Source organism: Astatotilapia calliptera, chromosome 2 (genome assembly GCF_964374335.1).
Source record: "Astatotilapia calliptera chromosome 2, fAstCal68.1, whole genome shotgun sequence".
Classification (NCBI taxonomy): domain Eukaryota; kingdom Metazoa; phylum Chordata; class Actinopteri; order Cichliformes; family Cichlidae; genus Astatotilapia; species Astatotilapia calliptera.
Genome location: NC_137423.1, coordinates 41,124 through 185,302, shown reverse-complemented (window position 1 = coordinate 185,302; position 144,179 = coordinate 41,124). Strand labels below are relative to the sequence as shown.

The 144,179-nt window shown below is 43.9% G+C and overlaps 1 protein-coding gene across 3 annotated transcripts; it reads right to left on the bottom strand.

Moving 5' to 3' along the window:
* Positions 1–46,458: 46,458 nt before the first annotated feature.
* Positions 46,459–97,630, bottom strand: slc7a11 (solute carrier family 7 member 11). Of its 3 annotated transcripts, XM_026182051.2 has the most exons (12): positions 97,018–97,630; positions 76,284–76,410; positions 74,154–74,269; positions 72,042–72,167; positions 70,887–70,986; positions 66,646–66,690; positions 65,711–65,834; positions 62,659–62,762; positions 61,939–62,035; positions 55,732–55,881; positions 53,118–53,295; positions 46,459–47,375 (listed from the first exon to the last, which is right to left on the bottom strand). In XM_026182051.2, the coding sequence occupies exons 1-12, from the start codon at positions 97,277–97,279 to the stop codon at positions 47,320–47,322; spliced, it is 1,485 nt and encodes a 494-aa protein (XP_026037836.1). In that variant the 5' UTR covers positions 97,280–97,630; the 3' UTR covers positions 46,459–47,319. The 3 variants fall into 3 exon arrangements, with proteins under 3 accessions (XP_026037836.1, XP_026037846.1, XP_080160335.1); XM_080304209.1 differs by lacking the exon at positions 55,732–55,881 and having other exon boundaries at positions 47,120–47,375; positions 97,018–97,424; XM_026182061.2 differs by lacking the exons at positions 53,118–53,295; positions 55,732–55,881 and having other exon boundaries at positions 97,018–97,424.
* Between the last annotated feature and the right edge of the window lie 46,549 nt (positions 97,631–144,179).

Here is a 144,179-nt window from a genome sequence, read left to right as displayed (position 1 = left end):
ATGAAGAGCAATGTGCAAAACAAAGAAAACTCAATAGAAATGTTAGATGTAACAATCAATGTCGCCTTTCAAACCTGACCTCTGTAAAGCTGTCTTCATATATATTCCTTTTAACCAATAAGTTTGATGTGTCACATGACCCTCTTCCTATTGCAAAAACAAAAGTTGTATTCAAGATGGCCAACTTCTAACTGGCCACCATGGTCACCGCCCATCTTGAGGAGTTTGCCCCCTCACATATACTAATGTGCCACAAACAGGACTTTAATATCACCAACCATTCCCATGTTATTACGGTGTATCCATATAAATGGCCCACCCTGTAGTATAATACTTGTAACTCTGTAGCAGACAACAGTTTGATAAAGTGCTATGTAAAAGAAAGCAAAAGATTAGATTCTATAAGTTTAAAAGACCGCTGGTTTATATATTTTATATGATACAGTACATGTGTATGAATGACTGGTGTTGTGCTAAAAAATGATCGTCAGCCGAAAACTGATTGCTCGTATTTAAACTGCTATGAATAACTTGTTGGTCTATAATATGTGAAACATATGTCAAATGTATCCCTCGTGAATGATATCATTGAGCCACAAACAACATTCCTGTAACAAGGTAGAAGCTGCAATAGTTTTTGGCAGTGACTTTTAAATATCCTTTATTTATCCAGTTCAAAAAAAAATGTTGTTGACATTGAAAATGTATTTTTTACGAGTTATCTGGCCACGAGGACAGCAGACAGCGGAACAAATATATCAACAGTTCTGTAAACATAGTTTAAGTGGACAAAAAGGATCGGATTGGTTATAGTGTAGGTACAATAACACAGAGTTATAAAGACACTTCAAAAACAGGTGATTTTTAAATTATATAACCCCTTAGTAAACCCTGTTCACCGAAGTCTATTTACCAACATACATAAAGATATTACACATATTACACACGGAAACATTGGAAATCAGTTTTTGGCAGGCAGACACTTTTTGGCACAACACCGGCAATGATTCACTTATCCGTGTAATTAGCTGAGTAATTCCTAAATGCATGTAGATTAAAGGAAATTATTTTACCTGGATATGATTGTCTCTGATGAGCCTAAGGTACAAAACGTGCCGCCGACGACAATAAGGTTTTTCTAGCTCCTCGAGAATTACAAATGTACATAAAAAAACAGAGTGACATTTCTGGGTCCATTTTAAAGTTTTCACGCTGTGGTGCCAGCGACCGGAAAAACACGCAAGTAAGGGCGGAGTTGAAGGCTAGAAGGCTGTCCACAGCCCATCTGTTTTGTTGTATACTCATTGTTTGTTCAATAAAGTTTCTATGGAGAAAAAAGGGGGCTGTCCACAGCCGCTCGCTTCCTGACTACCTGTCCGTCTAAGGACACTACCTTGTGACGTAGGTAGGCAGTGTCCTTATGAGCATCCTTCCCCTGAATTCGGACACAGCAAGTGTCTGTCTCCTGAATCCAAACTGGACGCTGGTTCCACAGAAGAGGGCCCTGAAAACTGAAGGCTCTGCCTCCCATTCTACTTTTAAATACTCTAGGAACAACAAGTAGGCCTTTTCAAGAGAAGACAGATTTCATTAATATGTTTTTATTAATAGACTGGCTGATTGCCCTGTACTCAAATTCTGAAGAGGAAAAATAAGCTGACAGTAAACATTGTTGATTCAGAAAACATTTAGATCTTTGACCCTTGCTCACCTTCAGTCATTTTGATGAAAATGGATTACAATTTTAAACTTTGACATTTCATTTAATTCTCCCATGAACCCTTTGGGCAACATAATTATAACTATAATATCATTTAATGAAAAATAGAATAGAAAAGAATTACCTTTTAATTGTCCCACAAGGAGAAATTTGGTTGTAACAGCAGCCAGAAAGACAAACAAACAGTACACAGGACACAGAACAGAAACATACACAATTTTCTTACATATTTCAAATCAAATCAAATCAAATCACTTTTATTGTCACATCACATGTGCAGGTACAGTGGTACAGCACATGTGAGTGAAATTCTTGTGTGCGAGCTTCACAAGCAACAGAGTTGTGCAAAATACAATAATGTAAACAAGCAAAATACAAGAATGGCTACATCTGAAACTAATAAATATATGTACAATATACACTCAACAAAAATATAAACGCAACACCTTTGTTACTGCTCCCATTCCCCATGGGATGGACGTAGAGACCTAAAATTCATTCCAGATACACAATATAACCATCCCTCCCAAACAGTGGTCACAAATCAGTCCAAATGTGTGGTAGTGGGCACATCTGCCATATTGAGATAATCCATCCCACCTCACAGGTGTGCCACATCAGGATGCTGATCTGACATCATGAGTAGTGCACAGGTGTACCTCAGACTGCCCACAACAAAAGGCCACCCTGGAATGTGCAGTTTTTTGCGCTATTGGGGGTCTGGGGACCCAGAACCGGTCAGTATCTGGTGTGACCACCATTTGCCTCATGCAGTGCAACACATCGTCGCATGGAGTCTATCAGATTGTCAATTGTGGCCTGTGGAATGTTGGTCCACTCCACTTCAATGGCTGTGCGAGGTTGTTGGATATTCGTGGGAACTGGTACACGCTGTCGTATACGCCGGTCAAGCACATCCCGAAAATGCTCAATGGGTGACATGTCCGGTGAGTATGCTTGTCATGCAAGAACTGGGACATTCTCAGCTGCCATCTGCCCTGAACAATGTGAACCATGATTCATCCGTGAAGCGCACACCTCTCCAACGTGCCAGACGCCATCGAATGTGAGCATTTGCCCACACAAGTCTGTTACGGCGACGAGCTGGAGTCAGGTCAAGACCCCGATGAGGACGACGGGCATGCAGTTGAGCGTCCCTGAGACGGTTTCTGACAGTTTTTGCAGAAATTGTTTGGTTGTGCAAACCAATTGTTCCAGCAGCTGTCTGGGTGGCTGGTCTCAGACGATCTTGGAGGTGAACCTGCTGGATGTGGAGGTCCTGGGCTGGTGTGGTTACACGAGGTCTGCGGTTGTGAGGCCGGTTGGATGTGCTGCCATATTCTCTGAAACGCCTGTGGAGACGGCTTATGGTTGAGAAATGAACATTCAATGCACGGGCGACAGATCTGGTTGACATTCCTGCTGTCAGCATGCCAGTTGCACGCTCCCTCATTGCTTGTGGCATCTGTGGCATTTTGCTGTGAGACAAAACTGCACATTCCAGGGTGGCCTTTTGTTGTGGGCAGTCTGAGGTACACCTGTGCACTACTCATGATGTCAGATCAGCATCCTGATGTGGCACACCTGTGAGGTGGGATGGATTATCTCAATATGGCAGATGTGCCCACTACCACACATTTGGACTGATTTGTGACCACTGTTTGGGAGGGATGGTTATATTGTGTATCTGGAATGAATTTTAGGTCTCTACGTCCATCCCATGGGGAATGGGAGCAGTAACAAAGGTGTTGCGTTTATATTTTTGTTGAGTGTATAATAGTATATGCATTTCTGGATGTGTATACTAAATATTTTTCTGTGTGTGTGTGTGTGTGTACACATATTTTACAAATTAAATAGAGTCAACAATAAATAAAATATATAAAAATATACAGACTTGAGACATGTGCAAAACAGTGGCATTACTGTACAGTATGGAGTGCATAATGTTAAAGTTCCAGTAAATGGCCTGAAATGGCCTGTATTTATATAGCGTTTTTCTACTCCCTAGAGACCCCAAAGCGCTTTACATATCCAGTCATCCACCCATTCACACACACATTCACACACTGGTGATGGCAGCTACATTGTAGCCACAGCCACCCTGGGGCGCACTGACAGAGGCGAGGCTGCCGGACACTGGCGCCACCAGGCCCTCTGACCACCACCAGTAGGCAACGGTTGAAGTGTCTTGCCCAAGCACACAACGACCGAGACTGTCCAAGCCGGGGCTCGAACCGGCAACCTTCCGATTACAAGGCGAACTCCCAACTCTTGAGCCACGATCGCCTTCAGTAGTGAAGCTGAGGTGTCTATGACGTGTTCAGCAGTCTGATGGCCTGGTGGAAGAAGCTGTCTCTCAGTCTGCTGGTACAGGAACCTCCTTCCTGATGGAAGTAGTCTGAACAGTTTATGGCTGGGGTGACTGGAGTCCTTGATGATCCTCCCCGCTTTCCTCAGGCACCGCTTCCTGTAGATGTCTTGGAGGGAGGGAAGCTCACCTCCAATTATCCGTTCAGAGCACCGCACTACTCGCTGGAGAGCTTTGCAGTTGTAGGCGGTGCTGTTGCCATACCAGGTGGTGATGCATCCAGTGAGGTTGCTCTCAATGGCACAGTGATAGAAGGTCCTGAGGATGCGGGGGCTCATGCCAAATCTTTTCAGTCTCCTGAGAAAGAAGAGGCGCTGCTGCGCCTTATTCACTGTTTTGTTTGTGTGTACTGACCACGTAAGATCCTCAGCCAGATGTACACCAAGGAAGCGGAAGCTGCTCATTCTCTCCACAGCAGCGCCGTTGATGGTGATGGGGGTGTGTACTTCTGTGCACCTCCGGAAGTCCACTATCAACTCCTTTGTCTTTGCGACGTTGAGGGTGAGATGGTTGTCTTGACACCAGACAGGAAGCTAAGGATCCAGCTGCAGAGGGAGCTGCTCAGTCCTAGATCCTGCAGTTTCCTGTCCAGCTTCGAGGGAACGATGGTATTGAATGCTGAGCTGTAATCTACAAACAGCATTCTCACATACGTGTCTCTCTTCTCCAGGTGTGACAGGGCAGTGTGTAGTGTCAGGGCTATGGCATCATCAGTGGACCTGTTGTGGCGGTATGCGAACTGTAGAGGGTCCAGTGAGTCGGGTAGTGCAGAGCAGATGAAGTCCCTGACCAGCTTCTCGAAGCATTTGCTTACAGTCAGGGCTACAGGTCGCCAGTCGTTCAATGAGGAGATGGTGGAGGATTTGGGTACAGGGACGACGGTGGCCATTTTGAAGCAGGCTGGGACTACAGACAGAGAGAGGGAAAGGTTGAAGATGTGCGTGAACACTCCAGCCAGCTGAGCCGCGCATGACTTGAGGACGCGGCCCGGAATCCCGTCCGGACCAGTAGCTTTGCATGCGTTCACCTTCCTGAAGCACTTCCGCACATCCTCCTCAGACACAGTGTGCGCACTGACGTCATCCGCAGTGCGCACACTGTCCGGTCTCGTGGTGTTCACTGTGTCGAATCTAGCGTAGAATACGTTTAGATCCTCACACAGAGAGGCCGTGGTCTGCGGTGTGCTGGGTTTCCCTCTGAAGTCTGTGATCGTGTTTAGTCCCTGTCACATACTCCGAGGGTTGTCAAACTGTTGCTCCACCCTGTCCCTGTACTCACGTTTGGCTGCTTTGATCGTCTTCCGGAGTTGGTAATGTGTGTGTTTGTAGTCCGATGTGTTCGCGGAGGCAAAGGCGGTGCTCCGTGCCGCGCGAACATCTCCGTTAATCCAGGGTTTTTGATTTGGGAAGGATTTAACTGTTCTGGATGGAACGACATCTTCCACGCATTTCCTGATAAATCTGCAGACTGAGTCTGTGTACTCATCAATGTCCCTAGCAGCCACGTGAAACATTTCCCAGTCCGCATGATCAAAACAGTCCCGCAGCGCAGACTCCGATTGGTCCGTCCAACAGTGCACCGCCCTCCGGGTTGGAGCTTCCTGTTTCAGCTTCTGCCTGTAGGCGGGTAGGAGCAGGATGGAGCGGTGATCTGATTGGCCGAATGGGGCGTGGGGGAGGGCTTTGTACGCATCCCGGAAAGAGGTGTAGCAGTGGTCGAGTAGCCGGTCTCCACGAGTGTTAAAATGGATGTGTTGGTGGAGTTTGGGTGAGACTTTCTTCAGGTTTCCCTTATTAAAGTCTCCGGCTGTGATAAACGCTGCCTCTGGGTGTGCGGTTTCCTCGCTGCTGATCGCGCTGTACAGTTCCCTGAGTGCTCAGTCAGTGTCGGCTTGTGGGGGAATGTAAACAGCCGTAATAATCACTGCTGTAAATTCCCTCGGTAGCCAGAATGGCCAGCACTTAATCATCAGGTACTCCAGGTCCGGTGAGCAGAAGGATTTGACCGGGTGCACGTTTGCATAATCACACCAGCTGTTGTTGATCATGAAACACACACCACCGCCTCTGCTTTTCCCAGTAAGATCCTGTGACCTGTCCGCGCGATGCACGGAGAACCCCGGTAGTTGTATTGCGGAGTCCGATTTACATTACATTTACATATTTACATTAAGGACAATGGTTACTATATACAGAGAGTACTGTACAGTTATTAAATTAAATAAAGATAACTACAGATAGGAGGCAAAGCAGGTTGTAGTGCGAATCGGTTGATTTAATTATTGCAGTTACAGTGCAGATGTAAACATCCACGTTTGTTGGGAGCAGTTCTGATTGTACAGTCTGACAGCTGCAGGGAGGAAGGACCTGCAGAAACGCTCCTTCATGCATCGAGGATGCAGCAGTCTGTCACTGAAGCAGTTCTGCAGTTCAGCAACATCTACATGCATGGGGTGGGAGACTCTGTCCATCAGAGATGTTATTTTGGCCAGAGTCCTTCTGTCTCACACCACCTGCACTGGGTCCAGGGTGCATCCCAGAACAGAGCTGGCCTTCTTGATGAGTTTATCCAACCTCTTCCTCTCAGCTGCCGATAAACCCTTGCTCCAACATACCACACTGTGAAAAATGACAGATGCCACCACAGAGTGATAGAAGGTCTTTAAAAGAGCTCCCTAGACTCCAAATGACCTCAGCCGCCTCAGCAGGTAGAGTCTGCTCTGACCCTTCCTGTAAAGAGCATCAGTGTTGTGACTCCAGTCCAGTTTATTATTCAGGTGAACACCCAGGTACCTATAAGAGTCCACTATCTCAATGTCCACTCCCTGGATGTTCACCGCTGTCAGTGTGGTGGGTCTGCGTCTCCGGAAGTCCACCACCAACTCCTTGGTTTTCCCAGTGTTGATCAGCAGGTGGTTCTGCTGACACCAGTCCACAAAGTCCAGAGTCCACTGTCTGTACTCTGAGTCGTCCTCACCTGTGATGAGGCGACTATGGCAGAGTCGTCAGAGAACTTCTGTAGGTGGCAGCGTGGGGAGTTGATGGAGAAATCTGCAGTGTAGAGGGTGAAGAGGAACGGTGCCAGCACAGTTCCCTGTGGGGCCCCCGTACTGCAGACCAGCATGTCAGAGACACAGCCCTGTGTCCTCATATACTGTGGAAATTCTGTGAGGTATGTAATGTAATGTGTAATGTAATTACAATAATGTAACAACCCAATATTGGTCACCTGCCACTGTTTTTTCTGTTTACTAATGTGTTTCTACTTTTCCTTTACCTGTCTTGTATCATTTTATAATCATAAAGAGAGCATTATATATGCGCTTTCATATGGGTGATGGTGCTTCTCCATCTTTGTACCTGGCCCTTTTCCTCTCTGTCACTTTCACCCCATCTTGTCTGTATCAAAGGAACACTACGGCAACTGTGTTTCTCAGTGTGGGATATGTGCAGCCAATAGAGAGGCTGGTCAGAGAGCCTGCTTAGTAAAAAAAAATTTAATCAAATAATAATTAAAAAAATACTGTCACTTTTGCCAGGCAACAAGGAGTTCGAGCAGTTACTCAAAAGAAATATCACATGATTCCCTGGCTGGCAGTGATGATAACATACACCAAAGCACAATTCACAGTGTACTACTTTCCAACTATAAAATGCTAGTGTCCAGGCTATAAATGTGTCTTTATGGTATGAAATTTAACATTTTAACACGGGAGACTCTTAGGGTAGACTCACTTTAGGAGACAGACTGAAGAACCTGCAGTCTGCTGATCATTCTCACGTTGCTGCTGGGTTAGGCCTCTGTAAGCTGTGAAACCGTAAAACTAGCTGAATTGGGTCAATGCACTGCTAAAAACAAATTCAACAAAGTTTGTGTTTGACTAGTAAGTGTAAATAATGTGCATTGCATGTACAGACCTGCTTTCCTTTTCATTTCTCAAGATTAAAGATTTGATAAATCATTTAACAGAAATCAAGCATAACATTGTAACTACCTAATCTCATGTTGGTCCTTTTGTCTAGTTGTCGAGTTTTACTGTAAACCCAACAATATACAATCAAGTACACAGTGGGACGAGATATCATCCTCCTGGATCGAGGGTGCAATCTGTAAAAATAAAAATTCAAATATACAGCTACACAGAAATAAGAAACTAAGAATGAGTACAACAGTATTGTACTTGAAATAGAATAAGAAATCGAAAAGAATGAGAATAAATGCAATAGTACGCAGAGTAGGACAGAGCAAAACAGAATAATGCAAGTACTGTGAGTGCGAGAACAGTGTTATGCAGTACAAGTGTGTGGAGAAAGGGGGTCCAGTGTGGTGGTGGTGAGGAGCCAGACTGGTTGGGGGGAGAAAAAACCACAACAACAAAACTATTGCACAATATCTCCAACCTGCTCCTGATGCTCCAGAGTCATCTTCTGGATGGAAGGGGAGTAAACAGTTGGTGGGAGGGGTGATGCAGGTCAACCATGGTGCTATTGGCTTTACGAATGCAGCAGCCAGATCCATTTTATTTATTTATTTAGGACAGTGCATGTTAATGAACATAAATGTAAAAAAAAATTACATGAATGTAAACATGCCAGATTATAGCCAAAGGCTAATTTCCATCTATTATTATCCTTAAACATAAAAAAATAGACATAAAAATTCATAAAAATTCATCATTCATTCATAATAAAAACTCCATCACCAAACTTACACATACTCACCATTCTGTTCCCAAATAAAACATTAAAACTATACAACTCATACATGATCACACACTTGATTTGTCCATAACCAGTTTTTAACCTTTGCCTTAAACAAATTGAATGTCGAGCATTCTCTAATGGGTTGAGGAAGACTGTTCCACAGATGGCCACCTTGGACAGAAAGGACGTTCTGCCCAAATGCTGTCCATCTGTGGGGTATAAACACGTCTCCTCGGATTGTAGCTCGAGTGGTCCTGTTTGAGCTTTCTTTATGCCTAATGAGCTGCTTTAGTGGTGGTGGAGCAAGGGGGTGTAAGACTTTATATATTAAACACACTCTTTTAAGTTTCACTAAGTTATTGAAGTTCAGTACTTGAACCACTTGAATTGTAATAAATAACTGAATAAATTGGGCTGTTCTGAAGTTCATTGAGACATTGACTCCATTAGATCCCCAATGGTGTGCTGTGGTATCTGGAACCAAGATGTTGGCAGCAGATTCTTTAAGTCTAGTAAATTGCGAGGTAGGGGCTGGATGGATCAGACTCCATGTGTATGGGAGGAGCCAAGGTTTCCCAGCAGAGCATTCCAAAAGCAACACACTACTTTTGCTTCCTTGCCTTCTTCTCATAGTGCATCCAGGTGTGAGGCGTTATGGACCCAGCTAGCAACGTGATGTAAAGAAAAAAAATATACATTGTTAGACTCAATTAGTTTCTCTCAAAATGTAAACAAACCCACACACCACTTTAATCACACTCTTGATTTTGACTTTTGATCACTGAACATTTAACAGTGTTCCCTGAAAACCCTCTTGTCAAATCATATCCTGATACATCAGGATTAACATTTGAATTTACAATAATGGATTATACAGCAATACAAGCAAATGTCTTTCTGAAAGGGCTGTAACAAGGTTTAAGGATAAAATTCCTGCACCATTATCTTCTTCAATGCTGTGTGCTAAAACAGGACAGAGCAGCTACCTGAACACTACTCCCACAGAGGTCCATTATCTTCTTAGTATTACAGCTTCAGTATGTGTGGCTCTGGTTACTATGTCTCCTATAAAAAACTAAAGCCTCAGATCAGAAGTACTTGACCCCCTGGTATAACTGGCAAATGTGCACTGTGAAGCAGATAACTTGCTGGCTGGAGAGGAAATGATTTCTCACAAATTTACAAGATCTTCATTTATCCTTGAAAAATAGTTTGTTGCTCTGTTAAAAACCATCGTAAATGTATTTTTTGTCTGTTTGTTTTGTTGGTTTTTGCACTTTATCACGTCCCTCTTCCTCGCTCTTTTTCTTTCCCTCTTTCTTTCTCCCTTTTCTGTTATCTGTTACCAGGCAAACTCCAGTGCAGCAGGCTGCTAAATGCACACAGGCAACATGTAGTAAATTATACTGTAAACATGTAGGCAACCTTTCAATAGCTGAACTTTGCTCCATTGATCGGCCAGACATCGCGCTGCCCGTAGCTTCAAACCATTAATTAACTTGACCGAGCTTCAACCCTTTAATTATGCAATATATGTATAACATGATTACAGTTGCACCTGCAATGAAAGATTATTATATGCTTATGCTAACACCTGAAATACAGACTTTAATATAACCTCACCAGTTTCAATAAATGTGTCAATGAAATGACAATAATGATAAATCATAAATGATGCAACAATAATAATAAGGATTATGAATAGTAACAGTAAAATAATATTTCATCTCGACATTTCCCTTCAGCACTGTAGTCAGAGCTCTGTTGAGCCAAGTATTACTAAAACATTAACAACTTCAAATTTCTTCACGAATGACATTTTAAGAAAAAAAAAATCATAACCATCCACAGACTTAACATTATGTACAGTTACTTTCGATACCAATTTATTTGGACTGTTCAGATCATAGGCTGGGGAAGTAATAACTGGGAGCTGACAACCCACCAGATTGTCAAACACCCTTTCTTCACTGTGCTGTAGCGGGTGTCTCGTTCTGATAGGTTTTGGCTGATGTACACGGCCGGCAGACCCTCCTTACCCGCAGGGCCAGATAGCCCCCATCCCTCGAGACGTCAGTCTGCAGAATAAACAGGAGGGAAAGTTAGGTATGAAGCAGGGGCTCCCCACAGAGAGCCCTCTCTGGAGTGGAGAAGGCTGTGTTTCTTTGGACTCTGCAGACAAGGGAGTCTGCCAGTAGCCTTTGGTTAAACGGGGCATGGGATAAGCATTAAACCGCAATACTTCATTCACTTTGTGGTACTCAACACAGAACTGTATTGATCCACGTTTTTCACCACAACAATTGCACCACGTGCTGTGTTACTCTTCAGTAACTCCCATCTTCAGCCTGTCAGCAGATTCCTTCTGGACAATTTTTGTTATGTTCAGGTAACCTATAGAGCTGCAAACGCACCAGTACACCAGCGCGTGTTTCAAAATGGTGCTCTATGAGAGTGTTACAGCCAGGGAAGAGAACACATCTGCAAATCGCTGTAGTAATGTAGCAACATCTGATCTCAAAAGGCCTGTGTGAGATGGTTATTACAATGGAGAAAGTTGGTAATGGTGGAATTTGGTACCTCCGGTCCAAACTCAGCTTTCTTTCACCAGGCTCACCAGAGAAGCCGTTTCAGGCTCTCTGCATGCTTTGAGGAGGTTGAGGTGCTAAATGTGTGGCTCCCTCCCTGTCTGACTGTACTACTTCATAGCTGACATCCTCCATGTGACCATGAAGGGTCCTTGCTACTTGTGGGTAATCTTTGAACTAGAGGAAGGGAGTAACACAAGCACCTTATCTGAGTCCATCCCCGAGTCAGGCCCCTGTATTGTACAGGCATTACTGATGTTCCTGGGCATAGGGCAAATGTCATGATAACCTTCCCAATGTGTGCAGCTTTCCTCTCAAGTCCAGAAAATATAGAATTTCATTTTTAGCCCGCCTCGGACCTTCCACAGTTTTCTTTAATTAGATAAGATAAGATAAGATAAGATAAGATAAGATAAGATAAGATAAGATAAGATAAGATAACCTTTATTAGTCCCACACGTGGGAAATTTGTTTTGTCACAGCAGGAAGTGGACAGTGCAAAAGTTATGAAGCAAAAATTAGAATAAAATAAGAATAAATACAGTACACAACTGTACAGAATAGAATAAAAATAAAATACTATATAGAGTAGAATAAAATAGAATAAAATATACAATAACATAAAAATAGAATACAAATGCTATATAGATCCAACATGCCATGCGGCTTCCTGCTGAACGGTAACTGACAGGGAGAAAATCCCATTACCGTTCCAAGGCGAGCTGGAGCCCATCACCTGATGAAGCCAACAGGACCATATCATCTGTGAAAAGCAGAGATGAGATATTGCCTTTTTGTATAACTGAAATGTATTTTTCAGTTTGTGGTAACCTTATCTTTGTTTTCTTTTAACCTCTTGCAGTTCACGACTTACCTTTGTACCATTTCAAGTTATTCATTGGACTTGAACCACTTGAATTGGAATAAACAACTGAATAAATTGGGCTGTTCTGAAGCTTGACCAGTATTGTATATCGCAACATAGCCAAAACATATCACAATATTAGATTTCCTCATATTGCCCAGCCCTAGTTCACAACCAATGTGTTCAGGTTCTGTAACCAGTCTTCTGGAAAGTGTGGGACTCTTCACCATTCTAGAGTGGCCTTCAGTGAGAAGTGGCTGGTTGGGGACTTCAGCACTCGATGGGCACCAATTCAGCCGAACCAGCTGCCCAATCTGAACTGGAGTGTGTTCTTCCATGCACAGTTTGTCTATAACAAATGCCACTGGAAATTTCATTGGATACATATGTGTGATAGATTGATTATTTGTTGAAGTTCATAATCAGTGTTGGGAAGGTTACTTTTAAAATGTATTCCATTACAGAATACAGAATACATGCCCCAAAATGTATTCTGTAACGTATTCCGTTACGTTACTCAATGACAGTAACGTATTCTGAATACTTTGGATTACTTAATATATTATCATGCTTTTTACAACAACGTGAATGTACTATTGCTGTGTGATTTATTACTATTACTGAAGGTCCGCGACTCCGAACTGTAGTAAAGGGACCTCTGACTAATACGGCGGGGTCCCTGTCGGCTCGTAGCCGAAAAATAGCTTTACTTTGTTGTGTGGGTCAACTTTTCTTGCGAGAGACAGAGAGAGGCGTTGAAAGACTGCTCCAACGGAACTTATTGTTTTCAGAGGAAAACACGAACACGGTGTACAGTCGAGTCTTAATAGCTTACTTACAACTGGGCTCGTCAGGCACTCTTCTTGGCTGCAGTGGTTATTATTATATTTACATGCTTCCAGCTCCCGTTTCTGCTTGATGACAACTCGTACTTTGCCTTTTTCTCCCTCCCTCGCTCACAGACACGTAACGTGTATGGCAGTCCATTCTCCCTGCGGCACGGACTACACTGCCCATGATGCTACATTCTTTAGAGCTATACCTGTAGCATTCTGCCTGTTAGCTTAGCACAAAAACAACAAAAAGGCCTCTTTCACCCAGGAAACACACAGTCGCAGAGAGAGAGAGAGAGAGCGCGTCGCCCTGTAACCATGGCAACCGTAACACTGCCGCCTGGAACAACAGAACGTAGCTGTCAAACAAAACCCAAACAGTCCTGACCCGCGACAAAGTACCGCAGTGTAATCCATTTATTTCAACAAAGTAACTGTATTCTGAATACCACCTTTTTAAACGGTAACTGTAACGGAATACAGTTACTCATATTTTGTATTTTAAATACGTAACGGCGGTACATGTATTCCGTTACTCCCCAACACTGTTCATAATGGAGTAAAAAGTTGTGGTTAAAAGTTACCCAATATATTATTCAATTTATTTCAAATATGTAAATGTATAAACAAGGGTAAAAGAAGTCCCATTAAGAGACGTAATGCAACACAGGCTAAAATAGTTAAAAGAGTTCATGACTATGTTCAACCGGATAATAATCCTTAATGTGACTACAACCTGTGTAACATTCAATCTGTGATCTACTTGTCGAGCCTGGGGAATAATCCATGTGATTTAGTGATCATGATTGATTAGTTATGGCTGCCGTTGCTGGAAGGGGGAGCTCTGGCCACGATGCCTCATTCGCAATGAAGCTGCTGAAAGAGAAGCATCGTGTCTGAGCGTCGTCATTGACTTATCCCCTTTTCAGGTAATAATTGTGCAATTCTGCTGTTGGACTTTACAAATATGTATGTTGAGTTGTACTGACCATGTTTCCAAATGTACCAAGAGGATACTAGGAATACTTAGATGACCTGTGTTAACTGTGATGTTAGGATAAGCTATAAGCAGCAAGCTAAGCTAAGCGCTCTGTTGGTGGCTAGCATGAAACATTATCGTGCCAGACTGTGTGTGGAACATACATTGTGTGCATTTTGCATTTGATCTGGACGAAGAACATGTTTGTTTTGTGTGAAGGGACAAATGCCTATTAGTATTTTTATATGAATATTTTGTTTATTTTCTGTACATTTCAGTTTAATGATCTAAGTTTGTTTATTGATTCATAAGCTGCTTTTGTAAATTGTTACATTCAATTTAATCTGTAACTTATAGAAAAGGAAAGGAAACAGTCTTGAGATATATTGTCTTACAACTAACAGAGACTGTACATTGTTGTTAAGATGTTTAATACTTTTGTATGTATGTTTATATTTCTGAATCATTCGCAATGAAGCTGCTGAAAGAGAAGCATCGTGTCTGAGCGTCGTCATTGACTTATCCCCTTTTCAGCCCCTTTTCAGGGTGTAACATTTTGGAGGCACCGCTGGGATAAATGTGATGAGGGCCCGCTGTCCCAGATAGACGCCCCAGTCATCATTCAACCCCTCACATCAAATACCACGGTGGGAGATACAGTGTGCTAGTTTCGACAGTTACACAGAGGGACCTGCATGCAACCTGAGGTTAACTACTGGTACCAGGGAAGCTGCACTGACTCTTCTGCAAAGAGGTCTTACATCACACTAATCTTTTCCACAAGCCACAGACTGAAATGGAGTCTTCAGGGCTAGAGGACCTGAAGTTAGAAGTTGCTGGTACATTGTATACAGTGACAAGAGACATTTTGATCGAAGTTTGTGATTTCCTAAATATTGCTGGTTCAAAACTTGAAAGGGTATCGGGTAAAAGTCGTTCCTCTCTCATTTCCTATATAATACAGCACTTAGAAAGAGAGGAGCTGGATGAGCTTGAAGATGAGGGAATGTCTGAGCTACTGATTTTGAAAGACAAAATTTTTGAGTTGCAACAGGCTGCTCAGAATGGTACATCGGGACACAAAACCTCAGATACTAACCAGACAGATGAGGTGCAGGAACAGGTTGGTGAGGCCTCAGAAGAAGAACAACTGATAAAGGAAATAGAGACGCTTCAGTTGGCTCTTGCATTATCACGACAGAACAAGGCGAAGCAACCTAGTACAGCCAAACTGTCGATGAGTGTGGGGGACAATAGTGCTAAACAACCCCCCCCACCTTTTCTGACACTACCGTGGGGCAGAGAATTCAAAATATCAGGTCAGATTGGTGAGCCCGGCCAAAAGGATAAACTAACTGTCTCCAGCCTAGCTCTTCAGATTGAACAAGGCATCAGCAAAGGAGTCCCTGAAATAGAAATAGTTGATGCAGTAATCAGGGCAATAGCACCAGGCTTACAATTGCGTAGCTACTAGGGCTGGGTATCGTCACTGATTTCTAGAATCGATTCAATTCCGATTCACAAGGTCCCGAATCGATTCGATCCACGATTCGATTTAATTCGATTCGATTCGATTTAAATCTGGGAAATTTTGACAGTCAGAAATATTATAATTCAGATCAGTACATTTACATATTTTTGTATCAATAAAAAGGAAGCTGACACACGCAAGACTTTATCAAAGGTGTAAGCATCACAGCAGATGCCTTTGTGTCAAAGTAGCTGAAGATAAAACACAGAAAAACATGAAGGTGGTTTTCCTGGCCTGGGATTTTATAAAAATATTCTGCAGTACATCAAAAACGAAAGAAAACCATTAATCAACATATGAACATTACCTCTGAAGTTACAGAGGTTTTATTAGAGACACGGTTAAGCGTTTTGCATTTTGAATAATTTTAAAAAGTTTAAATTTGTTCAGTATTGAACAGCAGAAATGAGGTTTTCTTTTCGGAAGAATGTAAAAGGGAAAAAAACAGCGGCCGACAGCGCTGTAAACAACGGTAGACTTGTGCATAACAAGCAAGCGAATAATGAAGAAAGGGAAACTGTTCTTGAAGTACACAGAGAGAGAGAGAGAGGGCGAGAGAGAGACAGAGAGAGAGAGAGACAGAGAGAGAGAGAGGGCGAGAGAGAGAGACAGAGAGAGAGAGCTGTGCATCGCGGTGGAAGCAAAACAGTAAAAGTCAGAGTGAATTCATGACGATGTTTATGTGAATCTTCTTTTGCTGCTGGTTCGGTCAATATTGTTTGGAAAGAGATCAAACTAACAGCTTTAGAATCAGCGCATAAAGGGCGTGAACACAAAGCGCGGACCCGCCGACAGATCAGAATCAGTGAGCTGTCGGCTTTCAGCCCCGACCGTGTCCGTGCCGTCGGGTGAGAAAGGCGACATCTAAATGATTCTGATCCGCGGGTCGTGCTGTGTGTTTAAGTCTTTGTGCAGAATCCGTGTTCCTGCTCTCATTTACTGTCTTAGCTGTTTGGTGGTTCTTGAAATTTTGTGAGATGTCACCAGAGATTCTGGCATTTCGGGCAAAATAAATTTATATTAAAAAAATCGATTCAGGATTTTAATTAATCGATTTTACGTTATCCAAGCCATAATCGATCTTAATCAATGAATCGATTATAAAAACCCACCCCTAGTAGCTACCTAGAGGGCAAAACCAACCTTACATTGCCTACCCTGAGGAGGATTCTAAGGTCCCACTACCAAGAACGAGGGGCAACAGAACTTTACAAACAACTCACGTCAGAGGTCCAAAGCATTAAAGAAACCCCACAAACTTTCTTAATCCGTGCCCTAGACTTAAGACAGAAAATTCTGTTTGCATCGCAAGAAGCTGAATCTGGTTTAAGATATGATCCTGTGCTTGTACAGAGCATGTTCCTTCATACAGTTCTGACAGGCCTACAAAATGATAACATTAAGAGTGACCTCCAGCCCTACCTACAGGAAACCACAACCAGTGATGAGCTCCTCCTTGAGAAACTCAATGTTGCCTGTGCAAATGAAGCAGAGAGACAAAATAAAAAGAAGTTACTCTCCCAGCAGCGGCCAACCACTGTGCATTCACTTCAGTCTGACACCCCTGCAGATAAAAAAGGGAAAAACCTAAAACCTGAATCCATCAGCAAAGCTCAGCCTGACCTACTAAATAAACTTAAAGAAATCCGTTCTGACATGGCATTATTGAAAAATCTTGGTGCTGAAGTCGCACAAATCAAAGAAATAATTCAACAGCCTAGTCCGGCACAAACACAGTATTCTGCCTCACTTGCAGCACCAGAATGTGTTCCCTTTTCTCATCTTGAGCATCTGCCACAAAACTACTGGCCTCCTGTGGGACCTGGACGGAGAGGTGATACAGCTAAGTATCAACAGAGGTTTGCACCACAACGTCAATATCCTGCTGTAAACAGGGCATGCTTAAGGAAATGCTTTGGCTTCCAGCAAAGTGGGACTGAGTACTGCAACCATTGCTATCGATGTAGTAGCAGTGAACACTTTCTCGCAGGTTGCAGGGCGAAACTAACTAGACCAGACAAAGATCAACCTTTAAATGGACAGTGGTTGCCCCCACGGGACAGGGAGTAACCAATAATAGTGTAACGTCCCAACAGCTTTGCTATTACTGTGGTGTTCTGGGAAAACTCAAAAGACTCAGAAGGTGTGCGTCTTGTAAAAAAAGCACTTATTGTTCCAAGATGTGCCAAGCTGAGCACTGGCCCAGACACAGAAAACAATGCAACAAACACTCTCAGCCTCAAGTAAATCAGCACACGCACCCAAAGGCAAGTGTTATTCACCCCAAAAGGGTGGACAGCCAGTCCCATCTTGTTGCTCTTGTTGGGAAACAGTGTATAGTTGACTGTTATTTACAAGGCCACCAAACTCAAGCCTTATGGGATACAGGCTCCCAAGTGTGTATTGTTGATGAAAAGTGGAAAAAGAAGTATTTACCACATGAGAAATTAAGAGATGTTTCTGAGTTACTTGATGCACCTGACGATTTAAAAATCTCATCTGCTAATGGTCAAAACATCCCTTACAAGGGTTTCATTGAAGTCACTTTTGGTCTAGCTGCTGAGGGAGCAAACCCTAAAGAACTTGTAGTCCCCATGTTAGTGATGAGAGGCGGAAGTCTTTCGCAGCCCATTCTAGGCTTTAATGTCATTGAGCAAATACTGAAAACTAGTACTATAGAGCAAATGGATGCTGAAAGAACTGAGCAGCTGCACGAGGCATTAAGAGGGGCTTTCCCTTGCCTTAAAAGAGAAAATGTCACAACCTTTATTGATTTAGTGACTGCTAAACAATCACATGATTTTGTTGTGAGAACAACAAAAGAGAAAGTCATTGTACCCAAACACACTTCTGTTCAGATTGACTGTAAGGTGCAGACCCACCCGCTGAAGAAAGACACTACACTTCTCTTTGAGCCTGACATAAACCCTCAGTCGGCTGAAGGTCTGGAGTTTTGTGAGACACTAGTAGAACTCAGAAGGGGGGTCCCCCCCTATATTGTTCTTGATGTGCAAAATCCCACTGATCACGACATTGAGCTGTCAGGAAAAACTGTTGTGGGCACCTTAGAGCAAATTCAAGCTGTGTACCCAGCGACAGTTTTAGAGAAATCTGACCAGTGCTCCCCATTATTGGTGAATCAAGTGAATGCAGAGAGCGAGCAAATTCCTGGCACCTCATGGGACCCACCAATTGACCTTACGCACCTGAGTGAATCTGAAAGGGGGGTGGTGCAAAAGATGCTCCGTGAGGAATGCTCTTCCTTTTCCAAAGCAGATGATGATATTGGATGTATCAACAAGTTGAAACTGAAGATATCATTGAAGGATATGGATCCTGTAGCACGCACTTACCTGTCGGTACCAAAGCCGTTATATAAAGAGATGAAAGAGTATCTGCACAACCTTATTGCACAAGGATGGGTCACGAAATCGAACTCATCTTATGCCTCACCAGTTGTCTGCGTGAGAAAGAAGGACGGCAGCTTACGTCTCTGTATAGATTACAGAGAACTAAACAAAAAGACTCATCCAGACAGACAACCAATCCCTCGAGTGCAGGACATTCTCGACAGTCTTGGCGGCAACTCATGGTTTTCATTGTTAGACCAAGGCAAGGCCTACCATCAGGGCTTTATGGATGAAGGCAGCCGACCTTTAACTGCTTTTGTGACACCATGGGGCCTGTACGAATGGATAAGGATTCCATTCGGGCTGATGAATGCACCTGCAGCCTTCCAACGCTGCATGGAAGAGTGTCTGGAAGAGGTGCGAGACAACATATGTGTACCCTACCTTGATGACACTCTAGTGTACAGTCATTCATTTGATGATCATGTCAATCATGTCAGAAAAGTGCTTCAACTACTCAGGAAGTATGGGATCAAGCTTAAACCCAGTAAATGTGAATTATTCAAACACGAGGGTCGCTATCTAGGGAGAATTGTTTCAGCCGAAGGTAGCAAAATTGATCCAGATGACACCAATGCAGTGACAGCCTTGAAGGACAGGAGACCAAGCAATGTGGGAGAGCTGCGAACTGTCTTGGGCTTGTTAAGTTACTATAGGCAGTACATACGGGACTTCTCCCGTATTGCAGGTCCACTGTATAGCTTGTTGAAGCGCACAACGGAAGATAACAATGTATCCCAGAACCAGACAAACACAAAACAAGTCACAAGAAAGAGTAAAGGGGTTCCATCACACAAGTCAATTGCGTGGACTGAAGAACATCAGCGCATATTGGAACGACTAATAGACTGCCTAGTTGAGCCACCAGTCCTCGGGTTCCCAGATTTTTCTAAACCATTCATCCTCTATACCGATGCCTCAGCTCAAGGCCTCGGAGCAGTCCTATACCAACAACAAGATAATAAACTTCGTGTGATAGCTTATGGCTCCCGGACATTGACTGCAGCTGAACGAAACTATCATCTTCACTCAGGAAAACTGGAGTTTCTCGCACTGAAGTGGGCCGTCACAGAGAAATTCAGAGATTATCTTTATTATGCGCCTACTTTCACCGTGTTCACTGACAATAACCCCCTCACCTACATCCTTTCAAGTGCCAAGCTAAATGCAACTGGATGTAGATGGGTGGCAGAGCTTGCAGACTTCCATTTCACCATCCGACATCGCCCAGGTAGAGAGAATGTGGATGCTGACAGTCTTTCAAGAATGCCTGTTGAGATAGAGGAAATGATGGAACAGTGTACAGAGGAAATGGGTTCAGATTGTGTGGCAGCAATAACCCAAGTTGTGGAGACTCCAGATTTCAACTCACCAATGGTCTGCCCCATACTCACCCGTCTCCAGTGTACATCAGTGAGTGAAGAACCACACAACCAATTTTCGGTTACAGAGATCAAACAAGCACAGCAAGATGATGGAAATATTGGCCTAATAATGCAGTGCAAAATGAGTAATGAAAAGCCAACAAGGCATGAACTTAATACACTAAGTGCCCAAAGCAAGTGTCTCCTGCGTGAATGGGAAAGACTTCATATTGATGAAGATGGTATTCTTTGCAGAAAAACCACAACCAAGAGACAGCTTGTGTTGCCTGAAAAGTACAAAGAGACTGTACTGAGAGAATTGCATGATGAGATGGGTCATCAGGGCACTGATCGAACAACATCATTGATCAGAGATAGATTCTTTTGGCCTTACATGCAACGAGACATTGAACATTATGTGACAAAGACCTGCACTTGCCTGAAACAAAAGATACCATGTAAAGAAGCGAGGGCACCGCTCACCAGTATTGTTACCACACAGCCGTTTGAACTGGTGTCAATAGATTTTCTCCACTTGGACAAGTGTAAGGGTGGTTACGAGTATATTTTGGTGATTGTTGACCACTTTACTCGTTTTGCACAGGCTTATGCCACCACCTCCAAGTCTGGCAAAACGGTTGCTGATCGCATCTTTAATGACTACGCCTTGAAGTTTGGACTGCCAGCACGGATACACCATGACCAAGGTGGCGAATTTGAGAACCAGCTCTTTGCTCAGCTGAAAAAGAACTGTGGCATATTGGGATCCCGAACTACACCATACCACCCACAAGGGAATGGACAAGTTGAGCGGTTCAACCGGACGTTACTACAAATGTTGAGGACACTTACTGATAGGCAGAAGACAAGTTGGAAAGAGTCCTTGAACAAGCTTATCTACGCCTATAACTGCACACGAAGTGAGGTAACTGGGTTTTCTCCTTTCTACCTTCTCTTTGGAAGGTCCCCAAGGTTACCTATTGATCTGCTGTTTGGTCTCACCTCTGAGACAGGGAAAACAGACTACCGAACCTACATGGAGAAATGGACACGAGAAATGCAAGAGACATATGACATAGCACGGGAGAATGCAAAGAAGTCAGCAGACAGGAGTAAAAAACATTATGATGGGAAAGTGAGAAGCTCTGTGTTATACCCTGGCGATCGTGTTCTTGTCCGAAATCTGACCACTAGAGGAGGAACGGGGAAGCTTCGTAATCACTGGGAACAGGACATCAATGTTGTCATCCGTCAAGTTGCAGAAGGCCTCCCCGTGTATGAGGTGAAACCAGAGCAAGGGAGGGGAAGGTCAAGAATCATGCACCGCAACCTGCTGCTGCCATGTGATTACTCAGACTACTGTTGATTTAATGGCGTGGAAGACACACATGGACTGCTAAACTCTGAAAGAATAAACAAGGTTGGATTTTATGTCATTAACTCAAAGGATTAAACTCAGAAGCACAAATCAAACTCAGCTCAGCTGCCACCCCAAATGGAAGTGAAAAGAGTGAGTCAAAGTGAGTGCAGTCCTTATATAATGTGTGCCAGGTGAGTTCAACTATGGGAGAGCCAATCAGTGATGAGAAAGTAAAAGAAGAAACAAGGTAAGTGTGTCTGTGTCTGTGTCTACCTCACCAGGTAAGTGTGGTGAGGCGAGGAAAAGGGTAAATAGAATAAGAGTTGTTGAGGAATATATATATTTTCTTAGTGCTTATTTTCTGATTATTTTGTTTATGTATTTTAATAACAGGCCAGCTTTGAGTCACAAACCAATTGCTCAGCCAGACTGGAGCTGTGCAGAACAGGAAGTCTTGAGTACCAAAATAACACAGGAGGGACCTGATTATCATATAGGTTATAGGCTTCTAATGCTTCAGATCTGCAAGTGGCTTAGCGCTGTGCACATCTCTCTTCTGGAAGATGATTGAATATAATGATTATAAATACTTTGACCCCTCTGAGTCTGCGTCTTCTCTGTCCAGTAGAAGAATAAAAAGAACTGGGTTCAATAGAGTCTTACTACATCAATCATCTCAAATTGGTGTGTGTGTGTGTTCACTGAGCAGTAATAATGAGCAGCATCTCCAGTTTGACTGGTCAGTTTGATTTAGTAGCTTTGTATGTTCAGCCATCCTTGGTACCTAACTGCTATGTCAAGTATTGCTCTGTAGACCTGAGTCACGCACACATACTGTCAGTTTTGTGTCAGTGTGTGTTTACGTGTACGTCTGTCAGTCAGCATCTCTGACAGCTGCCTGGGGCCACTCAGCCTCCTCTGCTTTACATTTACATGCAAAAACAAACAGCATCAATGTGCATTCGTTCATCGGTCACTTTTTAGAAGAAGATAACACACGCACAGATTCACGCACACACACATAAACTCCCACACTCACTGTCTTGTCATTTCCACTTGGGTAACCCCACGGGTACACACTTGTTGCCTGAGGGAGGGGGGGAGTGTCTGATGCGTTCTGGTAATGGTGATGACCTTACAACTTTATGCTCCACCACACACACACACACACACACACACACACACACACACATAGGCTTACATGACCAATTAGTCACCATTTGCCAGAGTACTTAGACAAGTCAGAGGCAGTATAGAGAACTGATAAACATAAACACGCTCATGAAAACGTATATAAATATATAAAATATATAAATATATTTGCCTTACTAACCTATTACTGCAACCTTTGACCTCAGTCTCAGTCTCTACCAAAGAAGTTCTCATTCTTGGCATCAGGCTAGAAGTTTTGTCCTTTGTGTGTTTAAGAGTAAGTGCTAGGAGGTAAAAACAGCTACCAGCAAGCACACACATGCTGACCTGGCTGACTGCTGCACTCGTGTGTAAATACTGCTATAATGTTGAACAGCAGTTTTAATCCATTACATCTTCTTTTGGGGCTGGGAACAGAAAATTTCCAGAACACCCATTTAGGTGTTAGATTTTATCTCCTGGATTTTTTTTTAGTTTTTCTTTTAATATTTAAATAAAAATAAACTATATTCCTATTAAATATTGTGTAAATGCTTGAGTCACCCTCATTTCTTTAAACTTTACTATAAAAATGGGAAATAATTTTGAATAATTTGACATACTACAGCTTTTTCTCCCTTAGAAATTGGCTTGTTGACAGCCGGCCTTCCACTGAGACCACTTCTGATGCAGCTTTGGTGAACAGTAGCTGGATTAACTGAAGGACGTCTCACAGGTTCTGTGTCAGGGCTTTACTGTTTCTGTGTGTTCTGTGTCCTTACGAAACAGCATGTTTCCCTGTTTCTTAAGGACACAACTTCTGTTAATCTGCTGTTGAGGGTTTGTTTTTGTTTTTTTCTTTTCTTTTCTTATTGACCATCCCAGCCTTGCCGTAATGGTCTATTTGATTCACCTTTTATTGTTTATTTTATTTTTTTTTATTTCTTTTATTTTCACTTGCTAGATATGGGACAGACTTGAATGAGGAAAAGAAAATGCTGTAGAGGGTTTTTAAATCTGCCACATCTTCCATTTGAACATCTACTTTGTAAACTGAGCAAGGATTTACATTAAGATTCAGATTGAGATTTTAAATGTAAAATACAATTCAGTTATAATTCGGTAGTACCAATTCACAACAACAGTCACCTCAAGACATTTTATATCATATGGTAAAGACCCTTCAATATTAGAACGAAACCCCAAAAATCAGATGACCCCCTCTAAGCAAGCACTTGGCAACTGTGGGAAGAAAAACTCATTTTAACAGGATGAAACCTCCAGCAGAACCAGGCTCAGGGAGGGGCGGGGCCATCTGTCGCAGTTCTTTGGGGGTGAGGGGAGAGAGACAGAACAAAAGACAATGGAATGGAAGAGAGAGACAGAGATTAATAATAAATAATAATTAAATGCAAAGTTGTGCAAAAACAGAATGAAAATAAGTGAGTGAATGAGAAATGCTCAGGGCATCATGGATCCGTCTCCCCTGATCCAGCCCTCACTGTAAGCTTTATCCAATCCTTAAACTCACTCACAGCACTTCCAGAAGCTTATCGACTGTAATGAAATTTAATTTCCAGTGCTCTGTAATCCATTATTGTAAAATTAGATGCTATCAAAGAATTGGTCAAACAAAACATGAAATTTAGGAAACACTGTTAAATTGTTCTGTTTCTGTGCCATATGCCACAGGGCTGTGAACCATTGATGCTTTGTTACAAATGAAACTAACCAACAGCATATGAAGCAGATAAACACTGTGTGTTTCTAACAAGGCAGCAAATGAAATAATAAAATATAATAAATATAATATAAATATATATTTATTATATAAATATAATCAATAAAATTGATAATTAAATAATTAAAAAAGATTAATGTAAATCAGTGAATAGATAAACTGGGTAAAAGAGTGTATCCTGTATTTTAATTATTACAAAAACTGCTGCTGTTAAAATGACAAAACAGAGGAAAAGCTTTCTGTCTTTTTAAAGATTCACTTTCTCAAACATTTAGTAACCTTGGCTTGCAGAAAGTATTTGTATCATTGAAGTTGAAAAGCCTGCACACTGCGTCTATAAAATGGCATTTGCACTGCAGGCAGCTTTACTCAATCAGACAATCAAACTGCCTGAAACATATTCCTAAAGTGCTATAGTGCACTGAGTCTGAGGAAACGTATGCTTTTATTCCAGTGAAGGTTTAATAGTGAGGCTTTGGTGTGCAAAGGTCAAGATTCTTATTTTCTCTCCATAGTTTTTGCTCCTTTTGCTGCAAGTCTTCTTCCTCCTCATATCATTTACATCTCCTTCCAGTGTGTGCAAAGTCATCATTTGAATGTTTTTTGGGTGTGCCTCACTGTTTTCAGGTGACTTGTGCTTCAAACTGTCACTGACATTGTTTAATAGTTATGAAGCACTGCAGCACTCCCATGTGTCTGTCCAGAGAACTGCAGCTATGTGTTTTTGTTTTGTTTTGTTTTTTGCTGTGTGTGTGTGTGTGTGTGTGTGTGTGTGTGTGTGTGTGTGTGTGTGTGTGTGTGTGTGTGTGTGTGTGTGTGTGTTGGATAATGCAATTAAAGGTCAACCACTTGAAGGGGTGGATGTGCATAATGATGTGCAATAGGTGGGAGGAGCTGAGAAAGCAAAGCAAGGAGGATGAAAAAGATGAGACAAGATAAAAAGGTAGGAGAGGGTGCTTTACAAAACTGTTCAGCTGCTCTGTTCACTTCAGGTTCCTTAAATGCATTTCTGGATACTTTTTCTGCTAAATAATAATAATCTTTGTCACAATATGATGACTTACAGATGTCAGCAAATTCCTGGAGGGAGACTGCCAAAACCATTAGAAACGACATGAGGGAACATACAAAGAAGTGGGAAACACTTGAGGGACAAATATCTGGAGACATGCTTGGCCAGCCAAGTACCTTTGCCATCAGTTTATTTATCAAGGCACTAGTCTTTTTGGAGGTGTGTTTGGGGTTGTTATCATGTTGGAATACTGTCCTGTGACCCAGTTTCTGAAGAGAGGGGGTCATGCTCCTCTTCAGTAAGTTTTTAAGTTTTTAATCCTTTAGCTTATAGCAATAAATAGATAAAACTGTAGTTAAAGGAACCTTGTTTTGCATGCTGGAGATAATTTGGGCTCACGTTGCACTGGTGGCTTCTGCTTTAGTCGTCCATCCATCCATCCATCCATCCATCTTCATCCGCTTTATCCGAGGCCGGGTCGCGGGGGCAGCAGCCTAAGCAAAGAGGCCCAGACCTCCCTCTCCCCAGCCACCTCCTCCAGCTTATTCGGGGGAACACCAAGGCGTTCCCAGGCCAGCCGAGAGATATAATCTCTCCAGCGTGTCCTGGGTCTGCCCCGGGGCCTGTGTCCCAGTGGGACATGAATGGAACACCTCACCCAGGAGGCGCCCAGGGGGCATCCTTGTCAGATGCCCGAACCACCTCAGCTGGCTCCTTTCGATGTGGAGCAGCAGCTGCTCTACTCTGAGACCCTCCCGGATGGCCGAACTTCTCACCCTATCTCTAAGGGAGAGGCCAGCCACCCTTCGGAGGAAGCTCATTTCTGCAGCTTGTATCCGCGATCTCGTTCTTTCGGTCACTACCCACAGCTCGTGGCCATAGGTGAGGGTAGGGACGTAAATCGACCGGTAAATTGAGAGCTTCGCTTTTACACTCAGCTCCGTCTTCACCACGACGGACCGGTGCAGCGTCTGCATTACTGCAGCCCCAATTCGTCTGTCGATCTCCGGCCCATCACCCACCGGGAACGAGTCCGACTTATTGCTGGCAATGCAAACCAAGCTCTTGCAACGGTTGTATAGGGATCGAATGGCCCGTAGCAATGGGCCAGACACCCCATACTCCCGCAACACCTCCCACAGGACACCCCGAGGGACAGGGTCGAATGCCTTCTCCAAGTCCACAAAACACATGTAGACTGGTTGGGAAAATTCCCATGCACCCTCAAGTATCCTCGAGAGGATAAAGAGCTGGTCCAGTGTTCCGTGACCAGGACGAAAACCGCATTGTTCCTCCTGTATCCGAGGTTCGACTAGCGGACGAACTCTCCTTTCCAGCACCCTGGCTAGACTTTCCCAGGGAGGCTGAGGAGTGTGATCCCCCTGTAGTTGGAACACACCCTCTGGTCCCCCTTCTTAAAGATGGGGACCACCACCCCGGTCTGCCAGTCCACAGGTACTGCCCCTGATCTCCACGCAACATTGCAGAGGCGTGTCAACCAGGACAGCCCTACAACGTCCAGAGCCTTCAGGAACTCGGGGCGGACCTCATCAACACCAGGGGCTCTGCCACCAAGGAGTTGTTTAACTGCCTCAGTGACCTCGCCCCCAGAGATTGGCAGGTCAGTCCCCTCATCCCCAGACTCTGCTTCCTCCTCGGAAGACGTGTCAGTGGGATTAAGGAGGTCCTCGAAGTATTCCTTCTACCGCCTGACAATTTTTTCAGTCGACGTCAGCAGCGCTCCGCCAGCACTATACACAGTGCAGGTAGAGCACCGCTTTCCCCTCCTGAGACGCCTGACGGTTTGCCAGAATCTCTTCGAGGCAGTCCGAAAGTCTTTTTCCATGGCCTCTCCGAACTCCTCCCACACCCGAGTTTTTGCTTCAGCCACTGCCCGAGCAGCATTCCGCTTGGCCTGTCAATACCTGTCGGCTGCCTCCGGAGTCCCACAGGCTAACCAAGCCCGATAGGACTCCTTCTTCAGCCTGGTGGCTCCCTTCACCTCTGGTGTCCACCATTTGGTTCGGGGATTACCACCACGGCAGGCACCAACCACCTTGCGGCCGCAGCTCAATGCAGCAGCTTCGGCAATGGAGACGCTGAACATGGTCCATTCGGACTCGATGTCCCCAGTCACCCTCGGAATGCTGTTGAAGCTCTGCCTGGAGGTGTGCGTTGAAGATCTCGCGGACTGGGGCCTCTGCTAGACGTTCCCAGCACACCCTCACTACGTGTTTAGGTGCACCAGGTCTGTCCAGCATCCTCCCCCGCCACCTGATCCAACTCACCACCAGGTGGTGATCAGTTGACAGCTCAGCCCCTCTCTTTACCCGAGTGTCCAGAACATATGGTCGCAGGTCTGGTGATACGATTACAAAATCGATCATCGACCTACGGCCTAGAGCGTCCTGGTGCCACGTGCACTTATGGACACCCTTATGTTCAACAGGGTGTTCGTTATGGCCAAACTGGGATTAGCACAGAAGTCCAATAACAAAGCACCGCTCGGGTTCAGATCAGGGAGGCCGTTCCTCCCAATCACGCCCCTCCAGGTCTCGCTGTTGTTACCCACGTGAGCATTGAAGTCTCCCAGCAGGACAACAGAATCTCCAGGTGGAGCACCTTCCAGCACCCCCCCCCCCCCCCCCCCCCCCCCCCAAGGAGGCTGGGTACTCCGAACTGCCACTCGGCGCATAAGGCAAGGCAAGGCAAGGCAAGTTTATTTGTATAGCACAATTCAACAACAAGGTGATTCAAAGTGCTTTACAGAGACATTAGAAACAAGAACAAATAAAAAGCATGATTTAAAATTGAATAAAACAAGCAAATAAACGAACTAACTAATTAACAAACAAACAAACAACAGTATATAAAATCAAAACAGATAAAATCAGAACAGTAGATAAAATCAGTAGTTAAATGTAAGTTTTGAAATTTAAGCTTAAAGTGTGGATTTGGTGCTTTATTCAAATGCAGCTGAGAACAGGTGAGTCTTCAACCTGGATTTAAATAAACTGAGTGTTTCAGCTGATCTGAGGCTTTCTGGGAGTTTGTTCCAGATATAAGGAGCATAAAAGCTGAATGCAGCTTCTCCGTGTCTGGTTCTGACTCTGGGAACTGATAAAAGACCGGATCCAGATGACCTGAGGGATCTGGATGGTTCATACTGGGTCAGGAGGTCATTGATGTATTTTGGTCCTAAACCATTCAGAGCTTTATAGGCCAGCATCAGAACTTTAAAGTCTATCCTCTGACGGACAGGCAGCCAGTGTAAGGACCTCAGAGCTGGACTGATGTGGTCCACTTTTTTGGTCTTAGTGAGGACTCGAGCAGCAGAGTTCTGAATGAGCTGTAGTTGTCTGACTGATTTTTTAGGTAGACCTGTAAAGATGTTGTTACAGTAATCAAGCCTACTAAAGATGAATGCATGGACTAGTTTTTCCAGGTCCTGTTGAGACATCAGATCTTTTATCCTTGATATATTCTTGAGGTGATAGTAAGCTGACTTTGTTATTGTCTTAATGTGTTTTTCTAAGTTTAGGTCTGCATCCATCACTACACCCAAATTTCTCGCCTGGTTTGTGGTTTTTAGATGTATAGATTGAAGTTCTCTGGTGACCTGTAATCGTTTTTCTTTGGCGCCAAAGACTATTACCTCAGTTTTGTTTTTGTTTAGCTGGAGAAAATTGTGGCACAACCAGTCATTGATTTCCTCAATGCATTTACCAAGAGCCTGTACAGGGCCTCGGTCTCCTGGTGACATTGTGATATATATTTGTGTGTCATCTGCATAGCTGAGATAGTTTATTTTGTTGTTGTTTATAATCTGTGCCAGTGGGAGCATGTAGATGTTAAACAGAAGGGGTCCCAAGATGGAACCTTGGGGAACTCCACATGTGATACTTGTCTGCTCAGATGTGAAGTTACCTATTGATACAAAGTATTTCCTGTTTTCTACGTATGTTTTGAACCAGTTTAGTACAGTTCCTGAAAGACCTGTCCAGTTCTCCAGTCGTTTGAGTAATATGTTGTGGTCAACTGTATCAAATGCTGCACTGAGATCCAGTAAAACTAGGACTGACATTTTTCCACTGTCTGTATTCAGACATATGTCATTAAACACTTTGGTCAGAGCGGTTTCAGTGCTGTGGTTCTGTCTAAAACCTGACTGGAAGGCATCGTAGCAATTATTCTGTTTTAAGAAGTAACTGAGCTGTTGGGAAATTGCTTTTTCAATGATCTTACTTAAAAACGGGAGATTTGAGATCGGCCTGTAGTTGTTCATTTGTGTCTTGTCAAGATTGTCCTTTTTCAGTATAGGTTTGATTACAGCAGTTTTTAGTGATTCTGGAAACACACCTGATAATAAAGAAAAGTTGACGATCTGTAACAGGTCTGACTCTAAAGTCTTTGAGACCTTTTTGAAAAAACTTGTTGGCAGGACATCTAAACAGCAGGAGGAGGAGTTCAGTTGACCTAAGATGTCCTCCAGGTCTTTGCTGTTAATAGGTTGAAACTGTTTCATGGTGTTTAAACAGTTTTTTGGTGGACACAGTACATATCCTGGATCTGCTGTTGATGTACCAATTGCTTGTCTAATTTTTTGGATTTTTTCAGTGAAGAATTTGGCAAAGTCATTGCAGGCCATGGTCGAATGAAGTTCAGCTGCCACTGACACAGGAGGGTTTGTTAGCCTGTCAACTGTAGAAAATAAGACCCGAGCATTATGGCTGTTTTTAGTGATGATGTCAGAGAAGTAGGACCTCCTTGCATTCCTCAGTTGTAAATTATAATTGTGAAGTTTCTCTTTATAAATGTCATAATGAACCTGGAGGTTTGTTTTTCTCCATCTGCGCTCAGCTTTCCTACACTCTCTTTTTTCATTTTTCACCAGTGTGGAGTTTCTCCATGGAGACTTTTTCCTTCCAGAGATAACCTTCACCTTAATGGGAGCAATAGTGTCCATTACATTTAACATGTTAGCATTGAAGCTATTGACGAGCTCATTGACTGACCCTCTGGGCAGGTCAGGTGTTAATGGGAAGACCTGGTTAAAAATTGCACTACTGTGTTCAGTTATACACCGTTTTGTGATCACTGCTGTTGATATATTTGTGTGGGCTGAGATTTTACTTTCAAAGAAAACACAGTAATGATCAGACAGGCCCACATCAGACACAGTAACCTTTGAAATGCTCAGGCCTTTGCATAAGCGCAGATGACAGTCAGGACCCGTTCCCCGACCCTAAGGCGCAGGGAACAAACCCTCTCATTCACCGGGAAAAACCCCAACGTACCGGCAGCAAGCCGAGGGGATATTAGAATACCCACCCCAGCCCACCGCCTCTCACCAGGGGCAACTCCAGACTGAGACCAGCCCCTCTCCAGGAGACTGGTTCCAGTCGTACACAACATTTCTGTAGATACTGTTTAATGACACAATCTGTTTTTCAGGGTGGTGATCCAAATCAGTGTGGAGCAGAATGCACATAGAGATGTACAATTCCCCTCAAGACTGAAGATACACCAGATATAGGAGGAGTAAAGTTTGAGTCCTTTTTCAACTGTTTAAAATATTTTCACATCTGTCAGCCAGGTTTGCCATTTTGTGTAGGACACAGCATTTTTAGGGCATTTTGTCATATGATGTTGTGCTGTTTCTTATATTTTTCATGAAAAAAAAAGAATGGTTCACCCACTCCATTCTGAATCGGAGCAGTAAAGAGTTTAAATACTCTGACTCTGATACCTCTTCAAAGCTGTGTGAGATCAGTCCTCAAACAAACTCTCAGGACATTTAATACAAAACTGGAACTTTTTAAGGCTGTTGCCTCTCATAATTGGTGACAGAGTGGAAGATGGAACAGATGATTTTTACAACACCGCATCGAGACTGCAAATGAATCGCGCATGTGCGAAGCCACTGCTGGCATGTGATGCGCAGCAGCAGAAAATAAAGACCCGTGAGGCTCAAAAACAGAGATTTAATTAGAAATGAACAGAAATCTTATTTTTTTCTGTATCGATACCTACTTAATGTTTTTAGGCAGTACTAAAAAGGCATCGTGTGTGTCAGCCGGTGATCGGCTGTGATCAGCTGATCACGGGGCCGGGGTTAAAAGAGAGACGCCACCCACCTGTTCGCCGCTCAGACATCAGTATCTTCGTGTCAGGAGCTCCGAAACTCTGCCGACGTCAGTCTCCGCCTGATTCAGCAACTGTGAGTTACAATCCCTTTCAATCCTTTTTCTCTTCCCGGCTCCGCTCGCTCTCTGTCTGTAACGACCGTTCCGAAGCCACGCTTCGTGCTCAGGTCATTACTAGAATAACTGCGTGTCTGCTCCAAACCCACCGCTAGCCTTCGCCGCGCTTGGGTCTAGCCAGCACGCCACACGGGCACGCCGAATTACTGTGTGCGATCCGCCCGGCCGTGACAGGATGTCTGAGCCGCATATAGACCCAGCGGAATTCGAACGGCTGAAAGCCGAAGTGTTATATCTTCGCGGTGTGGTGGATCGGATGAGCACAAAGATGGAGTCTCTCACCGAAACTGTCCTCCAGCTTTCCTCTTCCGTCACCTCGCTGCAACGTCAGCCAGCGCCGGTGAGCGCTGAACCCCAGATCGGACTACCCGACAAGTGGAACGGAGTAGACGGCTGGCCTGATGGATTGCTCGCCACCTTAGACATGATGTTTGAATGTCAACCCACTAAATACGCCACTGCCCGTGCAAAAGTGGCGATGCTCACCTCTCTCTTGTCTGGCCAGGCTCAGGAATGGGCCGCGGCTCTCTACAACAATAAGTCTGCAGCGTGTAATGACTATGCTCTGTTTGTGGAGGAGTTAAAAAAGACTTTCGTTCCCCCCAGCAGTGAAGTGGAAGTGGAGTCACAGCTGCTTCATCTACGCCAGGGCAGCCGACCAGTCTGTTACTTCGCCTCCCAATTCCGCACCCTGGCTGCTAAGCTTCAATGGGGAGATGCTTCTCTGCGCTCCATCTTTCTAGAGGGGCTGGCTGATTACATCAGAGACGAGATGGCCGGCCGTGAGGCCCCAAAGACCTTGGATGAGGCCGTGGACCTTGCCCTGAAGATCGACCAACGTGTGATGTCGCGGCCTCGCCATGCCCCTCGGGCCTTAAAACCCTTCCAGCCTCAGCGGACCACGTCGTCGCGACCTCCTCCCCCCTCTGATGGAGCCACGGCTAGCCCAAGCAGCACATCCAGCGAGGAGCCCATGCAGCTGGGTGGACTCCCCAAAGAGGAGAAAGAGAGACGCTGGCGTGAGGGCCTCTGCGCCTACTGTGGATCAGCTCGACACCGTCGTCCCCAGTGCCCGTTACGGCCGGGAAACGACGACGCCAGGTAGACTGCGGGGGTGTCCCACCTGGCCCTTCCCACTCCTCCGATCCCTCTCGTTTTCTGTTACCGGTCACATTTCACCTGAAACACCAACAGCTCTCATCCGAAGCCCTCCTGGACACCGGAGCCGCCGAGAACTTCATCGACCAAAAACTAGCCTCTCGGCTCCGCATCCCATTGACTTCCGTCGACCGATTTCTCCCGGTGACCTCAGTAGACGGGCGACCACTCCAACCCTACCCGGTCCAGTTCCAGACCCAGCCAGTCCGCATGTCTGTCGGGGATCATCAGGAGGAGATCCGGTTTCTAGTAGTCTCGGCCTCTTCCTCTCCTCTCATCCTCGGATACCCCTGGTTCCGTCGACATGACCCCCACGTCTCCTGGTCTTCCTGCCAGATCCTGGACTGGGGTCCCCGGTGTTCACGCCGCTGCCTTCTCCTCCGGACTGGACAGGACTCAAAGCCAGAAGAGGCGTCACCCCCGGAGCCCGTCGATCTGGATAGGATCCCTCCGGCTTACCATGACCTGTCCGAGGTCTTCAGTAAGAGGCGAGCCTCCGCTCTCCCTCCTCATCGCACCTACGACATGGCCATCGAGCTCCTCCCGGGAGCAGTCCCTCCTCGTGGTCGCCTGTTCTCGCTGTCAACCGCAGAGAACAAAGCCATGGAGGAGTACGTCACTGAGGCTCTCCAACAGGGCTTCATTCGCCCTTCTACCTCCCCTGCAGCTGCGGGGTTCTTCTTTGTAAAGAAGAAAGACGGCGGGCTTCGCCCCTGTATAGACTACCGAGGCTTGAATAAAATCACCGTTAAGAACCGCCATCCTCTTCCTCTGCTATCCACCGCGCTCGATTCCCTCTCCCAGGCCTGCATCTTCACCAAACTAGACCTACGCAGCGCTTACAATTTGGTGCGGATTAGAGAAGGGGACGAATGGAAGACGGCCTTCATCACCCCTAACGGGCACTGGGAGTATCTGGTGATGCCCTTCGGCCTCTGCAACAGCCCTGCTGTCTTCCAACACCTGATCAACGATGTCTTGCGGGACATGCTGGGCCGATGGGTGTTTGCCTATCTGGATGACATCCTGATCTACTCCCGCACCGAAGTGGACCATATTCGCCATGTGCGGGCCGTGCTAAGCAGGCTGCTCGAGTACCAGCTGTTCTGCAAACTGGAAAAGTGTGCCTTCCATCAACGGTCCACTACCTTCCTGGGCTTCACCATCTCCTCCAATGGCCTGACCATGGACCCGCAAAAGCTCCAAGCCGTGACCCAGTGGCCTCAGCCTTCCAGCCTTAAGCAGCTACAGAGCTTCCTGGGCTTTGCCAATTTTTATCGGCGCTTTATCCGCAATTTCAACACCATTGTCGCGCCACTGACATCCCTCACTAAACCAGCTAACCTGCCCAGGCCCTTCTGCCTCCCCCCTGGTGCGAAACTGGCCTTCCGAGACCTTATCCGTCGGTTTGCTACAGCTCCCGTCCTGCTCCACCCTGATCCTGCCGGAGATTTTGTGGTGGAGGTGGATGCCTCCGATGTTGGCGCTGTCGCCGTCCTCTCTCAACATGGCCCGGATGGGAAACTTCACCCGTGCTGCTATTTTTCAAGGAAGTTCTCTGACACGCAGCGACGGTATGGTGTCGGCGACCGGGAACTCCTGGCCATCAAGTGGGCCTTGGAAGAATGGCGGCATTGGCTCCTGGGAGCGAAAGAACCATTTCTGATCTGGACTGATCACCAGAACCTGATCCATATTCGTTCTGCCAAGCAGCTCAACCCAAGGCAGGCCCGTTGGGCCTTATTCTTCGAACCGTACAACTTCCACCTCGCCTACCGCCCTGGCTCCAAGAACACCAAGGCAGACGCCCTCTCCAGGCAGTTCGCCCAGGACGACTTCACGTCAGACCCTGGACCTATCCTACCGTCTCATTGTTTCGCTGCCCCCCTTCGGTGGCCCTTGGAGGACTCTATCCGGGACGCCCTGACCGCCGAACCGCCTCCGCCGGAGACCCCAGCTGGGCGGCTCTATGTGCCATCCCGGTGCCGTCAGGAGGCCTTGCTCTGGGCTCACTCCTCCCCGCTCTCTGGTCACCCAGGGCCCGACAGAACCCTCCAGCTCCTCCGTCGTGCCCTCTGGTGGCCCTCCATGACTCGGGACGTCCGTGACTTCGTTTCCGCCTGTGACACCTGTGCTCGGGCCAAGTCCTCCACCCAGCCGCCCGCTGGCGACCTTCACCCTCTCCCGGTGCCGAGACGTCCCTGGTCCCATGTCGGCCTTGACTTTGTTACCGGCCTTCCATCTGTGGACGGTCTTGACACCATCCTCACCTTTGTGGACCGGTTTTCTAAGGCGGTGCACCTGGTCGCCCTGGCCGGCCTCCCCTCCGCCAAACGGACGGCCGAGCTCCTCCTGGACCATGTCGTCCGGCTTCACGGATTCCCCAAGGACATAGTCTCCGATCGGGGGCCACAGTTCACCGCCAGGTTCTGGAAGGCCTTCTGCCGCCTGATAGGAGCATCTCCCAGCCTCTCGTCCGGCTATCACCCTCAGACCAATGGGCAGGTTGAACGGACCAATCAACAGTTGGGGCGCTTCTTACGGTGCTTCGTCTCCGCCCAACCGTCGCTATGGCCTCGTTACCTGGTGTGGGCTGAGTTGTCTCATAACCTTCACATCTCTTCCGCCACTGGTCTCTCGCCCTTTGAGGTCTGTCATGGATTTCAACCTCCTATCTTCAGCCATCAGGAAGCGGAGGTCGACGTGCCGGCTGCTGAACGGATGGTCCGCCGCTGTCGCCAGGCCTAGATCAAGGCGCGGGCTGCCATTTCCCGGGCCAACGCTCTGTACACCCGGCAGCATCGTCGCCGCCACCGCCCGGGTCACCCCTTCCGGCCGGGGGACCGCGTCTGGCTCTCCACTAAGCACCTACGGCTGCGCGGCGAGTCCAAGAAGCTCGCTCCCCGGTTCGTCGGCCCGTACGAAGTCACCGCCCGGCTCAACCCCGTGGCTTACCGTCTCCGGCTTCCGCCCGCCATGAAGGTCCATCCGGTTTTCCACGTCTCGCAGCTTAAGCGGCACGTCGCTTCCCCACTGGCGCCCCCCTCCCGGGCCCCGCCCCCGCCCAGGATCGTCGATGGGGGTCCTGTCTACACTGTCCGTCGGATCTTGGACTCCCGTCCCCGGGGCCGGGGGGTCCAGTATTTGGTGGACTGGGCTGGCTACGGCCCTGATGAGCGCTCCTGGGTGCCGTCCCGCTTCGTCTTGGATCCTTCCCTCATCTCGGATTTCCGTCGCCGCCGTCCTGGCCCGTCGGGTGCCGGTCCTCGGGGGGGGGGGTCCTGTCAGCCGGTGATCGGCTGTGATCAGCTGATCACGGGGCCGGGGTTAAAAGAGAGACGCCACCCACCTGTTCGCCGCTCAGACATCAGTATCTTCGTGTCAGGAGCTCCGAAACTCTGCCGACGTCAGTCTCCGCCTGATTCAGCAACTGTGAGTTACAATCCCTTTCAATCCTTTTTCTCTTCCCGGCTCCGCTCGCTCTCTGTCTGTAACGACCGTTCCGAAGCCACGCTTCGTGCTCAGGTCATTACTAGAATAACTGCGTGTCTGCTCCAAACCCACCGCTAGCCTTCGCCGCGCTTGGGTCTAGCCAGCACGCCACACGGGCACGCCGAATTACTGTGTGCGATCCGCCCGGCCGTGACAGTGTGTTGTTACCCAGCCCTACTTGCATTTCAGTTCAAATGCAATTTTCATGTCAGTGATACAATTCAATATCTCAATGCATCACAATAACTTCATTTCAGTTTGTTTGTTTTCATCAACAAATAATGGAGGTTGCTGGAGGAGGTGGCGGAAGAAAACAAATTGCTGTTATTTTTAGGTTGTACAGTCCTGATCAAAAGTTTAAGACCATTTGAAAAATGGCAAAAAAAAACCCTCATATTTTGCATGGTTGGATCTTAACAAGGCTCCAAGTAGAGCTTCAACATGCAGCAAGAAGAAATAGGAGTGAGGCAAAACACTTTTTGAGTAATTTATTAAAAACAATGCTTAAACTGAAACAGGCTGTTTTACAGCTGATCAAAAGTTTAGGGCCACACTTCCAAAAAACAGAAATCAAAGTTCCAAACTTGAACTCAGTAATGAATAGGTTCGCTGTTATTGTTGATCACTTCATGCAAGCGTTTCCATGAGGTGAGTGGGAACATTTCTCCAAGTGGTGAAGACGGCCACACGAAGGCTGTCTACTGTCTGGAACTGTTGTCCATTCTCAGCTGTATTTAGATCAGGGGAAGAGGCAGGATGGTCCAAAAGAGTGATGTTATTCTCCTGGAAGAAGTCCCTGTCCTACGGGCATTGTGTACTGTAGCGTTGTCCTGTTGAAAAACCCAGTCGTTACCACACAGATGAGGGCCCTCATTCATGAGGGATGCTCTCTGCAACATCTGGACATCACCAGCAGCCGTTTGACGCCCTGCACCTCCTGAAGCTCCATTGTTCCACTGAAAGAAAAAGAACCCCAGACCATTATGGCGCCCCCTCCACTGGGGCGCGTAGACAACATCTCAGGTGGGATCTGCTTGTCATACCAGTAACTTTGGAAACCATCAGAAGAAGGTTGCATTTTTTTTCTCATCAGACAATTTGTTTTTGAAGCCCTTCAGTCTCAGATGCCGTTTGCTGCAGTCGGCTCCACTAATGGCCTTAATTTGGGTTGAGGATTTTTTTGGGTCTTCCACTTGACTTTTTTGTTCCATAACCCCCAGGATCATTTAAGAAATTCCAAATGCCTGTCTTACTGCGTCCCACCTCGGCAGTGATGGCACGCTGTGAGAGACCGTGCTTATGCAGTTCGACCACGTTTAAAAAGGAACGTTTTTTTGCTTTTGCCATCAGAACGTCATGACAGTGTGACTACCTAACAGAAAATGACAATGAATACACACATATTTGCACAGATTTGGCCTTTTAAAGGCATGTGGTCCTAAACTCTTGATCAGCTGTAAAACAGCCTGTCCCTGTTTAAGTTTGTTAAATGTAAGTTAAATGTTGTGTGTACCTCCCATTTCTGCTTGTTGCATGATATTGGAACCTTGTTAAAATCCAACCATGCAAAATATGATTTTTAAGTGGTTTAAGTGGTCTTAAACTTTTGATCAGGACTGTATTTAATAATCGATTAGTTTATTCTGAATGGATTACAAATGCTTTATGTCCGCATTGCAATACATCACAATTGTAAATCATTATACGATTAATTGTGTCAGCTCTATTAGATGTAAGATTGTTTATTTGCTTGATACATGTCTATTTGTTTTTAAATGGGCAGTTTGCTTTATGTGCTTTGTATTTGCTAGATTAGGAAAGAATGCTAATCTACACCAAGCATCAGAAGAACAACATGCAAGTCTTCAAACACATCGGATCCAAAACCTGTTCCAGTTCCTCAGACACCATCAGAGACTGTTTTGAAAGCCCTCTACTATCAATCTGGATAAAAGGAAACTTTATCAACCACTGCACATATCAAGTGTTTTAAATTTTGTTTGACTGTTTATTAGGTTCTTATTTGTTTTTGGTTGTATTAAGTTTGATATTAATGGTCAAATGCAGACCTTATTATCTCCCCAGAGAACTCACTTCGATCATACTCACTGCCGTGTATATACCCCCCGACGCTAATGCTAGGTTGGCCATGAAAGAACTTTCTGCAGCCATTAACAAACACCAGAATAAACACTCCGGGGCTGCTTTTATTGTTGCTGGCGACTTCAACCACACCAACTTAAAGACAGTCCTCCCCAGATTCCACCAACATGTCTCCTGCCACACCAGAGGAGACAAGACTTTAGACCATGTGTATTCAAACCTGGCTGGAGCCTACAAAGCCACACCCCTCCCCCACATTGGACAATCGGACCATCTCTCCCTGTTCCTCACACCTAGGTATTGTGAGATTATTCTGTTATTATATCTTATCTTATATATGTAGTTAAAGTAGTTGAATTATGTTAACTGCTGTAGGTCATATATTATCCTTTAGTTTAGATGGTGTGCTGTGTATGTAGTTTAGTTCTCATTATACTTTTGGGTTAAAAGAACATAATCATTTGTAGTTCATTAGATAAGTGTGCATCACTCTGTATCCTTGATCTGCTGGGAATGTGTTACACTGTTTTCTTGACATGCTTTATTGTTGAATCATAAAAAGAAGGTTGTAAGCAGGAGACTTGGTGTCTAATACAGGGGAGATGGACCACATTCCACACCCCCACCTTACAGAGAGCAGAGAAACAACTGCCGAGGTCATAACTTAGGCGCCGTAAGAGAGAAAGAATGTGAATGTTTGGGCTTTTACGACTAGGTGGGGGCCACTAGCGGCTATAAGAAGCTGAGTAACACGTCACCATTTCGAGACTTGCGGTGACCCTCTTCAGGCATGTCTCCCCATCATGATGGTCCTTATGCTCTTAAGTGTTGAATTTATGGAAATAAATGATTGTTGATTGAGCATAAATGCACCGAGTATTGTCCTTCCTTCAGCCCAAAGATTCAAAGAATTGGGAGATTCCAACAGTATTCACCACTCATCCAACGTGTGAAACCTGCTGTGAGGACAATTAAAGTGTGGCCAGAGGGGACAGACGCAGTGCTCCAGGACAGATTTAAAAACACAGACTGGAATATGTTCACCCACACAGACCTGGACCAGTACGCCTCATCTGTACTGGATTACATCTCCAAAACCACAGACAGTGTCACCACCCAGAAACGGATCACCATGTACCCCAACCAGAAGCCTTGGATGAACCGGGATGTTCGTCTCCTCCTGAAGGCCCGCAACACCGCCTTTAGGTCAGGAGATGCACACGCCTACAGTACAGCCAGGGCTAATCTAAAGAAGGGCATCAAAAAAGCCAAACACCATTACAAAAAGAAGGTAGAAGAACACTTCTCCAACTCCAACCCCCGACGCATGTGGCAAGGACTCCAGACCATCACAGACTACAGGACCACCAAACCCTCCCCCGCATCCTCTGATGTCTCCTTCCTCAACGAGCTCAACAACTTTTATGCTCGTTTTGGGTGAGGGAACCCCACAACCACAACCAAAGCAGACGTGAAGCCAGACCACCAACCTCTGACTCTCTCCCCCACCGATGTAGGAGCGGTGCCGAGCAGGATCAATGTCCACAACGCTGCAGGTCCTGATGGCATCCCCGGGCGTGTTCTCAGAGCGTGTTCTGGGGAGCTTGCAGGAGTGCTCACAGACATATTCAACCTGTCCTTGGCCCACGCTGTGGTACCGGCCTGCTTCAAATCCACCTCCATCGTAACGATACCCAAAAACTGCAACCCATCTTGCCTCAATGATTACCGCCCAGTAGCACTCACCCCCATCATCACGAAGTGCTTAGAGCAGCTGGTCCTAGCACACTTCAAATCCTGTCTTTCCCCCACCCTGGACCCCCACCAATTCGCATACCGCCAGAACAGGAGCACAGAGGATGCAGTCTCCATCGCACTGCACTCTGTCCTCTCACACCTGGACAACAACAACACCTACGCCAGAATGCTGTTTATAGACTTCAGTTCAGCATTCAATACAATCCACCCCTCACCACTCATCAGGAAACTGACAGACCTGGGCATCAGTTCCCTCATCTGCAAATGGTTACTGGACTTCCTGACCAACCGCCCCCAACATGTCCGGCTGGATAACCACTGCTCATCTACCATCACAATGCTACCACAAGGCTGTGTGATGAGCCCTTTCCTCTACTCCCTCTTCACCCACGACTGCAGACCTGCTGATGGTTCCAACACCATCATTAAGTTTGCAGATGACCTGCTGCTCTCTGGCAGGTAGCTCCATGCCCTCCTGGGTTTTAAATGCACCTTAGAACACACATGCATCAACACTACAATGAGCGGGTGGAGGGAGGTTTGGAGTCTTCTCTCACCCCATTCTCTGCGGCCTGCTGGAGTGGGGGGGCTAGGAGGAGGAGTTGGTTGTCCGACTGCGGTCTGGAGTGTGGGGCCTCCCTGCTGCTGCGGAGTCGGGGCGGTCTGCCTCCCCCCACCGCAGGGAAAAGGGCAACACCACCTGGGTCTGGGTGCAGTTCCCCCCTCCAGGGGCAAGGGTACCTAGACCCGGTTCGTAGAGTATGCTTGGGGAGTGTGATCGTGTGTACAGCGTCTCTTTATGTCTGTCTCCATGTTGGTTGAGTGTGAAGTAAGTGCATATGAGAGCATGAGGGGGGGAATGGATGTTTGTGTCTGTGTGTGCCTGTATGTCTGTGTCTATATGTCAGGTTGGGTGTCAGACGTCACCTCTCTGGGGACATCTCAGGCCCTCCAAGGTTTGGAGGCCTATCTCCACCCACCACCACTTCCCCTGCCAGTGGCGTTCTCCCCTCAGACATTGGTGCGTTGGTGGTTCTTTGTGTCCGGGGATGGGCGTCCAGGTACACACTGGTTCACTCCTTGGTGGCCGCTTATCGGGGCCTGGAGCCTGGGGCTCGCTCGGGCCACTTCGGAGGTGGGGTGCCCCCGGCCTCTCGGCCTGGGGCTCGGTCACTCAGGCATGGCTGGCTGCCGGCGGAGCTCACGGGCGCGTCACTGCAACCCCCCCTGGCTTCTGTTCCGTGGCTGCTGAGTGAGCCCTCATCTGGGACTCTCCTCAGCTCTTTCTGGGACAGTGGCGCGGCTGCCCCTCTGTTGGTCTTCCTTGGTCTCTTGTGTTCTGGGGGCCTCTGGATGTCTGGAGTTTTGATCTCCTCCATACCTGCTTCATGCCCTGGAGGACGGGGCTGTGCCCCCCCCCCACACCCTCTAGCAGATCATTACATGAAGGAACCTTTTAAAAAAAAAACAAGCGCGTCCATGCTCACAGGTGTACACATGGGTGATCACACCCACAAACTACACCCTTTTTGGCTCCTACCTCAAAGCACACTGTGTTCTGTTGATCTTATGTGCTGCACAATAATGTCTAATATTTAGTATTTACTGTCATATTCCCATATATCATTGTGATGTTGTTTATTCTATTACTCTTGTTCTCTTCTGCTTGTTTTCTTTTTTCTTTCTCAGCAGGTGATCCAGGTGATTGATATATAATAATTGATAAATAATTTCCCCCAGGGATCAATAAAGTATTCTGATTCTGATTCTGATTCTGATTCTGATATGCATTTTTTTTTCTGCCCGTTCTGTTGGTTTTTGTATTTTGCCCTTCTCCCCCGTCCCTCTTCTCAGCTGTTTCTCTTTCCCTCTTTCTTTCTCCCCTTCTTTCCCCCAGTCAAGTCTGTCCCGTATTCAGTAAGTGAAAATAAAATAAACAATAAAAGGTGAATCAAATGGACCATTACGGCAAGGCTGGGATGGTCAATTTGGTAAAGTAAATCCGTTGGGCATCTTTCTTTGCCTTTAGACAACAATTCTGATGGCAAACGAGCCAAACGGGACAGGCAAAAAGAAAAAAAAAAGAAAAGAAAAAAAATAAAGTTTGCAGATGACACCACGGTGATTGGCCTCATCAGTGACAATGATGAGGCCGCCTACAGGGAGGAGGTGGATCGTCTGGCTGAGTGGTGCGACACAAACAACCTGCTGCTTAACACCGAGAAGACCAAGGAGCTCATCGTGGACTACAGGAGGAATGCTGACCCACATCCACCCATCTACATTAAGGGGACGGCTGTGGAGCGTGTGAGCAGCTTCAAGTTCCTGGGAGTCCACATCTCCGAGGATCTCACCTGGACGACCAACTGCTCCAAGCTGGTCAAGAAGGCTCACCAGCGCCTCTTCTTCTTGAGGACTCTGAGGAAAAACCACCTGTCCTCAGACATCCTGGTGAACTTCTATCGTTGCACCATCGAGAGCATCCTGACCAACTGTATAACAGTCTGGTACGGGAACTGCTCTGCCTCGGACCGGAAGGCGTTGCAGAGGGTCGTGAAAACTGCCCAGCGCATCGCCGGAGCACCACTTCCTGCCATAAAAGACATCTACAGGAAGCGGTGTCTGAAAAGGGCTGGGAAAATCATCAAAGACCCCAGTCACCCATCACATGGACTCTTCACCCTCCTGCCCTCTGGGAGGCGCTACAGGAGCCTCCGGACTAAGACCACCAGGTACCGGAACAGCTTCTTCCCCACAGCTGTCAGACTCCTGAACTCTGCCTCCTGACATCTGACCCACGTTAACACATGGACTGAACATACACACACCCACAATGGACAACTGTACCCTCAAACACACAATAATAACACGGACTGAACCACCACTCACAACCACTAGCACTTTATATAGCCTCTGTAGAAATTATCCACATATCTCACTTATCTTAACTGAACTACTGTATAGCTCTGTAAATAATCATTCTGTACATACGATAATTTTTAACCCTACAACTGTTTACAACTTGTATAGTTCCCATTTCTGTATAGCTGTATATCTCAGATTCTGTAAAGTTATTTATTTCATATTTATATCCTGTTCATAGCTTGTACTCACTACAGCCTGTACATACTTATAGTTATAGAATATTCACAACGTACTTCATACCGTGTACATTATAACATACCATAATAGACCCATTTCTGTAATATACTCACATATCTATATTATTGCTAATATATATTGTAATATATCTATATCACTAAAGCACTTCTGGATGGATGCAAACTGCATTTCGTTGCCCTGTACCTGTGCATGTGCAATGACAATAAAGTTGAATTCTATTCTAATTCTATTCTATTCTATATTAATTAGATCGGTGCCTTTTTAATCATTAATTTGATTATTTAATATTAACTGTTTAATTTAATCATTTCTCTACTGGTTTTTCATTAATGTTTCTAGCAAATTATAACAAAAAGTCATAATGTAAGTTTTATGCCAATTAGCCCTATTATGTTTATTACCTCATTTGTTGGAGCTTATTTTTTTAGACGACATTCTGGCTGCAACAGCTGCCAATAATTTACTGTAAATATGAACTTTTGAATAAAAAGACATGTTTTGTATTATACAGCTCTTCTGTGCTTTGTCAATAGGAGACGGTAATCAAGCTTATTAAAATGTATTTTAACAGGTTTACATTATATTAGTTTTTTTTATTTCAATGTAATTATTGTGCAAAAACCAAAGTTCACTGTGAATTTTACATTTCTCAACAAAGTATACCGTTATGTATTCTGCATTCTCACTATATTTTCCACTGTGAAATTCTGGCAACCACAGCCGCCAGTAATTTACCGTAATATTCAACTTTTTAGTATGATACCGTATTATTTTATATAGTTTCACTTACGTTCTTATATATTTAACGAAGTAAGATGGTAATCCGGTTAATCTAATGTCTGTGGTTTTCACATGAATTACCCATTAACAATTTTACAATTTAGGTTCAAATTCATAGTCATTTACTGTAAAAATAATTATTATTTACTGTGAAATTTATGGTTACCAAAATAGGATACCATTTTGTGTTCTACATTTACAATTTATTTTTCACGGTGAAATTCTGGCAACCACAGCTGCCAGTAATTCACCGTAAATTCTACAATTTTTTAAACAGCTGGATAGTCCAGCCCCTATCCAGCAGAGCCCAAGCCGTGAGATGAGGTGAGTCCAACTATATCTAGTCTCTCTCAACCTCACGCGCTAACTCAGGCTCCTTCCCTACCAGGAAGGTGACGTTCCATGTCCAAATCACTAGGTTTGGTAGTCGGGATCGGTCGACCAGGGCCTCCCCTCCTGTCCGCCGCCTGACAACATTGCACCCAACCCCTACGGCCACCTCCAGCAGGCGGTGGACCTTCAGGAGGTTGGGTCCATGTCACTTTTTCGAGCTGTGCCTGGCTGGGCCCCATGGACTAAGGCCCGCTAAATTTTGAATCACTCTTTGTCTGGTCTCTCACCCAGGACCAGTTTGCCATGGCTGACCCTACCAGGGAGTAGGGTTTTAATGCTAAACACACCATGACATGTAAAACCAGCATAGTTCTTCACAGAGAACTATGCTGGGGAACTATCTTTACTTACTGTATGTTTGACTGGATCACGCCCTGCAAAAAACTGAAGGCCAAAGTTAGGCTTCCATTGAAACCACAGTAATCAAATACAATACACAGATGTAAGTACATCTGAGCAAAGCCATACTGTGTTGAAAAGAACTTTATTTATTAGGTAACTTAAAATCTATTTAAGTCCTGGAAGGATTTAGCAAAACACTATCACCCAATATGTAGCATGTATAATATTGAGCACACTATAATACTGTAAGAAAAGTTCATTACCATAACATTTGTTCTCATGAGCGTAAAATCATATTTTCCTTTTTTGTGTCTCTGTATAACAGCAGCACGTGGTGGTGCAGAGGTAACCCTCTCTCATAATATGTCACAGGTATTATGAGACTGGGTTACTTTCATGGTGTTCATTACATCTGAATCTTAAACCCATTTAATTGTTAAACTAACACTCCAGCTGGAGCACAGGTAGCTCCTGGAGCATTAGTATTTCTGTAATTGTCCAAATGCCTGCACTGTATCCAAATCTAGCTGCTCCTAGCCAACACAAAGGCTGGTGTTAGCTTAGTTTAAGCCAGATTTTTTTAATGTTTCACAGCTAAAGTGAAAGCTCCCGGGCATTTTGTCTCTATGCTGCCCTCCTCTCATCAGTAGTAAAAGCCCTCCATTTACAGGACACAGAGCTGAAAGGGGATGCAGGGTGCCACAGGGTAGCAGTTACACAGACAGATTACCTGCAAATCCCACCCAGGGGACTCAGAGCAGCCACATCTGCAGTCTACACACACGCACGCACACACACACACACGCACGCACGCACACACACAGACATGCACACACACAGTCACCTCTTGAAATAAGATTATGACACCAGGTCACACAGAGCCAAGCCCCTTCATTCCTGATGCAGGCAGAGGGAAGTGCTGATGCAGTCTGAATGGGAAATGTGAATGGAGTGCCGGGGGAGCAGAGATATACATAAAGTCAGAGAAGTAATGAAATGATGGAGTCAAATGGCAAAGGTCCAGATGTTAAGGCTGAACCCAATCAGCTACAACGTTAAAACCCACCTAATATTGAATATGCCCAGAACTTTATTTTGTCACTGGACATCCACGATCCTCTAGTTGTGTTTGTTATGGATGGATCAAATGGTCAATCCATACTTCCACGAATGGCCTGCAAGGTTCCCAATAACATTTTGGTTTGGTGGTTTGTGTCAAAAACAGCCAATAAATGCAGAGACCCCAGGTTTCCTACAAAGCCCTGCACTGTAGGGAGAAAATCAATTTTATCCTCCCCATTAGTCCGTGGTTTGAATTTGTAGCTGAATGATTTAAATTCAGCTGTAATAAGTTCATTTCTGAGCTTCAGCTGGAGTTGAGAGTCTGCCATTGGTGTAACAAGCTGAGGGGTCCATGTCAGGTGGTGAGAAGAATGAGAACTGTGCATTCATTTTATTATGGTGCAACAGGGTCAGAGTTATTAGCAGTGGACATGCTGTCAGTATCCACAGCAAAAAGTTGGGGGAATGATTTTTCTGCTTCATAAGCTGAAAGCATATATTAAAAAAAAATCATTCAGTCTGCTGTGTTACATTAATATTTTTCTAAGAGGTAACAATACTGATGACCAAACAACTGCGTTATATGTAAAAGGTCAAACAATGAAAAAAAACCTACTGATCAAAAACTCTTATCTTAAATAACTATAACACATCGATAATAAAATCACTCATTACAGACTATTGTCCCATGGTACCTAAATAAGCTTAGAGAGCAAGAAATAAGCATAATACTGTAAATTGCCTTTAAACTCTAAGCAGTCACAGAAGAAAATATGTTACTCTAAAGTAGCTATGCATGATTCCCAGTTTAAAACAATTCTTATTTATTATAAATTGGGCCACAATGCATTATTCTTTGCTGAAAAAAACTCTTTTTCTTCACCTTCTGATTGGCTGTCCTTGTAAACAACACGTCTGGTTGGGCAGGTGGGTGGGCCTTACATGTTCAATGTGTTCTATGTTTGCAAATGTTCCTATTTACTGAAATGTTGATAATATGAGCATTCAAGGCAAATCGTTAAATGCTTTGAAACATATTAAACACACAATAGTATCATTTATGTATAATGTATAGGTTGTACAAAGCAAAAGGCAACATTTCTTCTCCTTTTACATAAATAATCACAATGTTCCCAAAGATCAGTGACAAATAAGTAAAAATAAAATAACTTTGAATTTCAGTTTAAAAACATCTGCATGTATCCGATTGTGCTGGTGCTGTAATGCTTGTGTGCTGTCATTGGTCAGCTGGGACAACCTCCAGGATGATCTGCAAGGTTCGGTTGAAGGAATCTGATGACACAAACAAAATCGTGTAAAGCTCCATCAAGATAACAGCCTAACAAGATTGCAGTTAAAACACAAATGAAAGGTGATTGTTTCATAAAAATCATTGATAACAGTGCAACAATTGGAAATCAGCACATTATACAAAGCAGATACAATTAGCTCTCTAAAGCAATGAAGATGTGTTCTCTGGAGTGATAAATTACAGTTCTCCATCTGGCAACTGGATGGAGAGCTGTTTGGGGGGGGGGGGGGGGTGTGAGCTGAAGTTGAGTTGTTTGTCAGGAGTTGGGTTCAGCCCCTTGAAATACCTTTTAACTCCCAGGGGCTTCTGTAAACCACCACCACCCAAGATAAAGCTAACACTTGTGAGACTTGTGAGGTGTAAGTATCACAGCAGATACCACTATGTCAAAAAACTGAGGACGGAACACAGAAAAATATGAAAGAATTTTTTCGTAGTCTATTTTTTTATGTCTAGTATATAACCCATTTGAAAATATGCTGCAGTAAGCCAAAACTTGATTAATGATGTTAAATATGATTTGCAACATAAGAAAAAAGACAGAAAAATGTCAAAAAGTCCTCCTATTACAGATTTTAGATGTTTAGCTTCATCCATTGACAGATCTCTCCTGAAATGTTCAGTTCAGGTCTGGCCGGGCCACTCAAAGACACTCACAGGGTGGTCCCAAAGCCACTGCTTTGTTTTCTTAGGCGTGTTCTTAGGGTCATTGTCCTGTTGGAAGGTGAATTTTTGTACTCAAAAGAGTCCTGAAGAGCAGAGAGCACTCCTGTCTCTGAACCACTTTGCAGCATCTGACGAGCGGTCTGTCTGATGGAATTAGCTTAACAGACGCGTCGGGGTTTCCAAATTCGTAGGCTGCATACTCCTGAGGACCCGGCCTTTGCGGTCTACGTGGGCCGAGTCCTCCGAAGGCCGGGTAGGCCGGAATTGCGAGGCTGTGAAATTAGACAATCTAGCCTTCAGTTTTGCGTCACCAGCTGTCTCGGTGGAGTTTAATAAACTCGGCCGTCTGCTCCTTTCTATCTAAAATATAACAGGACACTGGAGTACATTCTCGATCATCTCACACTTCTGTTTAATCAGTTTTCTGTTTGACGTTTCTTCAGCTGTGTGAAAACGAAATCTTTAATCTCAGCCAAACCAATTTTCTCACGAAAAATTAAAACACTGAAAAAAGCCAAATAATAACATTTTTAAGTTATCTAAGTGACTTATATATAATGTTTAACCTGAGTTGTGAAAGACCGCGGGTGGTTTGAAAACGGTGTGCAGGGACTACGCTGTTATCGCCCCGGCTAGCTATCAAGCTGGTGGGTAACAGACGTCTCCGAAAACATCGGAGCACTTTTGCAAATATGCGATATCTTGATAGACCGAGCAGATATTTGAAGTTTACACACCCACACTCTTGCCTAAAAATATGTTAAAACTTTATTTTGTGACCCAGAAAGAGTAATAAGAGTAATACTAACACTAAATAGCTGCCGCCATTGTTGGAAACTGGAATTGGCTGGGCTGCCAGTTCATTGGCAAGAGCTTTCTTTAGCAGGTTATCATCAAGGATGTGTTTGCACATTGTATTAATCTTTCCCTCAACCCTTACAAGTCTCCCAGTTCCTGTTGCTGAAAAACTTTCCCACAACATGATGCTGCCACCACCATGTTTAACTTCAGGGATAGTACTGCCCAGGTCATGAACAGTTCCCGGTTTCCTTCAGACATGATGCTTGGCATTCAGGCCAAGTATTCCAACTTTCTTCTAGAGAACTTTGCTTCTCATGGTATGAGAGTCCAGATAAATGATGGAGGGTTCACCCTCCCTACCGCTCCCCACCTGGGACAGCTACCCCCCTACTGTGATGTAGTACTTGTTGGTTCTCGTGTGGTTGTTGACCCACTCCCTTGGTGGTCTTAGATCCAGTCAGTTCTTGGGCACCTGGAGCCGTAGAACCCTGATCTTGGCTTGCACCGGGGTAGCCTGTCTCTAGAGGGGTCAGCTACCTGTCTCCTCTGTTTCTCTCCTCGACTCTCACCCCTTGGCCATGGGCACCACATTTAGGGCCTTCCTGCTCCTGCTGGGATGGGTGCACAGGCATAGTCTTGGGTCTTTAATAATCCTGGGGGCTGTGGATGGGAAGGTTCTCCCAGATCCATCTCGCCTCTGGTTCCTGGGGGGTGTTATTGTGGCTTCCCCCCCCCCCCCCCCCTCATTTTTAACTACATTTCATGACAAAGACACACACGTACATACTCACACTTGACACTCTTTCTCTTTTTCTGTCTCACACTCACACACACACCACAAGAAGCTTGTTGATTAATGTACCTGTGCACTTTCCAATTATAGTGCTCCAGGTTTTATATGTTTTGTATGGTCATGAAGACCCTGGAATGACACATTCTGGACTAGCTTCAACCCATAGTCAGACCACATCTGGATCCCCTTCAGTTTGCTTACCAGCCCCGCCTCGGAACTGAGGATGCCATCATCTGCCTGCTCGATCGTGTCTACACCCATCTGGACCAGCGAGCACTGTGAGGGTCTTGTTTGTTGACTTTTCCAGTGCTTTCAACACCATCAGACTGAGCCTCCTGGGTGATGAGCAAACAGTGATGCAGGTGCTTCTCTGTTGTCCTGGATTGTTTATTATCAAACAATAAGACCACAATATGTGCATCTTCCACATTGTGTGTCTGACAAGGTAATCAGCAACACAGGGGCACCACAAGGGACTGTCCTCTCCCCCTTCCTCTTCACCCTCTACACCACAGACTTCAGCCACTGCACAGAGACCTCCATCTTCAGAAGTTTTCTGATGACTTTGCAGCAGGGGTGATGTGGGCGACTCCTTTGTCACGTGGTGCAAGCAGAATCATCTGCAGCTCAACGTGGCAAAGACCAAGGAATTAATTGTGGATTTTATGAGGCCCAGGAAAACCGTGACCCCTGTTTTAACAAGGGGGTCAACATGGACATTGTGGAGGACTATAAATACCTTGGAGTAGGCAAAGACAATAAACTGGACTGGATTAAAAACAACACTGTACTCTACAGGAAAGGCCAGAGTCATCTCTATTTTCTGAGGCGGATGAGGTCCTTCAACATCTGTCAATGATCATGATTTTTTATGAGTCTGCTGTTACCAGTGCTGTCCTCTATGCTGTTGCATGCTGGGGCAGCAGGTTGAGGGTCACAGATGCCAACAGACTCAATAAACTGACCTGCAAGGCCAGTAATTTTGTGGGGATGGAGCTGGACTCTGTTAAGGTGGTGTCTGAGAGGCAGATGTTGTCCAAGTTAAAGACAATGTTGGACAATACCTCCCACCCACTCCATGACGTGCTGGCTAGCCACAGGAGCACACTCAGTGAGAGACTGAGATTACCAAAAAGCACCACTGAACGACACAGGAAATCTTTCCTGCCTGTAGCCATCCCCCTGTACAACTCCTCCATCTAACACACTTGTAAACACTGCAATAGTAACATCCTTTTTCACATGCTCTTTTCAACTCAGTAATGTTGCTGTCAATATTATTGATATTTATTTATAATCGCCTCTGTCAATCCTTGATATTTATTATTATATAATTATTGAGTGATTTGTATATACTGTGCTTTTTCTTAAATCTGTAACATATTGTATTGTTAAATAGTCTAGTCTCTTTCTGTTACTGTACTGGAGACACTGTAACCCACATCATTTCCTTAGGGATTAATAAAGTATTCTGATTCTGATATGTATGTTTGTTTTTCTTACAGATACGGAAACACACATTGTGCATATTTATTTGTACTCTATCCTTTACTGTGTCTTTCTTGACCTTGAGTTTTGCGCTTCCTTACAGTTTTTATTTCCTGAGTCTGTAGTGCTGGAGGTCTCTTCAAGTTGAAGAAAAAGTTTCAGCTCAAGACAGAAGCATCACACCAGGAGAGTAACACTGGATCCAGTTCAATAACACTTCTTGTAAATAACCGGTCGTCCTTTTCAATAACCAACTTTTTCAGTAGATCAATGGACTTGATAAAACTCAACCAACCAACAAAGACCAACCCCAGCAGAGGACATTAGTGATATGTCGGTCGCGAACGAAATGGCTCTTATAGCCGGATCTTTGACGTGAACGACGCGAGCCGGCTCCTTATCGCGAGCAGTGGGTTTTTTTTTTCTTTCTCTCACCCTCTCTCTCGCACTTTTTTCGCTTCACTCCGCACGCGAGCCTTGTGCTTTACGCTGGGCAGAGGGGGAGGGGCGGTAGTTAGTCAGTAGCACAGGAACAGAGCGGGAGGGAGAGAGAGAGAAAGAGAGCCAGGGACAACAACGTCACATTAGAAAGGTATAGCAATCATCCACAACTATTTTCAGTTGCAGATGATAAAGGATTCAGAAAGTTTATTCATGCAGGTCCATATGACAGAGAATATGCATCTTCTTTTTGTTTTCGTATTTTAATTTATATTTAATTGTGTTGTGGTTTGTAGTGTTTTGTGTTGTTTCACTTTAAATTTGTAAAAGGAAAAAGCTGAAAATTTAAACAGTTAAAAGTTGAAATGTGAATAGTTGGTTTTTGTATTATATGATTTATTTATTACATTTTATGTGGAGTGAATAAATAAAAGTATATTTACGGTGGCCCCTACAGACAAAGCACGTACAAACTTCAAAACACGTGAAAACTCCAAAACACGTGAAAACTCCAAAACACGTAAAAACTCCGAAGCACGCACAAAACAACAACAGAAGTGCTCCAGGATGCTAGGGCGCAGTGTTGAGCTTTTGTTACCTCGTGGCTACACAAGCCAGGAAGTACAAACGACCGGATTTGGTGTGTGGTAGTAGCAGGTAAGTGAACATTTTTTTAAATTATTTGAATATATGTGAGTGCTTGTGTATAAATACACAAACAATACACACATGCTTTAAATTGTGTAATTTAAGTGATCTTGGTAATTCTGTTTTGAAGTTCAGTTAACGCTAGAAATGTGTTTTGGAGTTTGTATGTGTTTTGTCTCTAGGGGCCACCATATATATTTATATATAAACATATGTAAATTAATCCACTTTTTTTTTTACATTAGTATTTCCTTTTGTGCATAATTTTGTATTGTTGTTAATAATAAATTAATTAAAGCACAAAACAACCTGAAGAGCCGGTTCGGAGCTGAAAGAGCCGGCTCTTTTTAGTGAGCCGAGCCGAAAGGGCCGGTTCTCTAAAAGGAGCCGGAAATCCCATCACTAGATGACATGGCACCCCAAAAAGTAATGAAAGACTGTCCAAACTTTCACACTCGAGTTTGATTTTGTGCCTCTCCAGTATCTCGCCAGACTCAAGAACCTTGATTTTAAAAATGAAATGCAAAAATTACATTCACTTCAATCTGAACCATGAAATATGTATTTGAGACCTTGATGAATTACTTCAGAATTAAATGAGGAAAAAGAAAAACTTCTTTTGGGTGGTCGATATTTTTCACAGGGGGGTGGCACTGTGGATTAATGCATATGTTTTATCTGACAGATTCTTACAGTGGATGATAACACTCCTAGGAATTTGTGCTTCCTCCCCACCAAACTGGGGATCTTTTCCATCTCAGGTGAATTTTACTACTACACTACAGATCACTTCCATTATTAAATAAATAATTGACAAATAGTGCTTTATTAATTTCATGTTTGCAGCTTAATTAAGTGACCCATCAGTAACTTAATGATGTGTTACCTAAAGTCCTCTGAAGCCACTTTGGTCTGTGGTTGAAGTAAATAAAGATGTAGTATGCAGGGATGCCAGTGAGGGAAATGGCAAATCCAATTCCTGTGTTAACAGGGTCCGAGTACAGAGACAGGAAGACCATGAAGAAACATGTGATGCAAAACACCACCGGAAAAAACAGTGGAACCTGCGGACAAATCAACAGTGAAATTATATACTGTACACACAAAGATGGTGAAAAGTCAGGATTTTGCAGAACTGATTGAATGTTTTGTGTTTAAAATTTCAGAGGAAAATGTAAGAGCTACAGTGCTGTGAAAAAAGTATTTGTCCCCTTCACAGTTCCTTAGTATTTATGTCACAATTTCATGTTTTAAATCATGACACAAACTTCGTTATTAAAATAAGATATTCTGAGTAAATACAAAATGCAGCTCTTAAACAATGATTTTATTTATTCAGGGCAAAACCTATTTGACCCTTTGTGAAAAAGTCATTGCACTCTTTGGTAAATCATGAATTAACTGTAATTATTAACCACAATTAAATTTGAGTGAATTTTCATTACTAGACCCAGTCCTGATTATTGTCACACCTGCTGAATCAAGAAATCACGTAATTAGAACCTGTCTGACAAAGTAAAGTAGGCTAATAGATTAGATTAGATGAAACTTTATTAATCCTTTGGGTGGGTTCCTCCGGGAAATTCAGTACTAGATGTGAAGGCCAACACATCAGAGCTAAGGAACAAACTCAGTGACACTTATCAGTCTGGGAAATGGTTTTCCACTAGTACCAACTCAGCCCCAAGATTTTGGGGAAAAGATTCTGTTGTCTGACAAGACGAAAGCTGAACCTTTTTGGAAGGTTTGAGTCCTGGTTACATCTGGTGTAACACCATTGCATACAAAGAGCATCATACTAGGGGTGGGTTTTTATAATCAATTTATCGATTAAAATCGATTCTGGCTTGGATAACGTAAAATCGATTCATTAAAATCCTGAATCGATTTTTTAATATAAATTTATTTTGCCCGAAATGCCAGAATCTCTGGTGAAATCTCACAAACTTTCAACAACCACCAAACAGTTAAGACAGTAAATGAGAGCAGGAACACGGATTCTGCACAAAGACTTAAACACACAGCGCGACCCGCGGATCAGAATCAGTTAGATGTCGCCTTTCTCACAGTCGGGGCTGAAAGCCGACAGCTGGCTGATTGTGATCTGTCGGTGGGTCCGCGCTTTGTGTTCATGCCCTTTATGCGCTGATTCTGAAGCTGTTAGTTTTATCTCTCTCCAAACAATATTGACCGAACCAGGAGCAAAAGAAGATCCAAACTATGCTTCACATAAACATCGTCATGAATTCACTCTGACTTTCGCTGTTTTGCTTCCATCGCGATGCGCAGCTCTCTCTCCCTCTCTCTCTCCCTCTCTCGCTCTCTCTCTCTCTCTCCCTCCCTCTCTCTCTCTCTCTGTACTTCAAGAACAGTTTCCCTTTCTTCATTATTCGCTTGCTTGTTACGCACAAGTCTACTGTTGTTTACAGGCTGTCAGCTGCTGTTTTTTTCCCTTTTACATTCTTCCGAAAAGAAAACCTCATTTCTGCTGTTCAACACTGAACAAATGTAAACTTTTTAAAATTATGCAAAATGCAAAACGCCGTGTCTCTAATAAAACCGCTGTAACTTCAGAGGTAATGTTCATATGCTGATTAATGGTTTTCTTTCGTTTTTGATGTACTGCAGAATATTTTTATAAAATCTAGGCCAGGAAAATCGCCTTCATGTTTTTCTGTGTTTTATCCTCAGCTACTTTGACACAAAGGCATCAGCTGTGATGCTCACACCTTTGATAAAGTCTTGCGTGTGTCAGCTTCCTTTTTATAGATACAAAAATATGTAAATGTACTGATCTGAATAATAATATTTCTGACTGTCAAAATTTACCAGATTCAAATCGAATTGAATCGAATCGAATTAAATCGAATCGTGGATCGAATCGATTCGGGACCTTGTGAATCGGAATTGAATCGATTCTAGAAATCAGTGACGATACCCAGCCCTACATCATACTAACAGTCAAACATGATAGTGGTAGTGGGGTGGTCTGGGGCAGCTTTAAGAGCTGAACAACTTGCCATGATTGATCAAACGGTGAATTCTGCTGTCTACCAGAAAATCCTGAAGGAGAATGTTCAGCAGTCACACTTGAATGATGCAGTGGGTCAATGATCCAAAACACACCAGCAAGTCCACCCCTGAATGGCTCAAAAATAAATTAATAAATGAAGGCTTTGGAGCAGCCTTGTCAAAGTCAGGACTGAGAAAACTGCGAAGCTTTAGCATGACAACACAAACACTTGGTGGTAGTTCTTGCTGTGAAGGGTGTCACAACCAGTGATTAGGTTTAGGGGACAATTACTTTTAAAATATAAAATGCAATTTGTTTGATGATCTGAAACATAAGTGTTACAAATGTAGGAAACACTAAGAAATCAGAAACGGGGCAAATACTTTTACACGGCACTGTATCTGGATGCATAAAAGGTTAATTGGATATATAACTGTTAATACTGCAAAGTTCAGATATAGCTGCATAGTGGTGTGGAAATACTGACTTTAAAAGGGCGGGGGAGGTCCGGCTTTGTGTATCGGAGGTAGATCAAACCCAGCACCACCACACCGATGAACAGCCATCGCAGGAAGCTCATGAAGTTCAACAGACTGTAGATGTCTCCAACTAACAGCTGGAGCATGGTCATAGGGTACTGTATATTCACATACACATCCAAATACACACACACATACAAGACGGTTGTATTTCCATCAGTCAAGACTGTGTATTTACAGTGTGGATTTACAGTAGGTTTTATGGACTGATGAATCAAAACTTGAAATCTTTGGTTCCTTCTTCACAGGCTGTTTTACTGGATCCAGGGTCAGTGATAGGAGCCTTGAAACAAAATGGCTGTCGCAGCATTCTGGATTGCCATGCAATACCCTCTGGTATGGATTAAAGATGGACCGATCTGATATTACGTATCAGTATCGGTCTGATACTGACCTAAATTACTGGATCGGATATCGTAGAGAAATAAAAAATGTAATCCGATCCATTAAATATTTCAAAAGCACCTCACAAAACTTGCGACATAGTGTAGCCCAGCTCATAACCTTAGCACGTCGAAGCAGTATGCGTCACGTGATAGAGCAGCTGTGGCGTGCGAGACCTGTCGGCGGCCTTAGCGGAACTGTTTCGAGGTGACCGACTGGGAAACACTCTGTGAGCCTCACGCCGAGGACATCAATGGGCTTACTGAGTGTATCACAGACTACATAACTTTCTGCACCGACTACATTGTTCCAGCTCAGACTGTTCATTGTTACCCAAATAACAAGCCGTGGGTGACTAAGGACATCAAAGCCCTCCTCAACAACAAGAAGAGGGCTTTCAGAGGGGGCAATAAAGAGGTGAGGAAGGTCCAGGTGTTACTAAAGGACAAGATCAGAGAGGTTAAGGACAATTACAGGAAGAAGCTGGAGTGGAGACTCCAGCAGAACAGCATGAGAGAAGTGTGGAGGGGCATGAAGACCATCACTGGATTCAGGCCAACCAACAGCAGGGGAGCTGAGGGAAGTGAGAATAGAGCTAACGAGTTGAATCTGTTTTTCAATAGATTCGACATCACAGTGTCTGCTCCCACCCCCACAACCTCACCTGTAGTCTGCCTGGAACCCAGAGCCACACCACTGTGCCAGCCTCTCTCCACATGGCACTGTGGCCTCCTGTGAGATTCCTGACACCCCTCCTCCACCCAAGTCTGACCACAACGCCATCTTCCTCATTCCCCAGTATAAACAAAGCATACGGAGGGAAGACGTGACCAAGAGGGAGGTAAAACGGTGGACTGCCCAATCAGAAGCTACGCTACAGGACACACTCAACGACGTAGACTGGGACATGTTCAGAGCATGCGCAGTCGACATCAACGAGTTTACGGAAGTAGCAGTATGCTTTGTCAATATGCTAGCGGAGGAGATTATCCCCACTGCCAGAGTCACCACATTCCCAAACCAGAAACCGTGGATGGACAGATTGATCCGCACTGCAGTAAACGCCAGGACCGCCTCCTACAACGCGGGTCTCGCCACTGGCGATATGAGCACCTACAAAGCGGCCTCATACGGCGTGCGGCGCGCGGTGAGAGATGCCAAACACAGGTACCGGGAACGTGTGGAGTCCCGCTTCCACCAGGGCGACACACGGAGTATGTGGCACGGACTACGCACCATTACGGACTACAAAGCCAGGGACACTGCGCCGATCAACGCCAACTCTGCATTCACCAACGAGCTGAATCGGTTCTACGCCCGTTTCGAGGTTAGCCAGGCGGCTAATGCTATCTACCGCCTGACTACCGAGGACAGTGACGTCATCAGCGAGAGCCCGGTGACCAGCATCGCGGAGCATGACGTCCGAGCGGCACTGAGGAGAGTGAACACAAGGAAAGCGGCGGGGCCAGACGGCATCACCGGCCGTCTGCTGCGCTGCTGTGCTGACCAGCTAGCAGGTGTGTTCACTTACATCTTCAACGAGTCCCTGGCGAAGTCTGTGGTCCCCACATGCTTCAAAAGATCCACCATCATCCCTGTGCCCAAGAACAGCAAACCCTCATCCCTGAACGATTACCGGCCAGTTGCACTGACCTCGGTAGTAATGAAGGTGTTTGAGAGGCTGCTGAAGAACATCATCTCCTCCTCCATCCCAGACACCACAGATCCGCTGCAGTTCGCCTACAGATCCAACAGATCCACAGAGGACGCCATCGCCCACGTCCTACACACCACTCTCAGCCACGTGGACAAGAAACAGGGTAACTATGTGAGAATGCTGTTTGTTGATTACAGTTCAGCGTTTAACACAATAGTGCCCTGCAGACTGTTCACAAAGCTGAGGGATCTGGGACTTAACAGCCGTCTGTGTGCATGGGTGTTGGACTTCCTCACTGGCAGAACTCTGGTGGTGAGGGTGGGCAGGTGCTTCTCCAACAGCATCACCATCAACACAGGAGCACCTCAGGGATGTGTCCTCTCGCCACTGCTCTACTCCCTCTACACTTCAGACTGTGTGGCCACCCATGGCTCCAACACCATTGTGAAGTTTGCTGACGACACAGTGGTGTTGGGTGCCATCTCCAACAACGATGAGGCGGCCTACATGGATGAAGTGAAGAATCTGGCATCGTGGTGCCAGGACAACCACCTCCAGCTGAACGTCAGCAAGACCAAGGAGCTGGTGGTGGACTTCAGAAGGGGTCAGCACAGAGACTACAAGCCCATTATCATCAATGGAGCTCCAGTGGAGAGGGTGCAGTCCTTCAAGTATCTTGGTGTCCACATCTCCTCAGACCTGACATGGGCTGCCCACATTCAGGTCCAGACCAAAAAGGCTAGGCAGCGCCTGTATCACCTACGACAACTGAGGAAGTTCAGGGTCTCTCCAAAGATCCTCAGGATTTTCTATACAGGCGCTGTGGAGAGCATCCTCACACAGAACATGACATCGTGGTTTGGGAACAGCTGTGTGAAGGACCAAAAAGCTCTCCAGAGAGTGATCCATACAGCAGAACGCTGCTGCAGGATTGCTCTCCCCCCGCTTCAGGACACCTACACCAGGAGATGCCGGACTAGAGCAGCGCAGATACTGAAGGACCCGTCCCATCCTGGCAACAAACTGTTCCAACTTCTGCAATCTGGTAGAAGGTTCCCCATCTTCTGGGCAAGGACAGAGAGACTCAAGAGGAGCTTCTATCCCCAAGCCATCCGTGCCCTAAACACACACACCCGCCCTCTCACATCATCTATAATTGACTGAGACAGGACTCTCTTCCAGACACTCTAAACCAAGGCACAATGTACATTTCAATTCCTTTAATTTTAAATATGTTTATATTGTCTATCCTGTAAAATAGTCAGATGTCTATTCATATTAATGTACAGAATTCATCTGCTTGCTGCTACTACTGCACATTCACCCAGTGTATATACTATATGTCTGTATATATATATATATATAATGTTCTTCCTCTACACCCCCCCCCCCCCCCCCCCCAATTTTTGCACATGTCGAGGAGCGTGTCAGGCTACATTTCACTGTGTGTTATACTTGTATAACTATGCATGTGACAAATAAAGAACCTTGAACCTTGAACCATCACCTTCACTCAATACCAGGTCGAGATGCAAATGAGGAGTCTTCACTCAGGCAAGTCTGCTGGACCAGACGGAGTGAGTCCCCTCGTCCTCAAGACCTGTGCCCCCCAGATGTGTGGAGTCTTTCATAAACTGTTTATGCTGAGTCTGCAGAGGGTCCCAGTGATGTGGAAGACATCATGCCTCGTCCCTATTCCAAAGATACCACGTGTCCTGGATTGTTGATTACCTGACAGGAAGACCACAATATGTACGTCTCCCACAGTGTGTGTCTGACAAGGTAATCAGCAACACAGGGGCACCACAGGGGACTGTCCTCTCCCCCTTCCTCTTCACCCTCTACACCACAGACTTCAGCCACTGCACAGAGACCTGCCATCTTCAGAAGTTTCCTGATGACTCTGCGGTGGTTGGATGCATCAGCAGGGATGATGAGACAGAGTACCGGGCTGTGGTCGACTCCTTTGTCACGTGGTGTGAGCAGAATCATCTGCAGCTCAACATGGCAAAGACCAAGGAATTGATCATGGACTTCAGGAAGACCAGGAAACACTTGACCCCTGTTTCAATCCAGGGGCTCAATGTTGACATTGTGGAGTACTATAAATACCTTGGAGTACACATTGACAATAAACTGGACTGGGCTAAAAACACCACAGCGCTTTACAGGAAGGGCCAGAGTCGTCTCTATTTTTTGAGGCGACTGAGGTCCTTCAACATCTGCCAGAAAATGCTCAGGATTTTCTATGAGTCTGTTGTGGCCAGTGCGATCCTCTATGCTGTTGCATGCTGGGGGAGCAGATTGAGGGTCGCAGATGCCAATAGACTCGTTAAACTGATCTGTAAGGCCAGTGATGTTGTGGGGATAGAGCTGGACTCCCTCAAGGTGGTGTCGGAGAGGCGGATGTTTTCCAACATAAAGACAATGTTGGATAACACCTCCCACCCACTCCATGACATGCTTGTTAGTCACAGGAGCACGTTCAGTGAGAGACTGAGATCATCGAAAAGCACCACTGAACAACACAGGAAATCTTTCCTGCCTGTGGCTCCCTGTACAACTCCTCCACTTAACACACTGTTTACTGCAACAGCTACACCCTTTTTGCACATGTTCATTTTCAGCTATTTATTTATAAGGTACTTTTATGTGTATATATATGCCTGTATATATTGTGCTATTCTTAGTTAGTGTATTATCCCTTAAACTTTTTCCCTGAATCCGTTCAGTCAGACTTGACAAAAACTGGAAAAATTGGGGTGTTCTAAAACTTTTGACTGGTAGTTTAGTTACTTTCCACTATGTTCCTACTCCATGATAAACTACAAATTTACCCCAAATTACTACTATTGATATTTTAATATGAGAATCAAATTCTAGAAAATAAATCAGGCCCCATCTTATCATTTTATCCTTATCTTAAAGACGCTGCTGGTTGCTAATTTACTTGTGGTGGGTAACAAATAAGCAGAACTGCTTTCTTCCATTTCCACAACATCTCTAAAATTAGAAACATCCTGTCTCAAAGTGACACTGAAAAACTAGTTCATGCATTTATTACATCCAGGCTGGACGACTGTAATTCATTATTATCAGAACGTCCTAAAAACTCGCTGAAAAGCCTTCAGCTAATCCAAAATGCTGCAGCAAGAGTACTGACAGGGACTAGAAAGAGAGAGCATATTTCTCCTGTTTTGGCTTCCCTTCATTGGCTTCCTGTTAAATCCAGAATTCAAAATCCTGCTCCTCACATACAAGGTCTTAAATAATCAGGCCCCATCTTATCTTAATGACCTTGTAGTACCATATCAGCCTATTAGAGCACTTCACTCTTGCTCTGCAGGCCTACTTGTTGTTCCTAGAGTATTTAAAAGTAGAATGGGAGGCAGAGCCTTCAGTTTTCAGGCCCCTCTTCTGTGGAACCAGCTTCCAGTTTGGATTCGGGAGACAGACACTATCTCTACTTTTAAGATTAGGCTTCAAACTTTCCTTTTTGCTAAAGCATATAGTTAGGGCTGGACCAGGTGACCCTGAATCCTCCCTTAGTTATGCTGCAATAGACGTAGGCTGCCGGGGATTCCCATGATGCATTGAGATTTTCCTTTCCAGTCACCTTTCTCACTCACTGTGTGTTAACAGACCTCTCTGCACTGAATCGTACCTGTTATTAATCTCTGTCTCTCTTCCACGGCATGTCTTTATCCTGTCTTCCTTCTCTCACCCCAACCAGTTGTTGCAGATGGCCCCACCCCTCCGTGACCATGATTCTGTTGGAGGTTTCTTCCTGGTAAAAGGGAGTTTTCCCTTCCCACTGTTGTTTATAAGGGGTTGTTTGAGTATCAGGATTTTCTCTGTATTTGTGTAGGGTCTTACCTTATAATATAAAACACCTTGAGGCAACTGTTGTTAGGATGTTGTTCTATATCAGTGAAACTGAATTGAATCTCTAACCTTCCTACAATTTTTGTCCAAAAAAGTGCAGAAAGCTCAGACAGAATTGTTTTCAGGACTCATGACATCTATTAGCTCATGTTGTCGTCCCTTTCAAAGATTAGTTTTTGTGACCTTTAGTATATTGTCTGAAATGAAATGCTTATGTTAGTAAACTGACCATTATGAGAACAGCTGCAAGTGGAGTGTGTCTGCGGACATGAATCATAGACAAAACCTCAGGGAGCTGGCCTTCACGTGAAGCTACGTAGAACATTCTGGTGAACACACACATTATGACAGACAAAATGAGGAGAGACACCATGACATTCACTTGATAATCAACACAGTCACATTGTATGATTAAAATCAGCTCTTTTTCAACATGAAACATATTCCCATGGGCAGTTTTCTCATTCCCATTAAAAATGCCTCAAGTGTGTAGGTTCAAAGATTTGAAAAGACAACCTGCTTGACTAACTGTGCCTGCATATTTTACAATAAATGCTAGTTTACAAAAAAAGAGAGAAAAAGATAGAGGTGTCCTTTGTTTCCCTCTCTGAGTAGTTCAGATTTTACTTGCTGGTTAATGTGACACTCTAAAAATTCCTTGATTAGGTTTAGGAAAAGTTTAAATTCATTAAATCATTGTCACTTTTGTTGCACCGTAGCACAGATGCATAAGGACACCTTGTGTGCACCACCAGCAACTTTGACAAAACTGATGTATTTGACACCCTACACATGACACACGCACACACACACAGTATAAGCATACTTAAGTATACTTAATACCACAAATTATTGCAAAGTTAGAACTTTTGTTTAACTGCTACAGGATTCTGTCGTGAGCACATCGGCATACATACTCTAGGTGTTTTAGCAGTGACACGAACCTTACCTTGACAGGGCAAAGACGCAGCCGTTCATGGTGCCGTAGCAGGACAAGGCTACAAATACTGGCACGGCGATAGAGAAGTTCCCCAGAAGCCTCTCTGCAAATGTCTGTGGATTTCACAAAGAGGACATAAAGGGAGACAGATGAGCGTTTGTTGGTCATTTGTTTGTATTGAATGTCAGATGGAAAGCAGTGTTCAGGTGACAGGTGTATTTGAGACTAGCTCGAATAAATCAACTTGCAGGAAGTGTTGACTAAAGTTTTCTAATATTTTCAGTACAATGTTGGTGACGAAGCAGCACTGTGGTAGAAGGAAACAGGCCAACGAAACGATGTGAAAACATCAGAGCTGAACGATGGCCTTTCTTTAAAACACTTCATGGAAGTTGGATCAGTTGCATCCGAAGCATATTCAGGCAGACTGTAACTGAAAACACCATTGGATGTAAGGTTACACTTGCAGTCAATCAACTAAACACTGACCAAGCAGGAGCAGAACTCCACCCTTCAGAGATAAGCTGCACCCTGCATACAGGATTCATACAGTAGCATGACCAGAGCTTTGAAGAACTAACAGACACTATTAGTTGTTTGGTGTGCAAGAGCTTTGTTTAAAAAGCAGAGGGATTATCTTTAGTCAGAGGAACTAAATGAAAGCGGAACATTTATTTTTAAAGGTTCTGTTTAAATACATGTAGTACACGTTTTTGAAGGACACAAGGTCCACATTAGTACAGTTTCATTTCTAAACATTTGCTGCACTTGTACTTTTGTCCAAAGTTTTAGGAGCCCTGGGTGTACGTTTGAAAATGTCCAAGTTTTGTCGTAGTGTATTGAGGTAAATGCTAAATAAAAATGATCTTTATATATGACTTCAGCCTATTCCATTCATCACTCTTCCATTATGTGAACACACCTCTAATTCAAAAAGCCTAAAATGACTAATCGTGCCTCAAGCCAAGCTTCTTCGAGATAAGTTCTAGACACCAGTTAAACTCTGTAATCAAGTTTGAGATGTAAACTTCTGCCCGCTGTCTATGAGAGAGGAAGAACATAGTTTAATGCTTTTATCCTATCACAGCCTTCTAAGAACACATAAATGCTCTTAACACCTGTCTTAAGGTGCTTTTATCGCTCTCTGTGCACAGGGCAATAAAACTAACTGCATTACAAAAGACCAGCGATCTCTGATTGCTATCCTCAGTCTAATAAGCAACAGTGGTTATTATTGGGGAATGTCTGTGATGTGATTAACATTAACAGGGCTGGGATGGAACAATCACATTAACAGCTGCTGGGAAGCCAAGCTGTCAGAGACACTTTGCTGATAATGACATGCTAAGTGCAGGAAGGCAACCGCACTGCTCAAGCCAGAAGTAAACACCACAGAGGTGAGACCTCAACTAAATGCTTTCAAGTAGCATGCACAACGTTTTACTGCAGAGAGCCAAGGTCAGCCCTTACAGTGAAAAACACTGTGAGATATATTTCACTGTCAAATAAGGAGCCACTGCCATAATTTCAGCTTAATATAAGCTACTGATATCACATATAACATAACAAAGTTTTGCTTTTCTCGTTGCTTTATTGAACTTTCCCTGTTCCTGCACACTGCCTGTCTGTGACAAGTTTTTGTTATAGCGCATATAGGTTGGCTTCACATTTCCTGATTAGTTTAACAGTAACTGCAAAAAGCCTTCAAAGTAGTTTTTCTGATTTTTAGAGAGATAGGGTTACCATAACAGATTAATTTATTAGAACAACTTAGCTTCCAAATCCACTGTCCTTATGACAACAAACACAAAGCTGCAGACATGGGATCTTCCACTGTGTGGCCAACTGAATGCTCAGAAATAGAGCTACATAGCGTTCCCAATAGTGGTGAGGATTCAGACAAAATAGCCCCCAAAAGTTTCTAGTTCATACAATAGTTGCCCAGCAGGGAATTACCCTGATGGCGTCTTCCTGCTTTGCAGATACCTTGCAGTCTGGAAATGGCTTATTTAATGAGTCACAAATATCCACCAGTGGAAATGTTACAGTTTTGCCGCTGTTTACGTTCAGTTCTGCCATCGTGGATTGTGGCTACTCTGACTTTACGAGTGGGAAGTTGAGTTATTCCAGATTCACATTTCAACTGGGAACTTGGAAATTCTGACTTGGGAACACACCCTATTTCTACCACCTTGATGCTGATTGGCATTTTACAACACTTGTTTAAGCAGCTCTGAATTTATGTGACTGTTAGTTATTTGTGTTTACCCAAAGTAATGCCCCAAAATGTAGTTCTTTGATGATTCTAGTGAATCGTGAGCTTTTGATCTATGTTTTTATATGTGAATTGTTACATTTTGTTCAGGCATAGATGTCTCTTGTCTCTCGTTTACATATTTCTCTAAGTTATTTTTTTCTGCTGAATATTTTGCTTTATGACCAAATTGTCAACAAAGTTACCGTAATAGCATTGCTTATTTATTACTGATTAGCCAGTCAGATTATTAGCCAATTGGGATGCTTTACAAAGCTCTACAGAATATATTTTTTTTAGATGATGGGATGTTTGCATTGTCTGCTCTATGTCAATCATTCTTACCCATAACATCCTTATCTGTTTACAGGCATGTTACGGTACATGCAGAGCTCAGGACAGAAACAATAATATGGGTCTCTAAATGAATGACTGTGCTATAATAAATGCACTGTCACACAATCTATTGATTCTTTCCCAAACACATATCATTAAAAAAAATCTAACTAGTGCTTTAAGGTAGAATCATTTTCACTACAGATGTATTTAGTTACACTATAATTATACACTAAGCTGATACAGATATTTTGTGAATAAGAGACATGGGTGAGGGGTCCCACTTTGAGTGTGTATGGCCTTGATTGAGGACTCATGCGGGGAAACGTACATTTATAAAGTTGTGTTGCTGTTTTACTGTTGTTGGTTTTTGCTTTTTTATTTTATTCCTAATACAATATTTAAGGTAGACGGATAAGTGACAGTTACTTTTAAAGGTTCAGTACTTACACTGTTTTTCCAAGTACTTACCACAGCAACAGCTGATGAGGCCAGGAGCTCCTCAGCTGACATTACAGTGTAGTATGCCACATTGGTGAGCACATAGCAAGAAGTCACAATTGCCATGGAGATACAGATGGCGAGTGGAACAGTCCTGAGGGCCGGAGGGAGCACACTGTTAGGCACTTGCAAGACTTACTCATCCTTCTTTCCCTTGTATATCTATGTCTGTTTTACTTCCATACATGCTCCATCTGTACAGCTTTCTAAGAGACGTAAACAGAATGTACCACCTACTATCGGGCTGATCAATTCTGCTAGCTACAACAGCTCCAAAGTTTTGCTTTTTGTGCTCATTCTTTGGTAGGCAGCACAAAACAATCAGAGTACTCTGCATTTTTTTGTTAAAAACAGAAGAGACGTCACTGTGAACACAGAGGAAACAGTATCTAATAATGTTCACATGTCCCAGATATGCCAACAGGATGAATTCACTTCAATTCAATTCAAATCAGCTCAATTCAGTTCAGTATATACTGAATATTGTAGGAATGAAATCACAACAAAGGTTGCCTCAAAGTACTTATGTTGTAAAGAGTCTACAATAATACAGAGTGACAAAGTGGAACAACAGTAACTCAGCCATGAAGTGGTAGAGCATGTAACGTCACATAGTGGGTTCAGTCAGTCAGCAGTTTGTTGATGGACCCTTCCTGTTCTAACATGAGTAACCATAGTAACTGGTAACACACCAAGATGCTGTGTAAGGCTCAGGTACAGTAGACACAGTCATTTCACTTCAAAGTAGTCACGTGATCCAATGCTGTTTATTAGAAACACTAATCACAGTGAAACTAGCCACTTTTGTCCAACAGATGAAGAAATAGGATTCCTTAGACTTCAAATTCTATTATTTATAAATAACTTTACATGACCAGAAGAGTAAGCACATGGACTAAACTTACCTTGCAGGGTTGTCCACCTCCTCTGTCACAAAGTTCAGATAGAACCTGAGTAAGGAAAGAGTTAGTTTATTACCTCCACTTATTAATGACCAGCAACAGTGTGTGTGTGTGTGTGTGTGGGGGGGGGGGGGGGGGGGGGGGATCGACCTATCTTGGTGGGGACAAAAATCTGAAACTTGCTACACTGGTGGGGACCAACAGATCCTAATGGGGACCGAAATCCCAGTCCGCACAGAGTTGAAGGCATTTTTCACACTCAAAATGTGGTTTTAGTGTCAGGGTTACAATTGGGCTATGGTTAGGTATGGAGACAGTTTAACTCAGAATCAGAATCAGAATCAGAAAGGGGTTTATTGCCAAATGTTGAGCAGGTTTACAACATTAGGAAATTGCTGCGGTGCTTCAGTGCAAACATACTGTCATAAATTGAGATTAAATAGACATGAAAAAATAAAAGTAGGAATAAGAATTAAAAGTGCTACGTAGAAAGATATGTGCATGAGATATACATGAGATATATACATGAGATAAGAATTAAAAGTGCTGCGTAGAAAGATATATGCATGAGATATACATGAGATATATACATGAGAATAAGAATTAAAAGTGCTGCGTAGAAAGATATATACATGAGTGCAGGTGGTGATCAGTGCCAAACATGGAATGATGCAGTGACACAGCGTAGGGTCATGTGTTTGTGGCGGGGACAGTCATATGGTTATTGTTCATGTGTCCAACAGCAGAGGGGAAGAAACTGTTCTTATGGCGAGAGGTTCTGGTGCGAATGGACCGGAGCCTCCTGCCTGAGGGGAGCAGGTCAAACAGACTGTGTCCAGGGTGAGAAGGGTCAGCTGAGATCCGAGCTGCATGCCGCAATGTCCTGGAGGTGTACAGGTCCTGCAGAGATGGGAGTCTGCAGCCAATCACCTTCTCAGCAGAGTGCACAACACGCTGCAGTCTCTGTTTGTCCCTGATAGTGGCTCCAGCGTACCACACGGTGATGGAGGAGGTGAGGATGGACTCGATGATTGCAGTGTAGAACTGCATCATCGTCCGTGTTGGCAGGTTGAATTTCTTCAGCTGCCTCAGGAAGTACATCCTCTGCTGGGCTTTCTTGATGACGGAGGTGATGGTGGGCTCCCACTTCAGGTCCTGGGTGATGGTGGTACCCAGGAAGCGGAATGAGTCCACAGAGGTGATGGGGGTGTCAGTCAGGATGATGGGGGGGAGTGGGGCTGTGTGCTTCCTGAAGTCCACAATAATCTCCACTGTCTTCTGGGCATTTAGCACCAGGTTGTTGTGGCTGCACCAGGACACCAGACGTTCAACCTCCCTCCTGTAGGCAGACTCATCCCCGTCCGAGATGAGCCCAATAACGGTGGTGTCATCTGCAAACTTGATTAGCTTGACAGACTGGTGGGTGGAGGTGCAGCAGTTGGTGTACAGGGAGAAGAGCAGAGGAGAAAGAACACAGCCCTGAGGGGAGCCGGTGCTGATGGTCCGGGAGTCCGAGACATTCTTTCCCAGCCTCACATGCTGCTTCCTGTCCGTCAGGAAGTCAGTGATCCACCGGCAGATGGGATCAGGCACATTCATCTGGGAAAGCTTGCCTCGGAGATGGTCTGGAAGGATGGTGTTGAAGGCAGAGCTGAAGTCCACAAACAGGATCCTGGCGTAGGTTCCTGGGGAGTCCAGATGCTGCAGGATGAAGTGTAGGGCCATGTTGATGGCGTCGTCTACAGACCTGCTGGCTCTATATGCAAACTGCAGGGGGTCCAGGAGGGGGGCCGTGAGGGTCTTGAGATGGGAGAGAACTAGGCGCTCAAATGACTTCATGACCACAGATGTCAGAGCCACGGGTCTGTAGTCATTTAGTCCAGTGATCCTAGGTTTCTTGGGGACAGGGATTATGGTAGAGGACTTGAAGCAGGCAGGCACATGACATGCCTGCAGTGAGGAGTTGAAGATGCCAGAAAACACTGGGGCCAGCTCGTTTGCACAGTGTCTGAGGGTGGCAGGAGACACACCGTCTGGGCCGGGAGCTTTCCGAGCATTCAGACTCTTAAACTGCTTCCTCACATCTGCTTCATGAATATGAAGAGTTGTGGTGGGAGGAGGTGGTGTGAAATCCTCTTTTGTGTGGGGTGAGGAGGGGGGTGTTGTAGGTGAACAGTTTGAAGGTGGTGATGGCTCTATGGAGGGGGGAGAGGTGGGGGAATGAGTGACCAAAGTGTCTCTATTGTTGGGGCCGTTGGAGGTGTGAAGGCTGCCTGATGGCAACTCAGTTTGCTTTCCACTGAAACTTTAGTGCACGGTGCTGGAACATCCTCGGCCTCCCTTGATTCTCCTGCTTAGCTGTCCTGCTCCTCTTCTCTGTCGCCCCGTAGGTCGTCCTGGAATTTCACTGCAGACATGACTAACGTGTCCAAATACTAATGGGCTGTGAGGCCCTTACTCATTAGAGCAACCAGAGGAGAGTGGTCCAAAAAGAACAAACTATTCAAAATATATTATATACCAACAGGTATACATACCCCTGTCTATTTCCCTGCAGCATATACGATGGAAACGTAAAATCTGTAACTATGGCGTGAAACGTGTGGGGCAGATGATAAGCGCATGCATGTCCATAGATTTAAAATACACCTTGGTCCACATCTTTTTCTGAACTTCTACTACTTTGAAATTAATTTTTTAGACACCATCTTCAGAGTCGCTGGTCTCATATTTCAGTTTATTCGACTGGTGATGTGTATTTAAAATCTGCACGAACTGTTTAAAACTCTCTTCTCCACGTGCCCACGCGCCTATAATATCTTCTAAGAAGTGGAGATAAAACATGGGTTGTAGTGCACACTTGGCCAACGCCCCCCTTTCCCACTTGCTCATGTAAATATTTCCCTACGATGGTGCGCATCTCTGTCCCATGGCCGTGCCTTCCAGCTGTAAGTAGCATTTATTGTCAAATTCAAAGTCATTGTTTTTTTGTTTTGTTTTTTTCTGCCTGTCCCGTTTGGATCTTTAGCCATCAGAATTGTTGTCTGAAGGCCAAGAAAGATGCCAAGTGGATTTACTTTACTAAGTGGATCATCATGGCCTTGCCATATTGGTCCATTTGATTGACCTTTATTATAATTATGTATTTATTTTATTTTATTTTCGGTTGTTACAGACGAGACAGACATGACTGGGGGATAGGACAGGGGCACCCCACCCCCTGGAAGGAGCCCAGCCGGGCCACAGGCGCCCGGCCCCGCCAATCGGCCACCAGGAGTGAGCTGGTACATACATGAGCGCCCAGTCCCAGACACCAAGAACCACCAACACACCAACGTCTGAGGGCATCAGCCACTGGCAGGGAGTGTGGTGAGGGGAGATGGGCCCCCATACCTTGGAGAGCCTGAGATTCAAAGTCATTGTTGGTAAGATAGAGTTCCAACAGATGTAGAATTTCTGCGTTATCCGGGCGCTTGGTGACCGGATAACGCAGGAAGAAGTTTTCCACCCCATCAGTCCCATCTGTGTGTTGATGCTTGTTTAAAGACTGTGTATGTCAATTGTAAATAAAAACGCTTGGTTAGGCACAACTATGGGATGGATTACCTGCAAGAAGTGGTATGTATCTTTTAAATAACTTGGATGCCTGTGGTAGAGAGATCAATGTATTGTGATTATTGGTCTCGTCCATGTATCAGGTCGCTTGTGTATCTTAGGCAACAGATAGAATTGTCTCGAACTTGGATCGTTGGATCCTAATAAATAGTCCCGCTGTTTAGCTGAGATATACTTTTTATGGAAAAGCTGTCTGACGATTTGTCCTATTTGAAGCTGTACCACAGTTTGGATAGAGCTAGGAATATTTTTATAGTATTTTTCATCTTCCAATTGTCTATTTGCTTCCAGCCTATACTGCTGCTTGTCCATTAGAACTATTTTGGACCCTTTGTCCGCCGGCTTGATTACTATCTGTCTGTTATTTTGTAATTCTCTGATAGCGCATCAAGTCCTGGATGGTATCATACAATGTATACCACTCAGGTTCCCAGACCGAGGGAAGGATGAGGGGCTCCCTGAAAAAATAATCTTCTTTAAAGTAGTTATGATTAGGGTTAGGATTAGGCATTCATTTTTGATGGTTAGAGTTAGAGTAAAGGGCTCAGGAAAGCATTATGTCAATGGGATGTCACCAGGAGGATAGCAAACCAGACGTGTGTGTATGTGTGTACCGTGCGCACACTTACCATCCAGCATACGCGTACATCCCAGAGTAGAAAGCCAGTGGCATACCAGAGAGCTGCACATTACTCAGGTCAAAGGCATTCTCAAAGTGTCTGGTCTCTCCTGCAAGCATGCACACACATCAACTGCCACATTTGCCTTATTGTGCAAGATGTCTTGATGCATTCTCAATCATCCAGGAAAGTAAATTTCCAAAAGTTGATTCTGGTCATCTGGACGTAGCGTTTTGTGAGAGAAACGTGAATTCTTAAATCATTTTAATATCTTTAACAATTGCAATCACAGAAATGATCACAAAGCTCTCTGTATACCTGAGGGCTACTGGAGACACTGGCCTCTCTACATGAACTCCATGGTTGAGTTATTACATTAATTGCAATAATTCACCATCAGCTGTGCAAATGTAGATTTATTTTTTACAACGTTAAAGCTGGAGGTTGCCTTCTGCAGAGGCTTCAGGAGTACGGTGCTTCATTATCTCTGTGCACAAATGACTCAGCCGGGCACACAAAGAAAAATCAGTAATTACATTTGCGTGTCAATGAGTAATTCGTTTTCTGAAGTTAATTAAGAAATTTCTTTGAATTAATAATTTGTTCACATTAGGAAAATGCTGAGTTAAACAGCCCAAAAGTATAATCAAGTTATTAAAAGTATAATTAATTTAAAGGTCAAATTCATGAAGAAGATTTATTTAATTTATTAAATATGCATATATGAGTTGCAATCTGGGCTTATGTTACAGAAATGTGGACAGAGTGAAAAAGATTAAGAGAGATAAACTGAATAAATACAACAGATCGTGTGCAGTCCAGGGCTTGGGAGAACATTATATACATAATATGTACTAACTTTACTGTTTTAAGGAATGAATGCAAAGAGTGCTCACTGACACATACAGTATTGCTTCAGAGAAACATTTTAAGTTAATGACATTTTAAAGTACAGCAAAGTCTGCAGTTGAGAGGAAGACAGAAATCCTGTCCTGCTGTGCGGACACCAATAAATGCTCGACCTGTAGCATGCTGTGAGCAGGTGTGTATGACACGCAGGATTCATGTTGAACCACGTGCAGCTGAACACTGTGTGCAACCCAGAACACTCAGAATTTTGGTGGTGGTACGTGTGCAGTGCTAGAGAGGTGTCACTGATGATACCTTTAAAGAGCTGGTACATGCCTGGCACTATTATGATGGCAATGGCCAGAAGCTTGCTGACAGTGAGGAAGATCTGAATCCTGGCTGTCCACGTTACGCTCATACTGTTCAGGTACATAACAGACGCTGCAGAGAGAGGGAACCATGTCAAGCAGTCATACAGTGTTTGTGACCATATTGAAGGCTCACCATCAACAGAAAAGTCTAAGCTAGTCATATCACATTATTACATTTAGTAAGTGGGATTACTTTCTATGTAGTGACTAAAGATCAGATGTCCCTGAATGTTGTTTTCTGTGCTAACGTCAGTCACAACCTGTGCCTTACAGCAGCGGTCTCCAACCTTTTTTGCGCCACGGACCGGTTTATGCCCGACAATATTTTCATGGACCAGCCTTTAAGGTGTCGCGGATAAATACAACAAAATAAAACTAGTACCGGTACCGAAAAAAAGGAAATTTATTCATAACACACGTGAAAAGAACGATAAAAACGATAACAAAATAACGCTGAAAACCGATAGAAACCCTGAAAACTATACATTTCACACCTGAGCCTCAACTCTCGTGGCCCGGTACCAAACGACTCACGGACCGGTACTGGTCCGAGGCCCGGGGGTTGGGGACCGCTGCCTTACAAGAAACCAGTTTAGAATTAAAGGAAACATTTTGTAAGCTTTTTGATAACCAGATGCCTTTAGCTACAAATTTGGCGTGGGGGGCATTTGTTTTTGTCAAAACATGTTTATATTATATTATATTATGATAATTATATAATATACGAATATATCAAGTGGTGTCTTTTCAGTCTTCCACTTCACTCCAGCTCACCCTGTACTGGGTTACTTGGGCCCCTCAGCCTTGTATCCCACTGACAGGCCTTCAGAAGAGAAAGCAGAGTTGGAGGACCAGGGTCCCTGAGGTAGTTAAATTACTACTGGGTGGCAGAAACTCTGGATTGGATGAGATTCACACTGACTTCCTCTATGTTTTTGGACTCTCTTGCGTTGAGTGGAGAACTGAGGTGGAGTCTCTGTATTGGCAAATTGTGGTTACAAATACCATCTTTAAGAAATATCCCCTTTCGAGAATATTTAATGTGCGTCAGTATTTTTTTCTAACCATTCTACAAATGTTTTGTACGTTTGGAGAAAGTATCTGACTGCATCCGTCAAGGTATCCTGTGGCAGGTGCTACAGGAGTATGGGGTACCTGACCCACTGTTCCAAGCCATTGTACAACTACAGCAAGAGCTTGGAACGTCGGAAGGTCGCTTTGTTGGAAATAAGTGGGACTAATTTGCACTGGGTGCTAGACGGCATTTCTGTGTCACCGATTATGTTCAGAATTTCTATGGACAGAAATTCTAGTTGGAGCCAAATTATGGAAGGCTTCAACTTTGGTGGCCTCATCTCTGCTTTTAGTGGGTAAAGTAGTTCTGCTGGCTTCATCAGAAATAGAGCCAATACCCCTCCGCAATGACAGGAACCAGTTGAGGTGGCTCGACCATCTGCCTAGCACCCTTCCTGACTGGCCTCAAGATAGACCCAGGACATGCTAGAGACATTACATCTCTCGACTAGACTGACAAAGCCCTGATGTTCCCTCAGATAAATGAGAAGGATCAACTAATTCACTCAACTTATCCTTTAGTTGGGAAACCATGATGCGATTATTTATTCCATCAATAATTTGTTGTGTTGACAAAACAAATTATACTTTATGTTCAAACATTTATGATATAAACAAAATGTCCTACTTTTGACAGAATTCAAACTCAGTTATTTACAGTGCTGAACGTAGGAAAGTTTGGCTGAATATGAGAAACTGAGCAACTATCAGTGTGTATAATCAGTGGCCCAGTTTAAAATGCTCTGAAATGCTCATTCATGTGAATTTGCTATACTGGAGATTGTTGTGCCCTATGATTGTTTAGAAGGTTGATAAGCTGAGGATAGTCCTGGGTCTTTTTGTCAAACCCCTCTTCCTTCTCATGCACACTTCTGTCTTCTGCTATTTACCCGAGCTATTTACAACACCCTTCACAACAATTCACTAAGATAACATCTGGGCATATTATAACACTCCTTATTACAGTAGCAAAGGTATATACTTAGGCCAATGGCTGTGGCCAGTTTGACAGCCAGGGGGGGGATACCACATGGCATGAACAGAGGTTCCAGGATGTACTGACCAAAGGCCAGAGAAATGACCGCCATGCCTGCAGGCCTGCAAGATGCAACCAAATATGTCAGTTTTTATATTAACATTAATTTATATAACCTTAGGTAACATTCATAGTTCCATAAAAGATTATCACTTATGTTTCCAGCCTTGTAGAGTTTTTTAGTCACCTTCAACTACAGCTTTGTTTCATTTTCTGCATCTTCACCTTTGGCAGTCTCATCAAGTCAGTACAGCAAAAAAGACATGGTTCTAGAGCTAACACTGAAGGTGGTGACCAAAATCAAAGCTAATACAAAGCAAATACATGACTTCGATTCATTGCAGCTGGACATGAAACAAAGAAATGCAGTAGTGGGTATGGGAAAACAAGCATCTGTTAGATGGCAGCATATTTGTTATATTTGTTTTTGTGATATACATTTTTAAAAGCAAGTGAAACACAAAAGTCACAAAAATGAAATCAAAGGATCTCAGTTTGATGGGTTTTTAACCCAGCATAATACAGCTGATGCTGAAAGATCCAACATGACTTCATAGAAAGTTATGAAATATGTGACAAGACTTCTTAGAAAAAAATTACTTGGTGATGGTACATGTGTTAGATCATAAATAAGTAAAAAAAAACGTTTACTTATACAGCACATTTCACAGACTCTGGTCTATTTAAAAGCTTTCTCAAATAAATACGATCGTGGTGATTTCCAAGCCGGCTTTCACATCCCACTGTAAGTCCCACTGTAGCAGGTATAACGATCGGAGTTTGTTTGTAATATCAGATGGGCAACTTCCTAGACATAACATTTCCATAATCACATCCTCATGTGTGCACAGTAGTAGGCTTGGTTTCAATATGAATGAAACAATACTGGCTAGTCCCAAAGGCTCAGCTTCTGGCTCATCTGTATTTCCCTCTTCATTTCCCACAGCAGTCACTGCAGCCGGGGAAATCGCTCTTTGTCCCCCTCATTCTTGTTTTCATTCTCTGCCTCCCTCTCTGTTCATTTCCCATGGTTTCCATTCAGTCCTTGTAGCCTGAGGGTAGCATAAGATTGTGCAGCTCCAAATAGCCAGTAGACTGGTTTGTACTGCTTCACCTTGTCTGTGTACACATTTACTTCCATAGAGCATTTTTTCAACTCTGTGGTACAAAGTAAACTTAGTGTCACATGCAGCCATTCAGCTTTTGCTCCCCACCAAACACAGTCTAAGAGATTATGTATACACCATTTTTTTGTAAAATAGACACTACACAATATTTGCAACACATTAGGTGACTAGAGGCGTACGAGTTGTTTTCTGCTCCTCCACCAATTACAGCAGCATTGACTTGTGTGATGGTGATGATGTAAAAGCCTGAGATTGAGAGAAATTATTTTTGTGCTGATGTGGTATAATCTAAACTAGAGCACCCAAATGCAATAATATATATAATATAATAATAGAAATAATACTGTCATTTAAATTCATCTATAGCTTCTTGTCTTTTCTTCTTAAACTTTTTCATCACCTCCATACAACTTGTTGTATTTTGTGTTGAATAAGTCCCAGTAACTGTACAAACACATACAATTAGACAATTTATATAATCAGATTTATCGTCAACCCGTGGTTACATGTGACACCCCGAGTCTAAACTTTCAATTCAATTCAGTTTTATTTATACTATGTGGTCACTAATGAGCAACAGATCTGTAAATCAAACTGAAAGATAACACTTATAAAGATGTTATGGCAAAGGTCCCATCAGGTTTGATGAGTAACATCAGCTTCCTTTTTGAATCATGTTAATACTCACTTAAGTCCAACATTTGTCTTGTTTAGCTTTGTTTTTGGTCTCCACCAACTACTGACCTGTCACTGACTGCATCTGTCTCTCTGTTTGCTACCGAGTTAGCATTGTATTAAGGCTTTACACTGTTACAGAAAATAGCTGCTTACTGCTGGAACCAGTGACTCTTGCCACCACAAGCAACATCCTTTATATTATACTTTGTGACAAAAAACAATGATTTGTAGAGCTAAAGATTCAGACTTAATTTGAGGCAAAAAGCATTACCTTATAGCAATGAGATCAGCCCATAGTCTTATAAAAGCCATCTGAGGTCCAAACGCTTCCATTATGTATGTGTAATGCCCGCCAGACTTCTTCATGCATGTTCCCAGCTCAGCATAGGACAGGGCTCCTGCAGTGACAGAGGTGACATATTAATCCTAGCTCAGAAACAAGAGGCTAGGTACATACCAGTCCCAGGACTGTTAAACTGTCTCAGAGGTGTACTCTCTCCCCTTTGTGTCCATGATTAGAGCAATGTATTATTGCGCAAGCTGCCTCAGTTCTGTAGCAACATTTTTGAGTGGAAAAAAGCATCACATTTATCCATTTCAGTACAGGCTTGGCAACAGCCATTAGGTGCAGTGGGTCCTGGGTTCCTTCTGGTGCATGACAGTACCTAGCCTCATGCAGGCAATTCCTGGAGAATAAGGGAATTGATACCACTGACGTGACTGACCGTCCGTGCCCTAAACACACACACCCGCCCTCTCACATCATCTATAATTGACTGAGACAGGACTCTTCCAGACACTAAACCAAGGCACAATGTACATTTCAATTCCTTTAATTTTAAATATGTTTATATTGTCTATCCTGTAAAATAGTCAGATATCTATCCATATTAATGTACAGAATTCACCTGCTTGCTGCTACTACTGCACATTCACCCAGTGTATATACTATATGTGTATATATATATATATATATATATATATATATAATGTTCTTCCCCTACACCCCCCCCCCCCCCCCCCCAATTTTTGCACATGTCGAGGAGCGTGTCAGGCTACATTTCACTGTGTGTTATACTTGTATAACTATGCATGTGACAAATAATAAAGAACCTTGAACCTTGAACCATGCTTGCCTGAAATAAAAATCCATAGAACACCTCTGAAAAGTTATGTTTCGGTCCATCTGACACCATCGGGTTGCACCTCAGACTGCAACTCAGACCTCAGATCCTTTCGGGCTGTCTTTGACTTCAGCCCCGTGTAGGCTGATAATGCTCATTTCCATCGAGTGATGTGGCATTCTTTTGTAGAGTTGGATGTCTCGAGACCGGTCTTGGTCTCGAGACCACTTTTACGTGGACTTTTGTCTGGGTCTTGTCTTGGTCTCGACTGACTTTGGTCTCGGTCTTGGTCTCGCTGTTTCGGTCTTCTCAAATCGACATAGTGTTCAGGAGATTTGGAGTCAACCATCAGCGGAGCGGGGGTGGTGGCTTACAGGGCTTAAGCCCGGGTCATTTTTTCAGAGTGTAATTTGTTAGTTAGATGCCTGCCTGACAACTGTATAAAACAAAAACAACACACGAAGCACAGAGCGTACCATCGTAAATTCCCCCTAATTTTGGTATGATCCGAGCTCAGGCACTAGGCGACTGAGCACTAGTGATTAGTGATGTTCGATTCGTGAACGAATCATTCAATACTCGAGAATCACTTTACTGACTCGTGAATCATGATTCACAAGCCCAACTGACTCACTGACTCATCCCTGTTGCTGTTAGCAAGCTAATTCCATTAGTAGAAATATATCTAGCTTATAATTAAAACTGTGGGGGGGAAACAACAGCCAGTTTCTTAACAAAAGCATTTCTGCTCTGAACTGGAAGAAAAAACCTTGAGTAGAAACCTCACATCAAGAAAATAGCTCCTTGGTTCACTGTAGCATCGCTCAGCTAACATGCTAACAGCACATTTGAGTTACTCACCCCCTCCATTCCTGTGCTGAATCGTAGCATAAGCGAATCACTCAGGACTGACTAACCCCCTTCCTTGCTGTGCTGAATCGTAGAGTAAGCGAATCACTCAGGACTCACTCCCTCCCTCCTGGCTCACAGCTAAAACGAGTTGAACGAATCACTGACTCACTCACCCCCTCCCTCCTGGCTCATAGCTCGAACGAGTTGAACGAATCACTGACTCACTCACCCCCTCCCTTCCTGTGCTGAATCGTAGCATAGAGGAATCACTCACTCACTCACCCCCTCCCTCCCGATTCGCAGCTTCTTCTTCTTCTTAGTTAGCACCAACGTTAAGGTACATTAGCGCCCCCTGGTACACAGCTCAGTGGACCCTCATGCTTCATGAGACACACTCACCCCTCCCTCTCGGTTATCAGCTGTTGAAACTCAGAGCGTGTTACCTTGGAAGAGTCGCTCCTTCACCGAAGACGAAATCCGATAGTCTGACTGACACAGTATAACATTCAGTCTACACTTTGTTTTTTTGAAAAGATCATAAGCAGACTTAAGGAAAAAATATATGAACTGCTGCTGCAATAATGTAAGTTAAATAATTAGAAATTCGCTATTTCACTAAATTATTTAGATAAGAAAATATATATGTGACACATTTGAGGAAAATACTAATAATAAAAAAACAGAAAATTCTAAAGGTGTTTGTGTTTTTTTCCACGTGTATGGGGCAAGGGGGCGGTACTACGGTGTTGTTTGCCGGCAGTGCGAGTTAAAGATACGAGGAACAATGGATAGTCATCGAAGAAGCAATATTTGGATGCATTTTCAAATGAAAAGTGCAACACACGCACAATGCAACATTTGCAAGACAGTTTTGTCTTTTCGAGGGGCAAGTACATCAAATATGAGAAGACATCTCAGTAGCAAGCACCCCACAGTCATGCTACAACAACAGCATAGTCAAAACGCAGCTACTAGCATTGGACAACCTAGCAGCCAGCAGCAGGAGCAACAATATTCAACAGCAGCATTATCAACAGCGGTCACATCACCTGTTTATTCCAGCAGCACATCAACAAGTACTCAGAAAGAAAATACAAGCACACACACAGCAGGGCAAGAACAACAATCAGCAAAAAGAAGACAGAGCCAGTCTTACATGGGAGCATTTGTGTCAAGGCCCATGATACCACTTCAGCAGAGCAAGGTTGACCAGGCTCTGGTTAAAATGATTGCCCAAGATTTTCAGCCCTTTTCAATCGTTGATGACAGAGAATTTAGGGAGTTCACCAAGGCACTTGATCCTTCATATGTTCTTCCCAGTAGAAGTACAGTATCCAGACAGCTGATGCCCAATTTGTTTCAGAAGATAAGAGCTGATGTTCAGGAAAAAATCAAGACAGCACCTGCTGTGTGCTTAACAACTGACTGCTGGACCTCCAGCACATCAGCAAGTTACATGTCTGTTACATGCCACTATGTGACCGAGTTTAAGCTGCAGTCAAACTTGTTGGACTGTTTTGAATTAAAAGACAACCATACATCTGAAAACCTGGGTAGAGAGCTGGAAAGCATTGCAACTGAATGGGCCATTATGGAAAAGATAGTTGCATGTGTAAGTGATAGTGCAGCCAATGTCAAGAAGGCTGTGGGTGACATCCTGCACTGGAACCATCTAAATTGTTTTGCACACATTTTGAATTTAATTGTCAGAAAGGGAATCCAGCAGTCTCAAATTCAAGAAATTATTAGAAAGGTAAAAGCAATAACTGAATATACACGCCACAGCACAGTGGCTTCTGCTAAACTGAGAGAGACACAGCAGCAGATGGGACAGCCCCAACTACGACTGAAGCAAGATGTGCCAACCAGGTGGAATTCCACTTATTACATGCTGAAGCGGATTGCAGAAGTGAAGGATCCCCTCATTTCCACCCTGGCCTTGGTAAATCCACAGCTGCAAACCCTGTCACTTGAAGAGTGGGAGATGGTCAAGGAAACCTGTGAGGTCCTGCAGCCTTTTGAGGAAGTGACTGTGGAACTGAGTGCCGAAAGGTATGTTAAAATAGTGTCATAATACATGTATATATTTCATGTTGTGTCATTACATTTGCCTAAACACATTTTTCAATTCTTTCCCAGATAATAGCATTTAAGATGTTTCTTACAACAGCTTATAATTAAATGTAAACTGTAAAATGGTTTTATATGACAATGTATGCTTAATGCACTGCACTGTAACTGCATTAAAACGCATGGAACTATAGTCTTTCCTTTATTTCTCCTCAACAGGTTTGTTACTGGATCAAAAGCCATTTTAATGGCAAGAGGGCTGCAGAGGATTACTGCACACAGACAGAGAAGTCCTTTCATCTATCAGCCAATCCACAACATGGTAGACATCCTCATGGCAGAAATTGTCAAACGGCTGGGGGGGATCGAACAAGTGAGCCTGCTTGCAGATGCTACACTTTTGGATCCCAGGTTCAAGAAGCATGCATTTTTACATGATAGACATGCAGAAGATGCTGTAACAAGAGTTGTGGGAGCTGCATCAAGGTCCTTAAGACCACTGCCACTGGCGACACCCAGCACAGAGGAAGGAGAGGGTGTCCCACAGGCCAGTACTTCCACTGAGACAGTGCCTGTGATTTGGGCCGATTTTGAGGAGCGGGTTGCATCACTGAGGCCAGGAGTCCAAAACCCCTTCACAGAGGCAATGCTGGAGATTAAAGGATTCCTGTCAGAGCCACTCCTACCCCGGACATCTGACCTCCTGGAGTGGTGGAAGTCCCGTGCCACTGTCTTCAAAAAAACCTGCGATATTATGAAGACGAGACTCTGCATAGTGGCAACTTCCGTTCCATTAGAGCGGATCTTTTCAAAGGCAGGACAAATAATTACAGACAGGAGGAACTGCCTCAGCCCTGGAAAAGTTCGGGAGCTTATTTTCCTCAATGCCAATCTGTAAGGGACAATTAATTTTGAAGTGGACTAGTACTTTTGAACACAGTAATCTGTGAATTTTATTTATTTTTATTTATATTTTTGATTTTGATTTTGTTGATTCACATTTCATTTTCTATCTGTCAGAAATTTCATTGATATTCTATTGAAATAAAAATAAATGTTCCCTTTACAAATCTTTATTTTTTGCTCTTTTTTGCTCTATAAAAGAGTTGTTTTTCTTTTTCAATCACTCATCTTAGCATCTTAGGGTTTACATGAAAAGACAAACAAATTAAGTTTGCATGAAAATGTAAATTTTTTGCACTCTCCTAGCAACTGACTCAGTGACTCAAATGACTCAAAACACCCGATTCATTTTGGTGAGTGACTCATTCAAACTCGATTCACTAAAAGGAATCAAATTTACCATCACTACTAGTGATGGGATTTCCAGCTCTTTTTGGAGAACCGGCTCTTTCTGCTCGCCTCACTAAAAAGAGCCGGCTCTTTCGGCTCCGAACCGGCTCTTTAGGTTGTTTTGTTGCTTTAATTAATTTATTATTAACAACAATATAAAATTATGCACAAAAGGAATTACTAATGTAAAAAAAAAGTGGTTTTATTTATATATGTTTATATATAAATATATGCGGTGGCCCCTAGAGACAAAACACGTACGAACTCCAAAGCACATTTCTAGCGTTAACTGAACTTCCAAAACAGAGCTACCTAGATCACTTAAATTACACAATTGAAAGCATATGTGAGAGCCAGTTCTCTAAAAAGAGCCGGAAATCCCATCACTATTCAGCATCACTCTGAGACAGGATATTTCTAACTTTAGAGATGTTGCGCAAATGGAAGAAAGCAGTCTTACATATGTGCTTTAAATATGTGCGTTAAAGGACATGTCCTGGTCAAAAATGACTCCAAGGTTCCTCACAGTGTTACTGGAGGCCAAGGTAATGCCATCCAGAGTAAGAATCTGGTTAGATACCATATTTCTAAGATTTTCAGGGCCGAGTACAATAACCTCAGTTTTATCTGAATTAAGAAGCAGAAAGTTAGCGGCCATCCAGGTCTTTATGTCTTTAAGACATTCCTGCAGTTTAACTCATTGTTGTGTGGTATCTGGCTTCATGGACAGATAGAGCTGGGTGTCATCTGCATAGCAGTGAAAATGTATGCTTTGTCTTCTAATGATGCTGCCTAAGGGAAGCATGTACAATGTAAACAGAATTGGTCCTAGCACTGAACCCTGTGGAACTCCATAATTGACCTCAGTGTGTGAAGAGGACTCTCCATTTACATGCACAAATTGGAGTCTATTAGATAGATATGATACAAACCACTGCAGTACAATACCTGTAATACCTACAGCATGTTCTAATCGCTGTAATAGGATATTTTGGTCGACAGTATCGAATGCTGCACTAAGGTCTAGCAGGACAAGCACAGAGATGAGTTCACTGTCAGAAGCCATAAGAAGATCATTTGTAACCTTCACTAAAGCTGTTTCTGTGCTGTGATGAGCTCTGAAACCTGGCTGAAACTCTTCAAATAAACCATTCCTCTGCAGATGATCTGTTAGCTGTTTGACAACTACTCTTTCAAGGATGTTTGATATGAAAGGAAGGTTGGAGATTGGCCTATAATTAGCTAAGACTGCTGGGTCTAGAGATGGCTTTTTGAGTAAAGGTTTAACTACAGCCAGCTTGAAGGCCTGTGGTACATAGCTGATTATTAGAGATAGGTTGATCATATTTAAGATCAAAGAATTAATTAATGGAAGTTTTGTAGGAATGGGGTCTAAAAGACACGTTGATGGTTCTGAAGAATTAATTATTGAAGTTAACTCAGAAAGATCAATTGGAGAAAAAGAGTCTAACTTAACATCAATGGTACTAAGAGTAGCTGTAGATAATATTACATCTGTGGGATGATTACTGGTAATTTTTTCTCTAATGATAAAAATTTTATTTGTGAAGAAGTTCATGAAGTTATTACTAGTTAACGTTAAAGGGATGGTTGGCTCAACAGAGCTCTGATTGTTTGTCAGCCTGGCTACAGAGCTGAAGAGAAACCTGGGGTTATTCTGATTTTCTTCAATCAGTGATGAATAGTAAGATGTTCTGGCTTTGCGGAGGGCTTACTTATAAAGCAGCAAACTATTTCTCCAGGCTAAATGATGATCCTCTAGATTTGTGACACGCCATTTCCTCTCCAGATTACGAGTCATCTGCTTTAGGGTACGTGTTTGAGAATTATACCACGGAGTCAGGTACTTCTGATTAGAGACCTTAGTTTTCACAGGAGCTACAGTATCCAGAGTCGTACGTAGTGAGGAGGTGATATTATTAACAAGATGATCGACCTCTGTTGGAGTAGTATTCAGATAGCTGCTCTGCTCTGTGTTGGTACAGGGCATTGAAGATGATAACAGTGGGTGGATTATATTCTTAAACTTAGTTACAGCCAATGTTCCCTCTAATTGTTCATGTGTCGGAGCGAACACACAAACTCTCTGAGCGGTCCCTTGGACCACTGTGAGCAACACTAGACGTGTCCGCTGTGGTCACGCCAGCATCAAATCAATCTAAGTTACATGGTTTATTAAAGTAATCAAATTACAGCATTTATGTTAGACTACTTTTAATTAACTGCTTTAGCCCACTTACAACGAAAATTTAAAAAAATATATTTTTCCTGACCTGTGTAGGATGTTAACACTATTGGAAGGAAAATAACTTGAACTCCAATTTTGAAAACACAACTTTCTTTTTTTTTCTATAAAGCTCTGACTTGTATTATGAGTCTGTGGTCTGGGAGAGAGTCTGTAACTCTCTGTCTGCAAAATACAGTAAATAATGACCAATGTTGGGCAATTAATTATAGTTACTTCTTCAAAAAAGTAACTGAGTTATGCAAACAACAAAGTTTTTTGCAGCTGTTTACCTAAAAATGCAGCCAAGATGTTTTTAAATAAACATTTCACACTATTTACAGAACAATCAGCTGTTCTGCATCAAATCTGATGCCACACAAATTATTTGTGTCACTGCAAAAATAATTTCTGTCCACTATGAGATGAAGGAGAACAACAGCCTGATACCTGCAGGCCTGACAACAGGAGATGTATCACTGCTGTAACACCTGTAACATTCAGCAGTCGCCTCATTGTTCTGACACACACAACAAAACTATTGACTACACTACACACTAACTACACAAGATTTGCGCTAAACGTCGCAAATCTCTCACATCTCAAAACACCGCTGTCACTCCTACAACTTCCCCCTTCCTAAACAACTAAATGCTATGTTGCCATATCATTTTTCTATTGGTCGACATGGTACATTTTTTGACCAACAGGAAAGGCTGGGGTTTCTTTGGGTTTTGTTCTTGTTCACAGGCGGAGAGCGTTTTTGAGCATTTTCCTTATAAAACACAGTTTTTACCATTTCTTCCCGCAGTAAATATAAACAACGATAGTATTCAGGAAGAAACCAAACATTGCTATGTGGAGCGAATAAATAAAAGTATATTTACGGTGGCCCCTCTGTGCTTGTTTCCAAAACCTTGTCTTCTGACTTTTTTCTCTTCCTTTCAGATCACTGATGTTCTTTATTTTTCCCTCTTTCACTCTATTTGTCCATCTTTCCCTTTATGAGAAACTCTTTCTTCAACTCAGGCTGGCTGTTAATGTTTTCTCTCCTTCTTTTTTGATCATCCCTGTTCCTTCTCTTTCGTTCCTCTACTGACAGCTTCCCCTTTGCTATTTTAGCCTGAAATGTACCATTTTGTAATCACTATAATTTTTCTGAACCTTGTGCTTTTTCACAGATTAAGGATGAATATTCACAACACAATTATGCATTAAGCAATAGAAATGCTATCCAGCCATTAAGTTTGATGTCATTAGCTGTTTCCAGGTCCAAACTCCGCTGCAGATCCCAAAGTCAAAGGAACTCTGCGGCATCACTGAGAGATACAAACTCTCTAAATTCTTTCATCTTTAATAAAATGATCAGTGTGGCTCTACCAGGTGTAACATCCAGGTATCCATGAAGACAGAATATATGAAATTTAACAGAGTTAAAGTTAGATTGCTTGTTTCCACCTGAACATGATACACCAGCTCTGCTATCACTTCCAACATAAATGGAGACAGAAAACTAAACTGCAGTGACTATTGTCAGGTTACTGAAGTTGGGCTAGCTGGTATATAATGATGTGCTATGTGATCGTTAGCGACACAGCTATCTTAGCATAACATAAACACAGTGAAGCTGGAGGATGAACGCTAACTTTTTTCCACTTGATAAAAGTTAACGTGAGGGTTCGCGATGGTTAGGCTGACAGTGATCACTGGCTGCTTTTAGGGGCTTGTTCAGATGTAATAGAACAAGATAAAAGCATTAAAACATTTTAACAGCACAACAGGCTTAATAAACACAGTAGTTTGGGCCCGGAAGCAGGATTCATCCATCATCACTTAAAGAACAGCTCTCGGGCACAGCTAGCTCAGTAGATGCCACATGATTGAAAGGTTGGGCGTTCAAATACAACGAACAGCGGCTATCCTGCATTGGCAGTGTTGGGAAGGTTACTTTTAAAATGTATTCCATTACAGAATACAGAATACATGCCCCAAAATGTATTCTGTAATGTATTCCGTTACGTTACTCAATGACAGTAACGTATTCTGAATACTTTGGATTACTTAATATATTATCATGCTTTTTACAACAACGTGAATGTACTATTGCTGTGTGATTTATTACTATTACTGAAGGTCCGCGACTCCGAACTGTAGTAAAGGGACCTCTGACTAATACGGCGGGGTCCCTGTCGGCTCGTAGCCGAAAAATAGCTTTACTTTGTTGTGTGGGTCAACTTTTCTTGCGAGAGACAGAGAGAGGCGTTGAAAGACTGCTCCAACGGAACTTATTGTTTTCAGAGGAAAACACGAACACGGTGTACAGTCGAGTCTTAATAGCTTACTTACAACTGGGCTCGTCAGGCACTCTTCTTGGCTGAAGTGGTTATTATTATATTTACATGCTTCCAGCTCCCGTTTTTCCTCGATGACAACTCGTACCTTTCCACTCCCCTTTTTCTCCCTCCTCGCGCTCACAGACCCATAACGTGTATGGCAGTCCATTCTCCCTGCAACACGGACTACACTGCCCATGATGCTACATTCTTTAGAGCTATGCTTGTAGCATTCTGCCTGTTAGCTTAGCACAACAACAACAACAACGAAAAGGCGCTCTCTCACCCAGGAAACACACAGTCGCAGAGAGAGAGAGAGCGTCGCCCTGTAACCATGGCAACCGTAATCCTGCCGCCTGGAACAACAGAACGTAGCTGTCAAACAAAACCCAAACAGTCCTGACCCGCGACAAAATGGAACAGGAAAGTACCGCAGTGTAATCCATTTATTTCAACAAAGTAACTGTATTCTGAATACCACCTTTTTAAACGGTAACTGTAACGGAATACAGTTACTCATATTTTGTATTTTAAATACGTAACGGCGGTACATGTATTCCGTTACTCCCCAACACTGTGCATTGGTAGCTGCCCACTGCATCACTGAGTGAATTGGTTAAATGCAGAGGACTAAGCATTTTCCTACAGGATCAATAATGTATACATAAACAATGAGATTCAAGATAATACAAATTTGATAATATTTGACACATTTGTGAAGCAGAAATATCAGTAAAGTACACAGGAGGTAATATATCTGAAATATTAGTAAAAAATAACTTATAATTGATAATATAATTGATGAATAGCACACTTTTGTGGCATTTGTCAACACCATTAGAAAAAGGGTCAACACCGTCAGACCAAAATCCTGATGGTGTTGACATCACCGACTTTCTCTCATAACACATGTTTATCTGACAGAAGCCATCTTGTTTTTCATCAGCTGCTTATGGCCTCTACAATCTACCTAAATGAGGCTCTTTTTACAAGAAAAAAAATTTAAATCTTGCATTTCATCGACTTTGGTGTTGACGCACTATGGTTGTGACACAGAGTTTTATCAGAAAGGTGCGCAATAAATGAAATAAAAACAAACAAATTATCACAGCAGTGACCTCATGGCATGTGTATCAAACAGGAAGTGGTAAAGGGGTCCTCAGAGTGTAAGCTGCCCACAATAATTCCTGATTTTTTTGTACTTTTAAAAAAATCTGACGGTGTTGACAAAAACTCTGGACACGATTTTAATCACTTAAAAAATATTTAAAAATAAATTTTCAATTGCATATTTTGATATTATATAAGGTATTGACTTAAATACTTAGTGATGAGAGCCATGATGTTAAATTTTACATTACTTTAAATTTTTTTTCTGTATTGTAATATTATCACACCTGCTTCTGGACAATGGATTTTTAAGGTACTGGTAATGAATTGTACCATTTAAAATAAATATATATTTATAAAAAATGCAAAATTGTAGTTTTGTTGTATAAACATTGCCTTGGTTTGTCATGGTCCTGGGCCATGTTGGCCCAGTATTCTTAGTTTCCTGTATTTTTGTATTCCTTTTTTAGGCCATGTTTCCTGAGTTGCCCTGTTGTGTTGTTCCCTAAGTGTATTCATGAGCCCTGCTCCTCCACCAGTCTCTGAATGAAGGTAACGAAAACATAACTAGTTATCCTGACATGACTTCTGTCTTCCTGGAGGTAATAAACAAGGTGATTTTGAACTGTTTTGCTCCAGCACCATTACCTCCACTCAGGAGATGGAGGCTGAGATCAGGGTTAACGTGACACCATTTTCTCCTGCCTCTGTGAACTCATCACTAGATAGGATTTTGGCCTTGAACAATGGTGTAACCACTCACTCTCAGCCTGAAGTGTCACCTGCTTCAGTTAATGGTTTACGTACCGTTTTACCTGTATCTGTCTCTCCACTCAATATAGTTATCACTCTGAAGCCACAGATCACTGCGGGTGCGGGTTCCAACAAACACATTCATCCAACACACCACAGTCATGCTACCACGGTGCCATTGGTTAGGTCCATACCTGTTTATTTACTGTTTTTCCAGGAGTCAGCTCCTGATGATCTAAGCCTTGTTTTTGTGGATCGAGTGGCAATTCTTGTTTTCTGTATGGTTGAACCAGCTCCTCTGAGCCGCACACTACCATCGGTTAAGTCCAACCAGCTTATGTTGACCTCTCCTAGGATTACTGAGACTGGGCCAGTAACCTGTGAGCCGCTTTAGACTAATGCAGACTCTGGGAACCTAATGATTGCTGGCTCAGAACTGGTGGTCACTACCACTGCTCATTTCATTGTCTTTTGTGCCAAGATATTAAGCCCTATAGCATGTTTTTCACCCGCTCTTTCTCTCTCTGGGATTGTGCCTCAGCAGCCTGTGTTTCCTCAGCTCCTAGTCCAGCCAGGGGCCTCCATAACTGTTTGTCCTGCATCTGCTGTTGAACTCCCGGGTGTGCCTATCTGGCACCCTGCGGCGACACCACCACTTCACGTCACGTCAGCTGGAGGGTCCGAGGGTCCCGTCCGACAGCTGTTTTTCGTCTCCGCTGGCGGCTCTGGTCAGCCCGGCCAGCACCTCCTCGTCTCCGCTGGGGGTTCAGGGGAACGCCTCCAGCCGCTCTTTGTCTCTGCTGGCGGCTCTGCTCAGCCTAGCCAGCACCTCCTCGTCTCCGCTGGAGGGTCCGAGGGGCCCGTTCAGCCGCCTGTCTCCGCTGGAGGGTCCGAGGGGCCCGTTCAGCCGCCTGTCTCCGCTGGAGGGTCCGAGGGGCCCGTTCAGCCACCTGTCTCCGCTGGAGGGTCCGAGGGACCTGTTCAGCAACCTTCCTCGTCAACTGGGGGGCCCGAGGAGCCCGTCCAGCCACCAGCTGCTCCATCAGCTGCAGCCTCGGAGTCCCCGTCCCCAGCTTCCACGCCGCCGCCAGCTGCAGCCTTCGTGTCTCCACCCATGCCGTCGCCATGTTGGCCCAGTATTCTTAGTTTCCTGTATTTTTGTATTTCGTTCCTTATTTAGGCCATGTTTCCTGAGTTGTCCTGTTGTGTTGTTCCCTAAGTGTTTTCCCTTCGTGACTCTTACCCCCTGTGTGCCCCTCTGTGTATTCATGAGCCCTCGTCCCTCTTTGTGTTTATTCCCTGTTTCCCCTGCCCGTTATGTCTATGTTCTCCCTGTGCTCTCTCTCTCCTCCGGTCTGAACCCCCGTGCACTTCCTGTGTTACTTTGTGCCTCTCGCGCCTGTATACGTCATGTTACGTTCACCCCGCCCTGTCTCGTTATGGTTATCTGTGTCAGCCGTGTCCCCGTGTGTTCCCACTTCCCTCGTTAACCCTCTGTGTATTTATGTCTGCGTCTCCCTCAGTTCTGTGTCGCGTTCTCCCTCATGCTAAGTGGATTTCCCTGTGTCTCTCTGCGAGTGTTAGTTTATGGTTCCCAGTTTAAGTTTTGTATTTTCTGTGATCTGCCTTCCAGCATTAAAGCTGTGATTTTGAGTTTATCCCCTGAGTCCGTGAGTTTGCATTTTGGGTCCTCATCCTGCCTGCCACACAGCGAGCCATGACATGGTTTGTCTTTTAGGCAGTTGGGTAACACTTGTATGCATATTTTTAACCACAAAATTGGGTTTTATCTGCTGGACATGTTTTGTCCCTTATCTCAAGAATCACTGATGTTCCAAGATGGCGCGGCCACGTCCAGACGCCTTCCTGACCGCTCCGCTCCGACTATCCACTTTTCTTGTTTTTTACTTATTTTTTGCTCTGGTTTACATCCCAAAATCCTCTAGTCTTATAGTATACGACAGCGGATCACTTGTAAACATCGGTGCCAAGGTTGCACATCTAATCTTGGACACTTTTAAACCTGACCCTTCCTGGCCGCCAGAGATTCTACGCGGCGCGGAGAACAACAAAGGACGGGCCGCTCATCCGAGGCACAGAACAAAAAAGCGCCGGGGAAAACGCGCTGGTATTAGGAACAGACTGAGACAGCAGGCGCATCGCGCACCACTGCCCAGTATCCTACTGGCCAATGTACAATCCATGGAGAACAAGCTCGATGGCCTAATAGCAAGGGTCACCTTCCAAAGTGACATGAGGGACTGCAACATTCTGTGCTTCACGGAGACATGGCTGTCCCCCACCGTGCCGGACCAGGCCGTAACTTTGTCGGATTCATTCTTTGTGCTCCGCGCGGACAGAACGGCAGAGTCGAACAAAACCAAAGGTGGAGGAGTGTGTTTCATGGTAAACAAAAAGTGGTGTGATGCCAGGAGCATTTCTACTCTCTCCAGCGGCTGCTCGCCACATCTGGAGTTCCTGAGCATTAAGTGCCGCCCTTTCTATCTGCCCCGTGAGTTCACCTCAGTCATCGCCACGGCGGTCTACATCCCACCCCAAGCGGACACAGGTATGGCTCTGTCCGAATTACATGATGTGCTGAGCTCGCTTCAAAACAAGGACCCGGGCACAGCCCTCATTGTAGCAGGAGACTTTAACAAAGCGAACCTCAGACAAGTCATGCCAAACTTTTACCAGCATGTCTCGTGTCCAATGAGAGGGGATCGGATTTTGGATCACTGCTACACGCCATACAAGCAGGGCTACAAAGCTGTCTCACACCCGGCTTTTGGGAAGTCTGACCACAACGCCATCTTCCTCATTCCCCAGTATAAACAAAGCATACGGAGGGAAGACGTGACCACGAGGGAGGTACAACGGTGGACTGCCCAATCAGAAGCTACGCTACAGGACGCACTCAACGACGTAGACTGGGACATGTTCAGAGTATGCGCAGTCGACATCAACGAGTTTACGGAAGTAGCAGTATGCTTCGTCAATATGCTAGCGGAGGAGATTATCCCCACTGCCAGAGTCACCACATTCCCAAACCAGAAACCGTGGATGGACAGATCGATCCGCACTGCTATAAACGCCAGGACCGCCTCCTACAACGCGGGTCTCGCCACTGGCGATATGAGCGCCTACAAAGCGGCCTCATACGGCGTGCGGCGCGCGGTGAGAGATGCCAAACGCAGGTACCGGGAACGTGTGGAGTCCCGCTTCCACCAGGGCGACACACGGAGTATGTGGCACGGACTACGCACCATTACGGACTACAAAGCCAGGGACACTGCGCCGATCAACGCCGACTCTGCCCGTTTCAAGGTTAGCCAGGCGGCTAATGCTATCTACCGCCTGGCTACCGAGGACAGTGACGTCATCAGCGAGAGACCGGTGACCAGCATCGCGGAGCATGACGTCCGAGCGGCGCTGAGGAGAGTGAACACAAGGAAAGCGGCGGGGCCAGACGGCATCACCGGCCGTCTGCTGCGCTGCTGTGCTGACCAGCTAGCAAGTGTGTTCACTTACATCTTCAACGAGTCCCTGGCGAAGTCTGTGGTCCCCACATGCTTCAAAAGATCCACCATCATCCCTGTGCCCAAGAACAGCAAACCCTCATCCCTGAACGATTACCGGCCAGTTGCACTGACCTCGGTAGTAATGAAGGTGTTTGAGAGGCTGCTGAAGAACATCATCTCCTCCTCCATCCCAGACACCACAGATCCACTGCAGTTCGCCTACAGATCCGCTGCAGTTCGCCTACAGATCCAACAGATCCACAGAGGATGCCATCGCCCACGTCCTACACACCACTCTCAGCCACGTGGACAAGAAACAGGGTAACTATGTGCGAATGCTGTTTGTTGATTACAGTTCAGCTGGGGTGGCTGTAGCTCAGGTGGTAGAGCAGGTCATCTACTGATCGGAAGGTTGGTGGTTCGATTCCCGGTTTCCCCTAGTCTGCATGCCAAATATCCTTGGGTAAGATACTAACCCGAAATTGCTCTCCGATGCATTCATCGGAGTATGAATGTGTGTGAATGTCAGTTGTGCTTGTGCGAATGGGTGTGAATGGGTGAATGCACAAGTTGTGTAAAGCGCTTTGAGTGCTCAGAATAGTGGAAAAGCGCTATATAAGAACCAGTCCATTTACCATTCAGCGTTTAACACAATAGTGCCCTGCAGACTGTTCACAAAGCTGAGGGATCTGGGACTTAACAGCCGTCTGTGTGCATGGGTGTTGGACTTCCTCACTGGCAGAACTCAGGTGGTGAGGGTGGGCAGGTGCTTCTCCAACAGCAACACCATCAACACAGGAGCACCTCAGGGATGTGTCCTCTCGCCACTGCTCTACTCCCTCTACACTTCAGACTGTGTGGCCACCCATGGCTCCAACACCATTGTGAAGTTTGCTGACGACACAGTGGTGTTGGGTGCCATCTCCAACAACGATGAGGCGGCCTACATGGATGAAGTGAAGAATCTGGCATCGTGGTGCCAGGACAACCACCTCCAGCTGAACGTCAGCAAGACCAAGGAGCTGGTGGTGGACTTCAGAAGGGGTCAGCACAGAGACTACAAGCCCATTATCATCAATGGAGCTCCAGTGGAGAGGGTGCAGTCCTTCAAGTATCTTGGTGTCCACATCTCCTCAGACCTGACATGGGCTGCCCACATTCAGGTCCAGACCAAAAAGGCTAGGCAGCGCCTGTATCACCCACGACAACTGAGGAAGTTCAGGGTCTCTCCAAAGATCCTCAGGATTTTCTATACAGGCGCTGTGGAGAGCATCCTCACACAGAACATGACATCGTGGTTTGGGAACAGCTGTGTGAAGGACCAAAAAGCTCTCCAGAGAGTGATCCGTACAGCAGAACGCTGCTGCAGGATTGCTCCCCCCCTGCTTCAGGACACCTACACCAGGAGATGCCGGACTAGAGCAGCGCAGATACTGAAGGACCCGTCCCATCCTGGCAACAAACTGTTCCAACTTCTGCAATCTGGTAGAAGGTTCCGCATCTTCCGGGCAAGGACAGAGAGACTCAAGAGGAGCTTCTCTCCTCAAGCCATCCGTGCCCTAAACACACACACCCACCCTCTCACATCATCTATAATTGACTGAGACAGGACTCTTCCAGACACTAAACCAAAGCACAATGTACATTTCAATTCCTTTAATTTTAAATATGTTTATATTGTCTATCCTGTAAAATAGTCAGATGTCTATTCATATTAATGTACAGAATTCACCTGCTTGCTGCTACTACTGCACATTCACCCAGTGTATATACTATATGTGTATATATATATATATATATATATAATGTTCTTCCTCTACACCCCCCCCCCCCCCCCAATTTTTGCACATGTCGAGGAGCGTGTCAGGCTACATTTCACTGTGTGTTATACTTGTATAACTATGCATGTGACAAATAATAAAGGACCTAGAACCTAGAAAAAAGTTTTGTTTCACTTCCATTTCTTCCTGTAGCATGTTGAAGCTCTACTTGGAACTTTGTTAGCCAGTTCTCAGGTGGTCTTAAACTTTATTGGGACTGGATTAATCTCTGACTCTCTCCCACAGCAGGTATTTGTCCTGTGTTCCTCCCCTCAACCCCAATCAGACCTACCCCCCCCCCCCCCGCCCCCTCCAGTTCTGCTGGAGCTTTCTTCATGTTAAAAAGACGTTTTTACTTCCGGCTCGCTCAAAGGAGGTCATGCAATAGTTGTGGTGTTCATTATTACATGTCAGGATGATTGGCTAATATGTCCTGTGGTTAATGGTCAAATCAGAATTGATACATCTCGTAAGTTCTGGTGGTTGTTAAGTTCACTGAGAGTCTGAAAAATTACATAATTCAAGTGTTATCTTTCTCAAAGAAACCAAGCAATTATGTATATTTACATATTGCACAAGGTAACAAACCCATGAGCACATCTGTCATTTTTTTTCAAAGATTTGAAAATGAATTGAGAAATCATTAGTGCACACAATTAAAACCAGGAAGTGAAGAATTGCCCAACTGTTGAAGGTGGAGCCAGGAGAGCCCCCGGGCAGAGGTTTTGTCTGTGTTCGCCCATGTCCATCTCTGTTGACCTCTGGCCTGCATGTGCTTTAGGCAAAGACCGCAGTGGAGCTTCAGCTCTCCTTTGTTGGACTTGCACTGCTGTGGGTATTCAACAACAGATTCTGCTCTTCTCCAGTGTTTTTTTAGTCTTTTTGTTCCCAATAAGACTCTGACCAGTCAGAACTGAATTCAGGATTAGACTGCAGATTCTGACCTGACTAAACAGCCTGTAGGCATAGCACATCCTCTGTGTAACATGACAGAGGCCACATTTTGGCATGGACATGCAGATGACAGGCGGAAGTGCTGCTGTAAAGGTCCTTGGGTTTCAATACTTGAGATCATCATTGACAGCAAATGAGTTATGTTCATGTGTAAAATGAGTTTGTCCATTTACATTTCTAGAAACTGCATAAATATGTCTGTAACTTCTAAACAGTCAGTGCAATGTTTTTGTTAAACCCTTCAATTAAACTGAAACTCTGTATTTCAATCACATCCTGACTGTTTGATTTGAAATCCACTGTGGTGCTGAAGACAAAGCTACAAATACGCATAGTTAGGTCCATATATGTTGGAGCGAGACACAAAGTGTGAGAATATTCAGAATAAGTCGCAGAATCACAGCAATCATGCAGGAAAAAAGTTTTATAAGTGTTGATGCTGTGTGACTTTTACAGTCTCCAACAGTGAGTTATCAGGTCACTGTGTATGTGTAGCCATGTTTACAGCGATGCTGTGAAGCAGACTGAAGTTTGACTGAGACTTGAAGATCAGACCCAAGTTAGTGAGTTCAGCCCTGATGGCTGCCATAAAACTTTACTCTGAAACATTCAGCTCATGGTTTGAAGCAGATTTTTGTGGCTGTGAGCAGGGGCGGAGCGGAGGGGTGGCTTACGGGGCTTAAGCCCGGGTTGTTTTGTCAGAAGCCCGGGGTATTTTGGAGTGTAATTTTTTCATAGTTAGATGCCTGGCTGACAACTGTATAAAACAAAAAGTACACACAATATTCGAAGCACATAGTGCACACTGTGGGAATTTACGACTGTGCGTGAATCCCCCCCTGATATTGGTATGATCCAAGCTCAGGCACTAAGCGACTGAGCGAGGGGGCGGGGGCAGCTGCTGCCCGTGAGTGCGCTGTTGGAGAGACGGAGCCAGCCATACTAAGGAGAGCTTAAGTTTGAGCAGGTACCAAAGCAAATCATTCGTACCGTACAAATAATGTAAATATGACGGTGCATCACGAAAGATTGATATGAAACTGATCACTTGACCAATATTACGTTACTTGCTCTTCAAGTGAATCAACAAATGGCGAAATGAAAAGCCGAACAAATGCTATTTTTTTTTAGAGTCTTAGCTTACGTGTGTTTATTTCATATTTTCAGTTCTTACCCTCCCGACTAAATCGGTTTCAGTTATGTACTGAAACATAAGAATGGACATTCGAGGGTTCTTTCAAAGAAAAAACTCAGGTAAATGTTATTTTATATATTATGCTTTGTATGTTGTTCAGTATATTTCTATGCAAAACAAGAGGGATTTCAGTACACAGCAGGATATTCACATTTGTAACCAGATATTTACATACACTTTAGGGAGAAAACATAAAACATTTTTACTGTACAACATCAATTTAGAGTAAATTTTTGTTTTAGATAAATATTGAAATATATTTTGAATTAGTTAAATTTCAGAATAAAGAGAGACAGAGCTATTTTTATCACTTTCATCAAATTTAGGAGTACATGTACACTAAATTTATTGTTAATTAATAAGAAAACTCCAGACGATTCCATTCTGAGCTGAAGAAGCTTCTGATAGGTTAGTAGAGTCCATGTGAGTAAACTGGTGGCACAGCTGTGGATGCATATAAGGCAAAACACAGAGCCTGTTTCTTTGACATGGGAAAATCAAGAGATGTCAACCAAAACACCAGGAAAAGAACTGTGGAGCTCCATAAGTGTGGCTCAAGTTTGAATACAATTTGGTGCCATTTGCAATTAAGAAATACAGATAGTTTCTCTCTTTACTCTTAAAGTTAACAAATATGTTTTTATATTTATCAATCTAAAGAAATAAACATTTAGTCTGATTTGATGTTACAATTAAAAAAGTGTTTTTATCTGAAGAGTAAATATCTGGTTTCAACTGTATATTTGATGATTGTCAGCACAAAGAGGGAGAGAGAGGAGAACGAGGACAGAACAGATGAACAAGAGCAGGTGAGACACACATGTTAGTCAAATGGTTGTTTACCAAAAGTATCACCGTATCACAGGTCCTCATGTATCTCGTACCTAGTGTTTCTTTTTAGGTTTGTTATTTTTCAAATTCTGTATTTATTAAGTTCTGCAGGCTTGTTTGCACAACAAGGCTAAATAATTATATAAACTTTTCTCAATCTAAATAGTGGACTTTGGTAGAATTAAAAAAACAAGTGTAGTGCAGGTCTATGATGATTTTTAGTGCTACTATCATCTAGTTCTGATTCTGGTTCTGTCTTGGTTAAGTCCTCAGTAGTCCTGATTTTGAACTGTTGTAGTCCTGTTTTAATTCTGGATCAGTTCTGGGTCTGGTTGAATTGGGGTTTAGTCCTCATGTCTTGATACAGCCCTGACCTTGTTCTGCCTTGCTGCTTAATTAAAAAACTAGTTTAAGGTGTCCTGCACATGTGATATATATTTTTCCCTATATGAAGTCATTCTTTTTTGAACAGAGCCTATTAATCTTTCAGTCATTTCTACACACCCCCCCCAAAAAAAAAAAAAAAAAAATCCCACATGCATACTACTCTTTGGGCTAAGCCCCGGGTGTTTCAAATGTCTGGCTCCGCCTCTGGCTGTGAGATGAGCCTTTATATTAAAATCATCACTACACTTCTGATATTTGCATTAGTGAACTGTAAAATAGCAGCTTTAGCACAGAAGAAGCTTACTCGACGGTTTCAATACTGACAGTGTTTTTGGCAGTGATGGTTACATCTCTTCTTTTTTAATCTTACTTTATACAGAAAACAAATGACTTCTGTTTGTTACTTTTCTGACTTCTTTTTATGTCTGTTGTTAAATCTCTACAGCCACAAACAGTTTTCTGAAGCTCCACCAGTATATTACAAGAGCAGAACTCCTCTGCTCATATTCCAACTCACCAAAGAGGGACAGCACGCCACAGGCAATCCACACCAGCAGGGACACTCCCACACTTCCGGAGTGCTTCAGGATTCCCTTTGGTGAGATGAAGATCCCGGCTCCGATGATGGTCCCAATGATGATGGAGATGCCTCGGAGCAGGGTCACCTTCTTCCCCAGTTCTACCTTTCCGTCCTCACGCTTGAGTTCTGTCCCGTTTGAGGAAGCTTTGTGTCCATTTGCTGCAGTTTCTCTGTGAGCAGATGCAGAGCTTCCAGTCATCTCTGTACACAGTGCCTACCACGCTTCTTCTCTTTATGAATGCTCTGTCTGTGACTGCAGACACCCCGTCTTTGTGACTGAAAGTTACAAAACTCTGAGTTAAGACTAAAGGCCAGGCAGGCCGTGCTCTCTATCTCTCTCTCCTCCCACCCACCAACCTTCACTCTGCCCTCCCTCTCTCTTATCTCTCTCACTTACGTCTCACTTTCCTGCCCGGCTGTCTACCCTTTGACATCACCAAACTTTTCTCTCCTTTCTTTCTTCTCTGCACTGCTGTCTCACCCTGAGTTTGCCTTCCTGCAGCCCCTCTTGTGTAAATCCTGGCTCACGTCAGTGAGGTGTTGCTCTGTTGGGTAATCATGACACAGCAAACTGTTTTTCAACACAGACTCACTCGTTTCCTCATCTCCACCCCTTATCCAATTTCTCTTTTGTCTAATTTCCTCTTGTAATTCAACATCCTCCTCTTTTTATTAACATGACGACACAGGTCTGTAACCTGCCCTGGGATGATTTCAATCGAGGCGAGCAGGTAAAACCAGCTTTCCTGGGACAGCAGCAACTTCAAAGAGCTATACAAACTGCTTTACTTCGAGGTGACCATGGTACTCAAGGGAACAGAAAATAAGGAAGTACTAGAAACCCTGTAAGGGCTGGTGAAACACTGCTCTGTTTTATGTAAAATCAAAGTTAGCTACTGAACATGCATATCATTGTTTTCACTGCTAATCAAATTATCATGTAAGAAAACAAAGGCACAGGAATAAAAAAGGCTTTCTGCGTCTTTCTCTTCCCATTCTGCTGCCTTGTGAAACAATCCTGCTTCTCTGTTTCCAATGGTCAAAACCAAAATGTTGTTTTCTCTGCCAAGCTTGAAAATTGTATTGGCTGCATGGTTCTTCTTTCTGATATCTGGTTTCATAAAGTTATGAAGAGTGAATGAATAGTGGCATTGTAAAGTGCTTTGGGTGCCTTGAAAAGCGCTATATAAATCCAATCCATTATTATTATTATTATAAGTTTGATCAATACATAAAAGAGAAATATGTTCAAGTAGTAACAATGACTGCTTGCATGTCTGAATTTTGTGCGCGTACATGATCGGGCTTCAGCCTTGGTAGATTAGTGGTGACAGTAGGAATGTGAGAAGATAAGAACTCTGTCACCAGATGACCATCATACATGATTTTACATGAAAGAAATTCACATGTGAATTTTACTAAATTATGCTTAACGTTGATCAGAAAATAACACAGTGTTTCATGAATGGGAATTTTACCACATCCAATAAATAAGATAATAAAAATTTTGAAGGGATTCTGATAGGAGGAGTCACTGAGAGCCTGTACAGAGTCTGACATTGGTGTGTGTCTGCGGTGCAGGATGGGGCTGCAAGACACACACCAGTCTCTGAATGTCTGACTTGTAAAGCGTGTAATTTAATAAAAAGAAATTGCATTAAATAAACTGTGATTGACAAAAACACAGTTTTAAAAAGGAAAAGAAAGAATTCATCTGGAGGGAGGGATTATGTTACAATGAATGTGTCAAAGTACAGTTAAATAAACTGAATGAAACATGAAGTGAATTCTATACAGGGAGTGCAGAATTATTAGGCAAATGAGTATTTTGTCCACATCATCCTCTTCATGCATGTTGTCTTACTCCAAGCTGTATAGGCTCGAAAGCCTACTACCAATTAAGCATATTAGGTGATGTGCATCTCTGTAATGAGAAGGGGTGTGGTCTAATGACATCAACACCCTATATCAGGTGTGCATAATTATTAGCCAACGTGCTTTCCTTTGGCAAAATGGGTCAAAAGAAGGACTTGACAGGCTCAGAAAAGTCAAAAATAGTGAGATATCTTGCAGGGGGATGCAGCAGTTTCAAAATTGCAAAGCTTCTGAAGCGTGATCATCGAACAATCAAGCGTTTCATTCAAAATAGTCAACAGGGTCGCAAGAAGCGTGTGGAAAAACCAAGGCGCAAAATAACTGCCCATGAACTGAGAAAAGTCAAGCGTGCAGCTGCCAAGATGCCACTTGCCACCAGTTCGGCCATATTTCAGAGCTGCAACATCACTGGAGTGCCCAAAAGCACAAGGTGTGCAATACTCAGAGACATGGCCAAGGTAAGAAAGGCTGAAAGACGACCACCACTGAACAAGACACACAAGCTGAAACGTCAAGACTGGGCCAAGAAATATCTCAAGACTGATTTTTCTAAGGTTTTATGGACTGATGAAATGAGAGTGAGTCTTGATGGGCCAGATGGATGGGCCCGTGGCTGGATTGGTAAAGGGCAGAGAGCTCCAGTCCAACTCAGACGCCAGCAAGGTGGAGGTGGAGTACTGGTTTGGGCTGGTATCATCAAAGATGAGCTTGTGGGGCCTTTTCGGGTTGCGGATGGAGTCAAGCTCAACTCCCAGTCCTACTGCCAGTTTCTGGAAGACACCTTCTTCAAGCAGTGGTACAGGAAGAAGTCTGCATCCTTCAAGAAAAACATGATTTTCATGCAGGACAATGCTCCATCACACGCGCCCAAGTACTCCACAGCGTGGCTGGCAAGAAAGGGTATAAAAGAAGAAAAACTAATGACATGGCCACCTTGTTCACCTAATCTGAACCCCATTGAGAACCTGTGGTCTATCATCAAATGTGAGATTTACAAGGAGGGAAAACAGTACACCTCTCTGAACAGTGTCTGGGAGGCTGTGGTTGCTGCTGCACGCAATGTTGATGGTGAACAGATCAAAACACTGACAGAATCCATGGATGGCAGGCTTTTGAGTGTCCTTGCAAAGAAAGGTGGTTATATTGGTCGGTGATTTGTTTTTGTTTTGTTTTTGAATGTCAGAAATGTATATTTATGAATGTGGAGATGTTATATTGGTTTCACTGGTAAAAATAAATAATTGAAATGGATATATATTTGTTTTTTGTCAAGTTGCCTAATAATTATGCACAGTAATAGTCACCTGCACACACAGATATCCCCCTAAAATAGCTAAAACTAAAAACAAACTAAAAACTACTTCCAAAAACATTCAGCTTTGATATTAATGAGTTGTTTGGGTTCATTGAGAACATGGTTGTTGTTCAGTAATAAAATTATTCCTCACAAATACAACTTGCCTAATAATTATGCACAGTAATAGTCACCTGCACACACAGATATCCCCCTAAAATAGCTAAAACTAAAAACAAACTAAAAACTACTTCCAAAAACATTCAGCTTTGATATTAATGAGTTGTTTGGGTTCATTGAGAACATGGTTGTTGTTCAGTAATAACATTATTCCTCAAAAATACAACTTGCCTAATAATTCTGCACTCCCTGTATATGTATGACCCAATGTTTGAATGTGACAGATTTTCTGTGTTAAGACTGACAAAGAAAATAAAGTGATTTAAAAGTTTAAACTTTGTGTTAAATCATATCAAGATTCAAGGTTCAAGGTTCTTTATTTGTCACATGCATAGTTGTACAAGTATAACACACAGTGAAATGTAGCCTGACACGCTCCTCGACATGGGGGGGGGGGGGGGGGGGGGTGTGTGTAGAGGAAGAACATTATATATATATGTAGCAGCAAGCAGGTGAATTCTGTACATTAATATGAATAGACATCTGACTATTTTACAGGATAGACAATATAAACATATTTAAAATTAAAGGAATTGAAATGTACATTGTACCTTGGTTTAGAGTGTATATCAGTCCGATAGACAGAGACTGGATGGAGATTAGGTGAATAGACATTAATAAAGTGACGTCCAATAAGAGAGGGGACAGAAAGGGTTCTTCTGCAAGATAAGGATCTAAGACATCCACAGCTGAAAGTGACACCAGAACCTGTGAACCTGCAAACTGGTTGTATATTTTTGACTTTCCAGTTTAGCTGTGTTAGATGGTTAATTCAGGATACATCATACTTCCACTGGGTGATTATCATCAACTTGGAACGCAGCATAAATGCATCCTCAGGTCTGGTTGTGCTCATCCTTTCTCTAACCTGTGAGTGCAAAAAGCTCTTACAGGTTACTCTAGAGCTGTAATTATGACCTTCCCTTGGGGCCTATTTTCCAGGCCACTAGAGTTAAGCCCAGGCATTAGAAGTGCCACAATCATTGGAGGAGCGTTAACACGTGGGACTAATAGGATTTGACCTGCAAGGCGACTCAGGTGTTTGCTTATGTGATCAGAGTGAGCAGGGGAGACACCTGGACGAGTAGTGGGAGAGTCTCCTCACCCAGCCCTTTATTGCCTCCTGGGTAAGACTCATAGGATCAGAGGTTAGGAAGTTCTTATCAGAGAGCCGAATCCACACTTCCCATAAAGGAGTCAGGGATGCAGATGGACACACTGGCTGCTCCTTAAATCTGTCATTTCACTGATTTATTGTCATAAACCAAGTTGTAATCTAATTATAATTCCAACTATAACTGTAACTGTAATTATAATGAACAATTTATTGATTGAACATTCCAAAAAATATTATTAGTCATTAATGAGAGATCTAATTTAATACATAACACAGCTGCATCTCCATCCTTTTCAACTGAATGTCTGCGGTTTGAAATGCATTATTCATGAACACAAAGTTAACTAATACGCTAAGCATACTTTGTACTTTTTAAAAATTATTTTAGCATCAGTACATTGACCTATAGTCAATTGAGACTGAAATGATGTAAAACATAACATCTACTTCTGCACTACTGCCAGTGCCACTTTCCCAGGTTTAGCTTTCATGTAAACAGAAAGAAACAAAGCTTTTGTTAGGGATATTTTTTACAGTGCAGAGGATTTGTTGTGTTAGATCAGTGGTTCTCAAACTGATGCCAGAAAGAAAAGGTTCAGTCAGTTGTGGACAAGTCCAAACATGACAGTCTACCAAAATTTAATCTGCCACTAAGTCACCAGAGAACCTCAAGAAAAAGATGGAACAACGTCCTTCACTTGTCTGTGAAGGTTCTCAGTCATCCAGGTCATCGTAGTCAAAGGAGCTTGCAAAGAAAAGCGTCTGGACTTCTTTAAGTTGCTTGAAGACGTTTCACCTCTCATCCGAGAAGCTTCTTCAGTTCTAAGGTTGTCCTTCACTTATTGTCATTCATTATATTGTCACAGCCTTTATTTCGAGTTGTCTAGCAGCGCCTGTCAACCATACTGACCTTGCCATCACTGGAAAGCCCACGTTTAGCTATTTACTGGCTGTCATTTGAGGAAGTTTCATCATTAGATGACACAATGTAGGATTTTGTTTTTTGGGGCATGGGTGTGTCTCCTGTGGTTTTGCCTGAAAGCCTTTGTCAGCAGTATGTCGCAAAGCACCAAGAGAAGCCTTTTTCAAATGATTATACTCAGCGTTTTGGGGTTGTTTTTCTCTGACACATTTTGGCAAAAAAAACCAACATTCTGAGACCAGATATTACTGATAAATTCACAGAAGTACACAAAGTTAAGAAAATGAGGTGACAACCTAGTGGGCCTCTTGTGCTGACACGGTTTGGGTCTGCTGTACAAAAGCACAAAAATGCTCTTTATCATCAAACATTTCTGTTCTCAGAGCAAAGATTTCAAGTCAGCAAAAAGCAACTTCATCAAAACATTAACTGAGGAAAAATCACGTTTTACTCTCACTGTTCTAGCAGCACATAGAACATATTTAATCCTATTTTTCTTTCATTTGTCACCTCTCTGTAGCAACATATGTACAAAATAGCTCTAACATTGTAAGTCATCCCTCAGGATCAGTGAGTCGGCAATCACATAACTTTTGAACATACTTGTCACCATGACTTCAGCTTCATTCATGAGTGTGTCTCCATGCAAAAAGGCTGGATGTGGGCACACTGTGGCACAGCAGATTTATCTCTCACTGACAAAGATAATATAATGCATTGTACTGAAAACAATATAAAAAATGTACAGGCCCATATTGTGGATCAGATAAACTGGTGTAATACAAACCATTGCAAATGAACGCTGGAAGAAAGAAAGAAAAACAAACAAACACCTGGATCACCTGTATGGAGAAAAAAAAACAGAAGAGAAAACAAACAAAAAAGAGCAACATAATTAAAAAAAACCCCAGCACCATCACAATAAACTAGCTAGCAGTAGATAACAGTAGATACTAAATATTAAACGCTATTGTGCAGCACGCAAGATAGACAGCGCACAATGTGCTTTGAGGCAGCAGCCAAGAAAGGTGTAGTCCGCGTCTGTGAATATCCGTGTGTACACCTGTGTGGATCAGCATGCTTGTATTCAAAAGGTTTCTCCATGTAACGATCTGCTAGGGAGTGTGGGGAGCCATAGCCCCGTCCACCAGGGCATGAAGCAGGTATGGAGGAGATCCAGGTCCCAGACATCCAGAGGCCCCAGAGTACGAGGACCCGAGGAGGACCACCAAAAGGGGGGAACCGTGCCACCCTCCTGGGAAGAGCTGAGTAGAGCCCCAAACGAGAGGTCACCCAGCAGATCCAGAGGCCAGAGGCCTGAGGGCACCCCACCCCCCGGGAGGGGGCCCAGCCGGGCCACAGGCAGCAGGCCCCGCCAATCGGCCACCAGGAGTGAGCCGGTACATACATGATCGCCCAGCCCCAGTCGACAAGAACCACCAACACACCAACGTCTGAGGGCATCAGCCACTGGCAGGGAGTGTGGTGAGGGGAGATGGGCCTCCGTACTTTGGAGGGCCTGAGATGTACCCAGAGAGGTCAAGTCTAAGACCTGACCTGACATATAGACACAGACGAACAGGCGCACGCGGACACAAACGTGCATTCCCACCCCCATATACATACAAGGTCTTAAATAATCAGGCCCCATCTTATCTTAATGACCTTGTAGTACCATATCACCCTATTAGAGCACTTCGCTCTCACTCTGCAGGCCTACTTGTTGTTCCTAGAGTATTTAAAAATAGAATGGGAGGGAGAGCCTTCAGTTTTCAGGCCCCTCTTCTGTGGAACCAGCTTCCAGTTTGGATTCAGGAGACAGACACTATCTCTACTTTTAAGATTAGGCTTAAAACTTTTCTTTTTGCTAAAGCATATAGTTAGGGCTGGACCAGGTGACCCTGAATCCTCCCTTAGTTATGCTGCAATAGACATAGGCTGCCGGGGGATTCCCATGATGCATTGAGTTTTTCCTTTCCAGTCACCTTTCTCACTCACTATGTATTAACAGACCTCTCTGCATTGAATCATATCTGTTATTAACCTCTGTCTCTCTTCCACAGCATGTCTTTTATCCTGTCTTCCTTCTCTCACCCCAACCGGTCGCAGCAGATGGCCGCCCCTCCCTGAGCCTGGTTCTGCCGGAGGTTTCTTTCTGTTAAAAGGGAGTTTTTCCTTCCCACTGTTGCCAAAGTGCTTGCTCATAGGGGGTCATATGATTGTTGGGCTTTTTTCTCTGTATCTATGAAGCGCCTTGAGGCGACTTATGTTGTGATTTGGCGCTATATAAATAAAATTGAATTGAATTGAATTGGGGCAGCACGGTGGCACGGTGGTTAGCACTGTTGCCGCACAGCAAGAAGGTCCTGAGTTCAATTCCACCATCAGGCCGGGGTCTTTCTGTGTGGAGTTTGCATGTTCTCCCCGTGTTTGCGTGGGTTCTCTCCGGGTACTCCGGCTTCCTCCCACCGTCCAAAGACATGCAACTTGTGGGGATAGGTTAATTGGATAATCCAAATTGCCACTAGGTGTGAATGTGCGAGTGAATGTGAGTGTGAATGGTTGTCTGTCCCTATGTGTTAGCCCTGCGACAGACTGGCGACCTGTCCAGGGTGTACCCTGCCTCTCGCCCAATGACAGCTGGGATAGGCTCCAGCGCCCCCCGCGACCCTGAAAAGGACAAGCGGAAGCGAATGGATGGATGAATTGAATATACACAACCAAATACTCAGCACTCACCCAACGTGTAGACAGACACAAATAGACACTGCACAGACAGTCACACTCCCCAAACATACTCTATGTCCAGGTACCCCCGCCCCCAGACGGGCAAGCCGCACCTAGACCCAGGAGATGTTACCCTTCTCTCTGGGGCGGAGGCAAGCGGGAGTATTTGCAAATTTTCAAACCATCAGTGAAAATGGTGAGATCGATTTCCCAGAAGTTGGAGGGGACAAAGCATTTAGACATTTTTACAGACATGATTTATGAGGCTTGGGACAGATGTATACTGGACATTGTTCTTTACAGTTTCAGTTAAGAAGCTGCTCACACCACTATTGTTTTATTCTTGCAACTGAGATTTCTAAATAAAAATCACAGAATCATGCTCTCTGTCGCTGTCTGACAAAACTTTAACCAGTTTCAAAAGCTGCTGAAGACACCGACTCCATGAAGGGTGTGAGCTTTCACAGACCACACACTGAATGGATGGATGGATTAATTCATGAATAGATGAACAGTATGGTGGAAATTTCCACCAACTTATGATGGTCAAGATGATTTGTGGGCTTTGTACTTCTCTGTACTTCGCACAGAAATTAAGGACATTTTTGTTTGTTTAACTATTTCTTTGTTCTTACAGTGCTTCTTGGCAATCAATGTAAAGATATGTGAGTGATTTCTAACATAGACACCTTCGTACCTTCATACTTTCCAATTAGCAGGTGAAATATATCATATATATAAATATATGTATATTTTTTAGCAAAAATATACATATATATATTTAGCAGATGACCTGCTCTACCTCCTAAGCTACAGCCACCCATGGAGGTCCTTATAGTGGTCACTAGATTGGTCACACATGGCTGCTGGAGGGCATCCCTTCAACCAGCATTTGTCACAAGTCTGCCATTGTGGTTGTGTTGGTAACGCCCAAGCCGATCTCACAGGAGGTGAATGGGATTGAGGTCAGCACTGTAGGCAGGTCATTCCATCCTTTCTACTCCCAAATGCTGGAGGTAGTTTTTCATTATGCCAGCTCTACGGGGGCTATACATTGTCATCTTGGAGGACAGAGTTCGGTTGCAGATTGTGGAGATATGGAATTGCCACTGGTTGCAGAATCTCATCTAAATGAATCCTATGATAACAAGAATTGCTCTGCCAGTGAGAGAGACACTTTTCAGTGGCATAAAATGGTATCAAACGTCTGTAGCTAATCAAAATAAAAATGTGTGTTGTACGATCATTCCATCATGTAAACAGAACAGTTCAAAGAAATCATAAAAAGCCCAATGACATTCACCCATGATGAGTAGAAACTCTTAACTCTGACTGTGTTTTGCTGTCTTTTAGAAACATTTTAAAGGAAATCCATGACAAGCAATATGGTCTGCTGTGTTGTACACCCCATTTAAGAAGTGTGTACTTGGTTTTTTCAGTAATTTATTAGTCTGTTACGAAGGATCCATACAGTATATGAATGCAGTTTGCTAACCAAGCCTGCTAGCCCTACCAAATAACTTGGCATTCCACTCTCCCAAAAAAATCTAAAAGATAAAGCACAGAAATGTTGAGAGGGATATTGATGCCTTCTATGTGCATGGGAGAAACAAGCCAATTAAAGAAGATCTGAATACTTGTAACATATATATATATAAGTGTACATTTCAAATGTGAAAGAATTCTGTGCTGTCTGAATGTAGAGATTGACTCATGTGTACAGCTACTGGCTAACTTTATATAATGTTTCACATAAACATGTCTTTACAGACTAAGAGAGGGGAAACGTGTGTGTGTGGAGTCGGTGTATGGTAGATCTTACTAACTAGTAATGACATTGTTTTCATTGCTATATGCTGCATTCCACACAAATACCAGCTGCCAAAACAAATGGACACATGCTATGGACACACAGAAAGGTCGGTTTAAGGTTGTGTTCTTTGCATGCTTTCACATTGACCACTCACAATTTTTTTGCATGGCAGAGCAGCAGAAGGATTTCTCACTTTGAGTTCAGAAAGACAAGAAAACACATTGTCCGTGGTGTAGGAAATATGATGATGATGCTGTTCAAGTTGTTTGTACAGAATGTTTTCTCTAAGTATTCTGTACAAGCAGGTGCAAGATAAGTAAGTACTGTGTGACACAAATACATGCTATGCATCCCTGGAATATTAAAGAAACAACAACCATGCCCCTGATAGCTGTCTCTGCAGACACCAGATTAATACATATGATCTAACAAGAGACTTTTTTTAAAATCTCCTCAATGAACTGAAAGGAATCATCAACATCTTTTAGAATCACAGTTCTACAAGAAAAGAAACTTCTTTGTAGTTCAGGGAACCAAGAAACGCAGTCAAACCAACACTGCAGCCGAAAATCTGATGAGTTTCCCAAGATTTGAAGGGTTATGATACAATAAATCTTTAAACTGTGTTCTTAGAGCTAAACTACAATGGCTCCATGCACCTATTCGATTTCACAATAGTTCATCTAGACGGTCCCCAATCCCAGTCCACGAGGGCCGGTGTCCCTGCAGGTTTTAGATGTGTCCTTGATCCATCACAGCTGATTTAAATGGATAAATTACCTCCTCAACATGTCTTGAAGTTCTCCAGAGGCCTGGGAATGAACTAATCGTGTGATTCAGGTGTGTTGACCCAGGGTGAGATCTAAAACCTGCAGGGACACCGGCCCTTGTGGACTGGGATCGGGGACCCCTGATCTAGACTCCCACCAAGTGCCTTTTATCATAAATTACCTTAACAAAATGGCAAAAGACAACATGGTGATTACATATCTAGCTAGAGGGGCTTTTATTGCTTTCAGCTCTTCTTGAATAATAATAAGAATAATAAGAATTTCCAGGCACATTTCACGAAGCAGAACGCTAGTGATGTGCGATACCACTGATTTCCTTTCCGATGCGATACCAAGTAATATCCAGGGTGGTATCGACGATACTGATCCGATACTTTGTACAAAAACTTATTTTATTTGTTGTATCTCAAATTATAGCATCATAATGATTACAGGACATCAGATTACTTGTTCTTATCACTTAATAATGCAGAGTTCATCATACAGAAATAAAAAATCTGAAGTTGCGCTATTTGAACACTTTGCCTGCCTGCAGCACTAAAGGACCCGTGAGAGACGTCTGTCTCGCCCTAGCAGCACCTGTCCCTCTCCTCGTCTTCAGTTCACCTCAACATACCCTCGTCATATTCTGTGATAATGATTTACTCTGAGGTGTTTGACAAGGTTAGTGATGTTGCAGCAACACCTCACTTTTTTGCCACATGTATCGCAAACCACGTCTCAGCTGTTTGTGGAGGTAAAATACGTCCGCACAATCATGCTCAGCCATTGTTGTGAGTGCGCACGCCAAGGGACTGCGAGACATTTATATAGCTGTATTTCGCACATGACTATGAAAGGCGGAAGAGGAAATAGTTCCTTCGAATGTAGACAATCCAAATGTTATAGTTTCTTTCCACTGTGTTCCTGTTAATGATAAACTACAAATTTACTCTAAATTACTAAAATATCGATATTTTAATGTGAGAATCGATTCTAGAACATAAATGATTGGTATCGGAGGAATCGATATTTCAGGATCGATCCGAACATCACTACAGAACGCAGTCTTCAGAGATATCTACGTGAACACTGTGATACATCTGACCTTCAGTCCGAAGCAGAAACCCAAACCAGTCTTAAACGAAAGCACAAGTAAAACTTTTTTACTCACAAACATATCTTTGATTGTTAAGAATTTATGATCTTGGTGGTGCTTGCATACTGCAATATCACCACATAATATAGTCCAAAAGGTGGAAGTTTGTAAACTTTTTAAAAAATGCAAAGCCGTGTACACTTGTGCACTTCAAAAATTCCTTGTATACTAGACCTTCTTGCACATCTCTGTTTCCTGTGTTGTTAGAAATCAAACTGTAATTTTAGGAAAAATTATGCCAAAAGCACATTTACAATTACTTAATACCGTTTTTAATTTTATTTCTTTACACCAAATCCCCTGTACACATATACGGACTCCGAGGATGAGCAGCCTACAAAAAAAGGCCCCTCAAGTGAAAATACCAGGTAATAAAATCATTTCTAGTGTCTGTGTACATATCTGTGTCTGACACAAGGAAACTTTTTTGACAAGTTGTCTGTATTCTTTCAATAAATTATCTTTTTCTAAACAGCCCTCACCACTCCGCAGTCTGCCCCCCAGCCCACTGATAGCAACCATCATAATGCCCCACCCAGCTTCCAGCACCTTTCGCCACTCCGGCACAACACACAAACCGACACAGCTTTGCGATCTCCCCAGCATGCAGAGTCTGATGTCGATGTCTTCCCTATAGATGGTATGCTTTTAAAATTGTTTTAAAGCTGCATCACAATGTCATTGTATTCTTATCTTCAAAACACCAGTTTATACTCCTGAATGTCATCTTGTTGTGATTTCTTTTCTGTAGATTCCAGAGACTCTGTGAGGCCACTATTACAAGGCAAGTTTGAAAATCTTGGAATTTCACAGTTTACATGGTATAAAAAATATACGTGACAGGCAAAAACTAGTAAACACTTTTAGCAGTTACAAGAACTAACAAATGAATATCCAACAAAAGGGAATAGAAATACATTGTACTGCAAATACTTTGGTTTATTCTTTGTATGACTTGAAAATCAGGCTTTAGAGAAAACTAAATGACATGTTTCTATCATCAATTGCATGAAGTAAACACACAAGCACTTGCATACACATTTAAGACACCTCCTGGGTGAGGTGCTCCGGGCATGTCCCACCAGGAGGAGACACGCTGAAGAGATTATATCTCTTGGCTGGCCTGGGAACGCCTTGGTGTTCCCCTGGACAAGCTAGAGGAGGTGACCAGGGAGAGGGAGGTCTGAGCTTCTCTGCTTGGGCTGCTGCTGCCGCGACCCGGCACCGGGTAAGTGGAAGAAGATGGATGAATGGAAGTGAATATAACTAAACTGACTGCTTACTTGCAGGTGGAGAGAGATGAGCTCTGAGAAGAGGTAATGTGAATCCGGGTTAGCAGAATGCTACAGTAGGGCTGACCTGAGTTCCAAAGGTTCGAGGAGTGGTGGTGGCAGGAGAGCAGGCAGATGAAGCACTGAGAGATTTCCAAACGAGACAGTGAATTATCCAGGAGTCTGGAAGGTGGGCTAGAGCCAGAGTGATAAGCCGAGGGGATTTCCAGGTAAGTCTTAAGTCTTCCACGCCTGATTGCCTCCAAACCAGCTCCAGGCGTGGAAAGCTGGTGAGGGGAATCTAAACCGAATTACAGTTGACAAAAAAGATGCCATTATGTCTTATAAATGTGTTCACTCACTACCTGTAAAAAGTACAGCGATGTTCTGGCAAAAACAGCTACCAGTACTTTACAGTTTTATTTATTTTACAATATTTTAGTATTTTATAATTCAACAAATTTTTACAGTGTGTTGAGATGGATGACTGACAGACTATGATTATAAGAATTATAAATATACCTAAATATAAGTGCTTTCAAAGTGCTTTTTGAAATGTGTGTATGTCTGTATGAACGATGCTTGTAGTACGAAACTCTTTGGGTGCTCAGGTCGAGCAGAACAGCACTTTGAATGTACCTGTCCAGTTCAGTCCTGACTGAGGACACCTCTGTGTTTGCCATAGAAAGACTGAATACGTTTTGGGGAAATGCAATAATTACTGTGTGTTTTAGAACATTTTTACCTCCATGTGGAAGAAATTTTTTCACATTGAAAAGTAACTCAATGAGTCACTGAATCAAAGGATTTCAATAAGCCAAGATGAGGCTCTCAGAAAATATCAAGATAATGAGGAATTTAAATAAGAGAGAAGACTGTAAGAATGTGAGGGAGCAGAAGAGAATCACATTTCCATTAACACCAAGGTCATTTATCCAGCCCCACTCCTCAGCTGCATTCAGAGGGAAACAGCAAATCTCATTTTCTGTGTTTCTCATAAGTGGCGGATCAACCACACTCACTTATCATTCTCTTATGTGCTGTCTGCTCTGTTTTTCATTCTTCTCTGCTTTGTTTTTACTAGTTGCAATGGTCATTGGCGGGGAGTTAATTAGGACACCAGAAGCTGTTGAGCTTTTTCATGCAGTTGTAGTCTTATACAAATAATCCAGTCAGCCGTCTAGTATCCAAGTATCCAACTTGCACATGCTGTTTATTATATGTGAATGAAATGTTTAAAAAATAACTACAGATTTACTGTAATTAAAACCTGCCAATGTAGCGATTTTCATCAAAACCAAAAGGCAATGTATGCTATGGTTTTCAGAATGATCAGTGTGGGTGACCATTGTGTTTCTGAAATAAGCAACATCTTTGCTTAAAAAACATTTTTTTGGGTTGGCATCTATCATTAAGCATGATACACACACTCACCCAGTAACACAGTATAGTCCTGTGCAGTTGTATTGTGAGTCACACCTCACATGGACGTATAGCACATAGCACCTTCATTTTTAAACACACATTGTGAAAGCTTTAGGGTTTAAAACAATGATCATCTTAGTGAAATCCATTCTGTATGTGTTTGGACCTGTTGTTGTGGTTGTTGTTCAGCCTGAGACCTGTAATTTTTTCATCTGAGTCTGAGATCTGACATTTTTTCGTCTGAGACTGAGACCTGACATTTTTTCTTCTGAGACTGAGACCTGACAACTTTTTTCCTGAGACCTGACGATGTCCTAAAATGTACACCGTACTCCGGTCTCAGTCCGTCTGCACCCACCCCTGGCCCTGGTCACTTGGTCGTTTTAGTGTTGATGCTGTTCACGTCTCGGATAGCCTCGGTTAGGGCAATTCCGCTTCCAGTGTCCATGCTTACCACAGGAAAAGCAGGCATCTGGGTCTCCTCCCCGCTGCTGTCGTTGTTGATCGTGTCTTCGATCACGTCTTCCTCCCCGGCCTCGGTAGCGCCAGCTGCCTTTACAGTGGAAGCCACCCCACGGGTTCACTGCAGCCTTGTACAGCGTTAAGGCTGCGTTGTGGAGGTCGGCACTCTGTTTTTCCTCTTTCTTGCTTTTCCTTTCGTCAAGGTGGTTCTGAGCATGGCGGGCATGGCGTCGTAGTTCCATTAGCCGAGGTTAATTTTCCCTCCCCACTTGCGAACACCTTACTTTGGCTGCCACATCTGATCTTAGTCTCCGTAAAATATGGCCGCAGAGATGGTGCTCACATGTGGAGGCGGTGACGCCTGTCATGTCGTCCTTCGGTATTCCACCATTAGCTTCAAACACATTTATCATACGATGTATGAAATAATCCACAGATTCGTCCTGGGTTTGCTTGTAAGTCTGACAATATCCATAGTTTTCTTCATGCTCGTAGGTCAGGTGTCTTACCCCCAGCGTAGTGTCAGGCAAATGTGGTGATATTTTCCTCACGTTGCATGGTTCCAGCTTGCCTGCTGCTGCGCGTCCAATTTCTTGACCTGCGGGACAATATTCAGGCCGATCCGTGGCAAAGGGCAGGACGTAATATCCATTAGCCCGCGGCGCACTCCATGTGTGGCTAAGTGCTTGGAGGGCCCCTCTCGGCCCTCTGCCCGGTTTGAGTGTCACTTCTAACGCTTCCTCTTGGCGGCGCTGCCGCTCTCCAGCCGCTGAACTGGCGCTGCCGTCTACTGGCGGTGTGTCGTGTGGTGCAGAGCAGGATCGGGAGGGAAAGGATTCCAGGTCGGCATCGGCTTTCAGGCCCTGCAAAACAGCCTGTACTAGGGCACAAGGAGAAGCACAAACAGTGCGTGAACAGGGAAATGATGTTTTGTTCTCCGTGTTATGCAGAGGCGGAAGAGGCGCTCAGGCAGATTCTGCATCAGCCTCCCTTCCAAGCACTTCTCTAGGCAACTCTTTCAGGGCTGTTTTCTTTTCCCTCCTTTCTGCTTCCATCATCCACATTTTCAAACATTCCTTCTCATCGCTTACCCTACGCAAATCTACAGTGTTAACTTTCCCTTTCTTCAATAATTTTGCTTCCTCCTCCCGCAACTGTTTCAAAGAGGTACAGTTACATGTGTTATTGTCTAAAACTTTTTAAGTCAACAGCTCATTTGTTCTAGCTAATGAGGTGTAATATTCGTGTTGCAGAAGAGTTTTTATTTCTTTGTGAAAAGGTATTTTAAGTTCACTAGCTTCAGGTCCCTTTTCAGAAAAGAATTATACAAAAAGGCTTTTTTCAGAGAACACAGAATGGGTTAACAACCCAGCAGTGGAGGATGATCAAGACTTGAAAACTGGTGCTACTAATTCCTACAGCTGTTCCAACTTTTCTGGATTTCTTCCCCCTCTGTCTGCATAAAAGCAGTGTTGGAACACACTGTGGTACCATACCCTCGTGAGCATCAGTTGAACAGTATTGTACTGCAGATAGTAGAGTGTTGCTATAAAAATAGCAAGAAAAAAGGCAATTGACAATGGAAGAGAGACAGACCATCATAAGACGTATAAATGTAGGTCTGTGCTACAGAGAGACTGCAAAGAAAGTTAAGGTGTCAGTGAGGACAGTTTCCTTCAAAGGCTCAGAAACAAACTGACAGGAAGAGGTCTGCAGACCCAAAGACACGACTGAACTGGAGTTTCTGAGAGCTTCAAGCAGCTTCATAGTGGTCGTAGTGAGCAAGTCTCAGTTTCAGCTGTGAAGAGAAACTTCGAGCTGCAGGTTTGAGAGGATGAGCTGCAGCAAGAAAGCCAGATGTCAGAATAAGACAAAGAGGCTTGTCTGGACATTGAAACACCACCACTGGACTACTGAAGACTGGAAGAAGGTTTTATGGACTGATGGGTCAACATTTGAAATCTTTGGTTCATCACGGAGGATCTTTGTACACCGTAGAGTAGGTGAAAGGTTGGTTCCACAGTGTGTGGCATCAACTGTCAAATGCTGAGAGGAAATGTCTTTCAGTTGACAGTGGATTATAACCCTGCATCACAAAAAGTGGAAAAAGATGTATAAAATGTACACAAAAGCAGAATTTTAAAATGTACAATCATGAAAAAACTGCAATTAATGTCAATATTTTTGCTTTAATATCTTTTTTAAATTATAAATATATGCTTAGACTGAATTTGACGGTAGACACATGTTTCTTGTAAACACACTGTCATAAACCTAACCTGACACATTCACCCTGTGAAAGGAGACCCACATACACAACTGAGCTCTAAGGACTATACCCCAGTGTTGCCAGTACTGCTGACTGGAAACAAGCCATGCCTCCTTTCCAGTACCTACATAAAGGAAGTTGGGGGGGAGAGAGCCGCCAAGACAAAAGTCAACCTTCACTCAGGCAACATGGTGTCATGGTCCTGGGTCGAGCGACCCAGTGTTTGAGTTTTATGTATCTTTTGTATTCATTTGTGCCTAGCTTAGTTCACCTAGTTAATTTCTAGATTGCAGTTTAGTTTTGTTCCTTAGTTGTTTATGTCATCTCCCCCTGTACTAAGTCTCCCTGGTTCATGCGTCATGTCTGCGTGGTTATGTTTAGTTCATGTCATGTCTGTCACGGTCCCCGTGTCTCTCTGGTTGGCCCACGCTGGCTACAGGTTTTGTTGTTGTTAGTTTTAGTTTTTTGTCTCTCCTCCTCCTCTCTGCCTGGGTGGAGCTCATTACGGGCTCTCACTCTTGGCCCACGCACCCCTGTGGATGGTGTCCACCTGCGGCTGATCTGGCTGATTTCCCCAGCTGCTATTTAAGGCAGTGGCACAGAGCAGCTCACCGCTGGAACGTCGAACCACCTGAGTTCGTGCTCGCGGCATATTCAAAGAAGAATCGCTTACACGTGTTTTATGTTGTGGAACTAACCTTTGACCTTCTGTCTGTAGATTCTGGACCGAATCACCGGACCTGTCCAAGTGGGGCAGTGTGTGGAGTGTTGGAGCGAGTGCGGCTGAAGAGGAGTGCGTGTGTGCGGAGGAGCGGTGGCGGTGACTGAGTGGAAGAGGAAGCGTGTGTGTGGATTCCCCCCCCACTTCTCTCCCTGGAGCCCTGGACCCCCTCCCAACTCACTGTACATATATTTTGCACTAAGGTGATCCCTATTGTAAATAAATCCCCTTTTGTTTCCTTGAAAGAACTGTCTGCGCGTGGGTCCGTTCAGTAGCCATGACAGAACGTTCCAGCCAGAATATGGACCCAGCAGACCTTGACCCAGTCCAGCGAGCCCTTGCGTCACAGGAGATGGTGCTGGTCCGCCACGAGGCGATGTTCTCACACCTGCTTGGCCAGATTGCGTCCCTCACCCAGGCAGTGGCTCGGCTTACACCGCTGGAAGGAACGCCCTCGGCGGCTCACCCCGCCCCGCAAGGCGCCGAAGCCCAAGCTGTGGAGCCGGCAGCAGCTGAAGTAACAGCCCCCTCTGCTCTGGAGCCAGGCACCGCAGGACTCCGTCTACCTGCCCCTGAGCCCTTCTCTGGTGAGCTGTCAAAGTGTGCAGGATTTTTGACGCAGTGCTCTTTGGTTTTCCGCCAACAGAGACGTTTGTTTGAAGATGATGGAGCAAGAATCGCATTCTTTGTACAGCTGTTACGTGACCGCGCGCTGCTGTGGGCACAGGCAGCGCTTAAAGCCAATCCAGACATAACCTATGCTGTTTTTCTCTCGAAATTTAAAAATGTTTTTGAGAAGGGATCCGGCGCCGAAGCAGCAGCTCATCGGTTGCTGAACCTGAAGCAGGGGAAGCGGAGTATGGCAGACTACTCCATTGACTTCCAGATTCTGGCTGAGGAGACCGGCTGGGGTGAGGATGCATTATGTTGTACCCTGCTAAATAACCTTTGTGAGGAGTTAAAAGATGAATTAGCCATGCGGGAATTGCCCTCCTCGCTAGATGCTTTAATGAGTTTGTGTGTGAAAGTAGACGGCCGCCTGCGTGCACGACGGAGTTCCCGGCTCCACCCCTTTCATGAGCCTTCGGGGCGGCCCAAGACGGTGCCCGGAGGAGCCCAGGCAGAGCTCCGTGAGCGAAGGAAGGAGTTGGACCAGGAGGAACCCATGCAGTTGGGGCACTCCCGGGTTAGCGCCACTGAGCGCCATCGCCGTTTGGTTTCGGGTGAGTGCTTGTTTTGTGGCAAGCCAGGCCATTTCGTGGCAACCTGCCCGTTGCGATCAAAAGGGCGCGCCCGCCAGTAAAGGCAGGAATACTGGTGGGCGGGCTCTCTCAAGATTCTCCTCCACGTCTTCTGCTGCCAGCCAAGATAACTAAGCAAACCATGACACACTCTCTCTCCGCTTTAATAGACTCTGGCGCCGAACAAAACTTCATTGACTCACACCTCGCCAAACGCTTAAACTTGGTCTCCGACCCGTTGCCACACCCCCTTCGTGTTTCTGCTTTGTCGGGGCAGCGCCTACCAGACATCACTCATGTTACGGAGCCGGTTACCCTCACGTTATCTGGCAATCATTCTGAGACAATCAGCCTTTTTGTGTTTCAGGCTCCGCACGCCCCCCTGGTTTTGGGCCACCCCTGGTTGCAGCAACACAATCCGCGCATAAATTGGAAGAGGGGGTGCGTGTCTGGGTGGGGGGAGGAGTGTCATATGAACTGTCTTAGATCAGCCCCTCCCCTCGCCTCTACTGTCGAACCGCCCCCGGCTTTGGAACCACCGGACCTCTCCTCTGTGCCGCTAGTTTATCACGACTTGGCCGTGGTGTTTGGCAAAGACAGGGCGAGGTCGTTACCCCCCCACCGGCCGTACGACTGCGCCATTGAATTGCTTCCTGGGGCTCCGTTACCTACGAGCCGCGTGTACAGCATCTCGCGGCTCTGAGCGGGAAGCAATGGAGACTTACATCTCAGAATCCTTGGCTGCTGGCATAATACGCCCTTCCTCGTCCCCGGTAGGGGCTGGTTTTTTCTTCGTTGAGAAGAAGGACAAATCGCTACGTCCTTGCATTGATTACCGGGGGCTGAACAAAATTACAGTCAGGAATAAATATCCTCTCCCGCTTCTCTCATCTGCATTCGAACTCCTTCACGGGGCCACCATGTTCAGCAAACTGGACCTCCGAAATGCATATCACCTGGTCAGACTCCGAGACGGCGATGAGTGGAAAACCGCTTTTAACACACACCTCGGTCATTTCGAGTACCTGGTGATGCCTTTCGGGCTAACCAACGCCCCAGCCATCTTCCAAGCGTTGGTTAACGACGTGCTCCGTGATTTCCTAGATCGGTTCGTTTTCGTCTATCTGGACGACATCCTGATTTTCTCTAAGACTGAAACCGAACATGTAACCCATGTAAAACAGGTCCTGCAGCGGCTGCTGGAGAACAGACTCTTTGTAAAGGGGGAGAAATGTGAATTCCACGTTCAAACAGTGGCGTTCCTGGGTTACATAATTGACCAGGGTAACCTCAAACCGGATCCGGCCAAGATCAAAGCTGTTGTGGAATGGCCGGAACCAACTGATCGCCGTCAGCTTCAGCAGTTCCTCGGCTTTGCCAACTTTTATCGCCGGTTCATTAGGGACTTCAGTAAAATCGCTCTGCCTTTGACCCGCTTAACCTCTCCTAAGTTCTCTTTTCAGTGGGATCAGGCAGCCCAAAAGGCCTTCACACAGCTCAAGGACCGATTCACCACCGCACCCATCCTGGCTCAGCCTGACTTGCGACTCCAATTCATTGTGGAGGTGGATGCCTCCGACTCGGGGGTCGGCGCGGTGCTCTCACAACAGCGAGAGGGTAAGCTACGGCCCTGTGCCTTCTTCTCTCGCCGCCTCTCCCCAGCCGAACGCAACTATGACGTGGGAGACCGGGAGCTCTTGGCTATAAAACTGGCCTTGGAGGAATGGAGGCACTGGTTGGAGGGCACGGCTCAGCCATTCATTGTATGGACGGACCACAAAAACCTGGCTTACCTGCAAACAGCAAAACGTCTCAACGCTCGACAGGCCAGGTGGGCTCTTTTTTTCACCCGTTTCAACTTTTCAATCTCTTACAGACCGGGCTCGCGGAATGTGAAGCCGGATGCCCTATCACGGCAGTTCTCGGTGCCTGAGGAGAGGCAGGACCCTGAGCCCATCCTGCCAGCGACTTGTGCCGTTGGTACAATAACATGGGAAATCGAGTCGGCCATTCGTGAGGCTCAGCGGGCTGAACCAGATCCAGGAGGAGGACCAGCGGGGCGGCTCTTTGTTCCATCGGCCACTCGGTCTCAGGTACTGCATTGGGCTCACACTGCCCGCTTCACACAGAATGATCACCTTCCTTCAGCGTTACTTCTGGTGGCCCACATTATCACGAGACGTTCGGGAGTACGTCTCTGCCTGTTCAACCTGCGCCTGCAACAAGCTGGGACATCAACCTCCGGCCGGCTTGCTGCTACCTTTACCCACACCGTCTCGGCCGTGGTCCCATATCGCGGTGGATTTTGTTACCGGCCTCCCACAGTCAGCAGGTAACACCACTATAATGACTATTGTTGACCGCTTTTCAAAGGCTGCGCATTTTGTTGCACTCCCCAAGCTCCCGACGGCCCTGGAGACGGCTCGGCATCTCACGCATCATGTGTTCCGCCTCCATGGCATCCCGGAGGACGTGGTCTCGGATCGTGGGCCGCAATTCACCTCTCGTGTGTGGAAGGAGTTCTGCTCGGCGCTAGGAGCCAAGGTCAGTCTCTCCTCTGGTTACCACCCACAGAGCAACGGACAAACTGAGCGCACTAACCAGGAGCTGGAGACCGCTCTGCGCTGCATAGTTGCTTCCAACCAAACCATCTGGAGCGACCAACTGCCCTGGGTGGAATATGCCCACAACAGCCTGACGTCTTCAGCTACAGGGCAATCTCCGTTTGAGGCCTCCCTGGGGTATCAGCCTCCTCTGTTCCCTGCTCTGGAAGGTGAGCACTTTGTCCCTTCAGTCCAGTTTCACATTCGTAGGTGTCGCCGGGTTTGGAGGGCCACCCGTGCGGCCTTGCTGCGCACGAAAGAACGCTACAAACGTCTGGCTGACCGGCGCCGCACTCACGCTCCTGAGTACACCATCGGTCAAAAGGTTTGGTTGTCCACACGCTTCGTTCCTGTTCATGCCGAATCGAAGAAGCTCACCTCAACCTTCATCGGGCCTTTTGAAATTGCTGCTTTGATAAACCCTGTTTCTGTTCGCCTTAAGTTGCCGCGCAACATGAAGATACACAATGTCTTCCATGTGTCTCAGATTAAGCCGTGTCTCTCCAGTCCATTGTGCCCTCCTTCCAGGCCCCCTCCGCCCGCTCGGGTCATTGGTGGCCTCCCTGCCTACACGATCTCCCGCATCATGGACTCTCGCCGTCGCGGGAGGGGTCTTCACTATCTGGTGGACTGGGAGGGTTATGGCCTTGAGGAACGTTGCTGGGTTCCCCGCTCCGCTGTGTTGGATCCCGGGATGGTTGCCGACTTTCATCGCCTTCATCCGGATAAGCCTGGTGGGTCGCCGGGAGGCTCCCGTTAAGGGGGGGGGGGGGGTACTGTCACGGTCCCCGTGTCTCTCTGGTTGGCCCACGCTGGCTACAGGTTTTGTTGTTGTTAGTTTTAGTTTTTTGTCTCTCCTCCTCCTCTCTGCCTGGGTGGAGCTCATTACGGGCTCTCACTCTTGGCCCACGCACCCCTGTGGATGGTGTCCACCTGCGGCTGATCTGGCTGATTTCCCCAGCTGCTATTTAAGGCAGTGGCACAGAGCAGCTCACCGCTGGAACGTCGAACCACCTGAGTTCGTGCTCGCGGCATATTCAAAGAAGAATCGCTTACACGTGTTTTATGTTGTGGAACTAACCTTTGACCTTCTGTCTGTAGATTCTGGACCGAATCACCGGACCTGTCCATGTGGGGCAGTGTGTGGAGTGTTGGAGCGAGTGCGGCTGAAGAGGAGTGCGTGTGTGCGGAGGAGCGGTGGCGGTGACTGAGTGGAAGAGGAAGCGTGTGTGTGGATTCCCCCCCACTTCTCTCCCTGGAGCCCTGGACCCCCTCCCAACTCACTGTACATATATTTTGCACTAAGGTGATCCCTATTGTAAATAAATCCCCTTTTGTTTCCTTGAAAGAACTGTCTGCGCGTGGGTCCGTTCAGTAGCCATGACAATGTCATGTCTCCATGTTTCCTGTTTTACTTTGAAAGTCTATATTCATTGTCAGTGTATTCAGTTTCACTTCTCCTGTCCAGTTGTTAGGTTCATGTGTGTCAGCTGTGCTCCCATGTGTGGCCACTTCTCCTGATCATCCCTCATGTGTATTTAGTCTCTGTGTTTCATACAGTCTGTGTCGCGTCGTCTGTGTTCCCACCCTCCATGTTGTCACAGCCAGTCTTTTGTATTCATAGTTATGGTTTCCTGTGTCTTCATAGTTTATCCTGGTATCACTTTCCCAGTTTAGTTATAGTTTAGTTTTGTCACTGCACTTCTGCCTTGTCTAATTGAAAATCCATCCATCCATCCATCTTCATCCGCTTTATCCGGGCCCGTCGTGGTGAAGAGGGAGCTGAGTGTAAAAGCGAAGCTCTCAATTTACCGGTCGATCTACATCCCTACCCTCACCTATGGCCACGAGCTGTGGGTAGTGACCGAAAGAACGAGATCGCGGATACAAGCAGCGGAAATGGGCTTCCTCCGAAGGGTGGCTGGCCTCTCCCTTAGAGATAGGGTGAGAGGTTCGGCCATCCAGGAGGGGCTCAGAGTAGAGCAGCTGCTGCTCCACATCGAAAGGATCCAGCTGAGGTGGTTTGGGCATCTGACAAGGATGCCCCCTGGGCGCCTCCTGGGTGAGGTGTTCCAGGCATGTCCCACCGGGAGGAGGCCTCGGGGCAGACCCAGGACACGCTGGAGAGATTATATCTCTCAGCTGGCCTGGGAACGCCTTGGTGTTCCCCCGGATAAGCTGGAGGAGGTGGCTGGGGAGAGGGAGGTCTGGGCCTCTTTGCTTATGTAACACTGGTGGTGCAATACTAGGCCTGTTAGTGCTACTTCTTGCCTTCTTTGCCTGTAGTACGTCAGTATAATTACCTTTAACCACAGTACGAGGACAGAAGGGAAATATGGACCAGATCAGACAGGTTCTAGATTCGTAGGAGCCAAGGGTGTATGACAACAGAGGACTTGTACACAGTAGGTGTAGAAAACACAATTGCATTTATTAGCAATTATTAAAGTTGTGCACATTTAACAAAAGTAGAGCGCTCTTCTTGAAAACAAAATAAAATAAACCCCACAAATGGTCGACCTAAGGATATATTGTCTTTTGTGTCTTTTTTAAAGTCAATTTCAGTCTTTCAATGTTCAGTAGTCATTCAGTGTGTTTGTAACCAGTCGGGTTACAATCTACCAGTTCATCCGGCTCTTTGGGCTGGGCTCGCCATCCAGTACTGGAAAAGGGATCCTCGATTCTTCTCAGGTCCTCAAAACCAATCCAATCCAAATAAGCAAAGGAAAAAACCTGACCTGGGGACCAGGCCAGAACACAGTAGTTCAACATTTAAGCTATCATGCCTGTAACTTATTATTACTACTGGTTGCTTGTAGTGCTTCTAAATTTCTTTCAAAATATTCTATGTTGTACAACAAATTATTCTCATTTCAAAGGGAAAAAGTGCATAGGAAACACACATTTAAAACAATACAAAATAGCTCAGTAGTGCATTAGAAATACACATTGGCTTGAGACTTATCAAGTTTCAGCTAAGTAAAGTGCAGGTGAAGGCACTTAATTTCACATTGCTAATACTTAGTGTGCAGAACTATAATTAGCACCATGAGAAAAGGGAACATGTGCTAACATAACATCGCACAACACCATACATTATACATCAATACCACAGTAATGTGACATAAACCTTTAAAGAACATCTCATATAAAGTGCAGCAGACTCAGTGCTAATTGCTTTAATTAACACACTATGCAGACAGTTTAATGTTTAATTGATGAGACATAACAAAAGTATCAGTGTCTTCCAAATAACCAAAATAGGGAAAATGTTTTGCTGTTGTTTGAAAAGCCTCCACCAGCCTCTCACTCAGCAGGGGCAGGTTAGAGATGCAGGATTTATTTCATTGAGGCCAATCTAGTACACCTGGAGCTGTTTCCTTCACACCCTACTGGCCAAATAATTGGATGGGTCCTATCAAGACAATATATATAAAAAGTTAGGTTTGTATAACTCTAACACTATGTGTGGATGCGATCTTTATGTTTAATATTTAGAACAGTTCTCACAGGTAAGGACAAAGAGCCAAATTCAGAGCTAAAAAAACAAAGATAAAGAAATCTCACCCTTCAGAAGGACTAGCAGAGGGCAAAGCACAGTAGAGACAGTTTAGGTGGCCAGCTAGGAGTTAGACTAGTCGAGGCATACCTCAGGGGCCCGCCCTATTGTTTCCTTGCCACTGAGAGTACACCTTGGATGAATCAGTGGAGAACAGCTGGCTTCCTTTCCTGGCTTTCTAGCTTTTATTTTTCTGGTTTACCTCTTGAGGCTGAGAGACTTTGCTTGGTAGTGCGGACATCTTGTTGTATTTCTTAGGCACCTGTGGCATCACATTTTTCTGCATTTCTGGTAGCTAGCTAACCTCCTCCTGTGATTCCTTGACCATGGCCCCTAGTTGCCTTCCCCAAGGAGGGTACTGCTCCTTATAGCTGTTCATCTCATAGCCAAGTATCTTAAAAAGATCACTGGTTAGTCTCAGTGGTGGTGGTCACAGTGGGGATTGTCCTTAATGCTTCATTCATATCTTCTAGTAGACTTTCATAGGGTACTTCACACAGTCTTGGCTATTGCCCACAGGGGGTCCAGGTTTCCAGCTTCTCTTTCAGGTCAGCTACTCTTTCATTCAATGCAGCAGTTGTTCTTGGGGTTGCCTCGGAAAAGGCACTTTCATTGCAAAATGGCTAACGGAAGTTAGCATCAGAGCTAGCGGCAAGTAGCATGCTATGCTAGCGCACGTGTGCTGCCTGGGACTTACCATGCGAAGCAACAAATGCTACACGGCGCTTCACAGTGCTCACGTTGGCTCACGGCCTCTGGAATACAGTATCACTCTTATTATTCTTGCCGAAAAAAGGACTTTCTCTATCCAGCTAGCTTCTTTGCCGCACGGGTAAACTGATCTTTCACCGTCTGTGTCTCTGGCGTATCTGACTGGCACACGAAGGCACACACAGGTGTCTGAGCAGCGCACAGACTGGGGGAGGGTCAGACCGGCCAATGATTGGTCGCTCAGTGGATCTGACAAACACACTCTACAGGACTAAGTCCTGACCCCCACACCATTTATACATTACATATACATATGTACATATTAATTAAACTTATGTTTACAAGCTTTTTATCAGTATTTATTATAATTAACTTTGTTTTTATCAATATTTATTCCCATCGTGAGAGTATGAATATTTATACTTTTAATCCTGTTTTTAACACTGGGTTACACTTAGACTGCTGCCCCCGCGACCCGGCCTCGGATAAAGCGGATGAAGATGGATGGATGGATGTGTGGAAATTTGGGGAAATACTTACAAAACTTCACTTCAACCATTGTGTGAAATTCAGAAAAAAGCAATCAGGATGATTACTGAAGCAGGATTTGGAGAGCACACTAACATTATATTCTTGAAATTAAAGATTCTGAAGTTTATGTATCTTGTAAAATATAATACTGCATAAATGATGTACAAAGTCAGATACAATATGTTACCAGGAAATGTACAGAGGATGTTTTTTGACAGAGAAGGGGACTATGAATTGAGGGGAAAATTAAACCTGAAGACTCTTAAAGCACGGACAAAGGTTAAAACCTTTTCTGTTACCATTTGTGGGGTAAAACTGTGGAACAGTTTTCTTCAGGACCTACAGCAATGTGCAAGCATTAGTCAGTTCATAAAGATGTTTCGAAAACTGCTTTTGGAAGGATATGAAACTAATAAAGTTGATCAGCCATTGTATATGTAACTATGCTAAATTGTATCCATCACTGTAGCTATGTTAATGCATGTCCTTCATTCCTTGTTTATTTTGAGGGGTAAGTGATGATGGGAATTAGGGGTAACAATGAATAGTGGGATTCAATAGAATGTTGAGCATGGGGTAGGGACTAATAAGTATGTTATACTTCTTCCTACTCCATTTCAGACTTAATAATTGTAATTTCATGTCATTTAGACTCTATTTTATTTTATTTATTTTCTTTTTTTGTTTTGTCTGAGCACATACGTGTGTGTATTTACATATATATTCGTATTTGTACATGTAAATGCAAGTATGTGTACTTGTATATATTGTTTTTTTCTGTACATGTCTGAAATAAAGATACAATAACAATAACAATACTGACTCCCCCCTAGGAATTACCTTTTTTCCCTGCTCCCCGTGAACTAGCCCCATAGATCCATAAAATCGAACACAGGTATGGTCAGGAACTATTTTTGCCCCAGAGCCATCTGTGAGCTAAACCATACCCACACACAACAAATATACCTACCAGGAGCCCCCACTATGACCTTCTATAGAATAATGTAAATATTGTCACACTCACCAAACAACTCCACGAATAAGTGCTTAAACTATTTATCTGACATCAGAGTGTATCATCATACATACACAATACAGTATGTTAAATTATGTTAGTTAAGAACACCAGACATGTAAAGAGGTATGTGCTTGGATAAATGACTGGTCTTGAATCACAGTTACACACTATGCAGACAGTTTAATGTTTAATTGATGAGACATAACAAAAGTATCAGTGTCTTCCAAATAACCAAAATAGGGAAAATGTTTTGCTGTTGTTTGAAAAGCCTCCACCAGCCTCTCACTCAGCAGGGGCAGGTTAGAGATGCAGGATTTATTTCATTGAGGCCAATCTAGTACACCTGGAGCTGTTTCCTTCACACCCTACTGGCCAAATAATTGGATGGGTCCTATCAAGACAATATATATAAAAAGTTAGGTTTGTATAACTCTAACACTATGTGTGGATGCAATCTTTATGTTTAATATTTAGAACAGTTCTCACAGGTAAGGACAAAGAGCCAAATTCAGAGCTAAAAAAACAAAGATAAAGAAATCTCACCCTTCAGAAGGACTAGCAGAGGGCAAAGCACAGTAGAGACAGTTTAGGTGGCCAGCTAGGAGTTAGACTAGTCGAGGCATACCTCAGGGGCCCGCCCTATTGTTTCCTTGCCACTGAGAGTACACCTTGGATGAATCAGTGGAGAACAGCTGGCTTCCTTTCCTGGCTTTCTAGCTTTTATTTTTCTGGTTTACCTCTTGAGGCTGAGAGACTTTGCTTGGTAGTGCGGACATCTTGTTGTATTTCTTAGGCACCTGTGGCATCACATTTTTCTGCATTTCTGGTAGCTAGCTAACCTCCTCCTGTGAGTCCTTGACCATGGCCCCTAGTTGCCTTCCCCAAGGAGGGTACTGCTCCTTATAGCTGTTCATCTCATAGCCAAGTATCTTAAAAAGATCACTGGTTAGTCTCAGTGGTGGTGGTCACAGTGGGGATTGTCCTTAATGCTTCATTCATATCTTCTAGTAGACTTTCATAGGGTACTTCACACAGTCTTGGCTATTGCCCACAGGGGGTCCAGGTTTCCAGCTTCTCTTTCAGGTCAGCTACTCTTTCATTCAATGCAGCAGTTGTTCTTGGGCCTTGGTACCCCATCTTTGAGTGTGGGGACGATGACACCTCCCCATTGACATAACATCTTTGCTGTTCCTATTGCTGTAGCATATGTATTGTAACTCATCAGTCTGTAGTTGTGATAACAGCTGCTTCTTGTGGATGTTGGACCACTCAGCAGGATGATAAATGGCCTGTATTTGTATAGCGCTTTACTAGTCCCTAAGGACCCCAAAGCGCTTTACATATCCAGTCATCCACCCATTCACACACACATTCACACACTGGTGATGGTAAGCTACATTGTAGCCACAGCCACCCTGGGGCGCACTGACAGAGGCGAGGCTGCCGGACACTGGCGCCACCGGGCCCTCTGATGTCCGGGGTGACTGCTGATTGTGCTTTCTAGTGCTCGTAGACAGGTGTCAGAGGTTAACAGAGAGACTGAGCCAGGGTTGGTTGTAGACCTGATCCACTGCAATGCAGGAGTACCTTCTCTCCCTAAACAAGAGAAGAATCTGGACACTGGTTTAAGTAAGTAAGTAAGTAAAATTTTATTTATATAGCACATTTCTAGATAAAAGATCACAAAGTGCTTTACAAGGTATAGGAACAGAATAAAAAGACAAAGTACAGTCAAAAGTTAACAAAATGCAATTTTAAAAAGATGTGTTTTTAGCTGTTTTTTAAAAGTAATCAGTGAATCAGCAGATCTTAAGTTCTGAGGAAGAGAATTCCACAGTCTGGCGGCCACAGTAGCAAAAGCTCGATCACCCCTAGTTTTCAGTCTCGTATACTGAATAACAAGTAATCCCTGACCACAAGACCTCAGAGACCTACTAGGGGCATAGGGCTGTAAAAGTTCAATGATGTAAGATAAGATAAGATAAGATAACCTTTATTAGTCCCACACGTGGGAAATTTGTTTTGTCAGAGCAGGAAGTGGACAGTGCAAAAGTTATGAGGCAAAAATTAGAATACAATAAGAATAAATACAGTACACAGCTGTACAGAATAGAATAAAATAAAACACTATATACAGTAGAATAAAATAAAATAAATATACAATAAGATAAAAATAGAATACAAATACAAATACTATATACAACTGAGTAAAAATACAACGATGACAGAAAGGATTATTGCACTTAGTATTATTGCATATGTATGGATGTGTGTGCTTGATCAGTTAAAGTCTTTATTATGGAGTCTGACAGCAGTGGGGAGGAAAGACCTGCGAAATCTCTCCGTCCCACACCGTGGGTGCCGCAGTCTCCCACTGAAGGAGCTGCTCAGTGCTGTCACAGTCTGCTGCATGGGGTGGGAGATGTTGTCCATCAGGGATGACAGCTTAGCCGCCGTTCTCCTGTCACTCACCACCTCCACTGTGTCCAGAGGGCATCCTAGAACAGAGCTGGCCCTTCGGATCACCCTGTTCAGTCTCTTCCTGTCCCCAGCAGAGATGCTGCCGCCCCAGCAGACCACACCATAAAAGATAGCAGAAGCCACAACAGAGTCATAGAATTTCTTCAGGAGTGGGCCCTCCACTCCAAACGACCTGAGTCTCCGCAGCAGGTACAGCCTGCTCTGCCCTTTCCTGTAGAGGGCGTCTGAGTTATGAGTCCAGTCCAGTCCATTGTTCAGATGAACACCAAGGTACCTGTAGCTGTCCACAGCCTCAATGTCCATACCTTGGATGTTCAGTGGTTGCAGTGGAGAATGCTTGTGCCTGCGGAAGTCTACCACCAGTTCCTTGGTTTTACTGGCGTTGATCTGGAGGTAGTTCAGCTGGCACCAGTCCACAAAGTCTTGGGTCAGACCTCTGTACTCCTTGTCGTCCCCATCAGTGATGAGGCCGACTATTGCAGAGTCATCAGAGAACTTCTGCAGGAAGCACTGGGTGGAATTGTGGGAGAAGTCTGCAGTGTAGATGGTGAAGAGTAACGGAGCCAGAACCGTTCCCTGTGGGGCCCCCGTACTGCAGACGACCCTGTCCGACACACATGTATGATGGTGCTTGTTCTTGAAGAGCCTTAAATGTCAGAACCAGAATCTTAAAGTGGACTCTGAATTCGACAGGGAGCCAGTGTAACTGTATAAGCAACGGTGTTATATGTGAGTATTTCGATGTTTTCGTCAGAAGCCTTGCTGCAGCATTTTGGACAGTCTGCAGATGCTCCAGGGAACTTTTGTTTAGACATGTGAACAGTGAATTGCAATAGTCCAGTCGTGATGAAATAAAAGCATGAATAACAATCTCCAGTTCAGTATGAGATATTATGGGGCTCAATTTAGAAATATTTCTTAAATGATAGAAGCAAGACCGAACCAGAGATTTGACGTGAATATCCAATGTAAGAGCAGGATCGAAGGTTATCCCTAGGTTCCTGATAGATGGTTTCACAAATGTTGAAAGGGGACCAAGAGCATTCATTATGCTGGGTACATGTCTGTCTGGAGCACATAAAAGGACTTCAGTTTTATTTTCATTTAGTTGGAGGAAATTGTCGGCCATCCAACCTTTGATAGTTTCCAAACACACATTTAAAATCCGCAGCTTAGAAGCATCTTCAGGTTTAAAAGATATATATAGTTGGATGTCGTCTGCGTAGCAGTGGTAACAAATATCCTCAAAAGGGCTCAAAATATGCTGGAGAGGAAGTAAATAAATTAAAAACAATAATGGCCCCAGCACAGAGCCTTGTGGCACACCAAAGGACAGGGACGTAGAAGATGACCTGTACTTAGAAACTGCCACAGAAGAGTATCGTTCACAAAGATACGAGGAGAACCACTCTAAGGCAGACCCAGATACACCGACCCAGTATTTCAGCCTATCAAGCAAAATATAATGGTCAACGGTGTCAAAGGCCGACGTGAGATCCAACATTAAGAGAACAGAACACTTACCTGCATCGTTTTGCATCAGAATGTCATTGGAAACTCTAAGAAGGGCTGTTTCAGTAGAATGAGCTTTACGAAAGCCAGACTGAAATTTGTCAAAGATATTATATTTGTCTAAAACTGCTGTAAGCTGCTTAGCCACAATCTTCTCTAAAATCTTAGCAATTAACGGTATTTTAGTTGCTAGTGAGAGATGGGTCCAGCATAGGCTTTTTTAACAGGGGGTATATAACAGCAGTTTTAAAATAAGCAGGGACTTTGCCAGATCCCAAAGAGGTGTTAATTATAGTGAGCATACAGGGACCAATAGAGTAAAAGACATTTTTGAATAACGATGCGGGTAAAATGTCGAGTGAACAAGAGGATACTTTTGTTGCACTAACTATTTTTCCCAGCTCGGATAGTGAAACAGGTAAAAATCTTTCTAAAACAACAGGCCGAACTGGCGTGGGAACTGACAGTGCAGATGCTGATGGGGACAATTTTTTTCCTTATATTGCTAATTTTTTCTAAAAAGAAAGCAAGAAATGTTTCACAGTCTTCAGCAGAAGAAATAATGGCAGCAGGTGGAGCAGGAGTAATGATATCAGTAATAGTATCAAATAAGACCTTAGGATTACCTCTGCTCTTTGCAACCAACTGAGAAAAGTAAGCAGCCCTTGCATCTCTAATAGCATTGTTAAAAGAGGCTAAAAGATCCTTTAAATAAAGGAGATGAACATTTAAATGAGTTTTCCCCCATAACCGCTCAGCTTTACGACAATTACGTTTTATAGAGCGGATGTTGTCATTTAGCCAAGGTAGGGACTTGGAAACAGGCACAGGTCTCATTTTAACCGGACAGATTTCATCTAAGATCGAAAGACAATGATGATTAAATAGATCCGTTGAGAAATCAACACCGTTTTGTGGGGATAGTGTTAAAATAAAAGCATCTGAGAACTTCTGCGCTGTGGAGGAATTTATAATGCGCGACATAACTGTCCGGTGAACAGGAGACATAGGCTCATGAAAAGACATGTTAAAAAGAATACAATAATGGTCAGATATAAAAATGTCCTTAGAACAAATACAATCAATATTCAAACCCAAGGTAAAGACAAGGTCCAGTGTGTGACCTTTGTTATGTGTGGGGCCGGACACATGCTGGATAAAATGAAAAGAATCCATAATGTTGATAAAACCCCTGGCAAAGAGGTCGGACTCATCATCAACATGTATATTAAAATCCCCCACTAAAAGCAATTTGGACAACCTCATAGTAGAGGACAGGAAGTCGCTAAACTCCGCTAAAAACAAGCTGTTTGGGCCGGGTGGACGATACACCACAGCACAGTAAAAAGGATCCTTACTGCCGATTTTAATGAGCTGCAATTCAAAAGAAAGAAAGTGTCCAACTTTCACTGAACGGCAGTTGAAACGGCTCTGAAATGCCACCGCGAGACCTCCTCCACGACCAGATCCCCGAGGCTGGCTGATGACAGAAAAGCCATTTGGGCACATTTCAATAAGAGACGAATAGTCCAAGCCCCGCTGCCAGGTCTTGGTCAGAAGCAAGAAGTCCAGATTTTTAGAAGCAATAAAATCGTTAAGCACAAACGATTTATTAGTCAAAGATCGGGCATTAAAGAGCGCCATAGTCAGCGGGGTGAGAGCATCATTATTGGGAGAAGCTCGAGTTAAAGGACGTAAATACTCGAGATTAGAGCCTTCACGTTCGTATATTCCACTCACCGAGGGTCAAGGTCAAGGTTCTTTATTTGTCACATGCATAGTTATACAAGTATAACACACAGTGAAATGTAGCCTGACACGCTCCTCGACATGTGCAAAAAAATTGGGGGGGGGGGGGGGGGGTGTAGAGGAAAAACATTATATATATAAGTATATACATTGGGTGAATGTGCAGTAGTAGCAGCAAGCAGGTGAATTCTGTACATTAATATGAATAGACATCTGACTATTTTACAGGATAGACAATATAAACATATTTAAAATTAAAGGAATTGAAATGTACATTGTGCCTTGGTTTAGTGTCTGGAAGAGTCCTGTCTCAGTCAGTTATAGATGATGTGAGAGGGCGGGTGTGTGTGTTTAGGGCACGGATGGCTTGGGGATAGAAGCTCCTCTTGAGTCTCTCTGTCCTTGCCCGGAAGATGCGGAACCTTCTACCAGATTGCAGAAGTTGGAACAGTTTGTTGCCAGGATGGGACGGGTCCTTCAGTATCTGCTCTAGTCCGGCATCTCCTGGTGTAGGTGTCCTGAAGCGGGGGGAGAGCAATCCTGCAGCAGCGTTCTGCTGTACGGATCACTCTCTGGAGAGCTTTTTGGTCCTTCACACAGCTGTTCCCAAACCACGATGTCATGTTCTGTGTGAGGATGCTCTCCACAGCGCCTGTATAGAAAATCCTGAGGATCTTTGGAGAGACCCTGAACTTCCTCAGTTGTCGTAGGTGATACAGGCGCTGCCTAGCCTTTTTGGTCTGGACCTGAATGTGGGCAGCCCATGTCAGGTCTGAGGATGAAAAGCCAGTCAGCAGGAGAGTCTGGATGAACCCTTCTGAGGTATCCAATCCAGTTAATTGTTCAGATGAACAGTAAGGTACCTGTTGCTGTCCACAGCCTCAATGTCGGTAAATTGGATGTTAAGTGGTTGCAGTGGGGGATGTTTGTGCCTGTGGAAGTCTGCCACCAGCTCCTTGGTTTTACTAGTGTTGATCTGGAGGTAGTTCTGCTGGCACCAGTCCACAAAGTCATGGGTCAGTTTTCTGTACTCCTTGTCGTCCCCATCAGTGATGAGCATTCAGTTCTATTCAATGTTATTTATATAGCTCCAAGTCACAACTGTCACACAACAGGTGTAAGGTTGTAAGGCAAAGACCCTACAATAATACAGAGAAAACCCCAACAATCAGAAGATCCCTTATGCACAAGCACCATTTAAAATAATACATAATTCTCCCCAGTACCAAATCCACAGTGGGTATCTTTATAGATTCTCTTCAAAGTTAAAACAAAAAATATTATTATTATTATTATTTTTTTGCTTTCAGTGTCACAAAGTAGTAGAACATGAAAACAAAAGGTTACCTGAAAGCAAGTTAAGCAGAGCTTTTAGCTGTTTTGAAAACATCACTGAATCAACAGAGCTGAAGCTCAGTGGGAGAGAATCCCACAGTGTGGGGGCCACTGTGGTTAAACTTTTGTCTCCTTTAGTTCTCAGCCTTATCTGATGTACAACCAGCAAGCCCTGATCACATGACCTCAGGGACTAGCTGGGGATGTATGCAGCTAAACAAACACTCAGTGATGTACACTGACGAAGAGCTCTGAAGTCAGAACCAGAATCTCAAAGTAAATTTAAGTGAATGGAGCTCCAGAGCACCAGAGTAAGTTCTGATGTGACATATGAGTACTTAAAAGATTGAGTCATAAGCCTCGTAATGTCGGTCTGAACAACCAGCAGGAGTCCCAGGGAAGTTTTCTTAAGACATGTGAACAGTGAATTACAGTAATCCAGGCATGAATAAAAATGTCCATTTCAAAGCATGACACGGTGGAACTTAACTTGACATTTCTGCAGTGAAAAAGCAAGAGTGAACTTAGATTTAATGTCCAAAGTGAAGGCTGAGTCAAAAGCTACCCCAAGGTTCTCAATGAAAGGTTGAGAAAATGTGGCAGGGGAACCTAGAGTTTCCATTACTTTAGGCACAAATCTGTTGGGGGCACAAACAAGGAGTGATGTCTTTTCTTCTTCATTAAGTTAGAGAAAATTGTAAGCCATACAGCTTTTATTAACTAAGAAACATCTAGCGGATGAAAAGTGTAATCTTTAAGAGGGACAGCAAACACATGGCTTGGTGGGAGAATATACAAAGTGCTGGAACTTACTAGAGCTTCAAAAATCAAAGTTCACATGGTCATAATGAATTGCAGTCTCCAACTACTGCCTCGCCCTTGTGACTATAGCAATAACCATGTTGAGGACTGATGGGCCAGCAGTTTGTGCGAATCATACTCTCAAAAATCTATACCATGTTCAAACCCTACAAACTGTGAAGATGTCAAGAGGCTTGTATATAGTGAAAATATGCATGTAACCGATACTGTAGATGCTGCCTTCAATGTAAGTTGGTTCCAGAAAGCCTCTGTGATGTTTAGTTTGTGAGTGGATCCTTAGTACATGGAATCACTCTGTGCTTGTGAATACAAAAATACAAACACACACACACACGTCTCATCTCGGGGCTCTGTGGAGACTGGCACACTGCTAGCACCTCAAATGCAACTCAGGATTACTGTTGACAGGTTGGGAGCTGAACTGATCCACCCACAAAAAATGTGTGCGAGTGCAATGTGTGTTATTGCCGTGTGGATTTGCTCATCACAGTGAGAGGGTATTGATTTTAGTCCAGCTGCTGGCTGGTTAAAAGCGTTGATCTTTACTCTGCATCTCAGTTCTCGGTGCGTTCCACTAGCTGAGAGGGGCTTTTTATTTGTTTATGCCATAAGTATCACAAGTCTTATCCCACAGCAGCCTTTTACACACAAATCAATAAGAACTTGTCAGCTTAGATTTTAGTTTGCAACACACAGCGTTGTTCACCTTTAAGGTATGTGCAGACATGAGGATGAAGCAATCCATATTCTTATTTTGGAGGTATAGTCATGCTGCATTGTGTCCTATAATCATATTTACCATCTGGCAGTGTCCGTAAAGTAAAGCTGTAGTTGAGTCCACTATCAAACACTGGATAGTCTCACCATGGAGTACAGATATAGGAGCACAGATACATCTGGATTCCTTGTGAAGTACTGCCTGAAAGTTTCTTTGAAGCTGTTCTCTGATGTTAGATCTGTCTATCCTGGAAACAGATGACTTTCTCTGCTCAGCTTTTTTTCCTTTAAAGGAGTGTTCCTTATCCAAGAAATAAGGATCGTAGGTTTTTGAAATGGGATTTCATAAACAAATCTGATTTTACAGCATCCGTTTGGACATGTGTATATTTGTCAGGCGCAGTGGCCCGTGGAAATGGAATGAACTCAAGTGCAGATTCAAACCCGGAGGCCAGGGGTGAAGTGTAACGAAATGAGATTTTATTTTACAATGTTCAAAAGCTAACAGAAAGTGCAGACTAGAATCAATGAACATAAACTAGATGTCTGAGGCGAGAGAAAATACTGTGATAATAACTAGATGGCAGGGATATGGAGTGCAGGTACTGGGCAGGGGAAACTGTGGCGGGCCAGGGCACTGAAACAGAGGAGAGAGCAGTCAGGGGAATCCCACAGAAGGTTGCGAGTGAGTCTTAGGATAGTGCACTGATCTTTCTTACAAACTTGCAGGTGAGGGTTGCGTGGAGAGGGGAGGCAGGAGAGGTCCAGGTGGGTGCTGCATGCAATGCAGGGAGGCAGGCAGGAAAGAGTGGCAGCTCCGACACGGAGAGTGATTTCCGGCGGCAGCAAACTGGTATCCAGGAGAGCTTGGTAGGTGGGGTTCCGAGGCTGACGAGAAAAACAGAGATACGATTAATACGTATGATGAGTCACCAATGAATTGACGTGAGGCCGAGAACTGACTAAAGTTGGCAGATAATCTGGCGACGACCAGTTGAGTGCGCCGGTCATAAATACTGCTGGTATGATTGCCATCAGGTGAGGAACAACAAAGACTCCACCCAGTGGGGAGGAGCTGATGCTGTGGAAAACCACCCAGACCACGACAATTTTGGATCCGAAGGACATCATTAAACTTTATGTGCACTACATCTGGAAAGCTTACCATTGCTCATATTGTGTGTATCACTTGTAAAATCAAGCCACATTATCAGATGGCTCTTTAGCCACATTCTACAAAAGCATCATTTCATTGTTTCTGAAGCTAGGAATTGTTAGTTTACAAATCAAGTCTCTTAAATGAATTTTGGACTCACAGTTCCTGTGTGGTAAGACTTTCATTCAGGAATGTGACTAAATAGAAAATCCATATGAAGAGGTAGATGTGTATGTGCACCTAGCCCTAAACTGACAAATTAAAGATTATGCTTTAATGGACGTATGCCAGTGTTTGGAGTTTACATGTCACTACTAATCATACTATTATTATTGTTTCAGCAAATGCTTAACAATGTAGACAAATACAGTCCCCATCAAAAGTTTAAGACCACTTGAAAAAATCCCTACTTTGCATGGTCGGATCTTAACAAGGTTCCAAGTAGAGCTTCAACATGCAACAAGAAGAAATGAAGATAAGGTCATTTTTTGAGCATGCAATTAATTGAAAACAACGCTTAAACTGAAACAGGCTGTTTTACAGCTGATCAAATGTTTAGGACCACACCTCCAAAAAAACAAAACAGAAACCAAAGTTCCAAATATGAACTCAGTGATGAGGAGCTCTGCTGTTATTGTTGATCACTTAAAAAATTTGTTGCGACATGCTTGATGCAAGCGTTTCCATGAGGTGAGTGCGAACATTTTGGGTGAAGTCAGCGGCATAAAGGGTGTCTGGAACTGTTGTTCATTTTCGTAAACCTCCCAGTGGTCATGTGAACTCTGAAGTTTTCTGCTGGTTACACACACCACTGAGCATGCCAGCAAGTGTGTGTGAATTCAACAGGTATCAGTTGTACTGAGAGGAGAGAGCTACATTATTAGCTGATTTGTGTTTGTTTGGGATAAGTTAAGGTTAGAGTAAGGCAAACAATGGTTATAGTTAAGAAGTAAGATCTCAATGCTAAATGGAGTCAGTTTGGTGTCTTTTGAAGACATGGATACTGAACCTGTGTGCATGTGTTTCAGACACTGATGCAGCATGAGTGAGTGATGGAGCCCCATCCTGGCATCTATTGAGTGACAACAGACAGGCAGAGGTTAAGTCAGTTCTCCTGGAAAATCCACCAGCAGGACGCTGTCAAACTACAAATATGTGAGTTTGTGCATCACAAATCACAATATGATGTTTTACTTGAAGTCTTTCTCATTCAGCTGTACCTCCTGTGTTACTGCAGTTTTATTGGAAATTATTTGTGGGTGCGGCTGTAGCTCATGTGTTAGAGCAGTCGCTATAGTATGCTTGGGCACAATGCTAAAGCCCACGTTGCTCCTGATATGTGTAACTGTTACAGAGTGCTCAGGCACAGATAAAAGCATTGTGTGTGTGTGTGTGTGTGGTTGGGTGAATGAACCTTGCAGCAGAAAGCACTCCTAGTGGTCAGCTGAGTAGAAAGGTGGTCTATAAGTACCAATCCAAACACTACTGTGCACACATACATTTAATGAAAAATGGTGTCCTTCACAACAGCCATGAGTCTGTGAATGTGAAGCCAGAGTTACGCCCTGTGTGTGCAATGCTTCTTATTTCTGGTGCTTAAGTGCCCCCATGTGGCGAAAATAGGAACTGTATGTAAAGCACAGTGCAGTCCAAGTGACAGCAGGACCTTTATAATGCAGCCTGATGCAGAGAGGCACATAACTTAGCTGCTAATTGTGTGTGAACATACCCATTACTTTAAGAAAAACTCATTATACTTGGACACACATAGACGTGCACACACACACACACACACATTGCTGGCACCTGACAGTAAGCTGAATGTCAGCATCTTTTAGCAAGAAGCTAGTAAATATCCCCAGGAACAGAAGCTGTTTAAATTGCCACCGTCTCCCACTTCAGCACCCATACTGCACGTGTGTGTGTTTAGGTGTATGTGTGCATGCTTGTTTCAATTCACTGCTTTCCATTGTGCCAGCCAGGTGAGACCAATTTTACATAGAAAGGAGCATAATTTCATCATATCAATCATTCAGGCAGGTCAATAGAATTTCAGGCTCATTTATTTACAAATCAAAGTGTTCTTCATCCATATTAAATCAAAGTGTTCTTCATCCATATTGAAGCCACTCCATAAACAGGACACCGCACAGGATGATGCCAATGCTCCGGAGAGACAGAGTCATTGATTTTTCTCAGGTGATCCCCGATTTACTTTTGACATTTCAAAGTGCACGGTGGTTTGGCTTCAAGCTAGCAATCAAAAGAGAGAAGTGTATTTTCTTGGCATTTGCTTTACTTGCGGGAATTTACTTCTTGTGGAGAAATCTGCTCACATGCAAATGTCAAACGGAATCTCTGCATGGAAACTGTTGTGGTGCCACAATCTGATGTTTGATGCCACTGAAGTGCATTCAGTGAGGCGCTTATTGTACCAGTCCATTTTTAAAGAATGTATTGATTCAGTTTCTATGAGGTTATTTTCATAAGCTGTCTTCCTTTCTAGTCTAAAACAATATAGTATACAATAAATTAGAGATCTGAACACAAATGTCAGACAAAAAATAATCATGTGTAGCCGATGCATTTTGATGATGTCATTATCTCTGTTGTTGAGATAGTGAAAGAAACCTTAATAAATAAATGTTTCTTTTATTTTGTTTGATTCTTGGGTTTTTTTCTATAATTGTGCTCTTTATGAGGTCTTGCGAGGAAGTGACGTGCCGTTTAAGCTGCGAGACGTGGAAAACCGGATGGACCTTCATGGCGGGTGGAAGCCGGAGACGATAAGTCACGGGGTTGAGCCGGGCAGTGATCTCGTATGGGCCAGCGAACCTGGGAGTGAGCTTCTTGGACTCGGTGCGGAGCCGCAGGTGCCTTGTGGAGAGCCAGACGCGATCCCCCGGCTGGAATGGATGACCCGGGCGGTGACGATGCTGCTGGGTGTACAGAGCGTTGGCTCAGGAAATGACAGCCCGCACCTTGATCAGAATCAGAATACTTTATTGATCCCTGGGGGAAATTATTTTTTGTTACAGTGCTCCATTTTAAACCAACATTAAGACAAGACAGACAATACACTAACTAAGAATAGTATAATATATACATATATATACATACATAAATCACTTATAAATAAATAGTTGGAAAAGAAACATGTGTAGCTGTAGTAGCAAACAGTGTGTTAAGTGGATGCGTTGTACAGGGAGATGGCCACAGGCAGGAAAGATTTCCTGTGTCGTTAGGATTTGTGAAAGAAAACGCAATGATCCCTCCCCACTTCGTCCGACGACTGGGTGGTTGGATGGAGGGCCACTGGGAATGCACGGGCCACCGCACGTCATGCTCAGTCCCCATCTCCCTTCCCCGTCTCAGTCCTCCTCCTTCTGTCCTTGAGAAGTGACCAGCTTGCCCCCAGGAGGCCCTGAGACAGCACTTTTGGCCACTCCCCATTTATATGGTGCCCTTCATTTACACACTAAACCTATTGTTTGAATACTTTTCATAGTCAGGATCTATGTTCTTTTCAATCCTTTATCATTGTTACGTTTTCTTTTTATTTATTTTATTGTATTATCTTTTTATTGTCTCCTTAATTTGACATTATCGTGTATTTTAATTTTTTAAGGTAATATTTAAGGACACATCATCAGTAGTGGACCTTGGAATCATTGGGTGTTTCGGCCATTTATCACTAGACACCCTCTTCCAAGGAAGGCCCCGCCCAGGTTGATCAAGCCTTGGGGTGTGTCACCAACTAAATAAAATAACAGTAATTAATTAATGCCTTTCTGGGCTTTAATTTTTAAAGTTTCCAAGGGGTCAATGTTGTACCGTTAATTGTTGTTCACATTTAATGACATACTGTCTTGTTGAGTCGCATTTCAAAGAGTTAATGAGGCCCTATTTGGGCTCATGAAAGTCTAACGTATATACGTGACTTTGAAAATTTGACTCATTAGTTCACAATTCAACTAAATAAAATAACAGTAATTAATTAATGCCTATCTGGGCTTTAATTTTTAAAGTTTCCAAGGGGCCAATTGGGCCCTGTCAAGTTCAGTCCAAATCCAACGAGGTGCTGTGATTTTGTAAAATCCTAACGATAGTCGTTTTATCTTCATTTCAATAAAACCATCCAAAATCAAGTATTCCTGTTGTACCGTTAATTGTTGTTCACATTTAATGACATACTGTCTTGTTGAGCCGCATTTTAAAGAGCTAACGAGGCCCTATTTGGGCTCATGGAAATCTAACGTATGTACGTGACTTTGAAAATTTTACTCATTAGCTCACAATTATTCGCTTTTAGCTTCTACAAAGTTAAAGTATTAATATCATCACATAGATGCTTCTCCTTCATACGTTTCCTATATTTGTTATCATGTATTCCCACTTACTTGTACCTTGTTCTTCAAATGAGGCTTCCTCCCTGCCTGACCTGTCTGCCATCTGCTCCCTGAGCTCCATGTGCTCTGCCTGGTCTGACTTCCTGGTTCCCATCATGCACTTGGTCAGTATCCAGGGCAACCACTTTTGTGTCCTTGAACTGCCATTTTGAAATCCGCCATCTTCTCTCCACGGTAACCATTTTGTTTATAATCGCCATCTTGGATCATTAGCTTTAGCCATAGTGCAATGTTAGCTTCCATATTAGCATCAACGAAATTCAATATAAAGTTGACTAGTCACATGTACATATTGTCCTCTATCATGTGTCACTGTCATATAATTGTTAGCATTAGCTTAGCATTAGCATTAGCCCTCCACCATTTTGTAACCAAGGGCGACTGTATTTGTTTACAACGAACCGCCATATTGGATCTGGATGAGTTCCTCCACCATCTTGGGTCTTCCATCTTCTTGTCACCAGGGGCAACCAGTTCATGTCCAGCTGGACCACCATTTTGGATCCTGATGAGCACTGGCAGCCATTTTGTTCCCACTGATTTAAAAAAAAGAGGTGAGAAAGAGAGAGAGAGAGAGAGAAAGAGAGAGAGAGAGAGAGAGAAAGAAAAGAGAAGGAAGAGCCTATTTAATCCTATATTAATTTATTGTATTTTATTTTATTTTATTTCCTATATTATTCTATTTTATTTCTATATTATTTACTATTATCCATTATTGATATTATTATTATTTACTATTAGTATTATAGGTACTATTATTATTATTATTATTATTATAATCTACTATTAGTATTATTAGCACTATTATTATTATTATTTACTATTATTAGTATTATTATGTACTATTAGTATTATTTACTATTAGTATTGTCTACTATTATTTAATATTAGTATTATTAGTACTATTATATCATTATTATTATTATTATTATTATTACTATTCCTTCTCTTGAGAGGTGAGGAAGCGGGAGAGAGGGAGGGAGAGAGAGATAGAGATAGAGAGAGAGAGAGAGAGAGAGAGAGAGAGAGAGAGAGAGAGGAGAAGGAAGAGCCAGGAGGGGTCCACCGGTCTGGCAGAGTTCCCTCCCCGCCGGATCGGGCTGTCACTCATTCCTCCCCTCGGCCCCCAAGAGATGGATAGACAGAGGGGAGAGAAGAGTGATGAAACAGAACAAATTCATCTAAATTAAGTCCATCCTTGGTTAGGTTTAGGGTTAAAATCCTAGGTCAGGACATCCCATGGTTAGGGTTAGAATTGGATTTCTTGGCTAGGGTCCCCTACGGTTAGGTTAAGGGGTTGGAGTCCTGGGTAAGGATGTCCATCTCCGGTGTTGGCACTGTGATCAGCCTTCCAATTTCAACCAAAAAGTATACTTATCACTTCACGAACAATCGTTGATTGTATAAGGGCACAAGTGGGTGCTTGGAGGGGGTCCGGACGAGGATCACTGGACTTTAGAGGGACCTGTATTCCGAAGGCACTGGCTGGTTAGGATTTGTGAAAGAAAACGCAATGATCCCTCCCCACTTCGTCCGACGACTGGGTGGTTGGATGGAGGGCCACTGGGAATGCACGGGCCACCGCACGTCATGCTCAGTCCCCATCTCCCTTCCCCGTCTCAGTCCTCCTCCTTCTGTCCTTGAGAAGTGACCAGCTTGCCCCCAGGAGGCCCTGAGACAGCACTTTTGGCCACTCCCCATTTATATGGTGCCCTTCATTTACACACTAAACCTATTGTTTGAATACTTTTCATAGTCAGGATCTATGTTCTTTTCAATCCTTTATCATTGTTACGTTTTCTTTTTATTTATTTTATTGTATTATCTTTTTATTGTCTCCTTAATTTGACATTATCGTGTATTTTAATTTTTTAAGGTAATATTTAAGGACACATCATCAGTAGTGGACCTTGGAATCATTGGGTGTTTCGGCCATTTATCACTAGACACCCTCTTCCAAGGAAGGCCCCGCCCAGGTTGATCAAGCCTTGGGGTGTGTCACCAACTAAATAAAATAACAGTAATTAATTAATGCCTTTCTGGGCTTTAATTTTTAAAGTTTCCAAGGGGTCAATGTTGTACCGTTAATTGTTGTTCACATTTAATGACATACTGTCTTGTTGAGTCGCATTTCAAAGAGTTAATGAGGCCCTATTTGGGCTCATGAAAGTCTAACGTATATACGTGACTTTGAAAATTTGACTCATTAGTTCACAATTCAACTAAATAAAATAACAGTAATTAATTAATGCCTATCTGGGCTTTAATTTTTAAAGTTTCCAAGGGGCCAATTGGGCCCTGTCAAGTTCAGTCCAAATCCAACGAGGTGCTGTGATTTTGTAAAATCCTAACGATAGTCGTTTTATCTTCATTTCAATAAAACCATCCAAAATCAAGTATTCCTGTTGTACCGTTAATTGTTGTTCACATTTAATGACATACTGTCTTGTTGAGCCGCATTTTAAAGAGCTAACGAGGCCCTATTTGGGCTCATGGAAATCTAACGTATGTACGTGACTTTGAAAATTTTACTCATTAGCTCACAATTATTCGCTTTTAGCTTCTACAAAGTTAAAGTATTAATATCCTCACATAGATGCTTCTCCTTCATACGTTTCCTATATTTGTTATCATGTATTCCCACTTACTTGTACCTTGTTCTTCAAATGAGGCTTCCTCCCTGCCTGACCTGTCTGCCATCTGCTCCCTGAGCTCCATGTGCTCTGCCTGGTCTGACTTCCTGGTTCCCATCATGCACTTGGTCAGTATCCAGGGCAACCACTTTTGTGTCCTTGAACTGCCATTTTGAAATCCGCCATCTTCTCTCCACGGTAACCATTTTGTTTATAATCGCCATCTTGGATCATTAGCTTTAGCCATAGTGCAATGTTAGCTTCCATATTAGCATCAACGAAATTCAATATAAAGTTGACTAGTCACATGTACATATTGTCCTCTATCATGTGTCACTGTCATATAATTGTTAGCATTAGCTTAGCATTAGCATTAGCCCTCCACCATTTTGTAACCAAGGGCGACTGTATTTGTTTACAACGAACCGCCATATTGGATCTGGATGAGTTCCTCCACCATCTTGGGTCTTCCATCTTCTTGTCACCAGGGGCAACCAGTTCATGTCCAGCTGGACCACCATTTTGGATCCTGATGAGCACTGGCAGCCATTTTGTTCCCACTGATTTAAAAAAAAGAGGTGAGAAAGAGAGAGAGAGAGAGAGAAAAGAGAGAGAGAGAGAGAGAGAAAGAAAAGAGAAGGAAGAGCCTATTTAATCCTATATTAATTTATTGTATTTTATTTTATTTTATTTCCTATATTATTCTATTTTATTTCTATATTATTTACTATTATCCATTATTGATATTATTATTATTTACTATTAGTATTATAGGTACTATTATTATTATTATTATTATTATTATAATCTACTATTAGTATTATTAGCACTATTATTTTTATTATTTACTATTATTAGTATTATTATGTACTATTAGTATTATTTACTATTAGTATTGTCTACTATTATTTAATATTAGTATTATTAGTACTATTATATCATTATTATTATTATTATTATTATTACTATTCCTTCTCTTGAGAGGTGAGGAAGCGGGAGAGAGGGAGGGAGAGAGAGATAGAGATAGAGAGAGAGAGAGAGGAGAAGGAAGAGCCAGGAGGGGTCCACCGGTCTGGCAGAGTTCCCTCCCCGCCGGATCGGGCTGTCACTCATTCCTCCCCTCGGCCCCCAAGAGATGGATAGACAGAGGGGAGAGAAGAGTGATGAAACAGAACAAATTCATCTAAATTAAGTCCATCCTTGGTTAGGTTTAGGGTTAAAATCCTAGGTCAGGACATCCCATGGTTAGGATTTGTGAAAGAAAACGCAATGATCCCTCCCCACTTCGTCCGACGACTGGGTGGTTGGATGGAGGGCCACTGGGAATGCACGGGCCACCGCACGTCATGCTCAGTCCCCATCTCCCTTCCCCGTCTCAGTCCTCCTCCTTCTGTCCTTGAGAAGTGACCAGCTTGCCCCCAAGGAGGCCCTGAGACAGCACTTTTGGCCACTCCCCATTTATATGGTGCCCTTCATTTACACACTAAACCTATTGTTTAAATACTTTTCATAGTCAGGATCTATGTTCTTTTCAATCCTTTATCATTGTTACGTTTTCTTTTTATTTATTTTATTGTATTATCTTTTTATTGTCTCCTTAATTTGACATTATCGTGTATTTTAATTTTTTAAGGTAATATTTAAGGACACATCATCAGTAGTGGACCTTGGAATCATTGGGTGTTTCGGCCATTTATCACTAGACACCCTCTTCCAAGGAAGGCCCCGCCCAGGTTGATCAAGCCTTGGGGTGTGTCATCAACTAAAAAAAATAACAGTAATTAATTAATGCCTTTCCGGGCTTTAATTTCTAAAGTTAGGTGTTGAGAAAAGAATCAGGCCACCAGCAAGCTGGTAGCCTGAGATGCACGGGCCATCGATGGGGCCGGGTGGTGGTGTCCCTGCCCTGGTTCAAAAAATTGCCCTTATCTAGGGTTATAGTGCACATTTAGCATCAACTGGGCCGTTCGCGACGTTTCGGCATATTTTTGCCTTCTTCAGGCCGACCCAGTGTGTCTTCTGTTTTCTGTCTGCCTCTCTTGGCCTTTTATACTTTTGTTAGCTCCTCCCACTTGGGCTTTACTTCTTGTCTTTTTCTTTTTCTTTTTCTGCTTAGCTTTCTTTCTTTTACGTGACTGCTTGTCTTTTTCTTTTTCTGACTTCTTGTCTTTTTCTTTTTCTGACTTCTTGTCTTTCTTTTTTACGTGACTTCTTGTCTTTCATATCTTTAGTTTTCTTACTATTTTTTATGGCACCCCCTGTCTTTTTTGACATCCCGTCCTTTGTTCACTGTATATTTGTTTATGGCACCCCCTTCCATTAAATCCTTTCCGTGTGTTTGTTTACATTATTCTCTTTGTTTTATCTTACTCGGTTTCTTTACCTTTCTCTCTTGTACGTGACTTCTTGTCTTTTTCTGTTTCTGACTTCTTGTCTTTTTCTTTTTCTGCTTATCTTTCTTTCTTGTACGTGACTACTTGTCTTTTTCTTTTTCTGACTTCTTGTCTTTTTCTTTTTCTACTTGTTTTTCATTTTTACGTGACTTCTTGTCTTTTTCTTTTTCTACTTGTTTTTCTGTACGTGACTTCTTGTCTTCGTTTTTTGTTTTAGGGACCCC

What these genes read in the sequence shown, in the direction of transcription:
- slc7a11 (XM_026182051.2), bottom strand. Translation starts at nt 97,279, where the DNA reads ATGACTGGAAGCTCTGCATCTGCTCACAGAGAAACTGCAGCAAATGGA. An exon ending in GGCCACAGCCATTGGCCTAA is followed by an intron (nt 72,168 to 74,153) that starts GTATATACCTTT and finishes CTCTCTCTGCAG; the next exon opens with CGTCTGTTATGTACCTGAAC. An exon ending in GTGGCTTCAGAGGACTTTAG is followed by an intron (nt 47,376 to 53,117) that starts GTAACACATCAT and finishes TTGTGTCATCAG; the next exon opens with ATTCCTTCAACCGAACCTTG.